Source organism: Mustela lutreola, chromosome 10 (genome assembly GCF_030435805.1).
Source record: "Mustela lutreola isolate mMusLut2 chromosome 10, mMusLut2.pri, whole genome shotgun sequence".
NCBI classification, from domain to species: Eukaryota; Metazoa; Chordata; class Mammalia; order Carnivora; family Mustelidae; genus Mustela; species Mustela lutreola.
Window position 1 is genome coordinate 19888695 of NC_081299.1, and position 136306 is coordinate 20025000.

Sequence of the window (136306 nt, forward strand, 5' to 3'; positions counted from 1 at the left end):
GTCTGTCAAAAAATAAATAAAATCTTTAAAAATGTATTAAAAAAAAAAAAGAAAAGAGAAGAGAAGTTTGTGGACACGTGTATCATGTATCCACAGATGAGTGACTCAAAGGTCTAGTTAGATCTTGGGCTTATATATCATCTTAGCACAGGAACAATACATTTTTAGGCAAGCGACAAGACAAAGGAAAAGAACCTGTCTCCAGGAACAGCAAATTGTGCGAAGGCAAAAAGAGGAAACTAATGACAGAGAATGGCTCGTTAGTGAAGTTAGTTGTATAGACTCTTGGGGTACTAGTTCCAGCTAAGGGTCTAAAGCTGTCTCGGGGATTAACTCTCGTCCTTCCTGGTGGAGAAGGAGCAGGGACACCTCTGTAAATCTTTGTCCTTCTTTCATCTGAAGAGGGGGAGGACAGAAAGCCTCCCTTCGATCAGTCGCCTTCAGCTCAAAACGGTTTTTACCCCAAAGCGGCATATTTGGGGTATCGTACTCTGCCCTCTACACTTCCGTGTTGCTCAATCAGCCATTCCTGAGTCCTTGTCTTCATTTACCTACCAGAGCCTTCCATACATTTGATCACTTGCTCCTCAAACCCCTTTCTTCCATCAGCTGATGGAACTGCTCCCTCCCGGTTCTCCCCCTCCCCCCAGTCTTCCTCTGCCCTTCCAGCTATTCCTTCTCAGTCTCCTGTTGCCGAATCCTCCCTTCCTGCACGATCTCTACATGCTGAGGGCCCAGGGCTTGGTTCTCACCTTTGCACCGCTCTGTATCTATACTCACGTCTCTGGTGATCTCACCCTTTCTTGTGGTTTCAGATAACATCTATCTGCAGACCATACACAGATTTTTTTTTTTTTTAATCTCTTCTGCTCTACAGTCCAGACTACTGTGTCCAGCTGAATACAGCACATGACTACCTGCTTGTCCAACAGAAACCTCAAACTCGGGACATCCAAAAGGGAGCTCTAGGCCATCCCCATACCCACTTCCCACACTGTTTCTCTATCCAAGAAACAGTCCTTCCATCTTCTGCCTTACTCAGGCCAAAAACCCGAGTCACCCTAGAAGCCTTCCTTTCTTTCATGTCCATCCTCAGCAAATACTACCAACTGGATCTGCAAAATATGTCCAGGACCCAACCACTTCTTCGCACCCCCAGTGCAACCATTCTGGTCCAAGCCACCACCATTTCTTGCCAGGTTACTTTTTTTTTTTTTTTTTTAAAGATTTTATTTATTTATTTGACAGAGAGAGATCACAAGCAGGCAGAGAGGCAGGCAGAGAGAGAGAGGAGGAAGCAGGCTCCCTGCTGAGCAGAGAGCCCGATGCGGACCTCGATCCCAGGACCCTGAGATCATGACCTGAGCCAAAGGCAACGGCTTAACCCACTGAGCCACCCAGGCGCCCCTCTTGCCAGGTTACTACAAAAGCCTCTGAGTGGTCCCATCTCAACAAAGCAGCCAGAGGAAGCCCTCTAAAGCCTCAGTCGGGTGCTGCTACCCCCTGCTCAGACCCCTCCAAGGTCTTCATTGTGACTTCTAAGCACCCCCCCACTGTAACCCCCACATCTCCTGGGCCTCACCTCTGACCTTTTCCCCTTCTTCTCTCTGCTTTAGCCACCCAGGCTTCCTTGCCACTTATTTTTCAAATACTCCAGGTTCAGAGCTTCCTCAGAGCCTTCGGCTTTGCTGTTCCCTCTGTCAGGAATGCAGTCACCCCCAGAAAGCTGCATGGTTTCTCCTTCCTTGGGAATCTTTGCTCAGTCGTTGTCTCTCAGGGAGGCTGTTCCTGAATGCCACATCCCCTCCTTAAATGTAATACCCCCACTCCTTTCTCCCTCTTTCTTCCCCTTCATTATTTTTCTCCACAGCTCTTCCACTGTCTACACACTACATACCCTACACATTTGTGTAGCCTGACTTGCCATCACAGATTCAAGGCAAAGAGCGTAATGATTGGTAGGACAGCCTCAGAGCCAGGCTGGCTGGATCTGAATGCCCTCACTATCGCGGTCTAGACATGTGACTCTAGGCATGTTCACTCCACAGTGCTGCACTATGAGATGGGAGTAATAAGAGAACCTATGTCATAAGGTTACTATGAGGATTCAATGAGCTAATGCATGTGAAGTTGTTAGAATTATACCTGCTCTGTAGTAAATGCTACATAAGTGTTTGCTGTTATTATTATTACTAATTATTATTATTACGGAGTGCTTGGCTCACAGCAAGTCCTATATAATTGTCAGCTATTATGGTTCACTGCTGTATCCTCAGAACTGAAAATTGCACTTGGCACGTACTAAGGCACTCATGAAAGTTCTATTAGATGAATGAATTAGGGTACATGTAAACATAAACAATATATGGTGGGGCGCCCGGGGGGCTTAGATGGTTAAAGTGTCTGCCTTCAGCTCAGGTCATGAACCTGGAGTCCTGGGATCAAGCCCCACATGGGAAATCCCTGCTCAGCGGGGATTCTGCTCCTCCCTCTGCCCCTTCCCCCTGCTCATGTGTGCCAGTGCACCTGCGTTCTCTCTCCCTCTCTCTCACAACTAAATAAATAAAATCTTTTAAAAAACCAATATGATATGTTTGTGTGTCTGTTAAATTTATATCCATGGCATCATATTTATCCTTCTTCCTCATTACTTTTTCATTCAATATTATATTTTTAACATCTAGCCATGTTAATATGTATAGATCTTGTTCTTTCCTTTGAACTGCTCTATAGTAAATATTTCATCCTATTAATATATCTCAATTTTTATTTTTTTAATTTTTTAAAGATTTTATTTATTCATTTAACAGAGAGAGAGATCACAAATAGGCAGAGAGCCAGGTAGAGAGAGGGGGGAAATAGGCTCCCCGCTGAGCAGAGAGCCCAACACAGGGCTCGATCCCAGGACCCTGAGATCATGACCCAAGCTGAAGACAGAGGCTTAAGCTACTGAGCCACCCATGTGCTCCAATATATTTCAATTTTTAAGTAAAGATTTATTTATTTATTTCATAGAGAGAAAGAGAGTGTGAGTGAGCATGAGTGGGAGGGGCAGAGGGAAAGAGAATCACAAGCAGACTCCACATTGAACGTCTATAGAGCCCAATGTGGGGCTCAATCTCATGACCCTGAGATCACAACCTGGGCCAAAACCAAGAGTCAGACACCTAACCAACTATATCACCCAGACACCCCAACATATCTCAATGTTTAAATCTGTTTCCCTACTGATGGACATTCAAGATGCTCTAATTTTGTTTTTGTGAACAATATCATATCAACTGCCTTTATACGTATCTCTTAATGCACATAAGCGCTTAAGAATTCTCCCTCTATACTTGAAAATTATTTCCAGATTGTAAGGTTTGTACATTCTCTGATTTCCTAAAGTGCTTTCCTAAAATATCTTTTTAAAAAAAATCTCTATGCCCTATGTGGGACTCGAACTCACAACCCCAAGATCAAGAGTCACGTGTTCTACCAGATGAGCCAGCAGGTGCCCCTTCCTAAGGTATCTTTTGCCCTCCCCTCTGTAAGTATGAAAGAGCTACTTTACCCATATCTTCTCAATACTTGCTTGAGTCAGACTTTTTTATTCTTTGTTAATTTGATGGGTAGTAAAATAGTGTCCCAGCATTTTTTTTTAAAGATTTATTTATCTGAGAGAGAGAGAGAGAGTGAGAGCATGAGCAGGATGAGCACGGGGTGAGAGAGAGAGAGAATCTCAAGCAGACTGCACTGAGTGCAGAGCCCAACACGGGGCTTCATCTGAGATCAGAACCTGAGCCAAAACCAAGAGCTGGAGGCTTAACCAACTGCACCACCCAGGTGTGCCTCCACATTTTTTTAAATAAACTTTTTTTATTTGGAGTATTTATTATTGGTGTATCTTTAGATCAACAGAAAAGTTGCAAACATAGTCAAGAGAGTTCCCAAATACTCCTCAGTTTCCCTTAATTTAACATCTTACATTACCATGACAGATTTGTCAAAACTAAGACACCAACATTGGCATATGACTATTTTTTTTTTATTTTTTTAAAGCAATCTTTATACCCAGTTGGGGTTCAAACTCACAACCCTGAGATCAAGAGTCGCAAGCTCTATCTACTGAGCCAGCCAGGGGCCCTGGTTTATTACTCTTAATTAAATTTGAGATTAATTCAGATTTCACTTGGAACTTTTCCTGGTCCAAGCTCCAATCTGGGTCACTACACAGCATTTAGTCTCCTCAGGTCTGGGACAGCTTCTCAGTCTTTCCCGTCCCTATGACTTGGAGAGTCTTCAGGAGCGCTGATCACATCTTTGGCAGAATGTCCTTAATATGAGCTTATCTGATGTTTTCCTCATGACTAGGTTATGGGTTTTCGAGAAGAATAGCACAGAGGTGAAGTGCTCTTCTTGGCACATCCAACCCCAGGGCATAAGCTGTCCATGTGACTTGTTGTGACTTGTTACTGGTGACGTTATGACCCTTGAGCGCCTGATTAATGTGGTGTTTCCAGGTTTCTCCACCGCGCAGTTATTTTTCCCCTTGTCACACACTCTGCTCTTCGGAAGCAGTCCCTAATTATGTTAATCTGCATTTCTCTTAGGACTTCCTCTCCCAGGATTGCCTGTTCCTGTGCTTTGCCGATCTTTCAACTTGCTTGCTTATCTTTAGTTCTTACTGATTCCTAGGTGTTCTTTATATATGAATTGCAATTATCTTCTTCCAGGGAGCCCTTTAATGTTTTCACTCTGTTTACAATGCCTTTTGCCACTTATAAGTTCCTTATTTTAACCTAATCATATTTACACATTATTTCCTTTATTCTTTGTGCTTGTCGAATCACCTTTGGAAACCCAGCCATGACTCGGCAATCCTCTGCTAACCTTTGGTTCTCTATTCATGTTGCCCCTTGCCTTGAACGCCCTTTCTCCCTTTCCCTCTCAGGCAAGCTACTTATCTTTGCTGCCATAAAACCAATGAAACCTCCACTGTGGTTATCCCCAATTCTCCCAAGTAAAATTAGATGGTTGCTCTCTCCACAGTGCTCCCACAACTTATTGCCCAAATCTTTAGTAAAGCACTTATCACAGACCATTCTGTTGCCCTTTGCTTAATTATTTGTGTATCTTCTGTTCCAATGAGTTATTATTACTTAATAATAAGGGGACCCCTTGTTGAGGAACCCCATGTAATTCACTTCTGTAGTGGAGCCCTGGGCACAATCCACTATTTATTGAATGAATGGATGAGGCTATAGTCTGGATCAGAGGTCTTCAGATTTTTTACTTTTGTGGCCCCTTCGGGGATTTTAAAAAATTCTGCCTCCCTTCCGTATTTGTGAGGACACCAACAGGAAACAAGTGGCACACTCAAAGTAAGGCAATTCAAGACGGTTATAGTATATACAAAGTGGTAATTTAGAAGGCGTGGTCAAGGTAGAAAAAATCACCAGGGATCATGCAGGAAGCTGGGACAGGCAGCCGCCAGGCTGTTACCACCAGAGACCTAGAGGGGCAGTCCCTCTGCTGAAAAACAGCATTAACGCCCTGTCCAAGGACAAGGTCAAACCAACTAGACTTGCAGAGGTAGGAACCAAGGCAATAGAGACCTTGACCTCACTTTCTTACCCGCCTGCTAAGACTCCCCATTTACCAAACCCAAGCCATGGCCAGAAGTCACAGAGCTGGGCAACTCTCTCCCGTCCCCCCCTCCTTGGGACTTTGTACTATCACTTTGCTAAAGCTCAATAAACCCTGCTTTGCTGCCCACCAAAAAAAAGAAAAAATAAAAGTCACAGAGCTGTTAATGTTCTCCACCCAAGTGTTGTAAGATTTTTAATGCCCGCAGTTCTTGGTCCCACCACTTTCAAGAATAAAGAGGTAAAGCAGACAAGCAGCAAAGTTTATTGAGCGATAGTTACCTTTACTGAATGATAGATAGAGTAGGAAGCTCCCAAAGAGAGAAGAGACCTGAGAGGGCCGCCACTGCAGCTTCTAAGTCTAGGGGGTTTTATGGGTTTGCTGCCAGGCTGTTTTAATCTGAGTAATCCTCCCTGTGCCTGTCATCCAACCAGGTTTTTGTCATCTATCTATCACGTGAGAAAGGGTGGAGGGCTCCTTCCAGGGTGGGGTAAAATCCTCCCCGCTTGCGGGGCGGAGCACGCTTCTCCCTGCCTGCCTTCCAACTATATCCTTGATCTCAAGTGAGCCAACTAGGGCAGAAGAAGAGGGAGGAGGGTGAAGAAGGGGTCTGCAGGTCCATAGGCAGGATATCTGGCATATTTTTAAGTTTTTTTGTTTTTTTGTTTTTTAAAGATTTCATTTTGACAGGGAGACAGTGAGAGGGGGAACACAAGCGAGGGGAGAGGGAAAAGCAGGACTCCCGCTGAGCGGGGAAGTGGGACCCGATCACAGGACCAGGAGATCAGGACCTGAGCAGAAGGCAGATGCTGGACCCACTGATCCACCCAGGTGCCCCTCTGACATATTTTTGATTGACAACTAAAATGTTCATCATAATTGTAAATTGTTGCAAAGGATATCCTTCCTAGCATATTGTAAATATCAATATTTTAAATAAAACTATTACACCATCAACATACTATCATTCATTCCAAGAAAATACTAGAACAAAAGCTCTACTTTAACAGACACAAATGGTGTACCATTTTTTTTTTCCTTCTTGAATGTATAGCTAGTTACATTTTGCTTCCTCTCACGCAATGTTATCTTAGGCTGATGTATTTTATGTTTGGAAGTCTGTTATTGATTACCTAAATCATACTTCAACAGAAATTTATACGTAAAGTTACAGTTTAAAAATTTTGAAGTTTAGGGGCACCTGGGTGGCTCAGTGGGTTAAAGCCTGTGCCTTTGGCTCAGGTCATGGTCCCAGGGTCCTGGGATCGAGTCCCATGTCTGGCTCCCCACTCAGTGAAGAGCCTGCTTCTCCCACTTCCTCTGCTGCTCCCCCTGCTTGTGCTCTCTCTTCCTGTGTCAAATAAATAAATAAAATCTTTTTTTTCTTTTTTTAAAGATTTTATTTATTTATTTGACAAACAGAGATCACAAGTACGCAGAGAGGTAGGCAGAGAGAGAAGAAGGGAAGCAGGCTCCCTGCCGAGCAGAGAGCCCTATCTGGGGCTCGATCCCAGGACTCTGGGATCATGACCTGAGCCGAAGGCAGAGGCTTTAAACCACTGAGCCACCACCCCGGCACCCCTAAATATATAAAATCTTAAAAAAAAAAAAAAAAAGAGAGAGAGATAGACTTTTTGCTATGAGTTTACATATTTCCGGATAAATATTACTTATTGTTGGAATAAGGCTGGGTTCTGCCACAATTTTATATCAATTTTTTATTTCTGTAAGTAGAATCACTGAGAAACCATGTTACCATAGGTAAGATAAGAATGGGCAGAGTTTTATTATAATAATGTCACTTAATTATTTGAATTCCTTCTGAGTTACAAGCCAAAAATCACATAGTGATCGATCATCAAAAGTTTTATAATTTTATTATTTTTTATTTTTCTTAAGAATTTTAAATTATTTGTCAGAGAGAGAGCAAGCACAAGCAGGCAGAGTGGCAGGCAGAGGCAGAGAGAGAAGCAGGCTCCCCACTGAGCAAGGAGCCCGATGTGGGACTCAATCCCAGGATCCTAGGATCACAACCTGAGCTGAAGGCAGCGGCTTAACCGACTGAGCCACCCAGGCGTCCCTCAAAAGTTATTTTTAACGACAACAAAATGAGAACTTCCTTAAACTATATTAAAAGCAAGGAACTAGCAACTGGCTGATTTGCAAAATGCCTTATTATTCAGTCATCAGAATCCTTCACCTTTGGTTGGTGCCCTGAAGGCATAACATCTCCACCTCCAATGCTGTGGGCAAAAATTTGGGTTGTTTGGGTTTTTAAAAACACTTTATTTATGTTTGTTTGTTTATGTGAGAGGAAAAGAGAGCGGGCACTCAAGCAAGAGCCTAAGAGCAGGGATTCAAGAGCAGGGAGATGGAGAAGCGGACTCCCCGCTGAGCAGGGAGCCTGACAGGGTACTCAATCCCAGGACCCTGAGATCCTGACCCCAGCCAAGGCAAATGCTTAACTAGCTGAGCCATGCAGGTCCCCCTAAAGACCTGGGTTGAGTGACTTCTGTAAAGCATAAGAAGGGGAGACAGGAAAGAAGAGGGCCCTGGACTCCATGTATTCTCCAGATGGATTTTCGGAAACAGCCCAAATTTGAGGATCTGACATCAGTCCTTGGAATTATCTGTGTCATTTATCTCTGCCCTCCAGGCGCTCCCAATCTAGTAGGAGACGGAAGTCAGCAAATTGCCAAAGTACAGAATATATGGAGGGGTTGGTGAGTAGTAGTTCTGGAGATGTTACAGAGTTCATTCTGGCTGTGAGCAGCCAGGAAAGGCTTCATGACTGAGGCAGCATGTGAGCTGCTTTTCAGGTTCGGTAGGGTTCTGACAGGAGAGATAGGAGAGAAGGCATTCTAGATGGCGCATACTGGATAAACAGAGGCTCAGAAACAAATAATCAAAGGGCATGTTAGGAGGATAAGAACAATGTAGTAGAAGCAGAATGTAGGCAAAGGCAAAGTGTGGGAGAAAGGCTGAAGACATAGAATCATAAAGTCTCCAGGATAAAATCTACGTTAAAGATCACCTAATCCTGGGGCGTCTGCCTGGCTCGGATAGAAAAGCATGCAACTCTCGATCTTGGGGTCATGAGTTTGAGCCCCATGTTGGGTGTGGAGATTACATAAAAATAAATATAAAACTTTTTAAAAAATCATATAATATGATAACATCAATTGAAGATAACACAAAGAGATGAAAAGTTATTCCACATTCGCAGATTGGAAGAACCAATATTGTTAAAATGTCCATACTGCCAAAAGCAATCTACAGATTTAGTGCAATCCTAATTAAAATACCAACAACATTTTTCACTAGAACTAGAATGAATAGTACTAAAAATTGTATGGAATCACAGAAGACACTGAATAAGCAAAGCAATCTTGATAAAGAAGAACAAGCTGGAGGTATCACAATCCCAACATGTACGACAAAGCTGCAATAAGCCAAACAGTATGGTACTCGCACAAAAAATAGACACAGATCAATAAGGACAGAGTAACGAGCCCAGAAATAAACCCACGCTTATATGGTCAATAAATCTATGACAGTAGAGGCAAGAATATACAATGGGGAAAAGAGAGTCTCTTCAACAAATGGTGCTGGGAAAATTGGACAGCTCCATGCACAAGAATGAAACCAGACTGCTTTCTTACACTAATCACAAAAATAAACTTAAAATAGGTTAAGGACTTAAATGTAAGACCTGAAACCATAAAACTCCTAGAAGAAAACATAGACAGTAATTTCTTTTACCATCAGCCATAGAAACATTTTTCTAGATACATATGTCTTCTGAGGCAAGGGAAACAAAAGCAAAATTAAACTATTGGGACTACACCAAAATAAAAAGCTTCTGCAGAGTGAAAAAAAACCATCAACAAAACAAAAGGCAACCTGCTGAATGGGAGAAGATATTTGCAAATGTATCTAACAAGGGGCTAATATCCAAAATATATAAAGAACTTATACAACCTAATACCAAAATAAATAAATAAATAATCCAATTAAAAATGGGCAAGGACTGAATATATATTTTTCCAAAGAAGAAATACAGATGGTCAACAGGCACTTGAGAAGATGCTCAACATCACTCATCAGAGAAATGTAAACCACAATCATGATGATTTAGCACCTTATACCTGTTGGGATGGCTAAAATAAAAAAGACAAGAAATAACAAGTGTTGATGAGGATGTGGAGAAAAAGGAACTCTTGTGTTCTGTTTTTGGGGATGCAAATTGGTGCAGCTACTGTGGAAAACACTGTAGAAAACAGGTTCCTCAAAAAAATATAAATGGAATCACTGTACGATCCAATAATTTCACTAGTGGGTATTTACCCGAAGAATATAAAAACATGAATTTGAAAGGAGATATCCATGTCTATATTCATTGCAGCAGTATTTGCAATAGCCAAGACATGGGAGCAGCCCAAGTGTCCACCCACTGATGAATGGATAAAGAAGATGTGAGATATATATAGATATATATATCTATATATATCTCATGAGGGTATACTGCAAAGTGAAATAAATCAGAGAGGGCACCTTGGTGGCTCAGTGGGTTAAGCCGCTGCCTTCGGCTCAGGTCATGATCTCAGGGTCCTGGGATTGAGTCCCACATCGGGTTCTCTGCTCAGCAGGGAGCCTGCTTCCTCCTCTCTCTCTCTCTCTCTGCCTGCCTCTATGCCTACTTGTGATCTCTGTCAAATAAATAAATAAAATCTTTAAAAAAAAAAAAAAAGAAAGAAATCAGAGAAAGACAATACCATATAATATCATTCAGATGTGGAGTTTAAGAAACAAACAAAGAGGGGGGCACCTGGGTGGCTCAGTGGGTTAAAGCCTCTGCTTTCAGCTCAGGTCATGATCCCAGGGTCTTGGGATGGAGCCCCACATCGGGCTCTCTGCTCAGCAGGGAGCCTGCTTCCTCCTCTCTCTGACTGCCTCTCTGCTTACCTGCAATCTCTGTCTGTCAAATAGATAGATAAAACCTTAAAAAAAAAAAAAAAGAAACAAAGGAAAAAGGAACAAACAACAACAAAAAATGCAGACTCTTAAATACAGAGGAACAAATTGATGGTTGCCAGAGGGGAGTTGGGTAGGGGGAAGGGAGAAATAGGTAAAGGGGATCAAGGGCACTGAGTAATTTACAGAATTGTTGAATTATTATATTGTATACCTGAAACTAATAGAACAATATATATTATTATACTTAAATAAATAAATACCACCTAATCCCATCTCCAATGAAGCCAATCACCACTCTAACAAAATCAGTGCTCAAATATATCTGGTCATGGAGACAACCTGTCTGATAGAAATATAATGGAGGCCATGTACATAATTTAAATTTTTCTGTTAAATACCAAAAAAAAAAAAGGGGTGTCTGTGTGGCGCAGTGGATTAAGCCTCTGCCTTTGGCTTAGGTCATGATCCCAGGGTCCTGGGATCAAGCCCCACATCATGCTCTCTGCTCAGCGGGGAGCCTGCTTCTCGCTCTCTCTCTGCATGCTGCTCTGCCTACTTGTGATTTCTCTCTCTGTCAAATAAATAAATAAAGTCTTTTAAAAAAATACCAAAAAAGTCAAATTAATTTTCACAATGTTTTAGTTAATTCCACATATCCAAAGTATCATCCTTTTAACATGTAATCAATATAAGAAGCTGTTAAATAGATATTTTACATTCTCTCTTCTTTTTTTTTAAAGATTTAATTTATTTATTTGACAGACAGAGATCACAAGTAGGCAGAGAGGCAGGCAGAGAGAGAGAGGAGGAAGCAGGCTCCCTGCAGAGCAGAGAGCCCGATTCAGGGCTCAATCCCAGGACTCCGGGATCATGACCTGAGGTGAAGGCAGAACCCACTGAGCCACCTAGGTGCCCATTCTCTTTTTTTTTTAAGATTTCATTTATTTATTTGACAGACAAATTACAAATACACAGAGAGGCAGACAGAGAGAGGTGGCGGCGGGGTGGGGTGAGGGAAGCAGGCTTCCTGCCAGGCAGAGAGCCTAATGTGGAATTCGATCCCAAGACCCCACGAGCACAACCCGAGCAGAAGGCAGAGGCCTCAATGCACTGAGCCACCCAGGTGCCCCTACATTCTTTTTTTGTATCAGATCATCCCAACTCAGATCCAGCCTTGGTTCTTGTACTCACTGGCCCCATGTGGCTAATGAATGAAGCACAGATCTAAAGCAAGCCCATTACATCCTCAGATGACTCTGGTGAGTTAGAAAGTTTTCCCCAGGACAGCAGAAATGCTGGCTTGATTTCTTCCTTAACATCTGAGTCTTTCAACTTGTTTACCATGAACATGCATTAATACAGAATCGGCATAGGTATAAGCATCAGGTGGTACAAATGCTCATATGAGGGGGTGCCTGGGTGGCTCAGTGGGTTAAGCCTCTGCCTTCAGCTCAGGTCATGATCTCAGGGTCCTGGGTTCGAGTCCCGCATCGCGCTCTCTGCTCGGTGGAGAGCCTGCTTCCACCTCTCTCTCTCTGCCTGCCTCTCTGCCTAATTGTAATCTCTCTCTGTCAAATAAATTGAAAAAAAAAATCTTAAAAAAAAAAAAAAAGGTCTACTCCCCAGTAGCAACAAGCAAGGATCCAACATCTAGATTTTGGGTTCTAAAAAATATTCTCCAATAAAAAGAACCAAGGGGGCACCTGGTTGGCTAAGTCGTTAAGCATCTGCCTTCGGCTCAGGTCATGATCCCAAGGTCCTGGGATTGAGCCCTGCATAGAGCCCCACATCGGGCTCCCTGCTCGGTGGGAAGCCTGCTTCTCCCTCTTCCACCACCCCTGCTTGCGTTCCCTCTCTCACTGTCTCTGTCAAATAAATGAAATCTTTGATAGATAGATAAATAGATAGATAGAACGAACCAAGGATCTTTGGAGAAACTGATTCTAGACTTTAGGATTTTATCCTGTGGCAGTGGGGGACCATTGAAGGGCTGGGGCAGAAAAAAGGCAAGATGAGCCCAGAGCATCTTGTAGTATCAGAAAGGAAGGAAGCACTCAAAAAACAAAAGGATGGGGGCATGGCAAAGGGACATAGTAGTCAACCTGAAAGAACGCCCAATGACCAAAGCTGGGACAACTGGAGAAACAAAATACATAACATAGTATTGGATTATAGCCCAAAACATGAAATAAATATATAGGAGTTGAGTCCACATCGATATGAATAAATAATTGAATAAATGAATAGAGAAGAAGAGTTTTTAAACTTTAAAGAAGAAGTCCAAATTATGCAGTCGTTCCCCCTTCCGGAAGGTAGAGCTTAATCCCACTCTCTACCTCTTGAGTGTGGGCTGGACTTGGTGACTTGCTTAAGAATAGAGTATGGAAATAGCAGAGGGGGCCAGGGAGTAGGGCGTGGGAGTGGATGGAAGTATCTTCACAGTAGAGAAACCTGGAAAATATCACGGAGTGATCCACTGTTTATGTTACCAGTAATAAGTGATGTGGGTCACACGTGCCCCAGATTGGATGTGAGAAGACATTTCACCTCTGTGCTATTCTTTCTGTAAACCCATAATTCTGTCTAGCCATGAGGAAAGCATCAGATAAACCCATGTTAAGGACATTCTGCCAAAGATCTGATCAGCGCTTCTGAAGACTATCCAAGTCATAGGGACAAGAAAGACAGAAGCTTTCCCAGACCTGATCAGACTATGGAGACCTGAGAAGTAAGTGCAATGGGGTGTCCTAGGTGGGAGCCTGAACCCCCCAAAAAAAGGCATTTGTGGGAAAACTAGTGAAATCTGAATACATCTGGAGTTTAGCTAATGAAATATATTAGTGCTGAGTTCTTTTGAGGAATGCACCTTGGCAATGTCAGACATTAATTGTAGGGGAAGCTGGGTGAGGCGCACAGGGAAACTTGCTTGACCATCTCTGTACCTTTTCTTTAAATCTAAAAGTACTCTCAAAGAAAAGGTTGTTTTTATATATCCTGTATATGATGTGTGAAATGAAATGAATGGGAATGGCATCAGAAATGAGGGAAAGGCATCAGAAAAAAAAAAGGTCTTGCTTATTCCAAGTAGAGAGCACTGTAGGAAGCATGGGAGGGGGTAGGCTGGGTTCTGGTTAAGACTTTAGGACTTTATCCTGTGGCCGTGGAGAAGCACAGAAGGCTATTATGCAAGGGTGTAGCTAATTACATAATGACTCAGCCAAGTTCACACAGTTCAGCTTCCGGAGGTCCCCCTACAGCTCTCCCCTCCTGATGCCCCTTCCTTCCACATGCTCTTCCTTCTTTGCCCACAGAGGCCAACCTCTGACAAGAATCTAAGTCATTAGCACAGAAGTGATCGCCTCCACAGCGCATGCTGCCACCCCCACTCTGAGCTGGTTCAGTGGTCCTTAGAGGCTGGGCAGTTAGAATCTCAATATGCCACACCTGATAAAGGCTGGAGCCTCCCACCCAGCATGGAGACCCCCTGGCAGGATGGAGCTTTATTGCACCAATCACCAAACTCTAGGTTGACTCATTTTTTCCACCACACCCCCTCTGCTCATTTCTGCCTCCCAGAGGCAGAATGAAACCAATTAATCGGTACTGGACAGGGGACTCGGCGACAGAGGAGGGACCTGAAGACTGAACCTAGGAGACTGTGCCATCAGAAGTGTCTGTTATCAGTCTCTCTTCAACAGGCTTGCTTGGAAACACAAGTAAGTCCAGGTCAGAAGCTGGAGGAGGAAAAGAGAGGAGAGGAAAATGTGGTGAAGGAACATATATATTAGTGTACACTTTTCCCTCCTTCCATCATAGCCATGAGAGTTCAATTCTAGAATTTATCAGATTCTCACCTTGCCTCAGTTAGACCAGTTTTCCCCATCCCATATCTTTTAGTACCTCCACGGAAAAAGAAAACAAAAGGTTAAATTATTGAAGAATCTGTTCTTTGCCAGGCACTATGCCTAACTTCATTTAGCCCTCTGTATTAGTGTACCCATTTTATAGATGAGAAAGCTGAGGCTCTGTGAAGGTTAAGTGACATGCCTCAGGTCATGTAGCTGGAGAGCGGCATCACTGGGAGGAAGCAAAACCAGTTTCTGACCTCAATCCCTGCTGTGGCTAGAGTGGCCCCCGCATACAGGGAACCTGTAAGCCTTGCCCTTCTTTCTACCCAGTAGAGTGACCCCTGCTCCCCATATCACTCCCTCTCTTCTTTCATGTCTGCCTAAAAGTCAGAGAAGCCTTCGAATCGGCAGCCTCCATCACCCACATCCCCTTACTCTGTGTCATTCATGGCGCCTTAATGTACTTATTTTTTTGCTTCTTGTCTGTCTCCACCCTCTAGAATGGAAACTCCATGAGGAGGTTCCCTCCTGTATTCCCAGTGTCTGACACACAGTAGGTCCCTAATATATTGAATGAATAAAAAGAGGAAATTCTGCTTCCTTCCACAAAGAGTACTTGACCCCGCTCCCTTACTCCCCATCAGTTGCTAAATCCCTTTGCCCTTTGAAGCCCCTCCCCTCTGGTCTCCCTTCAGGGACTACTTCTCCCTCTTCTTCTCCAGCCCAGGGACAGACACAGCCACCCACGCAGCTGCTCCAAGCCAGAAACCAGAAGTCATCCTCAACTCCTTCTTTGATTCTGCCTGACTCCCCCCTACACACCCTCAGTTTCCAATCAATCACCAACTCCAATCCATTCTTCCTCTTAAATTGTTTCCCAGATCTGCCATGTCTCCCAATCCCTGAAATGCTCCCTCCACCAGGCAGTCCTCCGTTCTTGCCTAAATGCTGCATCAGCCTCCTCACCAGCCTTTGCCACCAGTTGGCCCCTGCCATTCAGTTTCCACTTTGCAATTAAAGTGATTGGTCTAAAGCTCAAATTCCCAGGGTAAACACCCCATTGATTTCTCAGTGACCTGAAATAAAGTCTAAGATTTTAAAGTGGCTTACAAGGCCCTGCCCATCTGGCCACAGCCTCACTTCTAATGCACTCCGCTTCTGCCTGGTTGAACTACTTCCAGTTCCCTAAATGTGCTCATATTTCTTTTAGCCTGGGAGCTCTGGCCAACTCCTGATCATCCTACATGTCTCAGCCTAAATGCCGCTTTCTGCAGGAAGCCCTCCCCAACCTCTTTTGCCCCATCAGGCTGGTTCAGCAATCGTTGGTATATAGAATCAGGGCTTTCTCCCCACCCAGAGGGATCCCAGTGGTCATCTGGTCCAATTTCATACCCACTCCCCCTGCATCCTTTTTTTTTTTTTTTTTAAGATTTTATTTATTGATTTGACAAACAGAAATCACAAGTAGGCAGAGAGGCAGGCAGAGAGAGGGGGGAAGCACGCTCCCCGAGGAGCAGAGACCCTGATGCAGGGCTCGATCCCATGACCCTGGATCATGACCTGAGCTGAAGGCAGAGGCTTTAACCCACTGAGCCACCCAGGCGCCCCTACCCCTGCATTCTTAACGGGTGTCCCTGCTTGAAGAACCTCCACTGATTCTCCAATGCTTCTCCCCTTTCAAAACCCATCTCAAGTTCAGACTTACCCAAAAAACCTTCTGGGGAGTGAAAAGAAGCATGTCACTGAGTCAGGGTGCCCCTAACTCAAGTCCCACCTTTGCTACTTCCTAGTGCGACCTTAGGTAGTTATGTTGCCTCCAAGAGCCTCAGTTCCCTCTGTAAAAAGGGAGATGACAACATTAATTTCCACCTCACACTTGTTATAAGTAAAATTATAGATGTTAAAGGACAGTGTAAACACTGAAGTGTTATGTAGACATGTGGATGATTATTATCTTCCCTGGCTCTGTGCTCCCACAGCACTCTCGGGCCATGACCCACCATTTTGCACTTAATTATACCCTGTCTCCAATGATCTGTTCTTGCTTCTGTGTGGCAGCCTGCTGGGATCACATCTTCTACACCCCTTCTGCATCCCCTAGAGTTCGATATTGGTCCCAAGCAAATAGAAGGTGTATGTTATTACTGTAATTATAGCCAACTATTATTTATTGATCACCTGTTATGCACTAAGTACTTTATGTATTAATTCTAAGGCTCAAAACTACCCATGAGATAGGTATTTTTTAATCTCCACTGTGCAAAGTAAGGCTCGGAAAAATTAAATAACCTGTTCAAGTTCACAGAACTGTTATGATCTTATGGGTAAGAACCTTGAGAATCTTTCTTGCACTGTCCCCAGCTCGATGTTGAGGGGACATAGGTTTCCACCTGCTGACTCTTCGCTTGGTCATCAGTTGAGCTGTGTCTAGAGAAAGAAAAATAAAATCAAACTGGGGGACTCGCAGAGGAGGTGGTTGCCATGCCATGGACCAGACACAGGGAGAGACTTTTGACCTGTAAGTTGGGTATGGCTCCACCAAGAGCAGGGTCACAAAGTTTGTGCCTGTGGATGGAGGCTGTGGAATGTGATCTGGAAAAGCCCAGGGACATCTAGTAGTGTCAGCACTTAACTGCTTGCCCAAGTCTGTGAGGAAAGCAGACTGAAGTGGGATCTCATGGCCAAATTAGACAGAGGAAGAGAGTGGTCCCCTCACAGAAGTTTCCTCCTCTTTGGCCAAGAGATTCACTCAGAAGAAGGAGATGCAGGGTTCATAGTGCACCACTAGGTGGCACTGTGCAAGGAAGACCAAAAAATTACCCAATTAGAACCGCCCCTTTTTAAAATAATTTTTTATTCTTTTGTTAACATATAATGTATTATTAGCCCCAGGTGTACAGGTCTTTGAATCACCAGGTTTACACACTTCACAGCACTCAGCATAGCACAAACCTTCCCCAGTGTCTATAACCCCGCCACCCTCTCCCTACCCCTCTTCCCCTAGCAACCCTCAGTTTGTTTTGTGAGATTCAGAGTCTCTTATTCAGAGGTTTGTCTCCCTCCTGATACCATCTTGTTTCATTTATTCTTTTCCTACTCTCCAACCCCCCCTGCTGCTTCTCAACTTCCTCATATCAGGGAGATCATATGATAGTTGTCTTTCTCTGATTGACTTATTTCACTAAGCATAATACCCTCTAGTTCCATCCACATCATTGCAAACGGAAAGATTTCATTTCTTTTGATGACTGCATAGTATTCCATTGTGTGTGTGTGTGTGTGTGTGTGTGTGTGTGTATACCACATCTTCTTTATCCACTCATCTGTTGATGGACATCTATGTTCCTTCCATAGTTTGGCTATTGTGGACTTTGCTGCTATAAACATTCAGGTGCACATGCCCCTCCGGATCACTACGTTTGTATCTTTAGGATAAATACCCAGTAGTGCAATTGCTGGGTCATAGGGTAGCTATATTTTCAACTTTTTGAGGAACATCCACGCTGTTTTCCAGAATGGTTGTACCACCTTGCATTCCCACCAAGAACTCCCCCCCCTTATTTAAAGATTTTATTTATTTATTTGAGAGAGAGAGCACACATGAGTGGGGGGGAGGGGCAGAGGGAGAGAACCAGACTCCCCGCTGAGTGGGGACTCAATGTGGGGCTAGATCTTAGGACCCCAAGGTTATGAGCTGAGCCCAAGTCAGATGCTTAACCCACTGAGCCACCCAGATGCCCCTAGAACCTTTCAACATGAGTAATTAGAAGGCATTTTAGAGCAAGCAAACATAAAGTAAAAGCCTCCTTTTACAAAGAGATGGGAGGCCCCCAGAAATTATCCAAGTTGCCCAGTTTCTTGGGCCAGAAACCACTACCAGAGACCTACATCTGTCTCTTTCTCAGTTCTGTGCATTTCACCTTCAATGCTCATCAAATCACATCTAGGTGCCCATCTACTCACAATGTGATCTTACTCAAGTCACTGACATTTTTTCGAGCCTAGACTTCCTGTCCATTGAATAAAAAAAAAAAAAAAAATGTGTCTAGGCCTGTGATGTCAGTGTGGTAGCCACTAGCCCCATGTGGCTATTTAAATTTAAATGAATTAAAACTAACTACAATTTTGAGCGCCCGGTGGCTCAGTCTGTTGAGCATACAACTCTTGATTTTGGCTCAGGTCATGATCTCAGGGTCATGAGATTGAACCCTGTGTCCAGCTCCACACTCAGTAGGGAGTCTGCCTGGTATTTTCTCTGCCTCTCTCTCTCTACCCCTCCTCCACTATGCTCTCTCTCTCTCTAAAATAAATAAGTCTTTTAAAAAAAAGGCCTTAAGAAAAGCAAATTACAATTTAAAATTCCAATCTTAGTTATACTAGCCAACATTTCATGTTCTCAGTAGACAGTTATGGGTGGGGGCTATGGTATTTGACAGCACAGATAAGGAACATCTTCCTTGTTGTGGATAGTTCTAACAGACAGCATTGACTGGTAGCTGAGGTCCTCCCAGGTTCAGTATCCAATGGGTCCTCTGCAAGAGCACTGGAGAGTATAAGACTAAATGCATAAGGTTTCCCAGCTCTCATCCTGAGTTTTGAACCACACAAAAGCACTGGGAAAGAGAATAGATGGTACTGGGAAGAGAATAAGATGGGTAAAAATTCTGCCTTCGTGGAACTGACATTCTAACGTGCCTATGGTACTGAGTCCAAAAACCATAGCTCCTGCAATGAAGGTACCCTTCCTTAAACTTGAAGGCGTCTAATTTATCTAGTTAGAATACAGTTTCTGGTTCAGTAGGTCTGGGGTGGAACCTGTAAACTGGGCCTCTATCCTTCCTCACACTTCCATAGCCTGGCATTGTTCATGCTACCTTGTCTTTCCTTTAAAATCTTTGTCTCAGGGGCACCTGGGTGGCACAGTGGGTTAAGCGTCTGTCTCTTGGTTTCAGCTCAGATCATGGTCTCTGAGTTTTGAGATCGAGTCCCACATCAGGCTCTGCACTCAGCATGGAGTCTGCCTGAGATTCTCTCTCTCTCTCCCTCTCTCCCTCCTGCTCCTGCATTCCCTCTCTCTAAAATAAATAAATAAATCTAAAAAAAAAAAGAGAGAGAGAGAGAGAGAAATCTTTGTCTCAGCCTCCCTCATGAAGCTGCAACTTGTCATCAGTCTCATTCAGTTCTATACTTATTAATTCCCTCAGTAAGTACTAAGAGCCTCCTGTGTGCAGGCACCCATTAGGCTAGCTGCTGGAGATCCCGCCCGCAGCTGGTCCCCGCCTTCAGAGGGCTCACAGTAGAGCAAAAGCTGACAGTGAAAAAAAAAAAAAAATCATGGCAGCTAGGGTAAGTGTCACAAAAGGGGAAGCAGAAGATGCCATGGGAGATTATGACCAGGGAGCCACCCTGTTTCGCTCAAGGAAAGGCCTTCTAGAAGAGGCCTTTCATCTGAGAGCTGAAGAAGAAGTAGGAGTTAGCCAGGCAAACAGAGGAGGTATCCTAGTTACTATGGACACATATCAAATTCCTCCAAAATCTTATTAGCATAGAATAACCATGGGACAGAAAATATTGCCGTGGCCGGTGTTGAAAACACACTCTGCCCCAGTGGGAGGAGTGTAACAGTGCAGAGAATGCTTGAGCAAAAATCTTCTAAGGGGAGAAGGCAGAGCCCACTTGAGGACATAAACACAACCTTAGGAAGACTGGCACATAGCCAAGAGAAAGAGACTTGTGTAAAATGAGATTTAAGAGGTCAAAACCCCCACATCCTCACCCTTGCCCTTGAGGAGTTTGTCCTCTTAACAGCTGTTGTACCTGCCTTGTGTTTCATAATTTAAAATCAACAAAGTAGTGCCTGAGTTATTTCCTCATTTAATTAATTAATTAAAAAGATTTTATTTATTTATTTGACAGAGAGAGAGACATCACAAGTAGGCAGAGAGAGAGAGGGAAGCAGGCTCATTGCTGAGCAGAGAGCCCAATGTGGGGCTCGATCCCAGGACCCTGGGACCATGACCTGAGTCAGAGGCAGAGGCTTAACCCGCTGAGCCACCCAGGCGCCCCTATTTTATTTATTTTTTAAAGATTTTATTTATCTATTTGAGAGAGAGCATGAGGACAAGTGGGCGGAGGGACAGAAGGAGAAGCAGACTCCCTGCTAAGCGGGGAGCTCTATATGGGGTTCCTCACTGGGGCTCCTCATTTATTTTAAACAACAACCCCTATCATGAGCCCTATTTACAGATGAAGACACAGCGCATCAGTGAGGGAAGTGCGAGGCAGCGCAGAAGGGTCAGGGGGTGTGGGGGGACTCAATGATTTTAGCTGACACATGGATAAAAATTTTACATGTTAAGAGTTAACATGTTTTCTCCTAGAAAACATCCAGCTCATGATGTCACTGATATTATAGCTTGGGACAATTCAAAGAAGTGACTTGATTTAAAGTGGACTTAAGGGAAACTGTTAGATGAATAATAGTGCAGAAGGTCCGTGACTTTGGTAATAATGACAAAGATGGAAGGTAAGTGAGAAGAGTTGGAGAAATCCTGGCAAAGGAGTAAACATGTGGGATCCCTCTGGACTTAGATCGAATCTTGGCTAGGTTCTAAAGGCAAACATCCCAACAGAAAGCCGGACACGCTGTTCAGCTATCCTATGCCTTGGTTTTCTCATTTTTTTAAAAATGAAAATAGCTGTATCACCTCCTTTCATAGGGTTGTCATGAAGAATAAACTAGTTAATATTTGTTAACTGCTTAGAGTAGTTCCCGCAGCTACATAAGCGCATATTAAGCAACTAAATTAAATTAACTGACTTAAGGGGTGCCTGGAGGGATGCCTGGGTGGCTCAGTTGGTTAAGCGTCAGCCTTCAGCTCAGGTCATGATCCCAGAGTCCTGGAATTGAGTCCCACACCTGGCTCCTTGCTCGGTGGGGAGCCTGCTTCTCCCTCTGCCTGCTCTGCCTGCCTGCTGTTCCCTCTGCTTGTGCTCTCTCTGACAAATAAATAAATAAAATCTTTAAAAAGGGGGGAGGTGCTGGGTGTCCCAATCAGTTAAGTGTCTGCCTTTGGCTCAGGTCATGATTGGGCTCCCTGCTCAGCAAGGAATCTGGTTCTCCCTCTTCCTTTGCCCCTCCCCCTCCATTCATGCTGTCTCTCAATTTCCCTGTCAAATAAATAAATAAAATCTTTTTTTTAAAAGTTAACTGAGTTGGGACATCTGAGTGGCTAGGTCGATTAAGCTGCTGCCTTCAGCTCAGGTCATGATTCCAGGGTCCTGGAATTGAGGCCCGAATAGGGCTCCTTGCTCAGTAGGGAGACTGCTTCTCTCTCTCTGCCTCTGCCTGCCACTCTGCTTGCTTGTGCGCGCTCTCTCTCTCTCATAAATAAATAAATAAACTCTTTTTAAAAATTTAACTGACTTAAGAACAAAAGGAAATGTTTTAGCTCTTGCAACTGAAAAGTTCATGGGTATCTGTTTGTCTGCAGGCTGGATCCAGCAGCTCAAAGAGTATCATTAGTTCTTTCGCTCTCTTTTTCTTCCCTCTCGATCCCCACATCTCTGTTCTACTCTGCACTGTGTTGACCCATCTCCAGGTGACTGACCTCTTCACTCAGCCTTGGTCATGGCAGCTCCAGCATTAGAGGAACACTGCCCCCAGTCCCGGAGAAGGAGACACCTCCCTTCCAATGTTGAAGGAAAAGCCCCTGAACTCGCTCTGATTGGTCCCACCTGAGTCAAATGACCATCCCTCGACCAACTGCTGTGGCCCACTGGAGGACGATGTCACTTGGCTGGACTGACACCGTCACATGAGCAGAACTGAAGACAAGATAGAGCCAGTGTCCTTGAGCCACGTGGACTAGGTATGTAGGTGAGGGGGTTCCCTGGGGTAAAATCCAGGTATTTTTCAAAGAAGAAAAGAGACTGGATACTGGATAGGCAAAGAGGCAAACAGAGAAAAAAGTCTTCTAAAATAAGTACCTGTAATGATCTGAGCTCTCCAAACTGTGTTTTCCATGTATGTGAATGAGTACAATCCAAGACAATTCCCAAAGAATAAAGTCGTGGCAAGGATTAAAGAAGATAAACATTTACTAAAGCTTAGCACTGTGTCAGTTATACAGTAAGCACTCAATAAATGTTAGTTATTATTAGTAGTGATACCCAAGTAACAGAATTAGTCATGGTGGTGCTAAGATTTAAACCTAAGCTTTCCGATTCTAAGGCCAGTAATATTTACACATTTCCATCAGCTTTTTTTTTTAAAGATTTTATTTATTTATTTGACAGACAGAGATCACAAGTAGGCAGAGAAAGAGAGGGAAGCAGGCTCCCCAATGAGCAGAGAGCGTGATGCGGGGCTCAATCCCAGGACCCTGGGATCATGACCTGTGCCGAAGGCAGAGACCTTAACCCACTGAGCCACCAAGACACCCCTCCATCAGCTTTTTATAACAGCAAACCCTCCTGTCTCTGTAGTATTTTGCAGTATACGCAAATACTTCATCTACATTTTTCTTACTTGATCTTCACAATAACCTACTTATTTGCTTTATGCAAATGATGCATAGTTGGAGAACTGGAAGTTTGAGGAATAAGACATTTCCTCCATGGACTTCCTCAACAAATATTAAATATACACTATGTTCTACTGAGTGTGGCCTCTGCAAATGTTTCAGCTTCCTTCCATACTTCCAATCATCTAGGCTCTCGAGCAGTGTTTTTCAGGTTGCAGGTCCTTACCCATTAGTGAGTCATGAAATCAATTTAGTGAGATGTTATCAGCATTTTAATTTTTAAAATGAGATAGAGAACACCATGTATAGGCCTCTGGGTGGCTCAGTCAGTTAAGTGTCTGTCTTTGACTCAGGTCATGATCCCAGGGTCCTGAGTTCAAGACTCGTGTTGGTCTCCCTGCTCAGTGGGGAGCCTGCTTCTCCCTCTCCCTCTCTCCCTCCCCCCTGCTTGTGCTCTCTCTTGTTCTCTCTCTAATAAATAAAATCTTAAAAAAAGAAAAGAAAAGAAAACACCATGTATATCCCGAAAAGGGAGCCAGAATATTGGTTTGTGGAACTCCTCTGATTGTACTTCTGTGTATATGGGTGGATCCTGGGCCAGGATGTAAAATGGGTTCCCTCTGTGAGACCTTTTTGGTTTCAGGACTACTTTACAATTTTAAGAAATATTGAAAACCTCAAAAACTTTGCTTTGGCTGGTTATAGCTATTGCTATTTGCCATGAGAAATTAAACAGAAAATTTTAAATCACAGATGTACACAAGCATGCATACCATTAGCCATCAGATCGATCTCATTACCATGTTTGGTGACCTCCGTACACTGTGTATACTGTACACTATGACAGTGGAGAAAGAAAATAACTTTTTTTTAAAGATTTTACTTATTTTTTGACAGAGATAGAGAGAGAGATACCAAGAGAGCACAAGCAGGGGGAATGGCAGGCAGAGGGAGAGGAAGAAGCAGGCGCCCTGCTGAGCAAGTATTCCGATGTGGGACTGGATCCTAGAACTCTGGGATCATGACCTGAGCCGAAGGTTGATGCTTAAGTGACTCAGCCACCCAGGGCCCCAGCAAATAACTTTTTAGCACTATTATGGATATTGGTTTGAATATGCAGACTCCCTGAAATGGTCTTGGGGATCGTCTACAGGATATTTCTGTTTAAATGGTTCTGCCAATTTCAAATTCACCCTTTCCAAAACAAACTCTTCGTCTTCCTCCCCATATTAATAGGACTTCCCAGGGTGCCTGTTTTGGTCATTAGGACATCTCTCCTTCAGTGACCCAGCATTCAAAATAAGGATTCTGTTTGAGATCTGTTTCTTTTATCCCTCAGAGTCAATGCCACGAAATCTCCTCTACCTCTCTTCTCTCTTCCAAGTAGAAAAGGCTTGGAATTATTGGGAGGCAACCTAGTGTAATGACTAAGAGCATAGGTGTACAGAACTTCTTTAGAACTTTGGACAATTTACTAATGCATGTGCAAAATTCAAAAGCACTAAAAGATAGAATAAAAGGTAAACCTCCTTTCTTCCCCGGTCCCAGAGCCACATTGTTCCTCACCTATGGGGTAGCCACTTCTTGAATATGAGCTCTCTGAGTTTCTGATTTCTTGTCATCCCTTACCTTTTCTGTTTGTCAAACTCCAGCTCACCTTGAACCCCTTCCTGGCTCTCCCCAACAAAACAGAATGTGTTGCTCCTTCCTGTTGGCAAACTCCACATAAACTTCTACAAAACTTAGCAAATGTACTGCTTTGAACTGCTTCAATGCATTTAATTTTCCCACATTTTTCTGCACAGCAGGGGGAGAAGCAGGCAGAGGAAGAAGGAGAAACAGACTCCCCACCAAGCAGGAAGCCTGATACAGGGCTCAATCCCAGGTCCCTGGGATCATGACCTGAGCTGAAGGCAGACGCTTAACAGCTGAGCCACCCAGGTGCCCTCAAATAAATAAAATCTTTAAACAAACAAACAAACAAACAAACTCAACTTTCCTATGGGTACCTGGGTGGCTCAGTCGGTTAAGCTTCTGGCTCTTGATTTCAGCTTAGGTCCTGATACCAGTATCCTGAGATTGAGCCCTAAATCAGGCTCTGCCCTCAGCAGGAAGTCAGTTTGGGATTATCTCTCTCCCTCTCCCTCTGTGCCTCCCCACCCCACTGTCTCTCTGTCCCCTCTCAAATAAATAAATAAATAAATATCAAAAACAAAAACAAAAAGAAAACAACAACAACAACAACAAAAATCACCCTCAATTTCCCTATCCAAACTGGTCCTCTGGGAACTCTAAATGTAGCCAAGATAGTCACCTCATTAGGCCTGTCTGCCAAACTGCTCATCCTGCTGGGCCTTCACTTGTATTGTTGCCCATCAACTAAAATTCTGAAATCAAATATTACATCATGTACATCCCATATTTATTCAATACGTAAATGCTTTTTGTCTCATAAGAAACTGGTTTGGAAAGTTACATGAAATCAATCCCATTGCAACATTGTTTAAAATAGCCAAAGACACTGATCCCATGACTCTGGGATCATGACCTGAGCTGAAGGCAGATGCTTAAGCGACTGAGCCACCCAGGCACCCCAAGAGATCTCATGCAGTTTTCATTTGCAACCTCATGAGTAAGGTTGACCAATTTTTCGCATGTTTAATGGCCATATGAATATCCTCTTCCTGTATATGCCTATCCAAGCATCTTGTCTTATTTTTATCTTGCCCTTTATTTTATTGAGTTTATTTATTTACTTTTAAGTAATCTACATCCAATGTGGGGCTCAATCTCATGACCCCAGGATCAGGAGTCTTATGCTCTTCCGACAGAGCCAGCCACACACCCTATCTTGCCCTTTATTTTTAAGGACATCTGTACTCATTGATTTGTAGTAATTTTTTTGTGTGTGTATGACTTGTAGTAATTCTTTATATATTCTGAATATGAATTATTTTCATTTATATATGTTGCAACTTTTTCTTCTTGTTTTTTTAAATTATTATATTTTTAAAGATTTTATTTATTTATTTTCAGAGAGAGACTTAGTGAGAGAGGGAACAAGCAAGGGGAGTGGGAGAAGGAGAAAGCAGGCCACCTCCTGAGCAGGCAGCCTGATATGGGCTCAATCCTAGGACCCTGGGATCATGACCTGAGCCGAAGGCAGATGCTTCACAACCGAGCCACCCAGGTGTTCTCTTCCTGTTTTATTTAAGCAGCATGTAAGGTTGCCCATCCTTCTCCATCTTTGTCAGCATCAAAATGGAATTTTATTTATTTATTTATTTGTTTTTTAAAAATATTTTATTTATTTATTTGACAGAGAGAGATCACAAGTAGGCAGAGAGGCAGGCAGAGAAAGAGGAAGGGAAGCAGGCTCCATGCTCAGCAGAGAGCCTGATGCGGGACTCGATCCCAGAACCCTGAGATCATGACCTGAGCCGAAGGCAGCGGCTTAACCCACTGAGCCACCCAGGCGCCCCAGTTTAAGCTTTATATAAAACTGGGTAGATAGTACAGAGAGGCCCATATATCCCTTTTCTATCCTCCCCAACAGTTTCTCCTATTATTAATATTTTGCATTCATATGGTACATTTATTACAGTAGAGCCAATATTGCTATATTAACTAAAGTCCATAGATTACATTAGGATTCACTGTTTGGTTGTGTAGAGCAAATGGGTTTTGATAAATACATAATATAATATCTATCATTACAAGATTATATAGAATAGTTTCACTGCCCCTAAAATCTTTTCATCCCTCCCTTTCTTTTTTTTTTTTAAGATTTAAAAAAAAATTATTTTATTTATTCATTTGACAAAGAGAGATCACAAGTAGACAGAGAGGCAGGCAGAGAGAGAGATGGAAGCAGGCTCCCCACTGAGCAGAGAGCCCGATGCAGGACTTGATCCCAGGATGCTGCATCATGACCTGTGCCAAAGGCAGCGGCTTAACCCACTGAACCACCCAGGCGCCCCATCCTTCCCTTTCTAACTCCTCCCCAAACCCCTAAAAAACACTGATCTTTTTATTATCTCTATAATTTTGCCTTTTCCAGAATATCATATAGTTGGAATCATATAATATGTAGCCTTTTCAGATTGGTTTCTTTCACTAAGTGATATGCATTTAAGTTTCCCCCATGTCCTTTGTGGCTTGATAGCTCATCTCGTTTTGTCTTTTCTTTTTTTAATCACACATTTTTAATTTTTGTATTTATTTTAAATTCTGGTATAGTTAACATACAGTGGTATATTAGTTCCAGGTGTACAATATAGTGATTCAACCATTTTATACATTACTCAGTGCTCATGATGATGAGTGTACTCTTAACCCCCTTCACCTATTTCATGCATCCCCCCCCATGCACCCTTCCTCTGGTAACCACCAGGTTGTTTTCCATATTTAAGAGTCTAAAAAAAAGAGAGAGAGAGAGAGAGTCTTTTTGTTTGTGTCTTTTTATCTTTGGTTGCATAAGAGTGAAATCCTATGGTATTTGTCTTTGACTTTTTTCCATATATATAGATATACACGCACACACACACACACACCCCACATACATATATATGGATATATAGAGATATATGTATCTATATGCATATGTATCCATATATATGTATATATGTATCCATATATGTATATATGTGATATGGATATGTATGTGAATATGTGTGTATCTATATATCTATATATGTACAATGGAATATTACTCAGTCATAAAAAAGAATGAAATCCTGCCATTTGCAAATAGCATATATATATGTATATATATATATATGTATATGACATCTTACTCATCCATTCATTTATAGATGGACATTTGGGTTGCTTCCATATTTTATGATAACTCATTTCTTTTTATCATCGATTAATATTCCATTGTATGGGATGTACCATGGCTTATTTATCCACTTATTATTTGAAGGCTATTTTGGTTGTTTCTACTTTTTGGCAGTTATGAATAAAGCTGTTGTAAATATCTATATGCAGGTTTTTGTTTTGACATAAGTTTCAACTCATTTGGGTGAATACTTAGGAATACAATCACAGAATCATATGGTAAGACTATATTTAGCTTTCTAATAAACTGCCAGGCTGTCTTCCAAAGAGGCTATGCCACTTTACATTCCCACCAGTAATGAATGAAAGTTACTATTGCTCTAGCCAAGAATACTTTATCCAGCTAGGATGTCATCCAGCATAGGAGAGATAAAAAGTTTCCAGGACAAATAGAAACTAAAAACATTTGTGATCATCAAACCAGCCTTACAGGAAATAGTAAAAGGGATCCTTTAGGTAAGCAGAAAGCCCAAATGTAATATAGACCAGAAAGGAACAGAGATAATATATAGAAACAGTGACTTTACAGGTAATACAATGGCACTAAATTCATATCTTTCAATAGTTACTCTGAATGTAAATGAGCTAATCAAAAGACCCAATAAAACAAAACAAGGTATCAGATTGGATAAAAAAGTAAGATCCATCAATATGCTGTCTGTGAGAGACTCATTTTGGACCCAAATATACCTCCATACTTAAAGTTAGGGGGTGGGAAACCATTTATAATGCTAATGGACATCACAAGAAAACTGTGGTGGGTGCCTGGGTGGCTCAGTCATTGATCGTCTGCCTTCAGCTCAGGTCGTGGTCCCAGGGTCCTGGGATTGAGTCCTGCATCAGGCTCCCTGCAGGGAGCCTGCTTCTCCCTCTCCAGATCCCCTGTGCTTATGCTCCCTCTCTTGCTATCTCTCTCTGTCATAAATAAAATAAAATCTTAAAAAAAAAAAAAAAAAAGAAAGCTGGGGTGGAAATCCTTATATCTGACAAAGTATATATATATTTAATTTCATTTATTTATTTAACAGAGAGAGAGGTAGCAAGAGAGGGAATACAAGCAGGGGGAGTGGGAGAGGGAGAAGCAGGCTTCCCGCTGAGCAAGGAGTCTGATTCAGGGCTCGATCCTGGGACCCTGGGCTCATGACCTGAGCCAAAGGCAGATGCTTAATGATTGAGCCCCCCAGGCACCCCATCAACAATTTATATTTTAAACCAAATGCTGTAATAAGAGATGAGGAAGACACCATATCATAATTAAAGTGTCTACCCAACAAGAAGATCTAACAATTGTAAATATTTATGCCCCTAACAGGGGAGGGGCAATTGTCTAAATAAATTAATAACAAAACTATGGAGACATGTCAATAATAATGCAATAATAGTAGGGGATTTTAACACCCCACTCAATGGACAGATGGACAGATAATCTAAGCAATGGACAGATCATCTAAGCAGAAGATCAACAAGGAAACAAGAGCTTTGAATGACACACTGGACCAGATGGACTTCACAGATATATTCAGAGCATTCCATCTTAAAACAACAGAATACAAATTCTTCTCAAGTGCACATGGAACATTCTCCAGAATAGATCACATACTGGGTCACAAATGAGGTCTCAACAGGTATCAGAAGATTGGAATCATTCCCTCCTTATTTTTGGACCACAAAGCTTTGAAACTGCAACTTAACCACAAAAGGAAATTTGGAAAGAACTCAAAAACATGGAGGCTAAAGAGCATCCAACTGAAGAATGAATGGGTCAATGAGGAAATTAAAAAAGAATTTTAAAAACTCATGGAAACAAATGAAAATGAAAACACTACTGTTCAAAACCTTTGGGGTGCAAGAAAGGTAGTCCTAAGAGGAAAATATACACCAATACAAGCCTTTCTCAAGAAACAAGGAATGTCTCAAATAAACAACCTAACCTTACACCTAAAGGAGCTGGAGAAAGAAAAGCAAATAAAGCCTAAACTCAACAGGAGAAGAGAATTAATAAAGATTAGAACAGAAATCAACGAAATAAAAACCAAAATAATAGTAGGAGAGAGCAACAAAACTCAGAGCTAGTTCTTCCAAAAAAAAAAAAAATGGTAAGGTTGATAAACCCCTGGCCAGACTTATCAAAAATAAAAGAGAAAGGACCCACATAAATAAAATCATGAATAAAAGAGGTGAGATCACAACCAACACCAAAGGAATACAAATAATTATAAGAATATATTATGAGAGGGGCGCCTGGGTGGCTCAGTGGTTTAAGCCGCTGCCTTCGGCTCAGGTCATGATCTCAGGGTCCTGGGATCGGGTCCCGCATTGGGCTCTCTGCTCGGCAGAGAGCCTGCTTCCCTCTCTCTCTCTCTCTGCCTGTCTCTCCATCTACTTGTGATTTCTCTCTGTCAAATAAATAAATAAAATCTTAAAAAAAAAAGAATATATTATGAGATATGCCAACAAATTAGGCAATCTTGAAGAAATAGATGCATTCCTAGAGGCATATAAACTACCAAAAACTGAACCAGGAAGAAATAGAAAATCTGAACAGACCCACAACCAGCAAGGAAGTTGAAGCAGTAATAAAAATCTGCCAAAGAAAACAACAGTCCAGGGCCAGGGGAATTCTACCAAACATTTAAATAAGAATTAATACCTATACTTCTGAAGCTATTTCAAAAAATAGAGATTACAGGAAAACTTCCAAAATCATTCTACGAGGACAGCATTGCCTTGATCCCATAACCAGACAAAAACCCTACCAAAAGGGAGAATTATATGGATGCATACAATTCTCACCAAATACCAGCCAAGAGGATCCAACAGTACATTAAAAGGATTATTCACCATGACCAAGTGGGATTTACTCCTGGGCTATAAGGGTGGTTCAACATCTGCATATCAAACGATGTGATACACTACATAAATAAAAGAAAGGACAAGAACTATATGATCCTCTCAATAGATACAATAAAAGTATTTGACAAAAGATAGCATTCTTTCTTGATTAAAACTTTTCACAGTGTAGAGGTAGAGAGAAAATACCACAATATCATAAAAGCCATATATGCAAAGTCCACAGCAAATATACTTCTCAATGGGGAAAAACTGAGAGATTTTCCCCTAAGGCCAGGAACATGGCAGGAATGTCCACTGTCACTACTGCTCTTAGACATAGTACTAGAAGAAAATAAAAAGTATTAGAAGAAAAAAAGAAAAAAGAAACATAGTACTAGAAGTCCTAGCATTCAGACAACAAAAAGAAATAAAAGGCATCCCAATTGGCAAAGAAGAAGTCAAACTCTCACTCTTCATAGACATGATATTCTATGTGAAAAACCCAAAAGATTCCACCCCCAAATTGTTAGAACTAACACAGGAATTCAGCAAAGTGACAGGATATAAAATCAAGGCACAGAAATCAGTTGCATTTCTATACACTAATGATGAGACAGAAGAAAGAGAAATTAAGGAGTCAGTCTTATTTACAATTTCACCCAAAACCATGAGATACCTAGGAATAAACCTAATCAAAGAGGCAAAGGATGCATACTTGGAAAACTATAGAATGTTCATGAAAGAAATTGAGGAAGACACAAAGAAATGGAAAAACATTCCATGCTCATGGATTGGAAGAACAAATATTGTTAAAATGTCTATGCTACCTCAAGCAATCTATACATTCAGAGCAGTCCTTTTTAAAATACTATTAACTTTTTTCATAGAGCTAGAACAAATAATCCTAAAATTTGTATGGAACCAGGAAAGACTCCCCATAGCCAAAGGAATGTTGAAAAAGAAAACCAAAGCTGGTGGTATCACAATTCCGGACTTCAAGCTTTATTACAAAGCTATAATAATCAAGACAGTATGGTACTGACACAAAAACAGACACATAGATCAATGAAATGAACAGAGAACTCAGAAATCGACCCTCAACTCTATGGTCAACTGATCTTCAACAAAGCAGGAAAGAATATCGAATGAAATAGTCTCTTCAACAAATGGTGCTGGGAAAATTGGACAGCCACATGCAGAAGAATGAAACTAGACCATTTCCTTAAATCATACACAAAAATAGATTCAAAACGGATGAAAGACCTAAATGTGAGACAGGAATCCATCAAAATCCTAGAGGACAACACAACCAGCAACCTCTGACCTCAGCTGCAGCAACTTCTTGCTAGACACGTCTCCAAGGGCAAGGGAAACAAAAGCAAAAACAAACTATTGGGACTTCATCAAGATCAAAAGCTTTTGCACAGCAAAGGAAACAGTCAACAAAACCAAAAGACAACTGACAGAATGGGGGAAGATATTTGCAGATGACATAACAGAGAAAGGGCTAGTATCCAAAATATAAAGAACTTATCAAACTCAACACCCAAAGAACAAATAATACAATCACGACAGGGCAGAAGACAAAAACAGACATTTCTCCAAAGAAGACATCCAAATGAAAAAATGCTCAACATCACTCAGCATCAGGGAAATACAAAGCAAAACCACATGACATACCACCTCACACTGGTCAGAATGGCTAAAATTAACAAGTCAGAAAACAACAGATGTCGGCAAGGATGCAGAGAAAGAACACCGTGCACTGTTGGGAATACAAGTTGGTGTAGCCACTCTGGGAAACAGTATGGAGGTTCCTCAAAAAGTTGAAAATAGGAGTGCCTGGGTGGCTCAATGGGTTAAGCCTGCCTTTGGCTCAGGTCATGATCTCAAGGTCCTGGGATTGAGCCCCACATCGGGCTCTCTGCTCAGCAGGGAGCATGCTTCCCTCTTTCTCTCTCTCTCTCTCTCTGCCTACTTGTGATCTCTCTCTGTCAAATAAATAAATAAAATATTTTTTAAAAAGTTGAAAATAGAGCTACCCAGGAATTGCACTACTATTTACCCCAAAGATATAAATGTGATGTGAAGGGGTTCCTGTACCCCAATGTTTATAGCAGCAATGCCCACAATAGCAGATCTATGGATAGAGCCCAGATATCCATTGACAGATGAATAGATCAAGAAGATGTGGTGTATATATACAATGGAATACTACTCAGCCATCAAGGGGGAAAAAGAAATCTTGCCTTTTGCAGTGATGTGGATGGAACTAAAGGGTATTATGCTAAGCGAAATATGTCAGAGAAAGACAATTATATGATCCTATTCATATGTGGAATTTAAGAAACAAAGGATCAGGGGCACCTGGGTGGCTCAGTGGGTTAAAGCCTCTGCCTTAAGTTCAGGTCATGATCTCAGGGTCCTGGGATCGAGCCCCGCATCGGGCTCTCTGCTCAGCGGAGAGCCTGCTTCCCTCTCTCTCCGCCTGCCTCTCTGCCTACTTGTGATCTCTGTCTGTCAAATAAATAAATTAAATCTTAAAAAAAAAAAAAGGAACAAAGGATCATAGGGGAAGAGAGGAAAAAATTAAACAAGACAAAATCAGAGAGGGAGACAAACCATAAGAGACTCTTATTGAGGGCTGCTGGAGGGAGGGGGGAGTAGGGGATGTGATAACTGGATTATGGACATTAAAGAGGGCATGTGATGTAATGGGCACTGGGTATTATATATAAGACCGATGGGGGCACCTGAGTGGCTCAGTCAGTTAAGCGTCTGCCTTCAACTCAGGTCATGATCTCAGGGTCCTGGGAATGAGCCCTGCTTCAGACTCCCTGCACAGTGGGGATTCTGCTTATCCCTCTCCCACTGCCACTTCCCCTGGCTTCTTCTCTCTCAAATAAATAAATAAAATCTTAAAAAAAAAATAAAAGAGAAAGAAAAAAAAGACTTCAGGAAGTAGCTACAATCAATTGTTGCCCTTCTTCCCTAACAGTAGTTAGGGCTACCTCTTCAGAGAGGGGAATGATGAAGGACAATTGGAAGGCAGGCAGGCAAGAACTAGGATGCCTACGCTGTAAGAGGAAACCACCCTTAAAAGGATTTTTATGACACTCTGGAAGGAGCCATCCACCCTTTCCCATATGATAGGTTTACCAAACACCTGATTGGATGACGGGCACTGTGAGGGTTAATCAGATTAAAACCATCTGCCAACAAGCCCATAAAAACCCTTAGAGGTAGAAACTCTGGTGGCAACCCCCTTGGGTCCCCTCCCTTCTTGGGAGCTTTGTACCATCACTTTGCTATGGCTCAATAAATCCTGCTTTACTACCCACCAAAAAAAACAAAACAAAACAAACAAAAAAACACACACAACAACAAATGACAAAAAACAAATAAATAAATAAATAAATGAAATAAAATAACAGACTGATGAATCACTGAACTCTACATCTGAAAATGATAATACATTCTATGTTATCTAATTGAATTTAAATTTTTTTTAAGATTTTTATTTATTTATTTGATAGAGAGAAATCACAAGTAGTCGGAGAGGCAGGCAGAGAGAGAGAAGCAGGCTCCCTGCTGAGCAGAGAGCCCGATGCGGGACTCGATCCCAGGACCCCGAGATCATGACCTGAGCCGAAGGCAGCGGCCTAACCCACTGAGCCACCCAGGCGCCCCTGAATTTAAATTTTTTAAAAAAATCAGCCAACTAGTTAACAAGCAAACAAAAAGTTACTATTGTGTTACATCCTTGTCAGCATTTGGTTTGGTTAGTTTTTTTGGATTTTAGCCATTCTCATAGGTTTGTAGTGCTACCTTGTTGTTTTAAGTTGCAATTCTCTCTTTTAAAAATGGTTTTATTTATTTACTGGAGCGAGAGAAGCAGACTCCTCACTGAGCAGAGGGCCTGAGGTGGGACTTGATCCCACGATCCTGAGACCATGACCAAAGAAAGACACTTAACTGAGTGAGCCACCCAGGCACTCAGGTTGCAATTCTTTTTTTTTTTTTTTAAATTTTATTTATTTATTTGACAGAAGAGATCACAAGTAGGCAGAGAGAAAGGAGGAAGCAGGCTCCCCGCTGAGCAGAAAGCTCGATGTGGGGCACGATCCCAGGACCCTGGGATCATGACACCAGCCAAAGGCAGAGGCTTTAACCCACTGAGCCACCCAGGCGCCCCTCAGGTTGTAATTCTTTAATGACATCTGATGTTGAGAATCTTGAAATCATCTTTTTCATATATATGCTTATAGATCTTCTTTTGTGAGATGTCCAGATTTTTGTCCATTTTTTAACTGGGTTGTTTATTTTTTCGTTGAGTTTTTAGAGATCTTTATATAATTTGAATACACGTCCATTAGCTGATATCTGTTTTGCAAATTTTTTTTCTCCCAGCCTGGGCCTTGTCTTTTCATCCTCTTAACAATGTCTTTTGCAGAGCAGAAGTTTTTAATTTTAATGATGCCCAGGTTTTCATGTTTTTCTTTCATGGATCTAAAAACTCATCACCCCACTCAGGGTTACCTAAATTTTCTCCTTTGTTACCTTCAAGAAGTTTTATAGTTTTATGTTTTACATTAAATCTATGATCCATTATGAGTTAATTTTTGTGAAAGATATAAAGGCAGTATCTAGATTTCCCCTCCTTCTTTTTAGTATGTGAATGTCCAAGTTATTCCAGCACCATTTTTTGAGAGGAATACATTTTCTCCATTAAATAGTCTTTGCTTCTTTGTCAACAAACAGTTGACTACACTTGTGTGGGTCTTTTTCGGGGTTCTCTATTCTGTTTTGTTAATGTATTTGTTTATGCTTTTGCCAGTACCATGCTGTCTTGATTGTTATAGCTTTAAAATAAGTCTTGAAGTTGGGCAGTGTTAGTCCTCCAATTCACTGGTGTTTTAAAATTCGAGTGCCACAAATTCAATGTGTTCTACATACATACTGCTAATTTCTATTTATAACTCTTGTCAAGTAGATGGTGGCATATGGTGTACTCTATTTACAGAACATAAAGAAGCTAAATAACCTGCTTGTCCAACAGGTAGGAGAGTCTTGGCTTTCCAGTGCTTTGGTGCACTAACCTGTCCCGGGGAAAGGAAACTTGGTCCATCATCTGCAAGGTTAACTCTTCCCTATGTACATTAAAACACTGGAATTTTATTTGATCTGTTTTTTTCTGAGTTTGATGATCAGAAGTTATCCCCCTGACTTTGATTCATACTAGGAACCCTGGGACTGTCGGGGAGTCTAACCGTATAGAATTGGGTGTGATCCCCGCACTCTGAATTATGCCCCAAACTATCATCTTGAAAGTTTCTATAGCAGATATTCCTGGTGTGGCTAGCCTAATATCTATTTATTAATCTCATTTCCTTGGCCTCCTCTTGCAATAGAGAGGCTGGAAATGCTAAATAATTGTTTTCCAGACTTTTCCAAACCTATCTTTTAGGTAGTTATAAGACAGTCTGGCAACTAAGATACAACCCCCTGTTGGGGACTTCTAAAAAGTTTTTGCTTTCTTAATAAAAGGCAGCTGGTGATGCCTGCCCCCTCCCTCTGATTCTTCTTGCCTTTACCATAGATATGATGCTTGGTGCTGCAGTAGCCATTTTATTACTAGAGTGAGAAACCAAAACTAAAGATCCTGGAGCAGAAAAAATAGAAATGAATTACGTTAAACAGCTGAACTAATTACAGCAATTACCTGCCTAAAGCCCTCTTGTTAATGTGAGAACTCTCACCCCCACATCTTAAAGCCACTGCTGGCCAGGTTATACATTACCTGTAACTGAAAACAGTCTCCACTTGCTAACCCTTCTAGTGGGGCTATCCTGTCGTCGATATTTTTGGAATGCTTCTTTTAGAAATGTCATAGGGTTCCTTGACATATTCTTTTGAATGTCCTCACTAGTGTCAATCTTTGCCCCCCCTTTTTGGAGTGTATCAGAAGGAAATGGATGTATTTTGTTTAGGAAAGAAAAGACTCACTGGGGACGTGAGAGCTGTATTCATTAGCTGAAGCTTTTTTAGTAGGAAAAGAGATTATTATGACCGCCACTCTTGCTACCCCTCACCAAATTGGCCTAGGCCTTTAGAGTTTACACAAACACCACCATTTAATATACAAAATCTATGTTGTTACAGAGAACAGAGTTGAGACAAATAAGAACTTTATTATTAAGGGCTTTCCCATGATCAGTGTAGTTCAAACACAAAAATGTTGCCCCGTGAGACAGAGAACGTGCCTTCCTGGGAAGGGCTGATCAGAGAACTGAGGGTGCCTAGCAGGGGAACCCTTTAGAGCCCGCTCAACTTTAACATTCAGTTTGGGGAGTGAGATTGGCTAATTCTTTCTTAGCCTAGCGGAGTAGAGTTTTGGAGAAAGAACAGACCAGTTAGGTAAATGAGAGTAGGAGTATGGTTCCCCTCAAGTGAAGGGAAGAACTTGAACAATGCCTCAGTGTCTTTAAGATGAGTTTGGATACTCTGGATGGACCAGTTGGACCGGAGTGGACAGATGGGGACTTTGGCAATTTGTGTACTGTTTTAGGCCACCATTTTCTCCTCAGTAAATGAAGGGACCAACTGAAACCAGCAAGTCTCAACCTTTTCTTATAGTGACCCAGATTGTATGCCAAATGTTTGCAACTCTAAGTCCTAAAGAAAATACATGGAGGTAATACCTGTTTTTTTTTTTTTTTAAACAATGAGATTCTTGTATAATAATAATTACCAGTGTACAGATATAGACCTTTAACTTTTTTCTTTTTAATAGACCTTCAACTTTTAGACAAGGCTGGTGCCTGTGTTGAAATTGATTTCTTTGCCCCTTACTTAATCTTTAAAATTTTTTCTATTTTAAACCTTCAGAAAAGTACAGATAATAATATAATCCCAAGATAAAATTTTAATATTTGAATATTTTGCTATATTTACTTCTAATCTCTTAAGATATAAAATATTACAAATACAGCTAAAACCTCATCCCTCAGCTCTTCTTTCTTCCTTTTTCTCAGTGGCAACTATTCTCTCAAAATTGCTGTGTGTCTTTCCCATGTCAATTTTTGTACTTTTATTGCATGCATCTATAATATGTGGCATTTTTTGTGTTAAATTTTACACAAATATCATACTGAATGCATCATCTTTCAACTTCCTTTTTTCCATTCATCATTATGAGGCTGTCTGAGGACAAAGCAAAAGCTGGCACCTTGCACCCCCCCCCTTCATCCGCTCCCCTTCATATGTGTAGCATTCCTCAGGCACCCCTGACTGCCATAAAATGATAAATAGTTAACTTGCTGAGATCACAATCCTGCAAGACAGGAGTCTCCCTTGGTTTGCAAATGTCCTTGAGATTACAACAAAGAAGTTACCTTATCAATAGCCCAATTTCCAAAGACACAGAACTCAGTTCCTCAAGCCCTAATGTCACCCTCCCCTCCATAAAAAAACCGAAAAAAAAAAAAAAAAAAAAAAAAAACCGAAGGAGGTGGAAGTAGAAGGAAAAGTAAATAAAGTTAAATTTCTTCTAAACCTAAATCTCATTAACAAGGATGCTTGATAGCAGGAATGTAACATTCCACCAGACTTCCAATTGTCTTTACTTGATAGTAACCAGGCCTTCAATATCCTGATAGTATTCTTTGCCCCAATAGCCCTTCTGGACACCCCTTTGTCCTCACCTACCCAACTCCTGTGTATATAACCAGCCACTCCTCACAACCCGGGGCAGCAGCTCTTCCTGCCCACGGGTCCTGTCCCCGTGCTTTAATAAACCACCATTTTGCACCAACGACGTCTTAAGAATTCTTTCTTTAGGGACGCCTGGGTGGCTCAGTTGGTTAAGCAGCTGCCTTCGGCTCAGGTCATGATCCCAGCGTCCTGGGATCGAGTCCCACATCGGGCTCCTTGCTCCGCAGGGAGCCTGCTTCTCCCTCTGACTCTGCCTTCCACTCTATCTGCCTGTGCTTGCTCTCACTCTCTCTCTCTCTCTTACAAATAAATAAATAAAATCTTTAAAAAAAAAAAAAAAAAAAAAAAAAAGAATTCTTTCTTTAGTCGTCGGCTCCGAACCTCCTCACCCCACCGAACCTGACTTAGGTTCTGGGACTTCATCAATTATGTTTTAAACATGTATCTATCTTGATAGCACATAAATAATTTAATTGGCTGTGTAATACTTCACTGTATGAACAAATGATAATTCATCCATCCTTTCCCCTACAGAAGGACAGTTAGGTTGTTTTGACCTTTTTTTTTTTTTTTTTTTTTTGCTATTATAAAAAGGCTGGAAGTCGTGTTCCTTGCCCATGTCTTCCTGTACACACGTGCAACAGTTCCTTTAAAATATTAGAAGTAAAACTTCTGGGTTATAGAACAAGGGCATCTTCAATTTTAGGTTGCCGATGCCTCCTTTTGTCCAGGAGTCCAATCCAGGGATGAAAACGGTTGTTATCAGTGACTAGCTCTGCAGAGCTGATCAGCTGGGGGATTATCTAGTGCACTTAGGAGAGGAAAAGGAGCTACCTTAATTGTCACAAGTCTTATTATTCAAATAATAATTGGTCTTCTTCCAAAAGCCAAACAAGAGAATATTAAATATGGACCCAATAAAACGATTGCTTCCACAGTATTCTGGACAAGTGATTATACATCCTATTCTTGAATACTATCAAAAACAGAGTTTACAACTTCCCAAAGAAGCTCAGTTCTAGAAGTAGGAAATTTTTCTTTTCTTTTTTTTTTTTTAATTTTTTATTTTTTATAAACAGATATTTTTTATAAACATATATTTTTATCCCCAGGTCTGTGAATCACCAGGTTTACACACTTCACAGCACTCACCAAATCACATACCCTCCCCAATGTCCATAATCCCACCCCCTTCTCCCCAACCCCCTCCCCCCGGCAACCCTCAGTTTGTTTTGTGAGATTAAGAGTCACTTATGGTTTGTCTCCCTCCCAATCCCATCTTGTTTCATTTATTCTTCTACCCATTTAAGCCTCCATGTTGCATCACCACTTCCTCATATCAGGGAGATCATATGATAGTTGTCTTTCTCTGCTTGACTTATTTCGCTAAGCATGATACGCTCTAGTTCCATCCACGTTGTTGCAAATGGCAAGATTTCATTTCTTTTGATGGCTGCATAGTATTCCATTGTGTATATATACCACATCTTCTTGATCCATTCATCTGTTGATGGACATCTAGGTTCTTTCCATAGTTTGGCTATTGTGGACATTGCTGCTATAAACATTCGGGTGCATGTGTCCCTTTGGATCACTACATTTGTATCTTTAGGGTAAATACCCAATAGTGCAATTGCTGGGTCATAGGGCAGTTCTATTTTCAACATTTTGAGGAACCTCCATGCTGTTTTCCAGAGTGGCTGCACCAGCTTGCATTCCCACCAACAGTGTAGGAGGGTTCCCCTTTCTCCGCATCCTCGCCAGCATCTGTCATTGCCTGACTTGTTGATTTTAGCCATTCTGACTGGTGTGAGGTGATATCTCATTGTGGTTTTGATTTGTATTTCCCTGATGCCGAGTGATATGGAGCACTTTTTCATGTGTCTGTTCGCCATCTGGATGTCTTCTTTGCAGAAATGTCTGTTCATGTCTTCTGCCCTAGAAGTAGGAAATTTTTCTCTTAAATTATTTAAAATTATCTAAAAACATTTCTGGCTGGGAGGGGTGCCTGATTCTGAACTTAATTAAGTCTCCTGTGAGCCTGTTTTTTCTACGTAAAAATGCGAGTAAGAATAATACCTAATTCAATCAAATGGGTTATGGGAATCAAATGAATTAGTGTGTGTGAATGTGTGTATACATAGATAAATGTATGCACATATACATATGCAAATGTATATACATGTATACATATGAAATATACTCATGTAGCATATACGCGTATATGTAGAAAAGAAAGAGTGCATGGGAGGGCAAGTGAGCTCCTGGTAGAAAATAATTATTTTTATTTTATATTATTTTTAAAGAAACTGAGCCACCCAGGCGTCCCAAGAATTATTTCTTGATCATTGGCTCCAGACCTCACTCCACTGAACCTCGCCTATATTCCAAAACCATACACTATCACCCATTCCTTACCAACAAAAGTTCATTCTGCCAACCATTTTTTACTATCTACTGTGCTAGGAGCCACAGGTACATCACCCACACTTCTCTGTTGGTATTTCTTTCTTTCTTTTATTTTTTTTAAGATTTTATTTATTTATTTGACAGAGAGAGATCATGAGTAAGCAGAGAGGCAGGCAGAGAGAGAGGAGGAAGCAGGCTCCCCGCTGAGCAGAGAGCCCGACGAGGGACTCGATTCCAGGACCCTGAGATCATGACCTGAGCCGAAGGCAGAGGCTTAACCCACTGAGCCACCCAGGCGCCCTCTGTTGGTATTTCTAAGAGCCCCTGTGACATTGCCGGCATAGAGCAAAGGTTTAAAACGCGAATTCTGGATTCAAATAATCTGGGTTTGAATCCCAACTGTACCACACTTCCTAGCTATGCAATTTGTGAGGACTGTTTAATTCCCTGATAAGAATTTCTCTCTCATGGTAAATACTCCACATATATTAGTTATTTTTCATTTTAATTGAGCCAGTGACCCCTAACCAGGCTTTCAGCCTGAGCCTGGGGAGCTATGGATAATTTCAGTTTTCTTCTAGTCCCAAAATTTATGATATTTTATATTCAGTGGAACATCTGTGGGGGAGACATCAGGAAGAATGACCCACATTTATAGGAGAAAAGCATTTCACAAAGCTGAATTCACAAGTAGGTTCTAACTCCTCCAAATGGGAAGAAATCACCCTTTGGGAGCTCACAGACTAATTTATATACTTGATGTGAGCAGAAGTAGGAAAAAAGCAACTCATGGAGTGATAAACATGGAACAAACACTGTGGATGGTAAATATACATAGTCCTTCCTGAGAGTAGGTGCTGCCTGGTTCTCACTGGAGGGAGAGGTAGTGTTCCAAGGTTCAGACTCTGGAGTAAGGCTGATTTAGGTTCAAATCCCAGTTTGGTTCCAGGCTCTGTGACCCTGGGCAAGTTGCTTTTAATCTCTTTGTGCTTCAGCTTTCTTTTCTTTTCTGCAAAACACCGCAAGAGTAGGAGTATCTAAGAAATTGTACTCAATACAGTGGGGACATGGTAAATACTAAATAAGAGAGAATTACTGTTATCTGACAAATGGCACCCACCCAATGGGTGAGTGCGAAGTTTCCATTCTCAGAAAATGATGACAATTTTTCCTTTTTCTGACCTGAGGCGCCTCATGGGTGGGGCCTGGTCTCTGCTTTCAGAAGTTACACCTGATGCCTCCCTTGTCACCTTGAGCACTTCCTTAGGACAGTGCCTCTTCTAGCAGATGTGGCACTCCACTAGGCTGGAACTGCCTCTTCCTTAGAGGGGGGAACAGTAGTGCCTCCACCAGTTAGTCTCAGAAGGACCTCATCTCTGTCTCTTTTGGTCAGCCTGAGGGTTTCCGTAGTGTGTGGTTGGCTCCCCTCCAAGCCACTCGGTTGTAGGACTGATTACGTTTTATCCTCTTTCTTCAGGCCCAGGAGCAAGAGTGAGGAATGTGCCACTCAGCAGCCCCCCAGGGCAGGAAAGAGTAAGAGGAAGCTGGGCTCTGGGGGATTGGGGGCATTGGGGCCCCAGCCTGAAAAGTCTCCCAGTTCACGGGCTCTCAGGAAGTCTTGGTGAGGCTCTCAGGAGACTGTGTCGGGCTCTGAGGGGCAATGGGTGAGTGTTAGGGGTGTCCCAGAAGCAACGTGAGGGACCATTTTCCCTGGATGTGGGGTGGGAGGTGCGTCAGGGTAACTAATGGCAACTGGGCGGGGTGAGCCCACTGGGCAGGAGCTCTTCGACGGGGAAAAACTACGATTCCCAGGATGCCCTGGGGCTTAGCCCGGCTTTCCCGCCTGCCCACTGGCTGCGGGTCTGGCGAGCGCAGGAGTGGATTGGTCGCGGCGGTGCGGGGCTCCCCCACTAGCAGGTTAGTAGGCACCGCCGGCAGCAGACGTTGACCGGGCGCGCGGGGCGGGGGAGGGGCCCGGCTAGCCATTCTGGAAACCGCCAGACGCTCTCTCCGTAGCGTAGCCGCCGGCTGTGAGGCGCGGGGCGGAGGCGGAGACTGCGTGGCGCAGGCGCGGTGCTGGGCTTCTCCTGGGTCCCCAGACAGCTGGAGGAGATAAACAGAGGAGGAGGAGGGAGGGGAGTGCGTGTGTGAGAGCGCGCGAGGGAGTGTGAGTGTGTGTGAGCGCGGGTGTGAGGCGGTGCGCAGGGGCGGGCGGAGGCGCTGTCCGGCCCCGGCCAGGCGCCGGGCGGGGAGCATGGGAAGGGGCTAGAGCTGCCCGGGCCCCCCAGCCCCCTCCCCGGGATCCGCGCCCCCCCCTCCCGGGAGAGGGGCCGGGCCCCCCGGACGGACATGGGCTCCTGAAGTTGCGCCGCCGCTGGTCCTGGGAAGAGGCCTGACAGGTACTGGTAGCCACCGCCCCCTGCCCTTGCCGGGCGCCGAAGCGAGAATCGGCTCCCGCAGTCCCGGCACACGGGCCACCCGCTCTGGGCCGGCCGCAGCCTTGCCGGCCCGGGGGCCCTGAGGCCGCCAGCCTCGGGGCTCCGGGGTGTCCCGAGAGGGGGCAGGCCTCGCAGGGGCGAAGGGCAGAGTGGGCCGGGGGCGGGGTGGGGATGGAGGGCCGGCCGGGACGTGGGTGGTGGGGGAGGCTTTGGGAGTCCAGGGGGCTTTGCCAAGGGAGAGGTGGAAGTCATCCCATCACGGGACTTTTTTTGCGGAGTTTTTGTTTGACATCTGATCTGGCGCCGGTCTCAGGAAGAAGGGGGCAGGTGGAAATGCCGGGAGGGCTACGTTGACCTGACCTGCTCTCTTAGTTTCCTGCTCTCCTGCTCTCGCTCTGTCTCGCTTGCTCTCGCGCTCTGTCTCTGTCTCTCTCTCTCCCGCTCTCTTTCTCTGTGAGTGAGTGAGTGAGTGTGTGTGTGTGTGTCCGTCCGTCCGTGGCCAGGCTTCTTGCAGCCGCAGATGCCTTCAGTGTCCCATCCTGGCACTAAGCAGAACTCCTAAGGTGTTTCCACCAGGCGACTGTAACGCCCTTACAGAGGGCCTTTACTTGGGAAAGGGGTTTTCAGTAACCCACTTAAAAGGGAAATAGGAAGTGTAGAATAGGAGAGAAACTGTGAACCATCAGGTACCAAGTCTTGTCACTGAAAGCTGCAGTGGGACGCCCCCACTCCTTGCCAGCCAGATTGACTTTGCTTAGTGACCTCTGCCTTTCCTCTGTAGGTGTACCACCAGGGACTCTAGAAAAGAGGTATCAGGACTTATGACTAAAGTCTGACTGCCTAATTTGACTATTTTCCTCAAAGTTCTTTTCTTCTGTGATTTTTTTTTTTTTTTTTTTTTTTAGAACTTCCTGAGGTAGTGGTAGAGAAACTTTAAAGTTTTCTTCTTAAGTTTATGAGTTTAGAAACCTGACAGGGTGTCTGTAACTTCCCCATTCTTCCCAAGGATGAGGTAGATGATCAGGGTAAAGTGGCAGTTAAGTGTTCCCTTTTAACAAAGCCTGAAACAGTTTTCAGAAGAAACTATTCAGAGGACACCTCCAGACTCAAAGACGTTATGAAATCTCTGCCTAGGGCACAGGTATGTCCAGTGATCTGAACGAAGCCTTTCTGTACCTTACAGCCCCTCCTAAGTGGCTAGAGTCTTCTTGAAGTGAAGGAACTATTTATGGCTGTTTCTGGATTGAAGAATCTTGTCTGCTGAGTATAATAACTGGATCCTCTAGCGTAGACCAGGGAGTAACTAGAAAGGCTCAATTGGGCTGACAATGTTGAGACTTAACAGTGGATTTCCAGTGCAGGTTGTTGTATTTCATTGGCAGACGGAGAAACATTTTCTGCCATAGTTTGTGATCCTGCTGCTTTAATACTGGGGTATTTTGACCTATTTGGGGACACTTATGTTCAAGCCACCTGTCAATTTGTAGAAGCAGTCTACAATTTTGGGTCAATTCTGAAGAATAACAGAACAACAATCCGTATTTCTGCCTAAGACTCCTTCTCTTGGAGTTACTGAAAGGAAGAGAATATGTGTAGTGATTATGGTGATGGTATTAACATTGGCGATTTGCCACTTGGGGATTTTTAGAGTTGTCATGCAGCTGACAAATTTTCTAGCTGGAAGGAAGTCAGTAGTGACTCATGGGACATCAAATTAGGGTTTTTTCACACACCTAGACTTCGGGACCTGGAAGGATACAACTGAAGATTTTAAAGCCCTCTGCTAAACATCTTTGGACTTTGAGGGGCCAGCTGCTGCAAAGACCCAGAACTATGACTTCAACAATTTTTAAATTATTTTCTCATTATTTTCTTCACTCCTTTTTGAATTAGGGAGTGTGGCCCACATGTGCATTCCTGGTTCTTAAAGAGGGAATCATAAACAACATGTAATATGGTGATACTTAGCTTTTTTGGGGGTCTCTGATTGAATGGTCCTGATTCCTTTCTTCTTTTATCCTTACCTTTCTGGATTCCACTGCATCTTTGGGCCACCATTGCAGAGGTACTCACGTAACTCCTTGGCTACAAAAACACAGGCCCTGGTATTTTCCATCAGAAACCAATTCCTTGGTGTTACATTTAATTGTGTCTAGCTTTGAGAGATATTTACTAATTAGAATACATTCTAAGAAGTAACTGAAATATATTGAGCGCCTGGTATATGTTGGGATGTGTGCTAGTTAGTGTTTTACTTTATCTAATTTAGCCCTCATAACTGCCTGTGAGGCAAAGATCATTTTCCCTATTATACATATGAAGATACAGGTACAGAGAGGTTAAATAACTTTCTTAAGGTCACACAGCAAATATAGGAAATGTTTAGAATTCCAACCAGGGCCTGCCTCCTTTGAGGCTCTGATGCTTGAAGATCTGAAAGGACCAATGCTAACAGCTTGGGAGAACACAAAACCTGCCTTCAAGTATTTGAAGAACTGTTATGTAGAAAGAGAACTGGACTTTCTCTGTGTGATTCTGGAAAGCAGCACTAGGATCAAGGGATAGAAATTCCAAAAGAGGAGACGTTGGCTTGGTAGGAGAAAATTTGGCTTTCTAAAAGCAAAATCGACCACCCTGTGAGGGAATGAGTTACTTGTCATTGTAGGTATTCAAGCAGAGGCTTTTCCACTTCTTATAAAGGATTTGGTAGAGGAGTTCATACTTATGTAGGTAACTAGACTAATTAGTTATTCAGTATTTTAAACCCTGTTATTACATGGAAATGTCAAACTCCTGCCATATTGATCTGTAAAAGAACTAACTCGTATTTCATACTTACTGTGTGCCAGGCACTTGTTAGATACTTTTTCTACGATATTTCATTTAATCCTTAGATCCCTATGAAGGAACTATCATTATCCCCACTTTATTAGTTTATTTGTCAGGGAGAAAGCACAAGCAGGGAGGGCAGTAGGCAGGGGGAGCAGTAGCCTCCCCACGGAGCAAGGAACCCGATGCAGGACTCGATCCCAGGACTTTATAGACTCATGACCTGAGCTGAAGGCAGGTACTTAACCAACTGAACCACCCAGGCGTCCCTCATTACCCCCACTTTACAAATGAGGAAACTGAGGTTCCAGAAAGTTAAAAAAAAAAAAAAAACTAACCTGTTAGGTGACACAGCTAGAAGTAGGACTGATATTTGAACCTTTGTACTTTCTTAGCTGTGTAACGTAGGGTAAATCATGTGTCCTCTCTGAGCTTTAGTTTCCTCATATGTGAAATGAGATTTGTGACAGTACCTTCCTTGTAGTGGTTTTATGAGTACTAACTGTTGTTAATATACACTTTTTGCTAGACCTCACTGATTGCCCTTGAGACCCTGGGTTTGTGGTAAAAGGGTACCATTTTGTTTCTTTAGGGTGACACCCTGAGAATTCTGGGGTTTGCTCTGTGTACTATTTGTAATAGCTGCTGACTCCTTGAAGGGCTTTGTGGCATTAGTGACTAATACCTTAAAAACTTGAGGTTTGAGTAAGAGGAAGGTTCAGCCAGTAGGTTGGAGTATAGGAGGCAGTGTCAGAGGTCTTGTGGAAAAAAATTCCTCACCCTACTATAGAGTCAGATTCAGGGATCACTGTTTGCATTTTTATATTTAATGTCTTATTTTAAAATGAACAAGGTCACAATTGCCAGAGCTGTGATAGAGCTGGATGCCAAGAATAATAACCCTTAATCCTTCCTGTAGCCATCTGGGGAGGTATTAACCCCATTTTCTTGGGGAATGGGGCAGAGCAGGATCAGACGTTACCCAGGTAGCTATCCAGGGGCTCTCAGGACGTTGGCAGAATTTTATCCTTGTTCATAACCCCCCGATTCTATTTTCAGAAAGCACAAGACTGTGCTTTCCCATATACCTTTAGAGAGCCTTTCTTAGAATGGGAGTCAGGCATTTCTGGTCTTGGAGTTTCAACTTGAGCCCTCAGTTGAGCCCTGAATATTTGGGTACCGGTGGCCTGCCTGATTTCCTTCTTGAGTCAGACATCTGGATGTAACACAACTGCAGCTGAGTTGGAAAGGAAGCATTTCCACACTGATTGGCTTAGTTTTCCTTAACTTCTCTGCTAGAAAGAAAGTTACAGGGTGAAACTTCAAAGACTTCCCTATGAGAGGTACGTTGAATCATGCCAAAATTTGGAAAGATGCAAGTTAAAGGAAAAATCCAAGACTTCAGATGCTCATATATACAGTAAGAGAGGACAGCATTTTCAAAGTATGCTCCCTTTGTCTACCTGTTCCCTTTCACTACCTTAAGGTAATTGTGGCCCTAGGAAAAAGCAGATAAATTAGCTGTAATCACTGAAAAGCATTGTTCTAAAAACATCAAGAAAAAAATTTCACAAAGCACGAATGTAGAGAAGCCATAGAGGTGAGTTTTCATCCAGAGTTTCCCACAAAGTGAAACATTTCTTAAGATAGACTTCACAGAGAAAGCTTTAGCCAACCCCATAAGGAGTCGTTTGAGCCAGGAGCCTCGAAGATGGCAAAGAACTTTTCCAAAGGTGCTTTGTTGATGGGCCTATCCTGCCAACCAAACCTTTCCCAGATGCTCTCCTTGTGCCAGCTTAGTCCATGACCCTGAAATACACCAGGAACTTTTTATGTTTTGACACTGGCAGAGTCAAGGTGATTTTGATTCCTTAGCTTAACCCTAAGGAATGCTAAGAGCTTCTTTGAGGTAACTGCTTGCACATGATCTGATTAAAAGTAGTAACTATTTTTTAGTTGTCAGTGACCTGGGTCTTAGAATTAAACTATCTAGTTTGATTCTCCATTTAAAAACTATAACTTTAGGCAAACTAACTTCTCTCCACCTCAGAGCTTTCATCTGAAATGTGGGGATAATAATAGTACCTGCCTCATAGGTTTACGAGCAATCTGTCAGAACACTAAGAAATGCTTTGAGAGCTTGTTTGGAGGTTCTAGCAGGGGAGCGCAGCTAATCGTATACCCTTGACGGAAGAATGGTCCTCTCCTCTGTCGGGGAAAGTCATCCCCTTCCACCGAGCGGGCAGCTTCGGGAGGGACACACATGGAGTGGTGAGGGAGGAAGGGGACACCCGCCTAGCCAGCCAGATCAGCCAAATCAACCCTGGCGATCAACGGGGTGACAGATGTTGCAGCCAGATCGCCCTCACATCCTTAAGAAATGCTTTGAAGGGGGCACCTGGGTGGCTCAGTGGGTTAATTCTCTGCCTTCAGCTCAGGTCATGATCCCAGGGTCCTGGAATAGAGCCCAACATCAGGCTCTCTGCTCAGCAGGAAGCCTGCTTCCCTCTCACTCTCTGCCTGCCTCTCTGCCTACTTGTGACCTCTCTTTTTGTCAAATAAATAAATAAAATCTTTAAAAAAGAAAGAAAGAAATGCTTTGAAGGGGCACCTGGGTGGCTCAGTTGGTTAGGCAGCTTCCTTCAGCTCGGGTCATGATTCCGGGGTCCTGGGATTAAGCCCCACATCGGGCTTCCTGATGAGCAGAGATCCTGCTTCTCTCTTCACCTTCTGCCTGCCACTCTGCTTACTTGTGCTCTCTATCTCTCTGTCAAATAAATAAATAAAATCTAAAAAAAAAAAAAAAAAAGCGGTTCATTAAAAAAAGAAAGAAATGCTTTGAATGTTCCCTAAATATTTTTACCAGGCTTGGTATCAGGTATTTTACGTGTATAGCTCTTCACTCTCTGAAAGTAGGCATTATCGTCCTTGTTTTGCAGATTAGGAAGCTGAGGTTTAGAAATGCGACCACACAGAAAATAGGTGCCAGAACTAGGATTTGAACCATAGGTCTGTTGGACTCCAGTGCCCAACTCTTTATTTTATTATGCTACTTGCAATGACCTTTATCCTTTGGAAGTGTATTTCTCTTCTATAGGATTGCTCCAATAGGTAGACCACTGCAAATAGAGTGAAATGAAACTTGCATACATCTTTTGCGTAATTCAGAATGTTGAAAGGGGGCCAGTGGTCACTCTGGTTGGGGGCATCTCTCCACAGTGAGAGGCTGCATGTTCAGAGAAAAAAGAATACAGATGACTGGGGTTCCATCTCCACTCTACTGCTCCTAGGAGTGTGTTCTTAGAATCATGGGGTAGAGGCATTGGAAGAAGTTTTGTAGCTCATCTCAGAGTCTGCCTCTCATTTTACAGATGGGGAAACAGTCTGAGAAAGTGAGACGCCTCATACAGGGTTTTTCAGCCAGTTAGAGGCAGAGCCCCTGCCTGGAGCACAAGATCCTAAATCCTGGTCCAGTGCTTATTCCTCAGTACCACATAGCACTGTGCTTCAGTTCTCCCTTGTTAAAAGGGATGATAATAGCTTCCTAGCTTCCTCACAGGATTGTTGTGAAGTTCAAGGTAAAAGCATAAATGAAATGATCAGCACTCTGATAGGTATATAGCACTGTATGTACACAAGATCGTCATGCTATCATTCATTCAGCAAGTACTTACTGGTGTCTGCTAAGCCCGCATCAGTCCTTGGAGACCTAGGAGGGTCAGTAGATTAATCAGATGAAGAGCTAGCCCTCAGGATTCTTTTAGTCTTTTAAAGAAGAGAAACCCCACAAAAATAATTACAACTCAGGGCAGGAGATAGGCGAAGAAAAGGGTGAGAACTGAATTTTCCCAAGTTCTGATTTTGAGGCAGAGAAAAGAAAAGGGTTTGGGGACTTGATCTCTTATTGAGGTATAATTCATGTGCTATAACGTTTACCCTTTTAATGTATACAGTTCTGCCCTTTTTAATATACCACAAAGTTGTGCATCCTTCACCTCTATCTAATTCCAGAACATTTTCATCATGCCCCAAAGAAACCCATATTCTTTAGCTATCACAACCACTGCAGTCACTCCCATCTTCTTCCTCAATTCCAAGGAACCAGCAGTATACTTCCTGTCCCTGTAGCTTTTGCTATTCTTTTTTTTTTTTTTTAAGATTTTACTTATTTATTTGACAGAGACCCAGCTAGAGAGGGAACACAAGCAGTGAAGTGGGGGAGGGAGAAGCAGGCTTCCCAGTATGGAGCAGGGAGCCCAACATAGGGCTCGATCCCAGGACCCTGGGATCATGACCTGAGCCGAAGACAGATGCTTAACGACTAAGCCACCCAGGTGCCCCAGCTTTTGCTATTCTTGACGTTTAATATAAATGGATTCATAAAATATGTGGCCTTTTGTGACTGGCTTGTTTCAAATAATATTCTTTTTTTTTTTTTTAAAGATTTTTTTATTTATTTGACAGAGAGAGATCACAAGTAGGCAGAGAGGCAGGCAGAGAGAGAGAGAGAGGAGGAAGCAGGCTCCCCGCTGAGCAGAGAGCCTGATGCGGGACTCGATCCCAGGACCCTGAGATCATGACCCGAGCCAAAGGCAGCGGCTTAACCCACTGAGCCACCCAGGCGCCCTCAAATAATATTCTTAGGTTTCATCCCTGTTGCAGCATGAATCATTGTTTCATTCCTTTTTACAGCTGATTAATACTCGATTATATGGCTATATCACATTTTACTTACCCATTTATGGACATTTACCATTGGTAGACATTTGGGTTGTTTCTACTTTAGGGCTGTGAACATTGATTTATGAGTTTTTGTGTAGACTTATAGTTACTATATGACCTAGAAATTCCACTCCTAGGTATAACCTAAAAAAATGAAAACATATTTAACTTTTTAAGAGGAGGCTCTTTCCTTCCTTCTTTCTTCCTTCCTCTTTTCCTCCCTCCCTCCCTCCTTTTCTTTCTTTTGAGAGGGAAAGAGGGGAGGGGTCGGGGGGAAGAGGGAGAGGTAGAGAGAATCGTAAGCAGGCTCTGTGCTCAGTGGGGAACCCAGGATGGGATTTGATCTCGAGACCCTGAGATCATGACCTGACCCGAAAGCGAAAGTCGGACACTTACCTGACTGAGCCACCCAGGCACCCAGAGAGGAAGCTTTTCTTAAACACTTTTTCCTTATTGTCATACTTATTAAGTATTTACAGTGTGCCAGTTATCCTGTATAATCCTCACAGCATCTCTGAGGTAGGTGCTGTTGTTACCTTCATGTAACAGATGAAAAATAGCCAGTCTTTCTTGAGTGCTTACCACATGCCAGGTATTGTACTAAGTGTTTTGTAATGCATTATCTCATTAATGTTCCCAATAACCCTGTGAGGTAAAAATTACTATGTATACCTACATGACAGGTAAAACGATTAACAAACAAACAAAAAAACCCCAGGAGCTTAAACGTAAATAATTTTACCCAAGCTCATACAACCTAGTATATAGTAGAACCAGATTCAGACTCATTTCTTTCAGTTTGAAGCAGGTTCCTAAGGGCTGTTTCTGTATTATTATAAAAACAATTAATGTTCACAACAGAATACTTGGAAAGTACAGAGGAACAGAAAAAAATACATTTATATATGTGTATATCACCTGTTGTCTTACCAGAGAGAAGACCACTGGCCCATTTTTTATACATATCCTTGTTATAACATTGTAGATACGTACACTTCTAGGTTTTTTTTTTCCCCTCCAGGGCTAAGATAGCTGTAGGTATGTCTTAAATTTGATTTCCTTAAATCTGGTTTTGTGTTTCATTAATCAGTCTTCCATTAATCAGTCTTCCATGTTTTGAATGACTCTGCAATAAGAAAGATTTTTTAAAGGACTTTATTAGAAGGGCACTGACATGGCACAGTTGTTTAAGTGTCTGAGTCTTGGTTTGGGCTCAAGCCATGACCTCAGAGTCATGAGATCAAACCCTGCATCAGACTCCACACTCAGCATGGAGTTTGCTTGAGATTCTCTCTCCCTCTCTCCCTCTGTGCCTCCTGCTCACGCACTCTCTCAAAAATAAATATTTTTTAAAAGAACTTTATTAGAGAGAATTTCAAATATATACGAAGTAAACAGAATATTGAACTCCCATATATCTGTTATCCTATTTCAACAACAGTCAAAATTCTGCCATTCTTATCTGTACCTCCTCTGCTTCCCACTTCCATTCTATTTTTTTTTTTAAAGATTCTATTTATTTATTTGACAGACAGAGATCACAAGTAGGCGGAGAGGCAGGCAATGAGAGAGGGGAGGAAGAAGGTTCCCTGGCGAGCAGAGAGCCCGATGTGGGGCTCGATCCCAGGACCCTGAGACCATGACCTGAGCCGAAGGCAGAGGCTTTAACCCACTGAGGCACCCAGCTACCCCTCCATTCTATTTTTTTAAGTAAAATTTACAAATATTAAAATTTGCTAATCTTGATTGTGCAGTTTTGACAAAGGGATATACTCATGTAACCCATCTCCCCAATACTCATGTGACCATAACTCTCACCACTATGTAGAACCTTTCTGTCACTCTAGAAAATCTCAGGTGTCCTTTCCTTGTCGATCTCCATGCACCCAAGCAACACTTTTTTTTTAAACTATATTTTTGCCTATTCTAAAACTTTATATATAGTTGACTCTTGAACAGTGTGGGGGTTAGGAGTACCAACCCTGTGCCCCTCCATGTAGTCAGAAATTCACATATAACTTTTGACTTCATCAAAACTTAGCTACTAATAGCCTTCTATTGACTGGAAGCCTTACTGATAACAATTGACACATGTTTTGTATTAAGGATTATAAACTGTATTCTTATAATAAAGTAGAGAAAATAAAATTTTATTAAGAAAATCATACACTTACCGTACTATACTGTATTTATTGAAAATAATCCACATATAACTGGATGCACATAGTTCAAACTTGTGTTGTTCAAAGGTCAACAGTAAATGGAATCATATAATATGTACTTTTTAAAAATATTTTATTTATTTATTAGAGAGAGAGTGAGCTGGGGAGGAGCAGAGGGAGAGGGACAAGCAGGCTCCATGCTGAGCACAGAGCCCGAGAGGGGCTCAGTGTCACAACCCTGAGATCACAACCTGAGTCAAAATCAAGAGTCAGAACCAACTGAGCACCCAGACACCCAGGCACCCCTGGTATGTACTTTTTTATATCTTGCTTGCTCAGAATATGTGAGATTCACCTATATTGTTAGCTGTATCAGTAGTTCCTTTTTAAAAATATAATAACTTTGGGGCATCTGGGTGGCTTGGTCATTAAGTCTCTGCTTTGGGCTCAGGTCATGATCCCAGGGTCCTGGAATCAAGCCGGCATCAGGGTCCCTGCTCAGTGGGGAGCCTGCTTCTCCCTCTCCCTCTGCCTGCTGTTCCCCTTGCTTGTGCTATCTCTGTCAAATAAATAAAATCTTTTTTAAAAAGTGTGTTAAGGATGTGGATAAATTGGAATCTTGTACATTGCTGGTGAAATTGTAAAATGGTGCAGCCACTATGGAAATCAGTTTGGCCATTCCTCAAAAAAGTTAAATGTAGGGGCGCCTGGGTGGCTCAGTGGGTTAAAGTCTCTGCCTTCAGCTCAGGTCATGGTCCCAGGGTTCTGGGATCGAGCCCCACATCGGGCTCTCTGTTCGGCAGGGAGCCTGCTTTCTCCTCTCTCTCTCTCTCTTTCTCTGCCTGCCTCTCTGCTTACTTGTGATCTCTGTCTGTCAAATAAATAAATAAAATATTAAAAAAAAAAAAAGTTAAATGTAGCATTACCATATGACTCGGGAATTCCAGTCCAAGGTATATATACAAAAGAATTGAAAGCAGGTAGTCAAACAGATAATATATACAAATGTTCATAGCAGCACTATTAACAACAGCCAGCAGATGAATGGATAAACACTATGTGATAATAGCAGTGCAATGGAATAGTATTCAGCCATAGAAAGGAACAAAGTACTGATAACGTGCTAGAGTAATGGACCTCAAAATATTTCATAAGTGAAAGAAGCCAGTCACAAAAGGCCACATATTGTAGGATTTTATTTATATGAAATATAATTTTATATCTATCATATATAAATTTATATTAAAATTGTATTTAAAATCCTATATAAAATTATATAGGATAGGTAAATTCATAGATGTGGAAAGTTAATTGGTGGTTGCCAGATATGAGGGGGAGGATGGAAGAGGGACTGACTACTTAATAAGTATGATTTTCTTTTGGTGCGATGGAAATGTCTTGGAACTACCTAGAAGTGATGGTTGCATAACACTGTGAGTGTACTAAATGCCACTGAATTGTACACTTTATTTTTTTTTAAAGATTTTATTTATTCATTTGACAGAGAGAGATCACAAGTAGATGGAGAGGCAGGCAGAGAGAGAGAGAGAGGGAAGCAGGCTCCCCGCTGAGCAGAGAGCCCGATGTGGGACTCCATCCCAGGACCTTGAGATCATGACCTGAGCTGAAGGAAGTGGCTTAACCCACTGAGCCACCCAGGCGCCCTGAATTGTACACTTTAAAATGGTTAATTTTTATTATGTGAGTTTCACTCAAATTTAAAAAAAAAAAAAAAAAAGGAAATAAATATCCTTTAGCTATTACTACTCTAAACCCCATCCCCCCAACCCCAAGGAACCACAAATCTTCTATTTCTGTAGATTTGCCTATTCTGGGCCTTGCACGTAAATGGAATTATAGGCATCCCTTGATTCTTGAAAGTTCACATTATGCCACTTCACTTTTATGAAAGACCTACGTTTAGCACCTTTTTCTCGCTAACCGAAGGAAATATGAAGAGGATTTTTGCTTTTATGAAAAGGGTGAAAATCAGATACTTCGTCATTTGTTTTGCCGTGAGCCCATTACAGAGGCAGCGCACACCCTGAGAATCGAGGATGGCACCTCCCAGCTTCTCCCCTGGGAACTACACTCCACATCAAGCCACCATAGCTTTGAACTCTGAGCCTCTGTGCTTTATCTTCATTTAGTGTTTTGTTTTTTTTTATCCGTTAGCAAGATGATAGTGGAAAAGCCCAAGAGAGGTTTTTTTGGGGGGTCGGGGAAAGCTCAAAAACTTTCCATATAAACTAGTGGTAACTGCTTCTTCACTTTATGTCATTGCAGCTTAGGATAGATTTCATAGGAATGCTTTACTTTTGGATAGCTGGAGAAACCTGTATACGGCTCAGCTCATGGCCTTCTTTCACTTAGCATAATGTCTTCAAGGTTCACCCATATTGTAACACGTATCAGCACTTCACTGCTTCTTATGGCCAGATAACATTCCATTGTATAGCTACATCACATTTTGTTAGTCCATTCATCAGTTGATGAGCATTTGGGTTTCTGCTTTTTAGCTATTATGAATAATCCTGTATAACCCTTCTGGTATGGAGTTGTATGGAGTTCCTTCAGCAGAAGTGAGAAAGTCATCCCACTTTGTGTGCCCCACCACCCTACAACGGAATCCCCAATGTCAGCTTTGTCGCTCTGGTAGGGAAGGAAGTAAGGGAGAAATGTAACCATGGCACTGCGCATAGATCAGGAGCTAAGTCTTACTGGAGTTCAGATTTGGCTGATAATGTCTGTTGAGCACCTACTGTAATCCAGGCACTATTTTGTACCTTCATATATATTTGATCACTTTTATTCCTCACAACAACCAGTTGAAGTCGATGAGCATCCCCATATTACACATGAGGAACTTGAAACTCAGAAAGGTTGAGTAACTTGCCTAAGTGGGTACTAATTGGTACAACAAGGGGGCTGGACTTCAGGCCCAAGTGCCTAAGTATTTTAAATCTGCTTCCCTTTCTGCTACATTAACTAGAGCCCAACCAAGGACTGTGGCACACCTGAAATGGGTGGTTCCTCATGTTTATTTTGGAAATTACTATTCAATCATTGGTTCCAGGTGAGTAATCTTTGCCAGGTGTACTTTGTTCTAAGGCTTGTTAACCTTGGGCTATTATATTACTGATACCCTTTGCATTATGAAGGAGATTAATTCCTCCAAATTGAGCTGTTAAATGAATTTTCTTACTAGCCTCCTTTATAATATAGAGGTCTGCCTATGGAAGAAAAGTTCCAAATAGCCTGAGTTTTAGGGTTTTGTTTTTGTTTTTTTTTTTTAAGATTTTATTTATTTGACTGATAGAGATCATAAGTAGGCAGAGAGAGTGGAAGGGAAGCAGACTCCCTGCTGAGCAGAGAGCCCAATGTGGGGCTCGATCTCAGGACTCTGAGATCATGACCAGAGCTGTAGGCAGAGGCTTTAACCGACTGAGCCACCCAGGCACCCCCCCCCCCCCAATAGCCTGAGTTAAAAGTTTGTAGAACGGATAGCGTTAGGTGGTGACATGCTACGCATTTTAGGCTCAAAGAGTAGAATACCTTTAGGGAGGAGTATCTTGCGCATGGCTGCTCATATTTTCTTTGTAACATTATGTCATATGTTTTCCTCTGTGCCTTTTAGTCATTTTTATGTTTTTCATATTCCCAGAAACTAGCTTCCTTCTTCCTCCTTTTATTGAGTGTCAACTAGAGCCAGCCTCCAGTATCCTCAATGACAGCAGATGCCATTCCTAAACCTTTGTACTTTAGCTAGAGAGATTTTTTATTGAGCTTTCATGTTCTGCAAATTAGCCTTCAGTGTCATTAGAGCTTTAAGGGTGAACATAAAGGTATACTCAGTTCACTGTGCTAGTCTTAGAATGAAGAATACACATATAAAGTTGCTTGTGGTCTGTTACTGTCCTAGTTTTTTTTTGCTGGTGATTTACATGTCTCCTTTCTTGCTCTCCTGCCATGTTTATTTATTTATTTTTTAAGATTTTATTTATTTATTTGACACAGACAGTGAGAGCAGGGACACAAATAGGGGGAGTGGGAGAGGGAGAAGTAGGCTTCCTGCCTAGCAGGGAGCCCAATGCGGAGCTCGATCCCAGCACCCTGGGATCAAGACCTGAGCCGAAGGCAAATGCTTAATGACTAAGCCACCCAGGTGCCCCTCCTGCCTTATGTTTAGTTTGTTTCCCCTCCTGTCATTTTTTTTTTTTTTAAAGATTTTATTTATTTATTTGACAGACAGAGATCACAAGCAGGCAGAGAGGCAGGCAGAGAGAGAGAGAGGAGGAAGCAGGCTCGCTGCCGAGCAGAGAGCCCGATGCGGGACTCGATCCCAGGACCCTGGGATCATGACCTGAGCCGAAGGCAGAGGCTTAACCCTCTGAGCCACCCAGGCGCCCTCCCCTCCTGTCATTTTTGTGCTTTCTTCTAAGATGTATGAATAAATGAGTATAAATAAGATTTAATTTATTATTCCTATTGTTCCTTTTGAATTTACTGTCCTAGCTATTCATTTTGGTCCTTCGGTTAAATTAGCCTTTTTCAGTCTATCTACGGTATTAATGGTCACAGTAGCCTTGGTGCTATTGATATATTCAATTCATGACAACTATATGAAGTGCTCTTGAAGAGAAGGGTCTGTGTTTGGCTGCTGCTTTGCTGTTTTTTCAAAGTCAAGTGTGGTGCTGACATAATAGGCATTGAAATGTTATCTTATGGATTCTTGAAGTCACTTATTTCAGTCTTTTGCATCTCAGCAGAACTGAACATATAATTTGCATACTGCACCAGAGATAGAAATCCCCTCAATATAGTCTTTTCTAGTGTTTAATCATAAATATATGACTTCCTTTCTTCAATTCCAAATGTCTCCATCATGTCGTTCCATATCTGTGAATTCTCTTTGTTCTATAGAATTGACAATTCCAGAACACGCTTTAAAATAATGCTTTTAAAATTTGACTGTGATTAAATCTCCTCATATTCAAATAACTGTTCCTTTATTGATTTGAATATTTGTGTTTGAGAGATTTTTTAATCAAAGTATGAAACTGATTATGCCCCCTATAGATTTGGGGGTATTTCCCACCTAATGTAAACCTTTTAAGTAAGTCTTTACTTAGAAGGGTTTCCAGTTATGCTTGCCTGCCTAAAAAAGTTTGTGGAAGGCACTGAATCCATGTTGCCTGAAAGAGGGGAGATGGGCTGTGCGCTAGAATGAACTGTGCTGGTGTGCTACCATTTCTTCTCAGGATGGGAACAGAAATGTTCACCAAAATACTGAGCAGTAGTTGTATTAAATTTGATATTTTGATTTTTAAACCTCTGCCTACCAGTCTGATACTGTATTAAATCCTACTTTCCATTTTACCATTTACCTGACTTGTAGTGAGGGTTTTTTATATTTGTCTATTTTCTCTGCTTTTTCACTTTTTTTGTTCCTTTTAGTTTCTCTAAGTATGTACCTATCTTAGCTAAAGTCCATTGCCTTTGATTCTCTGATTTCTTAGGTGCTGTGTCTTTGATCCCAGTCAGTATTCCCCCATGTCTAGTCCAGTACCTGGTACTTGGTACAAACCAGGTTAATAATTTAGGCCAATTAATGAATGAGTAGGAACAACTTAGTTGATTCATAGTGATCATTACTCTAGGAAATTATGTACCCTAATAATTTATTCTCATATACAAAGTGGTTAAGAGTGTACATACAGCTCTGGTTTGAGTCCCTGCCCCAGCTTCACTTATTACCTATGTGACATTGTGAAAATTGTTTCATGTCATGACTCTGTTTCCTTTTCTGTAAGATGATGATAGTAATAACATCCACCATACAAGCTTTTTGAACCAATCTTCCCCTTAACAGTGGTGGTTCTCTCTCCTCAGAAGCAACCTCCCCAAGTCCTTTGTGACTTCCTGTCATTCGTGTTTCAGCTTGATTGTCATCTGAGGGCTCCTCTGTTATCAGGAGGGATTTGTAGGTGTAAGCAACAGAAACCAACTCTGGCTGATTTTTGAAAGGTTATAAGGGAAACTCACAAAATATCAAGGAAGGCCACAAAGCCAGGTTTGAAGAATGAGCTAGATAGAACAAGGGAAGTTGGGTAGCAACCAGGACTTTTAGCCAAAATCATTCACAGAACCAAACCATGAGGTCACTGCTGACATTTACACAGCTTACACCATTACCACCAGCTGACTGGGCTTTACTGGCTACTATAGCCACACCTTGCTGCCAGCATGAACTCCCTCCCTCTGGTCCTCTGATTCTCTGATACCAGATCCCAGTAAAGGTCTGGGGCTGATGTGTCGGGTTGGAACAGCCTGGGCCATATGCACGCACTCTAGCTGTAAGGGACCTCAGAGAATCTTAGTCTCTGCCGTTCCCACCTCATAGTGGGAGGCATTCTGTCCTCTGCCAGACTACTGGGTGGGAGACTCCCAACTTATGGAAAGGTTTCAAATGCTGAGCAGCTAGAAAACTCCACAAATATGTACTTCATCTTCTTTAACCTCACATCTAAAAGTAACCCATCAATCACTTTAATATCAACTTTTTCTGTTTTCATCACAGCACTTTTCCCTACTGGATATATTCTTACTGTATTTGTATTATTGTTTATTATCTGTCCCCTCCTCCTAGAATGTTAGTACCATGAAATTTAAGGAACTTTTGTTCACTGCTGAATCCCCTGGGCCTGGAATACTACCTGGCATACAGGAGAAGCTTCTTGTGCTCATTTATGAGCCGAAGAATGAATAAATATATAAAGCCATTAGCACAGTTCTGGTACATAGTAAATGTACATTTGGCAACTTACTATTTCTTAGGAGATAAAAGTACTTATATTCTTTTTCACTTAAATTCAATTAATTAGGGAAGGCCTGGGTGGCTCAGTTGGTTGGGCAGCTGCCTTCGGCTCGGGTCATGGTCCCGGAGTCCTGGGATCGAGTCCCGCATCGGGCCCCTTGCTCGGCGGGGAGCCTGCTTCTCCCTCTGCCTCTGCTGCCATTCTGTCTGCCTGTGCTCGCTCTCTCTCCCTCTCTCTCTCTGACAAATAAATAAATAAAATCTTTAAAAAAAAATTCAATTAATTAACATATAATATATTATTTGTTTCAGTGGTACAGGTCTGTGATTCATCAGTCTTATATAATACCCAGTGCTCATTACAACACGTGCCCTCCCCAGTGTCCATCACCCAGTGACCCCATCCCTCCACCCTTCTGTCCTCCAGCAATCTTCAGTTTGTTTCCTGAGATTAAGAGTCTCTCGTGGTTTGTCTCCCTCTCTGGTTTCATCTTGTTTCATTTTTTCATTTCTTTCCCTATGATCCTTTGCCTTGTTTCTTGAATTCCACATATCATTGAGAGCATACAATAATTGCTTTTCTCTAATTGACTTATTTTGCTTAGCATAATACCCTCTAGTTCCATCCATGTTGTTGAAATGGCAGGATTTCCTTTTTATGGCTGCATAATATTCCATTATGTGTATATACACCACATCTTCTTGATCCTTTCATTTGTCAATGGGCATCTGGACTCTTTCCATAGATGGGGTGTTATGGACATTGCTGCTATAAACATTGGGGTGCAGGTGCCCCTTTGCGTCACTACATTTGTGCCTTTGGGATAGATACCCAGTAGTGCAATTCCTGGGTCATATTGTAGCTCTACCTTCAACTTTTTGAGGTACCTCTACTATTTTCCAGAGTGGCTGCACAAGCTTGCATTCCCAACAGTGTAGCAGGGCTCCCTTTTCTCTGCATCCTCACCAACATCTGTTGTTTCCTAACTTGTTAGTTTTAGCCATTCTGACTGGTGTGAGGTTGTATCTGATTGTGACTTTGGTTTGTATTTCCCTGATGCCAAGTGATGTTGAGTATTTTTTCATGTGTCTGTTGGCCATTTGGATGTCTTCTTTGGAGTAATGTATGTTCATGTCTTCTGCCCTGTTGTGACTGGATTATTTGTTCTTTGGGTGTTGAGTTTGGTAAATTCTTTATAGATTTTGGATACTAGCCTTTTCTCTGATATGTCATCTGCAAATATCTTCTCCCATTCTGCTGGTTGTCTTTTGGTTTTGTTGACTGTTTCCTTGGCTGTGCAAAAGTTGATCTTGATGAAGTCCCAATAGTTCGTTTTTGCCTTTGTTTCCCTTGCCCTATGGAGATGTGTCTAGCAAGAATTTGCTGTGGCTGAGGTTACAGAGGTTGCTGGTTGTGTTGTCCTCTAGGATTTTGATGGATTCCTGTCTCACATTTAGGTCTTTCATCCGTTTTGAGTCTGTTTTTGTGTATGATTTAAGGAAATGGTCTAGTTTCATTCTTATGCATGTGGTTGTCTAGTTTTCTCAACAACATTTGTTGAAGAGACTGTCTTTTTTTATGGATATTCTTTTCTGCTTTGTTGAAGATTAGTTGACCATAGTATTTATATTCTTTTAAAAATAACATTAAATAAAAAACAACATTACCTGCATTATATCATTTGACCTTTTTAGTCTTCCAAGAAAAAAGGTGTTGGGGGTGAAGCATATGGGCCTTTTTCTGGTGAGGCATATGTGGCCCCTTCAGTGTGTGCCTGTGAGACACAGCAGTGAGCGCCTATGTGGAGAGCCTGAGATTTGACCAAGGCCACCTACTTAGTATTACCAGATATTCTCACTGACTTTAGTGTTCTTTCTCTTACAATAAATCTCACCCTGTGTTCTTGGTGATTGTGACGGAAATTACTGTTGCGTATTTTTGGGGTGGGGAGGAGGTTGACCATTATATCACAAAGCAGAGCCATAAACATAATTGCAGGCCAGCATTAGTGTATGCCAGTTTGTCCAAATTCACATTTTTAATTTGGTGGCCTGAGACCCCTAGGAAAGTTTTCATGAAACTATAGCTGTTCCCAGTTGGCATCCTTAGGTGTTTTTCATGGTTACATGTTTTGTGATCCTAAACAGTGCCAGTGACTTACATATCTCCCTGGTGATGCTCACTAAGATGCAATGCTAGATGTCTCCCACATTATGGGAAAGGCTTTTGCCCTTTTAAGAGCTTATGATCCCAAAAGATATCATTTTGATGTATTTGCATAAACCCCAAAGAACTTGGGCTGAATGGGAACATCTAATCAGGTAGCAGGATTTTTATTGTCCTACTGTGTGCCTAATGCTAGAAAAAAATCTGCAATAGCAAAGTGTTTATATAGAGTTCTTTTGTGATTAAATATCAAAGGAAAAGAAGGAGTCTGCTTACAGATCAGGTGGAGAGATGATTTCAGGAGGGTGTGCTAGGAATCTATAGGGGTGCCACTGATGGAAAACCCGGGCCAGGAGATCGAGAAGTGGTCTTGGGAATCCTACTGGCTTAGGGGGTTGGCAGAGAGGCTTGGCCCTGAAAGCCATCATCCCAGCCATACTGGGGAAGAAAGACTAAACTTCCTGTGTAGCTTCAGTGGTGGAACCAGGACCAAAAGTTGGAAATGACAGGAAGCAGAACTTTCTTTCAAAGCCTAGTGGGGTTTTTTGGCTCTAGCATTCCTTTTTTTTTTCTTCTTCTTCTTTTTTTTTTTTCTGATTTCAATATTAATGTGATTTTATAGAAGAGAATTGAAAATATCACAAAGCAGAAGGAAAAAAATCAGTCACACTACTATTCAAAGATGGCTGTTGTTGGGACGCCTGGGTGGCTCAGTTGGTTAAGCCACTACCTTCAGCTCAGGTCACGATCCCATTGTCCTGGGATCGAGTCCCACATCGGGCTCCTTGCTTGGCAGGGAGCCTGCTTCTTCCTCTGCCTCTGCCTGCCACTCTGCCTGTGCTCACTCTCGCTCCTCTCTTCTGACAAATAAATAAATAAAATCTTTAAAAAAAAAAAAAAAAAGATGGCTGTTGTTATATTTCCTTTTTTATTTTTTAAAGATTTTATTTTTATTTATTTATATTATTTGTGAGAGAGAGAATGCAAGAGAACACAAGCAGTGGAGAGGGAGAAACAGGCTCCCTGCTGGAGGGAGCCCTTTGCAAGGCTCAATCCTGAATTCATGACCTGAGCTGAAGGCAGACACTTAACCAACTGAGGCACCCAGGTGCCCCATTTATATATTTCCTTTTTAATTTTTTATTTTATTTTTTAAAAAATATTTTATTTATTTATTTGACAGAGATCACAAGTAGGCAGAGAGGCAGGCATAGAGAGAGGGGAAGCAGGCTCCCTGCCAAGCAGAGAGCCCGATGTGGGCTCGATCCCAGGACCCTGAGATCATGACCTGAGCCAAAGGCAGAGACCTAACCCACTGAGCCACCCAGACACCCCTGTATTTCCTTTTTAAAACACAGTTTTGGTAGTAGTATTTATTAAAAAAGCATCATGTTATCATATAAACATTTGGTGTGATGTAAGAATTTTTCCTTCATAAGTAGCGTAGCATTTTTTTAATAAGTAGCATTTCTAATTCTGCTTAATATCAAATGACTATGCATTGTTTAGCCATTACTCTATCATTGGAAATTTGGGTCCTTTTAATTTTTTTATTTTTAGAAAATCTGTGATGGGTAGAACATGTAATTCTTGATCTCAGGGTCCTGAGTTTGAGCCCCACATTGGGCATGGAGCCAACTTAAAAAAATAAAATAAAACAAAATCTTTGATGAATATGCTTGGGTATAGAAGTTTTGTGTTTCTTGTATTTTGCATTTTCTACTGATAAGTTCTAATAAATAAAATTAGTAGGTTTTTCTAACCATCAGAGTTTATAACAAAGGAGTACTTTGCTTCAAGAGGTGAGACTGAAAGCCTACCTACCAGGATATTGAAGAGGGATTTCTTTATCACATTGAATCTTAGACATGATCACCTTTACCTTTCCTGTCCACCTTAGAGGGTTTTGTGAATCTATTAGAGGGTTTAGTGTTGTCTGTGATACTGATTTAGTTTTGGGGAGAGCCAAGATGAGGGTCGAGGGTTCAAAGTATAATTAAAAGACTGGTTGCCACAGATGCATACTGAGCAAGTGAAACTTGACATCTTTCTTGCTACATGTCTTAGTCTTATTTTCAGGATATGCTCCCATCTTCCTTCGTACTTCTATCCAGCCCTCCATTTTCTGGTGAAGCATACGTGACCTCTTCAGTGTTTGTTGCTTCCTGTGGCTCAGATTCATTGTTTCCCCTTTCCCACCCTTTTCATCTTCCAAAGGCTCTTCAGCACTCTGTAGCAGGGCCAACTCACTGTGTTATAAATCATAGGCAATAGCCAGTTCACTAAGTAGGCTGTTGGAACTGTTTCAGGGGATAGAACTAGGGCCCTGAAGCCACCCTATTCCATCCCTTAAGGTTTGATGGTTTTTTTTCCCCCCAGGTAATTAAATGTGTATCTTGTGGACCTGGGCTTGGCTGGAATGCTCAAGGGTCCTGAAGATCCTTCTATAGCTTCCTGCTGTTGAATTCCATTAAGAGAAGATGGCAAAAGTCAACATAACTAGAGACCTCATCCGTAGGCAGATCAAGGTAAGCACCTTAGACCTTTGTACAAGAGCATGAGGTTCTTTCTTCCTAACAGACTGGGGAAGAAGCTGAGGTCTGAAGACCTTGACTTGCCTGAAGTCACACAGCTACTTAGTGGCAGACCCAGGACTAGAATCAGGGTCTCTTGACTCCCATCTTCTTTTGCCCACGAACATGGAACTCATGGAGACTCCTTTGTCCTAGTGCTTTGTACCTGGGCTGCTGAAATTAATGAAAGTTGGTGAGGGAAGGGAGCCATCTGTGTGTTGTGCATGTGCATACACAACTGTGTGTGCATATGTAGGTTTTTGTGGGGGGCGCTACAGCAGGAGAAAATACGGCATCTTCATGTTGTTCTAGCTGCCGAGTTGTGCACAAAACAGAACCTGGAAGAGTCTTAGTCCTAGTTCAGCTTAAACTCTTCTTTTCTTTAAGGGTCTCCTGCACCTGAGCTATGCAGTTGGTACATTCTGTGAGATGAATGAATGACCAGGCAGTCAAGTTCATTTAGCAGGATAGCCCAGGCTTTGTTAGGAGCACAGGGATTGATTGATTGATGGATTGATTGATTTTTTTTTTTTTTAAAGACCACAGAGATTTAATGGAAGAGTTTCCATCAAGGCTTGATGTGCTTCTGTAGTAAGAACCCCAAGCTGGGATCAGGAGCTTAAGACCCTAATTACTTATAAGACTTGAGTCATTTTACTTCCTTTTGTTTTCTGTTGTTAAATGATAATAATGTCTGCCTTTGGGCAGATCATAGAGAATGAAATCTGAAAGTTCTTCGTAAAGGTTAAGTGCTAAAAAAATTTTTTAATTAAAAATCTTTAAAAAGTCAGTGGCATGCAGCATATGCTGTGATCATCATCTAAAAGGATTGAGTATATGCCTCTACATGAGCTGTGTACTTGGTGCACATCAATCTGTTTCATGTATTTTTTCCCCTGCATCCCTGAATCCTTTGGAGGCTTTGTCCATTTGTGGGTTTTTTTGTAATTTCATTGGACTGGATGGCCCTCAAGGGCAAGGACCATTTCCTAGAGGCACAGAATCAGAATTGAAGAGACGATGAAGTTATTTTTTTTCCTATGAATATACCCCACAATATGTGTCCTAAAGATGGTACCCACCCACTCCATCCTAACAATGCAAACTCCCTATTTGTTGTTTTCAGTTTTTTTTTTCATTTTTTCTTTTCCTCCTCCTCCTCCTCCTCCTTCTTTTTTTGTAACCCAACAGCACAACTTTGTGCTTAATTTTATACTCTTTTATTATTATTCTCTAACCCTTACCCAAGTATAGTGCAGACTCCTGCAGACCAATTTCTTGTTACTTTTGTAGATCCTATGGTGCCCAGCACAGTGCTGGGTACATAATAGGTACATGGGAAATCATGTTGGATTAAATTAATGAAACTGTGAGTTTGTATCTGTCCCCCAGGAGCGGGGTGCCCTGAGCTTTGAGCGGCACTACCATGTCACTGACCCCTTTATCAGGCGGCTGGGCCTGGAAGCAGAGCTACAGGTAAGAAATCCAGTTTGCATACTAGATGCAGATGGCTGGGTCTCCCATTTTCTGTCTGTAGAGAACACTCTGCATTATTCAAGGCATAAAAAAATTTTTCTCTGCAGGTCACACCTGATGGTTACCTCTCCTTTCCAACAGTTTTATTAGGCAGGTAAAAATAGGCAGGTGAATCAAGGTTAGTGATTGGTATGATCATGCAGAAGTTGTTTCTTGATCATATATTATTTGCTGTGTGCTTGGAAAAAGATTGTTGAAATGTGTGCCACTGTTTTTACTATTGGCTTGGACAATAATTATTCTACCTTTGCAAAAGAAGTTAGAGTCTACACAGTGTTTTAACTTACACACACACACACGCTTTCTCATTTTAGCTTCAAAGTAATGTTGTGGGGTTCTAGGGAATGGGTATTAAAAAAAAAGGTTTAGGGGCGCCTGGGTGGCTCAGGGGGTTGAGCCTCTGCCTTCGGCTCAGGTCATGATCTCAGGGTCCTGAGATCGAGCCCCACGTCAGGCTCTCTGCTCAGCGGGGAGCCTGCTTCCCCCTCTCTCTCTGCCTGCCTCTCTGCCTACTTGTGGTCTCTCTCTCTCTGTGTCCAATAAATAAATAAAAACTTAAAAAAAAAGAAAAAGTTTAGAAAGGTCAAGCACCTTGTCCAGTGTTGTCCTGACCAGTCCATGGAAAGCCAGGCCTTCAGTCCAGAAGTTCAGCTTTTTCATTATGTCCAACACAGAGATACTCTATAATGTTATGATGTTAGTTCCAGTCCCTTTCCTTCTTCCAGACCATGTTTTGAATCTGACTTTTAGATGTCCTATCCAACTTAGTGTTATCAGTGGGTTGAGTTGGAATTCTCTTTGCTGGGATGCCTGGGTGGCTTACTCAGTTAAGTGTCTGCCTTCAGCTCTGGTCATGATCCCAGGGTCCTGGGATCAAACCCCACATCGGGCCACCCAGGTACCTCTAAATTTAGTTTTAAAACCTTTTTCCTGGATACCTGGGTGGCTTAGTCGTTAAGTGTCTGCCTTGGGCTCAGGACATGATCCCCGGGTCCTGGGATCGAGCCCTGAGTCAAGCTCCATGCTCAGCAGGAAGCCTGCTTCTCCCTCTCTCACTCTCTATGCTTGTGTTCCTTCTCTCCCTATCTCTGTCTCTGTCAAATAGATAAATAAGTAAAATCTAAAAAAAGAAAAAAAAGTATAACTTGTTTCCTCACTAGCTATATGGTCTTGTGCAGGTTACCCTAGTTTCCTGATCTGTGAAGTAGAGCAGTAACAGAATTGTTGTGATGATTAAATGATTAAATTTGTGTGAAGCACTAACAACACAGTGCCTGGATCATAGAAAGCTAGTTCATGATTCTTAAGTCTTCAAGGTTTGTTTCTTAATTTATTCATTTGACAGATAGAGATTACAAGTAGGCAGAGAGAGAGAGGAGGAAGCAGGTTCCCTGCTGAGCAGAGAGCCCAATGTGGGGCTCGATCCCAGGACCCTGGGAACATGACCTGAGCTGAAGGCAGAGGCTTTAATCCGCTGAGTCACCCAGGTGCCCCCTTCCAGTTTTTTAATACAAATTTTTTTTTTGCCTACAAAATGAGGCTCATACCATTTAAATAGTTTGGTAAACTCTTTTATACTTTTATATCATGATTGCTTACATATTTCTAAAAATTCTTTGAAAACATAATTTTTAAGACATCTATTTATCCTTTATTGATTTGGAGTTTCTTTCCATATTTCCTTCAGAACATAACTCAATGCTATGAAGTGTGTAAACCTGATGATTCACAGACCTGTACCACTGGGGATAAAAATACATGTTTATAAAAAATAAAAAATTATATTAAAAAAAAAAAAAAAAAAGAACATAACTCAAAGTACTTCCTTCTGGTGCATCTGGGGACAGGGCATGAAAGATTTTTACCTCCAAGGGGATATTTAGCAATATGTAGAAACAGTTTTGGTTGGCCAGATGAGAAGGGTACTGCTAGCATATAGTGGACAGGGGATAGGGATGCTGCTAGACCTCCTACAACACCCAGTACAGCAACAAAGAATGTGCAGTAAAGAATTATGCAGCCCAAATGCCAACAATGATGTGGTTGAGAAACCCTGCTCTGCTGGATGCTGAGTGGACAGTGGTCACTGGCTGGCTGGGCTCACTCTTTCAGCCATGCCTCCAGCCAACCCATATTCTCTCCTATCTCTTCCTAGTTAAGTAATTGGTCTGAAATAGACTTAGAATCTTTTATAAACACAAAACAAGATCCCATCTATTGTTTCCCAAAGTTTGGAGCTCAAGTACAAAATTACATTAAGGTGAAATGTTTCAATTTGCACTTCCCTAACCTACATAGTATGTACAGATTTCGATGCTTAAAAAAGAAAAAGAAAGAAAGAAAAGAAAAGAAACAAAAACTCTAGTTTAAATCCCAGCTTTGCCACTTGTGAGACTTAGAGAAGTGAGAGCAGATGGAAAGAATGGGTTTGGGAGAGTTTCAGGGGTTGGACATATTAAATTTGGAACCCTGTTGGATAACTTTATGGAGATGTCAAGTAAGTAGGCGTTGATGGTACTAATTGGGAGAGAGCTATGGACAGGAGGGAGAAATCCGAAGACTCAACTCTAGGAGGGATAGAGATTAGGGCCCAAGACTTAGCTTTGGAGACATTCCAGCTTTTAGAAGTTGATTACAAGCTAAGAAGATAAAAAGTTACCCAAGGAAGTCATCAGTGAAGTAGAAAGGAAACATAACCAGGAGAGTGTAAAGGCCACGTAATGAGAATATTTTAAGAAAGAAGGAGTGGTCACTTCTACTCAGTGCTTTTGAAAGGTTGGGTAAGATGAGGACAGAACAATGCATGTGGTCTTTACTGGAGCAGTTTTTCTGGAGTGGTGGGAATAGACGCTAGATCGGAGGGGTTGAGAGAGGGAATTGGAGGTAAAGAAGTGACAGCCATATCCTAGATAGCTTTCTTGTTTTTTCTTTCTTTAAAGAGAGATGGAAGTTTATCTATTAATTAATCAATTAATTAATTAATTTAAAGATTTTATTTATTTATTTGACAGAGAGAAATCACAAGTATACTGAGAGGCAGGCAGAGAGAGAGAGAAGGAAGCAGGCTCCCTGCTGAGCAGAGCACCCGATGCGGGACTCGATCCCAGGACCCTGAGATCATGACCTGAGCCGAAGGCAACGGCTAACCCATTGAGCCACCCAGGCGCCCTATCTATTAATTTATTTAATACAAACTTTCCCCCCAGATGAGAGGAGGTATGATATAATCAGTAAAAAGGGTAAACTATAAAAGATACCTTCTCTTGGTCATCTATGTCTACTATTTAACTTTCTTCCACTCTCTTGTCCTCCTGTCTTTGAGTTGGCTTTAACCAATTGTTGGTGGGGGGCTCATTTCAGAAGATGCAGGAAGAATGGCATCTTTTTTTCTTTCCTTTTCTTTTTTCTTTTTTACAGAGATCACAAATAGGCAGATAGAGAGGAGGAAGCAGACTCCCTGCTAAGCAGAGAGCCTGATGCGGGGCTCGATCCCAGGATCCTGGGATCATGACGTGAGCCAAAAGGCAGAGGCTTTAACCCACTGAGCCACCCAGGCTCCCCGAATGATGTCTTCTTTATTCTCTCATTTCTTTCCTTCAAAGTCATTTTATTTTGTTTTTGTTTTCCACTTTACAGAGTTGTCTACACAACTCTTGAAAAAACTTTGTTTACAAAAGGAAGCAGAGAACTGGATGAGTGGCTGGGTCTATGGGATCAAGGGAGATTAATAAGAATGGAAGAAATACAAGCATGTGATTATGTTGATGGCAGGGGAAGGTTTGCTGATGTAGTCGGACAGAATAATTGAAGGAGCAAAGTGTTGGGGAAGGCTGGAGGCGATGGGATTCAAGAGTTCAAGCAGTTCAAGCCTTTGATAAAAGCCAAGACATCTCTATCATTGTTAAAGGGTCCAGTGGGTCTAGGATAGGAGAGAAGCATAGACTGGAATAAAAACTGAAGTGTCATTCATTGACAGAGAGAGAGTCTGTAGTAGCAGTTTTCAAAGTGTTGTCTGCAGACCCCTGGGAATCCCCATGACTTTTTCAAGGAAGTCTGTGGTCAAAACTACTTTCATAGTAGTATCAAGATGCTGTTTACAAAACAAAAATTAATTCATTTAAAATTTGCAAAAAATGGGGTGCCAGAGTGGCTCTGACGGTAAGCATCTGCCTTTGGCTTAGGTCATGATTTCAGGGTCCTGGGATCAAAGCCCTGCCTTGTGCTCCCGGCTCATTGGGGAGTCTTCTCTCTCTGCCCCTTCCCTGCTTCTGTTCTCTCTCTTTCTCTATCAAATAAGTAAATATGTTCTTAAAAAATAAATAAATAAAATTTGCAAAAAAAAAAAAAAAAAAAAGTGAGTAAAACTACTCTCACCTTAGCATGGATTAAGGCAAATAGCATCAATTGACTTGCTAACGCCATGCATTTGCAGTAACCCAAAAAAGCAGGTTTTACTTAAAATGTGCTTGATGTGAAGCAACAGAAATTACTAGTTTTATTAAATCTCAACTGCTAAGTATCTCTTTAGTATCCTGTATTACGGGATGGGAAGTACTCCTGCAAACCCACTATGATGGTTGCCTGGAGGAAAAAGCACTTGTGCAGTTGTTCAAGTTGCAAGCCCCACTACTTTTCATGAAGCACTACCTGAAAGAACCAGACAAAAACTGTAGTTATTCAAATAAGAGTACTTAGCAGACATTTTCTTTAAAAAATGAATGAACTGAGCTGTCACTTCAAGAAAGACAACTGATAGTATTTGTTGCCAAGAATAAAACTTGAACTTCTAAGCCAAGAAAAGAGAGAATATAGGAAAACTTTCATCTGTTGTGGTGAGCTTGATAACTTCTCAATACTTATAAAGCTTTTTTGACGAGGTCTGTGGTGATAAAACAGATGTCAACAGTGTTGTATAATGAATGTTAACATTGAAGATCTTTAAATTCAGTGAGTCAGTGTTTTCAAAATGACCAGTGTTTGATGTAACACTGTGTAAAACATACATGTGTAGGGCGCCTGGGTGGCTCAGTGGTTTAAAGCCTCTGCCTTCAGCTTGGGTCATGATCTCAGGGTCCTGGGATCGAGGCCCGCATCGGGCTTTCTGCTCAGTAGGGAGCCTGCTTCCCTCTCTCTCGATCTGCCTCTCTGCCTACTTGTGATTTCTGTCTGTCAAATAAATAAATAAAATCTTAAAAAAAAAAAAACATACATGTGTAATACACCTATACGTAATACAAACGTGTAAAACACCTATATATAATACATGTGTAAAACACCTATGCATAATACAAACTATGCTCTTTAACAATAGGAGGGTACCAATAGTTCCTTTCTGTGGTTTCAGATTCTGGATTGTAACTTAAGAAACCATTACTTGTGGAGTTTTGGTGCAGTATTAAAGAAGGATATCTATAATTATAAGGCTGTTAAAATACTCCTCCCTATTGCAACTACTTGTCTTTGTGAGGCTGTATTTTCGTTATATACTTTAGCCAAAATAACATTGCAACAGACAATACAAGAATAGGTGTGAGACCAGTTACCTTCCATTAAGCTAGATATTATGCAAAGCTCTTTTTTTAAATTCTTTTATCTTAGAAAATATATTTACTACGGGCGCCTGGGTGGCTCAGTGGGTTAAGTCTCTGCCTTCAGCTCAGGACATAGTCTCAGGGTCCTGGGATCGAAGCCCGCATTGGGCTTTTTGCTCAGCAGGGAGCCTGCTTTCTCCCTTTCTCTGCCTACCTCTCTGCCTGCCTGTGATTTCTCTCTCTCTCTCTGTCAAATAAACAAATGAAATCTTAAAAAGAAAATATATTTACTTTTCATTTAAAATGTGTTAATTTGGGGCACCTGGTTGGCTCAGTGGGCTGCCTTCGGCTCAGGTCATGATCTCAGGGTCCTGGGATCGAGTACCGCATCGGGCTCTCTACTCGGCGGGGAGCCTGCTTCCCTCTCTCTCTCTCTGCCTGCCTCTCCATCTACTTGTGATTTCTCTCTGCCAAATAAATAAATAAAATCTTTAAAAAAAAGTGTTAATTTACCGTTTTTATTATTTTCAAATGAAAATAGTACAAAATATTTCCATTTTAATTTATTTTTTTATTTTTTTTTTATTTTTTTTGATCCCAGGACTCTGAGATCATGACCTGAGCCGAAGGCAGCGGCTTAACCCACTGAGCCACCCAGGCGCCCTCCATTTTAATTTCTTTTTTTTTTTTTTTTTAAAGATTTTATTTATTTATTTGACAGAGATCACAAGCAGGCAGAGCGGCAGGCAGAGAGAGAGAGAGAGGAGGAAGCAGGCTCCCTGCCGAGGAGAGAGCCCGATGTGGGACTCGATCCCAGGACCCTGAGATCATGACCTGAGCCGAAGGCAGAGGCCCAACCCTCTGAGCCACCCAGGCACCCACCATTTTAATTTCTAATATGGTGTAAATATCAGTAAATATAACACCTATTAAAAAAGCTCTTTGGGATCCTCAGTAATTTTTGATAGTGTGGTCTTGAGACTAAGAGGTCTGAGAACCACTGCTCTATATAAGAGCCGGGAAACAGGATGACTGGGTAATGTCACTTGGGGACAAAGTAGAAAGTGAGAGAAGCAAGCTCAGGACCAGGAACCAAGGTGGTTGGAACATTTAGAGATTGCCTGTTACTGTTCTTCCTCTATCCACGGGAACCAGAAAGAATAGACATAGAAGTAGGAGCACATGGTTATAGGGGAAGCCAAGGAGGAGGTAAAGTTCAACAGTACTGAGTTTTAGACTCTTTACTCCCAAAAGGCCGTCTTATTTCCCTCTTTGCTAGTTTGAGGTTGGAGAGGATATCTTTTTGTGACTGTCCCACCTGACAAATAGTAATTAAGATACCATTATGAGTCATATGACCTTGGTTAGATAAGTCTAACTTCAGCACCCATTTCTTCATCAGTAAAATAATATCCATATCTGGTTTGTGAGGAGGGATAAACAAGTTAATTTGTGTAAAGTACTTAGCACGGTGCCTAGCATATCGTAGAACTCATATTATATAGCACTCAAATATTAGCTGGTATTTTTTAAACACTTTACTGTCATTTCCTTTCCTTGTTTTATTTCCTACCCATTGTCACATATGGATTCTGTGTTAGTTAACAGCAGTTCATTTCTAGCATTAGGCAGAGGAGCTTACTTGGGGTTTGAGGTGGGATAAAAGAGGTAAAATCAACAGTAAAAGCTCCTGCCTTTTTGTGGTTATTGATAATAATATTCTTTATTATCTGGGGAAGATTTTTTTTTTCCTGGATCTCCTAATTTACTACTTTGTATGCTTTTGAAAAACTCTAAAGGATAACTTAAAGAGAACTCCTAGGACAGAGCACTGAACATTTAGTAGATGTTCACAAAAAACCTGTTGGTTTGATTGGTGTTTGTTTTTTTTTTTTTTTTAATTTTCTTATTAGAGTTCTCTTTTTCTTTTTCTTTTATTTTTAAAATATTTTATCTATTTATTTGACAGACAGAGATCACAAGTAGGCAGAGAGGCAGGCAGAGAGGAAGGGAAGCAGGTTCCCTGCTGAGCAGAGAGCTCGATGCTATGCAGGACTTGAGATACCAGGACCCTGGGATCATGACCTGAACTGAAGGCACCCCCGGCTTTAACCCACTGAGCCACCCAGGTGCCCCTAGAGTTTGCTTTTTTAATCTTATTCACATACCACTTCTCTACTTTCCAGGTTAATAATCCTTCCCTGTTTTTACTTTCTGACTTTCTAGTTTGCCTTTTGAGTTTAACCGGTCTGGTATTTTGTTACTTTTCCTGTATATGTAGAATTTATACCAGAAGAGATGCCTATTTAAAAAGCATCCAAGTTAACATTGATAACTTTATTTCTTGGATATTCTTTCCATTGCATTCATCCTGCGGGTTCTGTAAGCTTCTGAAAATACTTTGCAAAGCTGATTTTCTTTATTTTTCATACTTCTCTCCTGAATGTTGTTTTCTGAGACTGGTTTCCATCCATTTTACCTGAATTAATTTTGTTCCTAGTTGTTTCTTCCTAAGGAAGATCTGAATTAAGAAGTACATCAATCTGTTGTATTCACTCTCTTTTATATTAGGAAATTGTCCTTAATACTCTCAGATCTTGGGGCGCCTGGGTGGCTCAGTGAGTTAAACCTCTGCCTTCGGCTCAGGTCATGATCTCAGGGTCCTGGGATCGAGCCCCGCATCAGGCTCTCTGCTCAGCGGGGAGCCTGCTTCCCCTCTCTCTCTGCCTGCCTGTCTGCCTACTGTGATCTCTGTCTGCCAAATAAATAAATAAAATGTTTAAAAAAAAAAATACTCTCAGATCTTGGCACTTAAAAATGTTTAAACTAAATCATGATCAAAACTGCTCATTGTACTGTAATAAAAAAATCAGAGTACTTAACACAGTACTTAGCATTAGCATCTCTTCTTTGACCTGGAGGTTTGGGTGAATGACATGAATGATGCTTTTTTCCTTCAACCTAGCATCTGACTATTAGGTCCTTTCCTTTTTTATTTACTTATTTTTGATTAGGTAAACATTCATATAGTTGTAATCTTAAAAGTTTAAAAGATCATCTCCTTCCCATTCTTTCCCAGCCACCTAATTTACTTCCCTGGAATCAACTAGTCAGTTTTAGTATCATTCCAGAGGAATTTTATGCGTTCTCACCCTTTCTCACAAATGTTAGCATAACATATTTACTGCTTTGTACCTTAAGATTTTTATTTTAAAAATGTTTTATGATTTTAGTATATCAGTACATAAAGATATTTCTAATTTCTAATTCTTTCATGGCTTCAGAGTAATTCATTTAAACTGTTCCTGTCTGCAGACATGTAGATTACCTACAGTCTTTTGTACCTACATTATTGCTTGCAGTATCACTGGCACATATTGGTGTCTATAGGATAAAAACCTATGAGTGGAATTAGTAGGTCAGAGGGTACACATATCTGTGATTTTTGGATAATTATTATCAAAATTACCTTTCATGGGCACCTGGGTGGTTCACGTAGTTAAGCATCTGCCTTGGGCTTAGGTCATGATCCCAGCGTCCTGGGATTGAGTCCCTCAGCGAGCCTGCTTCTCCTTCTCCCTGTGCCCTCCCCCTGCTTGTGTTCCCTCTCTTTGTTAAATAAAATCTTAAAAAACAAAATTATCTTTCATGGAGTTTGTACTAAATTGTACATCTTTTACATTCCTTCATTCTTAGAGCACTGCTCAACAAATGTTCTCTCCCCAACCCCAGTCTCTATTCCTCTATGTGTCCCCCATTATTCTGAGAAATTTCACAAATGGGTGAAACTTGATGGGCTGGAGAAATCACAGCTTAGTTTCCTAAAAGAAATGTAGTCCACATTGATGCCTGAGAGCTGGATGGGAGGAGCTAGATTTGGGGATTGGTAGGGAGAGAAAAAGTGCTAGGTTGGGGTTATGAGTGATGCGAGAGAGAGTAGAGGGTACTCAGTTCAGGAGAACAGGCAGTCACAAAATACAAGTGGAAGAAGGATGACAGATGAGGTTGGTGAGATGAGTGTGGGCGAAATGCTCCTAATAAGACATTGTAAACTATGTTGAAGACCATGGACTTTATCCTAAGGTCAGTGGAGAACCATTGAATGGTTTTTACAGTAGGAGCAAATGATCAGAATTAAGCTTTAAAATTATCTTGGCAAAAAAAAAAAAAAAAAATTATCTTGGCTTCAAAATGAAGATTGCACAGGTTTAAATATAGCCAGACTAGGGGCGCCTGGGTGGCTCAGTTGGCTAAGCATCTTACTCTTGTTTTCTGCTCAGGTCTTGTTCTCATGGGCTGTGGGATTGATCTCATGGGGTCCATCACAGTGCTTTCTCCTCTCCCTCTATCCTTCCCTCTGCTCATGCACTCTCTCTCTCTCAAATAAATAAATCAACCTTTAAAATTAATAACAATTAATAAGTAAATATAGCCAGACCAGTTTAAGGGACTGTGGCTGTGATTCAGGAAGAGGTGTTAGATAACCTGACCCTAGATAATGGTAATTTGGATGGAAAGAAGTCAGTGAGTTTGCAAAACATTTAAGAGATAGAATAAACAGAATTCTTGGTGACTTGATGTGAAAAGTTAGGAAAGAGGAGTCCAGGGTGAAGGTCAAGTTTCTGACTTGACTGGCAGAGTAAATGATAGTATCATTCACTAGGCTAAGGAAGCACTGGAAAAAGAATAGGTTTGGGGGGAAGATAGCAAGCTCAGTATGGATGTTCTGGAGCTGTATGTTGTACATTATCTAGTGCTTTCTGGATAGGTAGTTGGAATACTTGACTCTGAGCCTAAGATCTAGGTATACTTCGGAGATGTTGATGTGAGAGCAGGGAACATCATAGAGATTGGAACAATGGAAAAGTTGTAATCACCTCTGGGGAATATGCAGAGTGGAGGGAAAGCCTTGGATAGAGACATAAAGAAGACCAACATAAGGGCCATGTGAACAAAGAATATGCAAAGGGTACCAAGAAAGAGTAACTAGAGGAGTAGGAAGGAACACAGAGAGAGATGGTGATGTCACAGAACCCAGAAGAAAGTTGTATTGAGGTGGAAGTATCAAATACTGCCAGGGTCCCAAGTAAGATAAGGATTAAGAAATGTCCATTGATTTAGGGCAAGGAAGCTACAATAGTAACCTTGGCAAGAGCCATTTTTGTGGTGTGTGGTATAGATGACAGAAGTGGATTGAGGAATTACTGGGAAGTAAGGAAGTGAAAATACTGAGTATAGGCTACTCTTTTGGTCTGGCTACAAAGGGGAATAGAAATGGAAGGCCATAGCTAGATGCAGATTTGGCATCAAAGAAGTACTTTTCTAGATTAGAGGAACTTGTGCTTGTTTAATTCCAAGGGGAAGGAATTAGTGTAGAAAGGGAAAGTTAAAGATGCAGGAGAACTAGAGTATCATTTAGGGTTGGGGGTTTGTCAAATGAATGTTGCAAGAGAATGATTTTAGTAATGAATCATGGATTCTTAGGGGAATAGGAAAGGAAATAAAGACATGATGCAGCATGTAAAGAGAATAAAGGGGTTGGCTGGACTTGGAGGTTTTTTTTTTTTTTCAGCGTCATGATCAGACTATTACATTTAGCAATCAACAGCATGGGTGCAAAAAAAAAATCTACATTAAAACCCTTTGTTGGAATGCTTTACACTTTCCACAGAACAGAAACTAAAATAACCTGTTATACAATTACTCACAAATGCAGTCCTCGAGTTTTTTGCCCATACACATGAGTATTGTCTAAAACATGTCTTCTTTGTAGCAGCTAGGCCCTACCACCACTGTGCTTGGCTGAGTTCACAAATCTGTTGTAACCTGTAGCTTCCCTGTCACTTCTCTGGCTCTCCTCTCCTGCTAAGCTTTGTTTCCTGGCAGTAATTAAAACCTTCTGCCACTGCCATAGCTGCTGCTGCTGCTGGAACCACCATAGCCACCTTGGTTTCGTGGTTTGGCGAAGTATTGGCCTCCACCACCATAAGGGCCAGAGCTTCTGCCTCCAAAATTGCCTCCTTTCATGGGTCCAAAATTTGAGGATTGATTGTTGTAATTGCCAAAATCATTATAGCTTCCACCACCTCCAAAGTTGCTTCCATCATTACCAAATCCGTTATAGCCATCCCCCCTGCCACCATATCCACCACCACCTCGAGTGCCACCAAAGCCACCTCGACCACTGAAGTTTCCTCCATGACCAAAGTTGTCATTCCCACCAAAACCACCTCCACTCCACCACCAAAGTTTCCAGAACCACTTCGACCTCTTTGGCTGGATGAAGCACTAGCCATCTCTTGCTTAGAGAGCGCTTTCCTTACTTCACAGTTGTGGCCATTCACAGTATGGTATTTTTGAATGACAATCTTGTCTATAGAATCATGGTCATCAAATGTTACAAAAGCAAAACCCCTCTTTTTGCCACTGCCTCGGTCAGTCATGATCTCAATCACTTCGATTTTCCCATACTGTTCAAAATAATCTCTTAGATGATGTTCTTCAGTGTCTTCTTTAATGCCACCAACAAAAATCTTTTTCACAGTTAAGTGGGCACCAGGTCTTTGAGAATCTTCTCTTGAGACAGCCCTCTTTGGTTCCACAACTCTTCCATCCACCTTGTGTGGCCTTGCATTCATGGCTGCATCCACCTCCTCCACAGTGGCATATGTGACAAACCCAAAGCCTCTGGAGCGCTTGGTGTTCGGATCTCTCATTACCACACAGTCCATAAGTGTTCCCCATTGCTCAAAATGGCTCCTCAGACTCTCATCGGTTGTTTCAAAGCTCAGACCTCCGATGAAGAGCTTCCGCAGCTGTTCAGGCTCTTTGGGAGACTCTGACTTAGACATGATGGCGGTGGGAGGGGAGACTTTAACGATGCTTACTCAGCGGCATCCACGGGCAGAAAGCGGAGGATTTTTTTTTTTAAAGATTTTATTTATTTATTTGACAGAGAGGGATCACAGTAGACAGAGAAGCAGGCAGAGAGGAAGAAGGAAGCAGGCTCCCCGCTGAGCAGAGAGCCTGATGCGGGACTTAATCCCAGGACCCAGAGATCATGAACTGAGCCGAAGGCAACAGCTTAACCTACTGAGCCACCTAGGTGCCCCTGGACTTGGAAGATTTTTTTGAGTATGAAAAATCAGTGAGGCATGACTTAAGATTGTATATATGTATATATATACACACACTCTTTTCACTTTCCAAGGTATCTTGGAAATCACCTGTATCAGTGCATAGAGTTCTTCATAGCTGCATAATACTGTATTATGTAGATGAGCCCAGATTTATTCAGTGAATATCCCCTGTATGGACTCTTAGGGTTGTTTCTAACAACTACAACAATACCATGATCACTAACCTTACGTGTAAGTATTTTAGTATTGCTAGAGGTGTATCTTTAGGGTAAAAACCTGAAAGTAGAAGTGCTGACCAAAGGGTAAATGCATATATGATTTTGTTAGACATTGCCAAATTTTCCTCCATGGGAGTTGTACCATTTTGTTTTCCCAGTTGTAATGCAGGAGAGTGCCTGCTTCTCCACAATTCAATAACAGACTGTGTGGTTAAGCTTTAGAAATTTTTTTTTACCATTCTAACAGGTGAATAATAGTATCTCAATGTAGTTTTAAGTTATATTTCTCTTATGAGTGAAATTGAATATCTATTCCATATGTTTAAAAGCTATTTTAATATAATTTTTGCTGATTTTGGTCTAAGAATTTATATAGGTACCTGCATATTTTTGCAAACACAAGCACAGAATGGTTAAGCAGAAACTAATGAAATGGGTTACCCTTTAGTGGATGGAAGATATAGGGGTGGAGAGGTAGAAAAAAGGGAGTAACCTTTTTCTGGACCTTTCTGTAGAGTTTTTACTTTTAGAACCACGTTGTGGTTCGCACATTCAAAAAGTAAATAAAAACAACGATGGGGAGAGCGATGCCAACTAACCCAAGTAATTTTTTAACACAGTACTTTGACTATATATATTCTTCGAGTATATGTATTCTAAAAATATATATATGAAATATAAATATATATATATATATTTGAATATATATATATTCTTCGAGTATATGTATTCTAAAGATAAACTTTAGGGGTGCCCTCGGGGCTCAGTCAGTCTGCCTGTGGTTCAGGTGATGATCTTAGGGTCCTGGGATCAAGTCTGGCTCCCTGCTTAGTGGGGGGCCTTCTTCTCCCTCTCCCTCTGCTGTTCCCCTCTTCTTGTGCTTTCTCTCTCTCTCTCTCTTTCAAATAAATAGATAAAATCTTATATGTGTATATAAAGAACTGGTATATTGGCAGCAACTGAGTAAGAGAGGCAGAAAGGAAGTTGATATTACAGGATTTAAATTTAATACTAATTAGGAGTAAATCTATGATGTTTTGGTATATATTTTCCATGGACATCTTTGCTCAGCATTTCACATCCCGCTTTAGTTACATGTGCTAGCTCATCTTGTCTTAGTGAGTTTTAATGTCAGAACCAGGCAGGAGCCAAATATCCTTGGATTCCAGTTTGTAGCCTGCAGTCCTCACTTTTGGGGGAGGCATTTTCATTTTTGGTTGCATCACCAGGATCTTCCAAGGACACTTTTTTTTTTTTAAGATTTTATTTATTTATTTGACAGAGAAAGAACAATCACAAGTAGGCAGAGAGTCAGGCAGAGAGAGAGAGAGGAAGAAGGCTCCCTGCTGAGCAGAGAGCCCGATGCGGGACTTGATCTTAGGACCCTGAGATCATGACCTGAAGCTGAAGGCAGCAGCTTAATTCACTGAACCACCCAGGCGCCCCTTCCAAGGACACTTTAAAGTTTTGTCCACATTTTGATCCATTCTATTTCTTTCACTTGTGGGATTTCTTAGCACAATGTTCCACACATGGTAGAGAGAGGGAGAGGAAAGGAATCTTACTTCACAAATAAGGAGAATAAAATTGAGCATTTCCAAGGTCACATAAGTGATAAAAATAAGATTAATAAGGGACGCCTGGGTGGCTCAGTTGGTTAAGCAGCTGCCTTCGGCTCGGGTCATCATCCCGGCGTCCTGGGATTGATTCCCACATCGGGCTCCTTGCTCAGCAGGGAGCCTGCTTCTCCCTCTGCCTCTGCCTGCCATTCTGTCTGCCTATGCTCGCGCTCTCTCTCCCTCTCTCTCTCTCTGATAAATAAATAAAATCTTTTTAAAAAATAAGATTAATAATATATACATAATTAATAAATTAATAATAACATTAATAAGATTCTGTCAGGCCTGTCTGGCCCCATAGTTTATAATTCTTTCTACCTCAACCATGTGTCTTCTTTTTTAGAAAGGGTTTACCAGCACCTGGCTGGTTCAGCATGCAGTTCTCGATCTCTGCATTGTGAGGTCAAGCCCCTCCTGTTTTGTTCTACACTGGGTGTAGAGCTTACTTTAATCAATGAATTGTTAGTTAGTTCATTGATTAACAAATAGTTCTTGGTTTGGTGGATTCATTCTCTTGCCATACTAGTTTTCTTAATATTTTCCATATAAGTTGCAAAATTACGTATCTCACCTTCACAATCTGGCTTGATTGCTTTTTTGTTCGTGTTTTGTTTCATACATAATTTGAGCATAAATTCACTAGAAACAAGTAATATCAAACTAGATTGGTTTTCTTTTTGAATACAGTTAGTAGACCATGGAAGTTTTATCAGAGTATAACCTTACACTAATAAAGACTTGTCAGAGTGGTTTTTTTAATAATACCTTATAGAGAAGTAAATTATATACAAAGTTTATTAAATAGTCAACCACAAAGAAAAAGATGGACCTGACTCTTTTTTTTTTTTAAGATTTTATTTATTTATTTATTTGACAGAGATCACAAGTAGGCAGAGAGGCAGGCAGAGAGAGAGGAAGGGAAGCTGACTCCCCGCTGAGCAGAGAGCCCGATGCGGGGCTCGATCCCAGAGTCCTGGGATCATGACCCGAGCTGAAGGCAGAGGCTTTAACCCATTGAGCCAGCCAGGTGCCCTGAGACCTGACTTTGGAAGAGATTTCAAGGAATATCCTTTAGATCAGGGTTCAGTAAAGTATGGTCTGTGGGCCAAATCCTGCCTGCCACCAGTTTGTTAGCTTGTTTTTAGTTTATTTTTTATTTTATTCAAGTGTACAATTCAGTGTCGTTTTTAGTATAGTCACAAAATTGTGCAGCTCTCACCACTATCTAATTCTAGACATTTTTGTTGTCCCCAAAGGAAACCCTTTATCCATATTAGTAGTTACTACCTATCTCTGGCAGCCACTAGTCTACTTTTTGTCTCTGTGGATTTTCCTATTCTAGACATCTCATAAAAATGGAATTATACAATACCTGGCTTTTTTGTATCTGGCTTCTTTTACTTAGCATGATGTCTTCAGGATTCATCCATGTTATAGCATGAATCAGTCCTTCATTCCTTTCTATAGCCAATAGCATTCTGTTATATGGATATACCACATTTTGTTTATCCATTCATTGTTGGTGGACATTTGGTTATTTCCATCTTTTAGCTATGAATAATGCTGCTGTGAACATTGTGTACAAGCTTTTGTGTGGTCATACATGTTCAGTTCCCTTAGGTATATACCTAAGGGTGGAATTGCTGAGTCATATGTTTTTTGTTTGTTTTTATGTTCAATTTTTTGAGGAACTGCCAAACTATTTTTCAAAGTGGCAGCACCATTTTACTTTCCCAGGAAAAATGTATGACAGTTTTAGTGTCTCCATATCCTCACATGCATGATTTTAAATGGTTTTCTCCCATTTTGTGGATTGTCTTTTCACTTACTTGATAGCACCTTTGACACAGAAGTTTTTATTTTTAATGAAGCCCAAGTTATTTGTTTCCATTTATCACTTGTGCTTTTGGTGTCATGTTTAAGAAACCATTAATCACCTACCACCTCATACCAGTCAGAATAGCTAAAATTAACAAGTCAGGAAATGACAGATGCTGGTGAGGATGCGGAGAAAGGGGAACCCTCCTACACTGTTGGTGGGAATGCAAGCTGGTGCAGCCACTCCGGAAAACAGTATAGAGGATCCTCAAAAAGTTTAAAGTAGAGCTACCCTTCAACCCAGCAATCACACTACTGGGTATTTACCCTAAAGATACAAATATAGTGATCCGAAGGGACAAGTACACCCAAATATTTATAGCAGCAATGTCCACAGTAGCCAAACTATGGAAAGAACCTAAATGTCCATCAACAGATGAATGGATAAAGAAAATGTGGAGATACATACATATATATATACATACATACATACAGTGGAATACCATGCAGCCATCAAAAGAAATTATATCTGGGGCGCCTGGGTGGCTCAGTGGGTTAAGCCGCTGCCTTCAGCTCAGGTCATGATCTCGGGGTCCTGGGATTGAGCCCCGCATTGGGCTCTCTGCTCAGGAGGGAGCCTGCTTCCTCCTCTCTCTCTGCCTGCCTCTCTGCCTACTTGTGATCTCTCTCTGTCAAATAAATAAATAAAATCTTTAAAAAAAAAAAAAAGAAAAAGAAATTATATCTTGCTATTTACAACTATGTGGATGAAACTAGAGGGTATTATGCTGAGCAAAATAAGTCAATCAGAGAAAGACAATTATCCTATGATCTCCCTGATATGAGGAATTTGAGAGGCAGGGCGGGGGCTTGGGAGGTAGGGAATGAAAAAATGGAACAAGATGGGATCAGGAGGGAGACAAACCATAAGAGACTCTTAATCTCAGGAAACAAACTGAGGGTCACTGGGTGGGGAGGGAGGGAGAGGGTGATTGGTTGTGGACATTGGAGAGGGTATGTGCTATGGTGAGTGCTGTGAAATGTGTAAGCCTGATGATTCACAGACCTGTACCCCGGGGGCAAATAATACATTATATGTTAATAAAAATAATTAAAAAAAGAAACCATTAACCATCAATTGTAGCCGCACTATCAAAAAAAGGGCGGGTGACAAAAAAACTTTTGCCTAATCCAAGGTCACAAAGATTTATACCCATGTTTCCTTCTAAGAGTTTTATACTTTTTAGATCTTATATGTAGGTCCTTGATGCACTGTGGGGCTCAGTCCCAGGACCCTGGGATCATGACCTGAGCCAAAGGCAGATGCTTAACCTGCTGAACCACCAGGTGCCCCTTGAGCATCTTTTCATGTTCTTATTGGCCATTGTATATTTCATGTGGAGAAATATCTATTTAGATCCTTTATCCTTTCTTTCTTTCTTTTTTTTTTTTTTAAAGTAAGCTCCATGTTGGGCGCCTGGGTGGCTCAGTGGGTTAAGCCACTGCCTTTCGGCTCAGGTCATGATCCCAGGGTCCTGGGATCGAGCCCCACATCGGACTCTCTGCTCAGCAGGGAGCCTGCTTCCTCATCTCTCTCTCTTCCGGCCTGTCTCTCTCTCTGCCTGCCTCTCTGCCTACTTGTGATCTCTGTCAAGTAAATAAATAAAATATTAAAAAAAAAAAAAAAGTAGGCTCCATGTGCATTGTGGAGCCCAATGCAGAGCCTGAACTCCACCCTGACATCGAGACCTGAGCTGTGACCAAGAATCAGATGCTTAACCAACTGCGCCACTCTGGCACCCCTTCTTTAACCATTTTTTTTTTAAAGATTTTATTTATTTATTTGACAGAGACACTGTGAGAGAGGGAACAGAAGCAGGGGGAGTGGGAGAGAGAGAAGCAGGCTTCCCGCTGAGCAGAGAGCCTGATGTAGGGCTCGATCCCAGGACCCTGAGATCATGACCTGAGCTGAAGGCAGAGGCTTAACCCACCGAGCCACCCATGTGCTCCTCTTTTTAACCATTTTTTAATTGAGTTTTTTGTCTTTTTATTGTTGAGCTGTAAAAATTCTTTATACGTCCTGGATACTAGACCCTTATCATATATATGATTTATATGTTTAAGAAACCATTAATCATCAGTTATAGCCCCAATCTCCCTGCTTCCCAGGACTCTGGGATCATGGCCTGAGTGAAAGGCAGATGCTTAACCCAGTGAGCCACCCAGGCATCCTGGTTTGGGGACTCTTACATGACTACTCATAGACCTTGGAAGAGGCCAAGCCAGAGTTGAACCCTGACATCTCTTTTTACTGTACAATTCTGATTGTCACTAATCAGCCTAGGCTTGCTGCTTGTAAAAAATAAATTAAGACAAAAGGCTTTCTAGACCCTTTTGTTATACCAGGATACACACTGATTTGTAGACTTCCTAGCTCTTTGCTTCTCTTCTTTTTTTCTTATTCCCTTATAAAATGGTTCCTATTTTTTTTTCCTCTAGAAATGAATGACTTTTATTATTTTTCCCCTGTGGATCCCATATTTTAATAGATTGCTGTCTACTAACTTGTACTTGTTTATTTTCAAAGATTATTTATTTATTTTTAAAATTTATTTTTTTATTTTTTTATTTGATAGAGATCACTAGTAGGCAGAGAGGCAGGCAGAGAGAGAGGAGGAAGCAGGCTCTTCGTGGAGCAGAGAGCCCGATTCGGGGCTCAATCCCAGGACTTTATACTTTTTAGATCTTGTATGTAGGTCCTTGATCCACTGTGGGGCTCAGTCCCAGGACCCTGGGATCATGACCTGAGCTGAAGGCAGAGGCTTTAACCCACTGAGCCACCCAGGCGCCCCAAAAATTTTATTTATTGATTGATTTGAGAGAGAGGAGAGAGAATGCACACACAAATGGGGGAAGAGGGAGAGGGACAAGCAGACTCCATGCTGAGTGTGGAGCTTGACATGGGACTCAGTATCATGACCCTGAAATCATGACCTGGGTCAAAATGAAGAGTCAGATGCTTAACTGACTGAGCCACCCAGGCGCCCCTACTAACTTGCATTTGTTAATAATGTTTCCCATTCTAATAGTTTTCCACACCATTACTGCTTATCAGGCTCTTGAGTAGCACAGGTGATACTTCGCATTACAACACAGATTTTATAGGGGTCCCTGGGGGCTCAGTCAGTTGAGTGTCTGACTCTTGATTTCAGCTCAGGTCATGATCTTACAGGCATGACATTGAGCCCCACATCCCACTGCATTGCTCAGCAGGGAGTCCACTGGGACTTTCTTCCAAGAGATTCTCTCTCTCCCTATACACCCCTCCTCCCTCTCTCTGTCTCTCTGTCTCTCTCAGTTAATAAATAAATATTTAAAAAAGACACAGATTTTATATATTTCCAGTCAAACGCCAAAACACACGCACAAAAAACCAAAACCATGACATTAGTCCTAGTCTGGGCTGACCAGTCACCTATAAATGTCCTTTTCCCACTACAACTTTAAAATACATCAACTCGGGATACCTGGGTGACCCAGTCAGTTAGGCATCTCCCTTCAGCTCAGGTCATGAGTCCCAGGATCCTGGGATCCAGTTGGGCTCCTTGCTCAGTGGGGAGCCTTCTTCTCCCTCTGCCTACTGCTCCCCCTGCTTATGCTGTTCCCCCCATTTCTGTCAAATAAATAAATAAAATATTTTTAAAAAGTACATCAACTCACCAAATTTGCAACTAACTTATATGTACAACACTAAGGTAGAGGTAGATATGGTTTAACCTTTGGAGGAATATTCCTTAGCCATTTGAAGTAATGTGTATGTGATTATAATAACATACACAAAGGCTAATGTTGCATGTTTAGAGAAAAGGAGAAAACAAAACCTCATCAGTTCTGTGAGGACAGATGTGTCTGTCTGACTTAGTCATGTCTCTCTGAGCCCACACAATACTTGCAGGCACATAGCATTTAAGTTTTAGGAGAGACAGCTCAGAATTTAAAAAGGCAATCTGACATCATGGTTAACAGCCAAGTTCGGAATTTGTCAGACATGGGTTCATAATCTGGCTATACTATTTACACAGTATGCGGCTGCACTATTTACACAATTTCCTCATCAGAAAAAAATAAAATAATGATGCTTCCATCATAAGACAGTTGTAAAGATTAACTAAAAACATATATATATGGTCGCCTTGTGGCTCAGTCAGTTAAGCATCTGCCTTCAGCTTGGGTCATGATCCCAGGGTCCTGACACTGAGCCCCATATTGGACTCTCTGCTCAGCGGGGAGCCTGCTTTTCCCTCTCCCTCTCTCTCTGCCCCCATGCCCCCCACCACTTGTGCTCTCTCTCTCAAAGAAGTACATAAAAATCTTTAAAAAATAAATAAAAATAAAAGTATATGTGACAGGCACAGTAGTGTCCCTGGTACATGGTGAGATAGTGCCCAGTATATATCAACTGTTACTATTGCTATTATTATTATTACCACTTTTTTTCTCTCTTTATTGAGGTATGATTTACACAAAAATACAGTGCAGAGGTCTCAGGTATTGAGTTAGGTGAGTTTTGACACTTGTATAACTATTGTCTGCAACAAATTGGAAAGTACTTCCATCACCATAGAAAGTTCTCGTGGTGCCCTTTCCAGTCAACCCTCCTGCCTCAGAGCAACCACTTTTTGCCTTTTGTCTCCAAAGATTAGTTTTGCCTGTTCTTTACTTAATGTAAATTGAATTAGATAGTATATTTTTGCATGTGTTTGGCTTCTCTTGCTTAGCATAATGTTTTTTAAGTTTCATCCATGTTGTTACATGTATTTATAGTCCATTCCTTTTCGTTCCTGCATAGTATTCCACTATGTAGATAGACTTATTTTATTGATCCCTTTTCCATGGATGACCCTTTAGCTTAATTCCAGTTTAGAGCTTTTATCTCCCAGATTTTATCTCCCTAAGATTTTATTTATTTATTTATTTTAAAGATTTTATTTATTTGTTAGAGAGAGAGAGTGAGCAAGTGAGCACAGGCAAAGTGGTAGGCCCCTGCCAAGCAAGAGGCCCGATGTGGGACTCAATCCGATGTGGGATACTGACCTGAGCTGAAGGCAGCCGCTTAACCAACTGAGCCACCCAGGTGTCCCTCTAAGATTTTATTTTTAAGTACTTCCTATACCCAGTGTGGGTCTCCACCTTATAACCAAAGATCAAGAATCATACACTTCGGGACGCCTGGGTGGCTCAGTTGGTTAAGCAGCTGCCTTTGGCTCAGGTCATGATCCCAGCGTCCTGGGATCGAGTTCCACATCGGGCTCTTTGCTCGGCAGGGAGCCTGCTTCTCCCTCTGCCTCTGTCTGCCAGTGCTCACTCTCTCTCTCTGACAAATAAATAAATGAATGAATCAATCAATCAATCAATCATACACTTCTACCAACTGAGCCAGCTGGGTGCTCCTCGAGCTTTTAAAAAATAAAGCATCGGGGCGCCTGGGTGGCTCAGTGGATTAAGCAGCTGCCTTCGGCTCAGGTCATGATCTCAGGGTCCTGGGATCGAGTCCCGTATCGGGCTCTCTGCTCAGTGGGGAGCCTGCTTCCTCCTCTCTCTCGGCCTGCCTCTCTGCCTACTTGTGACCTCTCTCTGTCAAATAAATAAATAAAATCTTTAAAATAGATAAATAAATAAATAAAGCATCTGTGGATATTCTTATGTCAGTTCTTTTTTTTTTTTAAAGATTTTTTTTTATTTATTTGACAGACAGAGATCACAAGTAGGCAGAGAGTCAGGTGGGGAGTGGGGGAAGCAGGCTCCCTGCTGAGCAGAGAGTCCAATGTGGGGCTCGATCCTAGGACCCTGAGACCATGACCTGAACCGAAGGCAGAGGCTTTAACCCACTGAGCCATCCAGGTGCCCTTATGTCAGTCTTGTGTGGACAAATGTCTTAATTTCTTTTAAGTAATTACCTAGGAATGGAATTTCTGGGTCATGGGGTAGATGTAAGCTTAACTTTACATGAAACTGCCAAACAGTCTTTAAGTGATCGTAGCAGTGAGATTTCTTTTTAAATGGGCAGTAATAATCATGACATCTGAGGTATCCAGCATAGCCTGAGAAATAACTTTGGAGTTCTATTGACCTGGGTTCCCAGCTGGACTTTGATGTTTATCATTTGTGCAACCCCAGGTAAATTATTTTGTATCGCTGAGACTTAGTCTTACCTGTGGAAAGGGAGTTATAATGAGATCGTGTGTAGTAATAGCTAGTGTTCTACATACTAGAGGCATATGAAGGTGGGGGCTATAGTGCAGGATATAAGCCCGTGGGTTACGTAGTCTGTAAAGAATGTAAAAGCAGTAATAAAACCCACTGTAATTCCGTTTGCTTTTTATCATCATTGTGCACCTACAATTCTGAGAAGTGTTAGGATAAAATACTTCTCCTGCCTCCTCCTCCTCCCATATATCACACCACTCAGCAAATTATAGGGACTTAACAAAAATTGTAGTTATAATCAATATTTTAAAAAATTAAACAGGAACTAAGAGGTTGTAACTTGGAGTGTAAATGAGATTTAATCTTTTCTTGCAGGTTCTCTCTCTGTGCACTTTCGGTTTCCTCTAGGTCCCTGATGTGCAAAGCTCACCCCAAACAGCAGTATTTCCAAGGGTCCGGGGAGGCACACAGAGGTCTGTTCCTCTCTAGGGAGCCTTCTCTGTTCAGTCCCTCTTCTCACTTTCTTAAAAGTTTGAGGCTTTATCCCTTTATTTTTTACTCACATTTTAATTCTGATATGTCATAGGCATATTTTCTTCCGTTGTATTCTACGATGTAATTACAGATGTGACCCTATATCTAAGCCAGCTTTAGTTATCAGGGCCAAAATAACTCCTCTTAAACACTCTATTCCTTATAAAGTAGCTTCCCAAACAGGTGTTGTAACTTATAAAGTCCTTTATTAATACTTTTTCTCAATAGTTACTTTGTATTTTTGTAGAATCTGGTTTGAGCTTTCTGTCTATACTCTCTTCAACTTACCCACCTCTAAGCTAGGTTATACCATGTGAAAATTAATCCTAAGTATCATGTTTATCAACTTGGCCTCTGTCTTCTGTACTTGAGAGGCATTACCGATTTGAGGACAAATAAACAGTAATTCTAGAGACATTCATCCATTTCTCAGACAGTAGTTAAGAGCTCAGGCTCTCAAGTGAAAAATCCTGCTTCCTATCCTGTTAGTGGTGCCAGGTCCAGTGTGTGTTGGGGGGTTCTTTTTACACACCATCAAGCAACTCTCCAGCACCAAATGGGTGCCCTACAATATAACTCAATTCTGACACTGTCAGTCTGGGGATAGATAGCATCACATTGCACGGGTGAAGGGCTTAGTCCTCTAAGATGGCCCCGCCCCTTGCACCATGACCTTCAGATGCCAATCACAAGTCCAGGTTGTCACCTGTGCTTCTGACTCACCATCTATAGATTGGAGGTTCCAGCAACTTCCTCCTTGGATTTGATTAATTTGCTAGAGTCGCTCACAGAACTCAGAAAATTTTACTTACCAGATTACCCTTTATTCTGAAAGGATATAATTCAGGAACAGCCAGATAGAAGAGATGCCTAGGACAAGGTATGTAGGAAGGAGTGCAAAGCTTCCACACCCTCTTGGAATGTGCCACTCTCCACCAAATCTCCACATGTTTACTAATGCATAAGCTCTCTGAACCCAGTTCTTTTGGGTTTCTGTGAAGGCTTCATGTACATAGGCATAACTGACTAAAATATTGGCCATTGGTGACATAGTCAACCTCCAGTTCCTCTCTGACCTCTGGGGAGTAGGATTGAAAGTTTTGGGTTTTTTTTTTAAGATTTTATTTATTCATTTGAGAGAGACAGAGATAGTGACAGAGCATGAGCAGGGAGCCTGACAAGGGGCTCAGTCCCAGGACCCTGGGATCATGACCTGAGCCAAAGGCAGATACCCAACCACCTGAGCCACCCAGGCACCCCTGGGACTGAAGGTTCTAACCCTCCAATCATATGGTTGGTTCCTCTGGAAACCAGCCCCCATCCTTAGGTGCTTTCCCAAAATCACTTAATACGTAAACTCAGGTGTTAAAGTTAAAAGGGATTTGTTATGAACATCAAGACATGTTTTTCTTTGTTATCACTGGAAATCCCAAGGGCTTCTAGGGGCTCAGAAATGGCAAAGAAGACCAAATATGTATTATGTATTTCTTTTTTTTTTTAAGATTTTATTCATTTATTTGACAGATAGATTGCAAGTAGGCAGAAAGGCAGGCAGAGAGAGAGGAGGAAGCAGGCTTCCTGCTGAGCAGAGAGCCAGATGTGGGGCTCGATCCCAGGACCCTGGGATCATGACCTGAGCCGAAGGCAGAGGCTTTAACCCACTGAGCCACCCAGGCGCCCCCAAATATGTGTTTCTTTTATAAATTACAATATCACAGCAGGTTACCTAACCTCTCTGAGTATTGCTTTTCTTATCTGTGAAATGAGTAGTGATACCTGTTTCTTAAATAGGTTAATGGATATAGAGTGCTGTATTAGTGTCCTGTCATATAAAGTTACCACAAACTTAGTGGCTCAAAGCAACACAAATTTCTTATCTCATTTCTGTAGATCAGAAGTCTGACCCAGGTTTTACTAGCTAAAAGCAAGATCTGGACAGGGCTATGTTCCTCCTGGAGGCTGCAGGGTAGAATCTGTTCCTTTCCAATTCCCAACTCCTAGAGGCTGCTGCATTTCTTGACCCATAAGCCCCTTCTTCCATCTTCAAAGCCAGAATAACAAGGTAGATCCCTTTCACAACTACATCTCTCAAGTTCTCTGTAGCCAGGAGAGATTCTCTGATTTTAAGGACTCATGTGATCATATTGTGACCACTTGGATAACCTAGAATACTCTCCCATTTCAAAGACCTTAACTTTAATCTCATCTGCAAAGTCCCCTTTGCCACCAGACATTACATATTCTTAAGTTCCAGAGGATCAGGACACAGACATCAGGGGCCATTTTTCTGCCTACCACAAGTAGTTAGCTAGCACTGTGCTTGCTCTTTGTAAGCCCTCACTAAGTGGTGATTACTGAAGGCCTGTGATGTGAAGCGACCCTAGGCACAGGAATTTACATCCTGGTGGGAAAATGAAACTGCTGAGGCCAGAAGTTATTCTGACCCAAAAAGAGTGACCAGAGCCACGTGTGAGAGTTTGAGCTGAGTGCCATGGGAATGTGAGAGAGGTTCAGGTCAGCAAGTGGTCTGACAAGTCTGAACAGAGTGAATGCACGTAAATGCAGAACCCGGAAAGAAATGTGGTTCAACCAAGATGAGAATCTTTATAGGGCAAAGTGTAAGAGGGAAGGAGAAGGCAGAAGAAAAGCTTTTCTAACCAGATAGTTGCGGGCACACCTGGGTAGCTCAGTCAGTTAAGTCTCTGCCTTTGACTCAGGTCATGATCTCAGGGTCCTGGGATAGAGCCCCATATTGGTCTCCCTGCTCAGCAGGGAGTCTGGTCCTCTCTCAGCCTCTGCTCCTCCCCCTACTTGTGGGTGCACACTCTCTCTCTCCTTTAAATAAATAAAATCTTTAAAAATATCATAAGCCTAACCAGATACTTGGGAATTAGATTTGTTCATATTTCTCAATCCTTCCTGCTTGTCCCACTGGACTCATTTGTTCATTCAGGCAACAGATAATGTTCCAGGCTCTGTATCTGGCCTTGGGGATACGATGAATACAAGACACAAAGCCTGCTTTCTCAGGCTCAGTCTAGTGGACATTCATGTCAACAGAGAGGGTGCCTGGATGGTTCAGTTGTTTGGGCGACTGCCTTCAGCTCCGGTCATGATCATGGAGTGTCAACATCAAGTCCTGCATCGGGCTCCTTGCTCAGTGGGGAGCCTCCTTCTCCCTCTGACCCTCCCCACTCTCATGCTCCCTTTCAAAGAAATAAAATCTTTTTTTTAAAGATTTTAAAGATTTTATTTGACAGACATCACAAGTAGGCAGAGAGGCAGACAGAGAGAGGGGGAAGCAAGCTCCCTGCTGAGCAGGGAGCCCGATGTGGGGCTCCATCCCAGGACCCTGGGATCATGACTTGAGCCAAAGGCAGAGGCTTTAACCCACTGAGCCACCCAGGTGCCCAAGAAATGAAATCTTTAAAAAACAAAATCATGTCAACACAGAGCCATAGTCCAGTGTGACAGGAGGAGCCCACAAGGAAGGGTGTATCTCCTTCCCAAATTTACAGGACAGGAAAGGCATCTTGAAGGAAGTATCCATAAACTGGGAGCTGAGCTGGAACTACCAATTGGCATGCGTTGGGCTACAAGTAACAACCCAAGTCAGAAGACCTTAATAATGAACTGAGTGTCTCATTTAACTGAAAGTCCAGAAGTAGAGTAGGCGTCAGTATTGGTTACTCTGGTCAGTCACCCTTGCTCTATTTTTGTGTGATTCCCTTTGACTGGGTTGTCTTCTGTGTGTTGACGTCACTCTCAGGCTGGTTTCCCTTGTGTGGCAATTCCAAGTGTCCAGCTATACACCCAGCATCCGAGGAAGAAAGGCATCTCTCATAGATTCTTCTGAGAATGAGGAAATGCCTTTTTCAGAATCCTCCCAGCAGCTGTGTCCCTGGCATCTGATTGGGGTCACAGGCTTACTTCTGAGCCAATCCCTGTGCCCAGGTGAATGCCATGTCCAATTTGGCTAAGGCCTAAGTTGCTAAACCTATCAGTATGGCAAGGACAGTGGGTTTATACTCGCTGAAACACATGGTCTTATTTGGAATAGGGAATTAAGTAAATGAAAATCTAGGTACTGTTAGGAATGAAGGAGGGTGGGAAAACAGACAATAGTATATAGGAGTGCCTGGTGACTTGTTCCTTCCTTCTCCCATGTAAGACTCACTTCTGCCACTTGATACCTTCTGTTTTTCATGGGTTTTCTTTCCTCATTGCTCTGGCTTTACCATGAATTCTCTCTGTGGATGCTTTCGCCTTCAGTGTCTGCTACTAACTGCCTCTCTCTCTCCATGTTTCAGTTCAGACCCCCAAAGCTCAAGACTCTGTCCCAAATAACCTTACTATACCAGGCTCCACCTACTTGAAGTAAGCTCCAGGAGATCAGGGACTTTGTTTTGTATACTGCTGTATCCCCAGTGCCAAACAGTACCTGATATGCAGTGGGTGCCTGACAAATTAAATTATATGCCGAATGGACAAAAGATCAACCTTCTAGTTAATTGACTGCCTTTGGGTCAGGTATTCCTCTGGGCAAATTTTCTGTGGCTGACGGGGATGTCCCTGGAAGGGGACATGCCCATTTTAGTGGTAGGAGCAGAAGTTTGTTTGATCTCACTTCCATGGCTTACTTTGGTCTGAACTTTAGTTTACTTTTCTGCAAAATAGGATCAATGAAACGTGGCCTTATTTAAAAGGCTCAGGTGGGGGCTCCTGGGTGGCTCCAGCAGCTAAACATCTGCTTTTGGCTCAGGTTTCGATCCTCACAGTCCTGGGATCGAGCCCTGCATCAGGCTCCCTGCTCAACAAGGAGCCTGCTTCTCTCTCTCCCTTTGCTGCCCCCCCTGCTTGTGCTCTCTCTTTCTCTCTCTCTCAAATAAATAAAGTCTTTAAAAGAAAAAAAAAAAAAAAAACAGGCTGAGGTGTTCAGTATTAAGTGAGATCATGATTATGAAAATACTTTATATATTGTAAGATACTAGGCAGTTTAATTCAATTCTGGTCATTCACATGCACCAGCAAAACACTAATGATGGAAAGGCCAGTTTACCTATTTAGTTCTACTTCTTGGTGTTTTGTTTCCCAAGAGAATCTCTTAACTGGCTCTCTTCTTGTCCCTTTCCATTTGCTCCCCCAGGGTCACTCAGGATGTGTCAACTGTCTGGAGTGGAACGAGAAAGGAGAGTGCGTATGAGCCGGAGCATCTGAGAAGCTGCTGGGGACGGGAGTGGGGAGGCTGGGAGAAGGGACTTTCCTCCTCCTTAGTAGATCTCAGGAAAAGAGACTTTTCTGTGTACTTAAGTTTAGTCCATCACTATCAACACACAGTTGAACAATGAATTGGATGACCACCCAAACCCTGGTTTGTTTGTTCTTTTATATAATCTAATGCCTTTAACGAATAATGATAAATCCTTAGGACAAAATAGAAGAGACTCAACTAATGCTTACAAGATAACCTTGTATTCCGAGATATCTCTGTCACACTCTCTGTGGCTTCATTCCCCATGAACAGGGGAGGTGGGGTGATAACCTTGTATTACAAGGTTGAATACAAGATAACCTTGTATTCCGAGATATCTCCGGCACACTCTCCTTGGCTTCATTCCCTATGAACAGGGGAGGTGGGGTAGGGGAGTAGGGCTTAGGAACTTGAAGAGACGTCAGAAACCTTCATTCTGCTTGCAGTTTGCTGGCCTCTGGTTCCGATGACCAGCACACGATTGTGTGGGACCCGCTGCACCACAAGAAGCTGCTCTCCATGCACACGGGACACACAGCAAATATCTTCTCTGTCAAGGTGAGCAGGATAAGGCATAGAGCAAGTAAGAGGCATGACTGGGTTGTGTACCTGGTTGTATTTGCCCATTTGGGTTCCACATACCCCTGGGGTCACAGACACCTTTGTGATCTGAGCTATCTGACTGTGATTCCTGAAACCCCATCTCCTTTCCATGTTCTCCTTCCTCACTTAGAGCCACAAGGCCAGCTCCAGGTGAATTTATATTTATTTGAGTGGTGATGGTGGGGTATGGTTCCAAGCATGAACTTAGATAGCAGGAAGACCTATGTTTGACCCTCTTAATCTGCCTTTTAGAAGCTGTGTGACCTAGGCAAGTCACCTGACCTCTCTGAGCCCTGTTACTCATCTGTAAATACAAAGTAGCTTAGAAAAATCCCCTGGATTCATGAGTAAATGAATAAATAGGCCTTTAATTTTAAAAGGGAAGCAGCACTCCATAGGCTTAGTATTATAGTTCAATGAGATGATTGTAAAAAGGCAGCTGGCATATGTACTTCTAGCGATTCTACATTTGAGCTACAGATTTGTTGGTGAAAGTGAGCTAAGGAGAGGTGGGAACGGGATTTAAAAATGTCTTCATACCTCTGAAGCCCTGTAGGTGGAAATGACAAGAAGTTTCTGCCTTTTGATCTCAGAAAACAGATGTGGGATTAATGGTCCACAGAAGCAAATGTGGGCCTAATGGAGAGACAGGTCTAGCGCTTAGAGCAATTTGGAAAAGGTAGAATGGGCCCTTTGAGAAGGTTGTAAATGTCCAAGCACTGAGGTACTCTCCACAACGAGAACTTATCTGACAGGTTTAAGGTTGGAGGAAATGACCTTTAAGGACCTGTCCAGCCCTGAATTTCTGTAATGAATGTATGTGAGAGAGGCTGTTCTTTGGAAAGCCTCACTAATCTGAGAAATATTTTCCTAATTAGTATCAAGAAGAATTACAAGATACATGAAGAAGAAGGTAGATTTGAGAGCTGAGAACCTACTTATTTCCCTAAACCCTGCCCTCTTCCCAAGCTCTCATTTTCACCTCCTGTTCCAGAGACCAGTCCTAGATAATTTTCTGCAGTTTTTAGAGACAGAACAATGCTGATTCACCTCTTGCATGGCAAACAGACTGTTTTCTGCCCCCTGAAAATTGTTATTAGGTTTAATTTGAATCTGTGGGGTGGGATCTGGGAATGGGATCTATGCCATCAGCTTTGGCATCGTAGAGTACAAAACATTGAGTTCAAGAACAAGAATTTGACAGTGGTCTTGATACTAATAGTGAGATTTGGGGCAGGGCCCAAAATTAAATTCACAGACCCTCAGCCTCCTGTGAAAGTGTAGAAAAGGATTCTTCTCTCTTCCGGTAGTAACAATGCAGGTATTTTTATTTAACCCACAAGCCCCCCCTGGTGGCAACTACAGTGTGTGAGGCCTCAAGAGCTCCCTCTTCTGTTGTGCCTGAAGTACATGCTGTTTCCAGACGGAATTAAAGACTACTGGTTGCCTCTAAAAATGATGGAATTCCGTCTGTTTCATCCAGCCCTTGTTCTGGTGAGCCCTTAGACAGTGGTGTGTGGGAAGAGTGAATTGTTGCTCTTTCCTGAACAATTAAGTCAAGTAGGACTGGAGCTCTTTAAATGCAGATTAATGCCCCAACCCCAGCACCGGTTCAGCCTTGTTGTGGTTTGGGAGGAACTTTTCATTTAAGAAAGAAGATAATTAAATTTTTTTAACTCAAGAAAGAAGAGAAAAAGTCAACTAACACCATACCCAAACATTTTTTTTCCTCAAAGCTAGGTGATAGAACCGCACACCTTTTAAAGATTACTGTTCAGAGCTGTATTTATGGCTGTTTTGTTCTTATGACATGTCATCTGGAATATTTTATTCTCAACTTCATCTGAATGGCGGGGTTCTCATTCTTTGTAACAGCTGCAGGGAGATGTTTCCTCCTGATGCTCAACCCTTCCCCAGGGCCCAACATTTGAGCCATTTCCAGTATTTGTCATTACGAGGAGTGCTGCTCTGAGCATTTCTGCACAGGTCCCTTTTTCCTAATAGAAATTTCTCAAGAGTGGAAGTGTGGGATTAAAAGATAGAAACATCTTTTACTTTGTTACCTATTGCCAGATTGTTCTCCAGAAATATTTGAACCCAACTTAAAATACTACTTTCTTCTTAAAACACTGGAAGTCTTTTTCATTTTAAGCCTACTTTGTTATGTAATTCTCAGGTTATCAAATGGTCCTCATGAGGCAGTATTCACATGAGAATCAGACAGACTTGAGTTAACTCAGTGTTAGTGCTGAACCTCAATTTTAAGTGGGTTATTTAAAATATTGGTAAGATAAGGAACCTGCCCAGGTGTCTGGCACATGGTAAATACTTAGTAAATGGTAACAACTGTGACTGTCACCTGCTCAGCTCTTACCTGGGGAAGGGTCAGAGGAAAAGGCTTTCTTAGGTAGTTCAGTTTGGCATAAGTCAGGACTACTCCGCCGAAATAAAGGCGTATGTCCCAGTTTTTACCTTTGGGCCTGTGGGCTGATGCTTGATGCAGTTTCCTTAGTGGAGTGTCTTGGATGGGCTCATTTTCTTACCCAAAATGAAGGAAAGAGGGTGCTAACATCCAGGCTAGTCTTCTTTCCTGGCCAGCCCGACCCACACTGCCTGCCAATCTCTTCTTCGATCTCTCTGGAGCAGTTCCTGCCTCACGCTGGGGACCGCATCTTGATCACGGGGGCAGCCGACTCCAAAGTGCATGTCCACGACCTGACAGTAAAGGAAACGATCCACATGTTTGGAGACCATACAAACCGGGTGAAACGCATCGCCACAGCGCCCATGTGGCCCAACACATTCTGGAGTGCTGCTGAGGACGGGCTTATCCGGTAAGGGCCTGAGGCATGGAGTGGGGCCTGTGCCTCCCCTGCTCCCCCTGCATGTTGGCTCCCCATCCCATCCGCCCCACCGCTTCCTTCCATAGGCCTGGTTCCTTCCTGTCAGCAGAGTTCAGCCTCCTGTGTCTGCCCAGGGCAGTTTTCTGTGAATATAAAACTGGGAACATTGCTTGTCCTATATCCACTATATCCAGGCCTGCAGGCCTGCTGTCACCCAGCAGTCAGCCTCCTCTGGACTTTCACACTTGGTGTTCCCTCCACCTATTTTTCTCTGTCCCCAGTTCTTTCCTTATTTGACTCTTCCTCGCCCTGAGATCACGTTAAGGATCACCTCCTCAGAAGCACCTTTTCTATCCTGTCTGAAGTAGGACACCCCCTCCAATCATTCTGTCTCAGCACACTAATTGTATCCTCTTTAACTCCAATCACTATCTGTAGTTCTTTAATTTTATTTACTCATTAGTTTATCTTTTTGTCTGTATCACTCACTGAACAGTGAGCTGCCAAAGCATCTCCATCTCTCTCTCATCCCTGGTTTTGTTCCTGGAGCCCAGCACTGTGCCTAGTATGTAGAGGTGCTTGATACATTCTCTCAAAGAGTTGATCAGTGGGCATATATGTGAGAAAGGGATAGCCAGCCAGAAATGGTCACGTGGGCTTTCCCCCTTCCCAGTGGCCTAGGTTATGACAACTTTGCTTCTACTTTCCTTCATCCTAAAATGGTCTCATTGCCCTTTAACTCCTTTCTTCAGAGGTGACTTTAGAACTTTTTCCTTGTCTCTCCAACCTGATTTAATGTCTCCCTTGAGATCTTGTAGGACTTTATACCCTCTTCCCCATTACAAAAGAAGAGAGATCTAGATCGCATGAACTATAAAACAGCAGTTAGAAACAGGGCACTGATGTCAGACAGACCTGGGATCAAGTCCTACCTCTGTCACTCAGTATTTGGGGCAAGTCACTTTACCCCTGAATCTCAGTTTCATCATCTATAATGGAAATTATCATAATATCTCCCTTGGCCTGAGCATTAAAATCAAGATAGTGCCTATAAAACCTTAGGAGAGTACTTGGAAGACAAAAAGCACTTTGGTCAGTGGCAGGTACAATTCCGTGTTACCCTTGTTGACCCTCACTAACCGGACTGTGCCAGGGCAGCAGGGATAGGCAAAGCACCTAGAGTCAGAGCCTGAGTGGCACTTAGGCAAAGGTACAGTCAGGGAAAGTGTCCTAGCAGAAGGTGAGCATACACTGGACCTTGCAGAATAGGCAGGATTTGGATGGGCAAGGAAAAGCTGAGTGGACTCCCCAACTTAAGCAGAGTTCATGGAGGCAGGGGTAAGATAGCCACATGGGGGATATTTGTCATCGGCGCAGTTAGAAAGCTGAGAGACGATGTTAGCTTGAAATTGGGTCTTAGAAACCAGACTGATGAGTTTGGTCAATGTTTACTAACAGTAAGCTAGAAGTATTGAGGAATCCCCTCAGGTTTTTGAGCAGGAGAGTGATGTAACAAAAACCGTATTTTAGGAAGAGCGATCTGATGAGGTGGGCATAGAAAGGTGAGGCGGACAGGGTGGAGATTATTGCCAGTGTCTAGGCAGGAGGTGGGTGAGCACACAGGGCACATCCTCCCAATTCTCTGTGCCTGTGTAGTGGCAGCACAGCAGTCCTCCAAACTGCCGTGAGGGGGGTTGCTGCTGCAGGGGATGTCTGACATGACCTGAGTGGGACTCAGGCTTGTCTTGATGCTAAGTGTTTCTAGATCGCTCTTAGGTGACCTCTAGATTCTCCTTTCAGTCACCTCCATACTTCTTTGTTTCCTGTAAGAAATTAGATTAAAAGTAGAGTTAAGGGACGCCTGGGTGGCTCAGTTGGTTAAGCGGCTGCCTTCGGCTCAGGTCATGATCCCAGCATCCTGGGATCGAGTCCCACATCGGGCTCCTTGCTCCGCAGGGAGCCTGCTTCTCCCTCTGACTCTGCCTTCCACTCTGTCTGCCTGTGCTCGCTCTCATTCACTCTCTCTCTGACAAATAAATAAATAAAATCTTTAAAAATAAATAAATAAATAAATAAATAAAAGTAGAGTTAAGGAGCGAAGCCAGGTGGTTAAAGGCTGTCTCCCCAGCTCTGTACTATCCCAGCTTCACATTTATGGCGGTGTCATCCCAGACAGGCTGTTCAGCTGCCTTCGGCCTCAGTGTTGTAATGGTACCTGGGAATGGCATGAGGATTTAATGAGATAATCCATGTGCAACATTTACAGATAGCACTGGACACAAAGCAGTTTCTCATTTTTAGTAATCACTAGTAATAGTACTTAATATCACTGATACCTGTAGAAGACAAACAAAAAACATTACAGTAGTATTTACCATAAATAGTTACATAAAGAATAAAACAGATTGTATGAGAAGCCTATTTTAGGTGCCTGGCCCATCGTGACCACTAGGGAAATGGGAATGGTTTTTCAGGGCGCCTGGCTGGCTAAGTCAGAGGAGCATTCTGCTCTTGATCTCAGGGTCCTGAGTTCAAGCCCCACACTGGGTATGGAGAGTACTTAAAAAATAAAATGTTTCAAAAAAAAAAAATAGTGGTTTTTGACATTCTTATTATTTAGGAACAGGTCAGAGCTGCTCTCAGTCCCTTTGTATAACAAGGCCTTAGCTTCTCCCCTGCCTCACAGGAGGACCCAACCCCCATCCCCTAACGCTGTCCTCTCTCACAGCCAGTATGACCTTCGGGAGAACAGCAAACACTCGGAGGTGCTGATTGACCTGACAGAGTACTGTGGCCAGCTGGTGGAGGCCAAGTGCCTCACCGTCAACCCCCAGGACAACAACTGCCTGGCAGTAGGGGCCAGTGGGCCCTTTGTGAGGCTCTATGACATTCGCATGATTCATAACCACAGGTATGAATAGCTCGGCCTCCCATGGCCAGGTCCCTGGGAACCTGCTGCCCCTTTCCCCCATTGCCATGCCCTCTTCTTTCTGAGATGGGTCTTTAAATTCTTGTGATTTTTTAAAAAATGTAATCCATGTTTATTTTGTAAAATATGGAAAATATAATGAGAAAACTACCCATAATCCACCACCTGAAACAAATCACTGTGTATAATATTTTCACTTGTTCTCTTACTATGAGTATTCGTGCAGAGTTATAATCTTATACATGTAATTCTTTTTTGTACATTTAATTTTATTATTTTTTAAACAAATGTATAATATACTCAGAACCTCCACCTAAGTTGCAGACCTGAGCAGCTCTGCCAGCCTGGGTTTTCAGTCAACTCCTGGGACAGGCACAGGGGTGTCTGGCCTGCTAGACTTTCATTTGTGGGTTTGGGCGACCACTGCTGCTCCTCATACACTGCGTGACGTGGAGTGGACCTTGAACCTTAACTCCATCATCTGTAAAATGAGAATAATAGGGTGGTCATGAGGACCAAGACAATGGATAGGACTTACTTGTAAAGCACTGTAATGTGTACGGCCATGGCTGTCTAATTGGTGAAACTTTGGGGTTGTTCAGGTAAGGAAGAAAGGTATCTCCTTTCAGAGGTAAAAATTTAGGTTTTCCTCTAGGGAGTGTGATCTAGACTAGCCAAGGGTAGTGCTAGGGGTTATAACCTATATGGTTTGCCTTCCCACCAGGAAGAGCATGAAGCAGAGCCCTTCGGCAGGTGTCCACACCTTCTGTGACCGGCAGAAGCCCCTTCCGGATGGTGCCGCCCAGTATTACGTAGCAGGTAGGGCTCAGTCCAGCCCTGGCCCCACATTCTTGGCTGGGTGCTGACTCTGGGGTGGTGCAGGGAGACAGCATGGCATGGTGGTCAAGAGAAAGGGTTTTAGAGTAAGGCAGATGTGGGCTTTAATCCTGATTGCCACTGACCAGCCATCCTGTGACCTTTGGCAAAGTATTTACCCTTGATGAGTCTTAATTCCTTTTCCATAAAAAGGCATCATAATGATGAAATGAAATAAAGTATATAAAGCAGTTAGCCTAGTGCATATAGTGAGTGCTCAACACTTGCAGCTGCTTTTATGATGAAGGTAATTGCTACCATTATTGATATGATTGACTTCACACAACTCCCTGCCCCTCTGGGGGAAGATGGGGAGCTTCACATTAGGGTAACTGAGCTTCTCCCCACAGGTCACCTGCCTGTGAAGCTGCCTGATTACAACAACCGTCTGAGAGTGTTGGTCGCCACCTATGTGACCTTCAGCCCCAATGGCACAGAGCTGCTGGTCAACATGGGAGGGGAGCAGGTATGTCCGGCTGCCCGAGGTAGCTCTGCCCTCCTTCACCCTACAGTCGGCAGCCAGGGCTTAACACCTCACTTCCACTGCCATGAGGCAGACAAGCAACAGCCTTATTGTAAATTACTTCATAGTAGGAGCAACCTGGCATTATTGGAATTCCCAGAGAGGTGCCCTGGCCTTGGCTTTTTCTGAAGCATTAGAACTGACGGACCGGTCTTCAAATGCTGGCCTTCTGTGTGCTGGGAGTTTGAACTGTGAGGGTCTTCATTCTTCTGAGCCTCGATTTCCTCATCCTCCATTTTCCTAGGAGGAAACCCTGGGGCTGAGTCAGCCTGTAGGAGTGTTCCTTGGTAATGGTAGGCTACTAACCCTTCTTTTTGCGTGTTCTCGGTCAGGATATTTAGTAAGTCTTGCTTAAATCCATTTATTCTACAAACACTCACTGAGCACTTACTCTGGGACTAGCATCATTATAAACATGAAGGAGACAGAGGTGAAATATGATGCAGCCCAGGTTGACAGGAGACATGGCAGGTGAAGCAGCTGATGAACAAGGCAAGGTGGACTATGTACCAGAGGACTGGAATGGAGAACTGGTCCTGGCTTCAGATTGCTGGGCCATCACCTGGCCTGAAGGTAGCATTAGGATGAATAGTGATGCAGTATAGCAGAGTGGCTTAGAGCCAGACAGACTTGGTTTTGGGTCTTGGCTGTGCCACATACTACTTTTATGGCCGTGGGTAAATAAAGGTTCAGCCCATATTTCTTTTGTCTGTAAAGGGGTTGATAATAATAGTACTTCTTGGGCTGACTTGGCTGACTCTGTCAGAAGAGCATGCAACTCTTGATCCCTGGGGCCGTGAGTTCAGAGTCCTATGTTGGGTATAGAGATAACTAAAAACAATAAACTAAAAAAATAATAGTACTTCTTTATGAGGTAAGTCCTATAAAACATTTAGCCAAGTTCCTAAAGCAAAGTAAGAATTGAAAAAACGTTAAATAATAATAATTTTATGTTCACTGAGAGAAGTAAATAGCAATGATGCTTTGGGCAAATTGCTTCCCTTCTCTGAGGTTTCAGTTTTCCCATCTATAAAATGAGAAATTTGGCTTTGTGACCTCTGAGGACCTTTCAAACTTAAACACGTGATTCTAATTAATGGCGGTGTTTTAAGCAGTCCACCCTCGGGACTGGGAACTGGGAAGGTGTTCCTGTCTGAGGTTTGTTCCGTAGAACACCTCCTGGCCTTGCTGGATGGCTCCCTACTCAATACACACTGTGTTCCTGAGAGCCATCAAGCCACCAAGGCCTTGCTTTTGGCCGGCCACTTTCTTACCTCACAGCCTCCATCTCTTTTCTTGACCCTTCCACCCTAGGTCTATTTGTTTGACCTGACTTACAAGCAGCGGCCGTACACCTTTCTCTTGCCTAGAAAATGCCACTCCTCAGGGGGTAAGTTCTCTCTTGGGGTAGGGTTATCTCTGCTGGGGAGCTTGAGCGTTTGCCACTTCTGCTGAGAAAGCTGCCCCTTCCCTGTGCTGTGGCTGTGCCCCAAAAGGACTCGATTCTCTGAAAGAACGCTCTGTGTACAGTAAGAAGGAAGAGAACAGTAGGTCAGAGATACCTTCCCTCTGAAAAAGCACTTTGCGTGGCTTGTCTCTTAAGGACATCAAGTAGTTGCCCTTCCTTTCTCATCCTGGGTCAGTCTCCTCACTGACTCTTTCCTGGGGCCTGCAGTTGATTTAGGCACCTCTAAAAGTCCGGTTCTCCCCACACACACACACCCCCGCCCACCCCACATCCCCCCAAATCCCACCTAAGGGTAATGCCAAGTTAAAGCTGTGTCCCTCTCCAACCAGCAGAGGGCGCACAGGCTTTTCTTTATGCACTTGCCTACCTGCATCAAAACTTGCTTTCTGGGAAGGGGTCTCACCCCAGGAGGATGGCCCACAGTGGAACCATCATATCCTCTGATGGAAGCTGGAGGGCTGCTGAGGAGCAATGGGGAACTCCTCCTGAGTTGTTGCTGTTCTTTCTCTCCATCCCTGCCAGAAGTTCAGAACGGCAAGATGTCCACCAATGGTGTATCCAACGGCGTGTCCAATGGCCTGCACCTTCATAGCAATGGCTTCCGGCTGCCGGAGAGTAGGGGACATGTCAGGTGAGGCCAGTCTGACTTGTCCAGCCCTTGCAGTCCCAATTACACCTTATGGTACCTTACAGTATAATTGAAGGGATATAAGAGCATGTTTTGTAAACCGTCCATCCAGGTACATACTTCCAAGTCTGGGGACTGGGGCAAGGGATATAATGGAGTAATGGAGTATTTCTGGATGTGGCTAGTGGTTCCAGTACTGCTCCTACCTGGTAGGATTCCAGTCATGCTCAGACTGAAGCTCCAGTCCCTTGGTATCCGTAGCTGGGTCAGGACCAGGGGATCAGCTGTCTCTTAGTACTGAGCTCTCTCTTAAAGGTGTTCTACATAGATATTCTTCCCCCATTTTATTTTTCTTTGTCCCATATTATCTTTTGGCCTCTATTCACTACCAAGCCCAATGCTGGGTATAGAGGTGTTCAAAGCCTCTAAACTTTGAGAGAAACGGAAGTCTCTATAAAGAGATACATGGGAGGAACTTGGGTGGTCACAAGGTTCAGCTCAGTGTGGGGGTGGGTGGTTAGCTATTATCATGCTCAGGAGTTTGATTAAGAATTGCCTTTGGGGAGCACCTGGGTAGCTCAACCAGTTAGGCACCCAGCTCTTGATTTCAGCTCAGGTCATGCTCTCAGGCTCATGAAATTGAGCCCCCTGTTAAACTTCGCACTCAGCACAAGTTGGCTTGAGATTCTCTCCTCCTCCCTCTGCCCACTCCCCGCTCGCACGTGCAAGCTCACACACACTCGCACTCTCTCTAATAAATAGAATCAAATTGAATCGCCTTTGGGGTGCCTGCCTGGCTCAGTCAGTGGAGGATGCAGCTCTTGATCTTGGGGTCATGAGTTTGAGCCCCATGTTGGGGGCATAGAGTTTACTTAGAGTTTAATTTTTAAAAAAGAGAGAGAGAGTTGCCTTTTACCTGTCCATGACAGTTCCTCTTGTTTTTTCACTGGTTCAGAGTATGGGGACTTCCGCCCATTACCTATTGCAGTAACCCAGACCAAGAATGGAAGTGCGCCCCTCTTCTAAATGACAGTGCAGATCCCAGGGACCAAGAAAATAACAGGTGGCCCTCAGGCAAGGCTATAGACTTCCTGAGAGACTGCTCTGACCTTCTTTGGCTGGCCCAACTTGGCTCTCCTTCCCCGTAGTCCCCAGGTAGAGCTGCCCCCATACTTGGAGCGCGTGAAACAGCAAGCCAACGAGGCCTTTGCCTGCCAGCAGTGGACCCAGGCCATTCAGCTTTACAGCAAGGCCGTGCAGAGGGCCCCTCACAATGCCATGCTCTACGGGAACCGAGCTGCTGCCTACATGAAGCGCAAGTGGTGAGTGGACCTTAGGACGGGGGATGAAGACAAGGGGCCTGATGGAGCCAAGTTGCTGAGGCCTCCAGGGAAAGTGACAGTGGCATCCCACTGCCTCCTAGGGCTCCTTAGCCCCAGGCTGCTTCTCCCCATCTCTAGACTGGAAGTTAGGAATTCTCAAGCACCAAGGAAGGTCACAGTGAAATAGTTTTGTTAAGTAGTGGTGTTTGTTGTAAAGTGATATGGCCACTGGATAAGTAGGACTTGAGAGATTGATTAATCCCAACTGTTAGATAATTGTGCCTTGAATTGGGACTATGAAGGAACAGTGGAATTCTTGCTACATAGGAAAGAGGCATTTGGTGAATTCACTTGGTATCTGTCTGAAATGATTCTGCAGCTCCTTGACCTTGGAGCTTGCTTTTCTATGCTCTTAGACCTTTGGACTAAGCACAAACAAGATACCAGAGATCTGAAGCTGGCTGTGGGTCATGTTGGGTCATAGTGGCTGGTGGTAAAGGGGTGGGGTCCATATCCTGAAGAACCTGCTATCTTTGGAGACCATCAGGGCTCCTAGCCCTTCTGCCTGAAGCACCAGCAGGCAAGCAGGCCCCATCCCCCAGTCGGGGCCAGGACTGGAGATGGATAGAGCTGGGCCCACAGCCATTTCTGCTCCGTCTGGCATCCGTCGGCTCTGCCCAGACAGACAGGCCAGCTGGTGTGCCATCGTCTGGCTGCAACAAGGCAGGCCAGAGAGGGAAGCTTAAGAAACCCACCCAAGTTAACAGGATGGTAGATGGGGGTTTGGGAAGATGCTACCCCATTGGCCTTAGCTCACGCGTCAAGAGTTTGCCAAAGACTCAGATGGTAACCTGACTGAGGAGGTGATGGTTTGGGAGCCATCCTGAGGTGTTTGGCCTCTCTGTCCCAAGAGCTGGGTAGAATATGCAGTGTCCTCATCCAGGCTTTAGACTGAGAGCTGTTTCACTCTTGCATTCTTGCTAAGAGAGGCTGATAAAGCCCTTGACATGTTCTCTGAACTCCTACTATGCACTAGATACCGGGAACACAAAGTTCTTCACTTTGAGTTCCTGTGCTCCAGAGTCCCCAGCTTCTGGGCAGAGGACAAAGACATGATCATGGTTTTCTTTGTCAAAGAGTCAGGAAGCAGTGAGTCTTTGCGTGGTCAAGTAAAAGGCTGTGGGCACTAAGAAAAGTTAAGTCACTTCAGCTGGGGTCAGGGAAGTGTCAGGAAGATGAGGTATCTGATGGGCTTTGAGTGTGGGCAGACTTGGGCAAGGAAGGGAAAAGGAGGAAGGGATTATGGGGGAAGGACATTCCCAGAGAGATGGTGCGAACAAAGGCGTGGGGGTGGGGGACTGACTGAAGAGCTTGTTTGCAGAACAACAAATCCATTTGGCTGGAGCAGAGAGTTCTGGAAGGGACTGGCAGGAGATGAGTCTGTGAGGTAGCCTGGGGCCGGCCTGGGAAGGACTTGGAATGCAGAGCGGTGGCTGTTTTGGCCTGGATTCAGTGGGGTGATGGGCAGCTACTGAAGGGTTCTGAGCAGGAGAGGGATGTGCTGAGGGCTGTCCTTTCAGGGAGATTGATCTGGCAGTGAGTCTGGTGGATGGGTGAACCCTAGAGCCAGCCCACTCTCCCCATCCCCACACACCTGCCAGTGACCCCAGAATGTCGCATTCTGTCCCAGGCCAGTCTCTCCAGGGCTGCCATCTGCTCCTGGGTGCAGTGGGAGCTGTCACCCTCTGGCTCCTGGTTGGTCTCTGTCTGGCTCTCTCCAGGAGCTCTGAGGGGCACTTTGCAGGTGGTAATTGGGTTTCCAAACAGTGCCTGCTCCTTCATCATAGCCCGTCGTTCTAACGCAGGCCAGGCCTTCAAAGCACTCTGTCCCCTGCCTGCTCCCACGCTGATGAGCTGCTTGTTCCCGATCTGAGTATGGCTGTTGCAAGGGCTGAATGCTCGCTCTTTAGTGCTGTAGGAGAGGAGGGTCAGGAGGACATTTCCCCTGTCGGGCCTGCTTTGACCCTGTGCAGGAGGGTTGTGAGCTGTGCCTTGGTGGAAAGAGCATCAGTTTTGGGGAACGCTGCTTGTCACAGTTGGGTCCTAGGCCCATTTCAGCCCAGCAGGGAAAAGGGGGGGTGGCGGGAAGGCTACTAAAGGAGAAGTCCTGTGACCTGTCTGATCTATAAACGACAGGTGGGAACAGATGAGAGGTACTGGAGGAGTGTATCCTATATTCTGGCACACGGTGGGAGAGCAGGGGACTTCCTTAAGACCCCTCCCTTCTTGCTGTCCCCCCCAAAACTGAAAACCATCCCCATCTCCCTTCATCCATGCTTTGGGAGGTTGAAGGTAGCGAGTGGGGATGATTTGGAGTTCCTGGCGTGCACACCCCCCTTTGCCATCAGCTTCCAGAGAGCTGACTCTGCCAGTCTGTCAGGCCCCATCCTTCAGCCCCAGGAGGTAGAGGCCACAGCTGCTGTGGATCAGTCAGCCAGGACAGAGGGGGGTCTGGCTGAGGGCTTGCTGCCTGCTGGTCAGACCCTGAGTCCCCAGCCTGGCACTTCTGGCTTCCCCAGAGCGCCGAACTGTCCTTGAGGGCCCCCTGCCTTGGCCAGGGCTTTGAAGACCAGCCGGGGGGATTTGAGGAAGTAGTTGGAGGAAGAGAGAAGGAGGGCTTGGGGAGCCTGAAGTGGGCAAGATGCCAGGCCTTCTGCTGCAGAGCTGCAGGGGCCTGGGGTGAGCCAGTGTGCAGTTGCACTCTGTGCCCAGCAGAGGGCAGCCTAACACTGTTTTTTCTTTCACACATGCGCGTACCCTGGTGCGCGCACACCATCCCTCCATCCCCCACCAAGACTTCAGGGCTCCTGACTCATCTCCTTAACATACTCTGTCTCCTGGGGAGCAGGGTCTGGGCTGAGCCAGGGTTCTTTTCGTTTACAAGCACCCTCGCCCTGAAATCTGTCAGAGGTGGGCTGAGGTGGCCCACCTCAGAGGAGACTGGGTGGACTCCTTGCTTGCCACACGGTCCTACCTCTAAGCCACACTCCCCTGCCTTCCCAGGGATGGTGACCACTACGATGCCCTGAGAGACTGCCTCAAGGCCATCTCCCTAAACCCGTGCCACCTGAAGGCACACTTCCGCCTGGCCCGCTGCCTCTTTGAGCTCAAGTACGTGGCTGAGGCCCTGGAGTGCCTGGACGACTTCAAAGGGAAGTTCCCGGAGCAGGCCCACAGTAGTGCTTGTGACGCATTGGGCCGCGACATCACGGCAGCCCTCTTCTCCAAAAATGACGGTGGTGAGTGGGCACTGAGGAGGGGTTGCTGTTACTTTGAGGTCCTGTGTGACATGCTGGAGAAGACATGGTTCTGAGATTAGAGAGGCCTGGATTCTTAGGCTGATTCAGAAATTATGTGAGGTTGGGTCACTCACTTGGTCTCTTTGAGACTCAGTTTCCCCAACTGTAAAGGGGGAATGATAGCACCTCCCATTTAAGGTTTCTCTTGAGGATTAACAATAGTATGTTTAAAGCACCTGGCTTAATGCCTAGGACTCAGGACAGGAAGAAACTGAGCCCAGTCTGCATAGCTCCAGCTGGGCCTTCTCACCGGCTCACAGAGACAGGGTCTTAGTTGTTCCATTGGACATCTGAGTAAGAGGCAGCAGTGGGGGGTTGTACTCCTTCCAGTCTGGCTGATTGCAGCAGAGGCAGCAGTGGAGGGCAGTGGAAATGCCTCACGCATGCAGCTCTGCCGTGTGGTAACCATGTGACCTAAGGTAACACACAGCCAGCCTCCCTGACCCCACGGCCTTGCCTCCACAGAGCTCATTTGAAGCCCTGTCCAGCTCTGCTCAGTAGCATTGGAGGGTGAGCTGGGTGTTTGTGATGAAGACATGGACCCTCACCTCTCTCCTATGCAATTTACTAACCATGCGACTGATGCATTGTTTGAGTAGTTATCCAGCATCTACCACATGCTAGACACTGTGCTGGGTTGTGGGTGTACAGCTGTGGACAAGTCAGATGGGATTCGTGGAGTTTACAGCCCTAGCAAAGGAACCAAGCAATGAAGGAGAAACAATGTGATGAGTGCCATGGGGGGCTGATACGGTGCAGGTGCCTGGGGCAGAGCTTAATGTCAGGCTAGGGTTCTAGAGGAGGAGACATTTAATCTGAGATCTCAGGGATGGGGAAGAAGAGGTAACTAGATAAAAAGTATACCTGTGGGAGGTAAAGATTTCTGGCCTAGGAACCAGCACATGCAAAGGCCCTGAGGCAGGCAGTATCAAGGCACTTTTAAGGCACTGAGAAAACTGTTGTGATTTTACCCAAGGCACTGAACTGATCAGTGCCTCATTTGGGATCTATAACTCATCTTCCAGTGAGGAAGGGCTTAGACTTTACTCCTTTCAGAGCTGTAGGTCTACTTAGAAAAATTACCTTTCAAGTCTCTCAGTAGTGCTTCACCTTCTCCTCCCTGCCTCTTACCTCCACAGAAACAGACTGTGGGCCTGTGCATCCTTGGGACTTCCAGACATTGTTCTGGGACCTGAGCAAAGGCCCTTCTAGCATCCAAAGTCCCCTCTTGAACATCCTCAAGGGTTACGTCCAAAAATGCTTCTTCCTCACAGTCATTCTCAGCTTTCGAGGGTAGGAGTAGAGGCAGATAGCCCTACATTGTCAGCACATGAGCTGAAAACAGGGCCGGGGTAGAGACAAGGTAGGGGAGGGAAAATAAGGACAGGTCTCACCTTTCCTTGCTCTCTGACCCTAGAGGAGAAGAAGGGAGCCGGCGGTGGTGGCGGCGGCCCTGTCCGCCTCCGCAGTACGAGCCGCAAGGACTCCATCTCAGAAGATGAAATGGTGCTGCGGGAGCGAAGCTACGACTACCAGTTCCGCTACTGCGGCCACTGCAACACCACAACGGATATCAAGGAGGCCAATTTCTTTGGCAGGTCTGAGGCCCTGAAGAGGAGGAGGGCACAGCCTGGTTGGCAGCAGGAGACTGGGGGGTTGTGGGGGCATAATGCTTTCAGAAAAGTCTCAAATCCCAGTTCTGCCTCTGTATCCTTAACGAAATGGCTTCACCTCTGTGGGCCTGTCTCTTCATCTATAAAATGAAACAAGCCATCCCCACTCATGGGGCCATAATGAGGATTTGTGAGGTAATCCACAGAGCATCCAGCATGGGGTCTGGACTCTGCCTTTATCCCCTGCCCCCTCTCCCTCTGTCTCCATGTGCCAGAGCTTGGTCTTGATGTGGATGCTTGGAGCTTCCTTCTGCTGGGGTATAAGGCCAGAGCCCTCAAAAGCTGGCAGTCTTAGCATACTTGTGTTCTCAGAGCTGTGCCTCTGGTACTGTGGTACATAGCCCATGTCTCAGATCCCGTCACCCCCAACCCTCCTTTGTATATGGTATACCTTCTTGGGGTAAGTGAAACCCTTGAGTGTTGAGAGTCTCTCCGTCAAGATCCCGTCTAAGTGTCAGTGGTGTGTAAGGGGGTTGTGAACCCAGGAAGCAAGGACTGCTGGGAAGGCTTAGACAAGAGTGTTCCCAGAAATTGAAGAGATGCAGGATTGATCCCGCACCCAGGGAGCTTATAACTTGTGTTGAGGGAGAGTATCTTGGAGGCACCCAAGCAGTCCCTGATCTTAAGCTTAATAGCTGGACAGCAACTAAGGCTGTGCAGTATGGAGAGGATTGCCGTGTGTGGGAGTTCTGAGTCAAGTGAAGACCCCAGAGTTCCCTGCTCCCCTTGCCGTAAGCCGTACAGCCTCTACTTGAGGCTGTAGGGCAGTACCCCACCTGACCTCCCTGCCCTTTGCCCCTCTGCCAGCAACGCTCAGTACATCGTCAGTGGCTCTGACGATGGCTCCTTCTTCATCTGGGAAAAGGAGACCACCAACCTGGTCCGCGTGCTCCAAGGGGACGAGTCCATCGTCAACTGCCTGCAGCCACACCCCAGCTACTGCTTCCTGGCCACCAGCGGCATTGACCCTGTTGTGCGGCTCTGGAACCCCCGGCCAGAGGTGAGGGTGTGGAGAAAATGGCCCAAACTGGACAGGGACAAAGGTTGGGCTTGACCCTGGCAAGGCCTCCGGCTGGGCCTGGGAGGATTCGGGAGAGAAATGAGTCATTCAGACATGGAAGCCGCTGGGATGAGTGAACTCCTACCTGAGGGCCCAGCACTGTGTCAAGGTGGGAGCCATCAATTCCAAATGCAGTAGGCAGCCCCAGGGGGAAGAGTAGGCACCTGCTTTCTCAAGGCACATCCCTGAGCAAGCTGAGGGGATGAGACTCCCATACAGGAAACAGTAACCAAGGACCGGCTGCAGGAGGCCGGGAGGGAACTGGAGCAGCCCCAGTGCCACCTCATGAGAACAGCCCCTCAGGGGCTCCCTAGGGACCTCATATACCACTGTGTTGTGTCCCCCAGAAGCTGGACAAAAGCCAGTCCCTTGGTTACATGGGAAGTATGCAGGCTTCGGAATCTTTGCGAGCCTAAGTTTGAATCCTGGCCCCTTCACTCACTGCCTAAGGGACTTAACCATCTCTGGCCCAGGTTTTTATCTGTACATTGGAATGGGTATGACAGCACCACCTCAAAACGTTGCTTTAAGGATAAAGAAGTGATGCCTGTGAAGTGTCCAGTCCACAGGGACACTTAGGAGGATGTGGTCCCCTCTACTCCCAGGGTGGGTAGCCAGGCAGGCTGGCCTGAGGCCTCCCCTGCCCTCTGCCCCACTTCCCTCCCCTTTCTAGCCAGCAAAACAGAAGTGAAGTGGTGTATCTAATTACAGAGGCAATTTACTGTGAATTTTAAAGAGAACCCTACAGGCCTCTCCCATGAGAGGAGGGAAAAAGAAGGATACAGGAAGGGTTGTTGGGAGTGATGACGGAAGAGTAGGATGGGGGGTGTTGCCTGTTCCTCCTGCCTTGGGTATCTAGTAGGTGTGCCCAGCAGACCCTGGTGCAAGTCCTCCCACATATATCCATGTATGGCCCCCCCATGTGTGTAACCCCATGTGGTAAGCCCCACCATTTCCTGTATGGGGCCCCACCAATATGTACCCCCATAGGGGTATGCCCCCCCCAGTGTGTATCCCAGCACCTCCATTTATATCTCAGTGTATTGTGTCCCCTTCCAGTGTGTACTACCAGATGGGCCCCATATGTATAACCCCACATGGCGTGTCTCCCTCATATCTGTATCCTGGTAAGCACGTGTCCTGTACGTATCCCCATATGTGGGTTCCCTGCATCCGCATCTACATAGGATATACGTACAGCCTCACGTACATCTCTTGATGTGTCCAGCCACCTCTATGTATACCGCCCCATCTGTGTGTGTGTGTGTGTGTGTGTGTGTGTGTGTGTGTGTGTGTTTGCCAACCTCCCTCACACACTTCTCTCCCGGTGCTGTGTGCCTTCCCCACAGAGCGAAGACCTCACAGGCCGAGTTGTGGAGGACATGGAGGGTGCTTCCCAGGCCAACCAGCGGCGCATGAACGCCGACCCACTGGAGGTGATGCTGCTCAACATGGGCTACCGGATCACAGGCCTGAGCAGTGGGGGTGCGGGAGCCTCTGATGATGAGGACAGCTCTGAGGGCCAGGTTCAGTGCCGGCCCAGCTAGACCCTCCTTGCTCTGGTCCCTGGCCCCTGCTACTGGCTGGACCCTCCACCATGGGCAGGAGGTCAGGGGGTTCTGTTTTGGTTTGTCTTCCCCCTCCCCCCATTTTTTTCATTTCCCTGTTTTGTTAGTTTGGCATTGGGGGTGGGGGGTTGCTACAACTCGCTGGCTTTCAGACTTTGGGGCAGATTGCCCCTTGACTGGCCTCAGCTCTGAGCAGAAGAGCAGGAGGGGAAGCCCCTCCAGACACCACCCACCTCCCATGTCCCTGGAGGGCTCTGGCCCGCCTCAGGTTGGGAGGCAAGGGCCAAAGCTGTCTTCAAGGACTGCCCTACACTTCAGTTGGCGGCAGGAAGAGGGTGGAATTCCAGTCCGTAAGGGCTAGCCTTGACCTGTTGCCACGCTTGCTCCTAGGGCAAGGCTAGCTCCTCTGTGGCTTCAGGGAAGGTTCTGAAAAAGGATGGGGTCCCACCCTCCCTCCAGAGCCACCGTGTCAGGGTGGAAGCCGAAGGAAGGTGGGAGTCCTGCAGTAGGCAAGGCCAGGCCCCTGTGTCCTCGCCCTTCTCCCAGTGCTGGCTCCGGACCCTGCGCCTGCGCTCACTGGCCACCTCCAGGGGCTTAGCCTTTCCCAAGGGCCCTGGCAGAGGGTGGGGCAACACGCCATAGCCTTCTGCACTGCACTATGACCACTCCCACTCCCCTTTCTGGGGGCTCCTTGGCCTCACTGTGACCTTTCTGCCAGAGCTCCCAGCCAGGCCCACTCTGCTGAGGTGGCGCTCCCTGCTAAGGGCCCTTTCTGCCCTTCCTCCCACCCCACATGCTGAGCCGCCACAAAGACCAAAGAAGTGATGGCTTTTCTCTGTCCCCCTGCTGCTCTGGGGGGAGGGGGTGGGTCTCCTGAGCCACTCAGATGGGAAAATCCCTAACTTGGCCCCCTCCCTCCTCAGCAGCCCCAAGCTTAACACTGGACAGCAGTCACCCCACCACTCACCAAGCCGCTCTCTGCCCCCTCGGCTCTCAGCTGGGAGCCTCTCCTGACAGTTGCTCAGCCTCCTCCCCTTCTCCCTCCTTCTCCCCTCAGTGCTTACTTGGCTCCAGCCCTCCAGCTGCAGCCTCTGGGGAGCAGCAGCCTCCCTTCTTCCCTCCCTCCGCCCTTCCCTCCCTCCGCCTGGTCTCTGCCAGGTGCCTCCTCTCAGCCAGGCTTCCGAGCAGCCCTGGAGACAGGAGGGCCACGTTAAAAGCTTTTTCACAGTTTTAAGAAGACAGGGGGGGTGAGGATAGTGGTGGGGGGTCTGGCACCATCTCGTCATTGCTTTAATCCCAGCAACACAGGTGGCAGCTTCTCCCCCCTCCTCCCCACCCAGTCCCTCTCCCACCCCCTCTTCTAGCTTGGTAATGAAGTATATTTATTGGTGAAGGAAACAGCTGCTGCTGCTTTTCCTGCTGCTGGGACTTGCTCCCCTGTCTCTTCTCCATGACCTTTCTCGAGCCAGGGAGGGGAAAGCAGGAGTACTGGGGCTGGGCCCTGGGGCCCAGGGACCAGCAGGGGCCCCTTTTGCTTTCCTGTGTTCGAGCCACCTGCCATTTCCTCTCTGCCTCCTGCCCGCCCGTCCTGTGTCCCCCATCTGTCCCCACCCCCCCCCCCCACCTGCCCAGCCTGGGCCCTGCAGTGTGGAGAGACACATAAGCCTTACTGTCCTCTGGGGGCAGGAGCCGAGCCTTTTTGTTGCTCCGCTCCCAGGAGAGTGAGGGTGACGCAATTGATTAAAACCATTTTGTTCTAGGTGTGGCTGCTGGCATTTGTGGGGTGCAAATGGGTCTTGGAACCAAAGTGAGGGTACCTGATCCTCACCGCTGTAGCTATGTGACTTTGAGTAACCACACCTCTGCTGGATAGAATGAGGCCTGCCTTGGAGGATCCCTGTGAGCAGTGGCCTCCTAGCACAGCGAGGCTGAGTGCAGCAGCGCCTGGCCCCGGTGGCTGTGAATTGCAATAATCAGCTTTCACTCTCCAAGCTGTTTTCTCATCTCAAAAATAAGGAGGTTGAAGTCTTAGTGGCTTTTCAAACTTCTAAAATCAACCCAAACAAGAAATACACATTCTACATTGTGATCCAAGATACCCATGCTTATTTGTGTGTATATAATGAACATAAGCTTACACAATAATATTTACCGTTGCTATATGCAGTGTGTTCTAGTGACCATTCTGTTTTACTAAGGCAAAAGAAGGCTGGCCATAACCCACTAAATGGATTTCACAATGTGATGTGCCCTGGATTAAAGGGTATCTTAGACCAGAGGTTCCCAGACTTTCCCAGCTCATAGCACTCACCCAGCATTCGTGGCTCAGTAATTTTCTCATGGAGCCTCTAAACCAAAAGAAATGCCCAAGAGTTCTACTTATCAAGTAATTATACTCAAATTACATAATAAGAACTATGTGGTACCAAGTCACTTTTTTTTAAAGTACTTATAAACTAGAAGAAACGATATTTTTATTTCATTCTTAAATACAATAACTAATGGGATCTGTGTGCTTGTTGGGCACTATAAAGCTTCTCAAACTTTCTAATCCCATTGGACGGTACTACCTATTCCACACTGACTTTGAGTTGCTTTTCACAATAGCGACCACCAAAAACCCAGCTTCTAAGATGATCTAACCAAAGGAATGTATCTAAACCTAATGATGAAACTGTGATCTACCTTGAACTAGTAGATCTCTCCGTAGCCAACAGATGTTGAGTGTCTCCCAAATTTAAAATCCCCTACCATGTGCTCTATGAACTTGTTGGGGCCTTTCAAGGTTGTTGATGCAGTTTCAGGGCTGTGATTCAGTATTGTGGGAACAATAGCTTCACTACTGAAATTTTGTCATTCTTCTGTTTGTACATTTGGAAAGAACAGCGTGATGGGAAGGCAGCAGGGTATGCTAGGGTATTCTCGGTTTAATTCAGGAGACAGGAAGGAGATCCTGACAGAAACAGAAGCACAGTAGGTGGTGTTATGAAGCAGGTGTTTTGGACCAGTGTCACTTCTTTGTGTCCAAGATGAAGTCTTTATTCTTTTGACAGAGAGATCACAAGTAGGCAGAAAGAGAGGGAGAAGCAGGCTCCCCACCGAGCAGAGAGCCCAATGCGGGGCTCAGTCCCTGGACCCTGAGATCATGACCTGAGCTGAAGGCAGAGGCTTAACACACTGAGCCACCCAGGCACCCCCAGCATGAAGTCTTTAGAACTCAAGACATTTGCAGACCAGGCAAGGGAGGGGGCAGTGTCCCAGGTCAAGAGACTAGTGCAAAGTCGCTGGTTCCCTCCTGGAGCCCAAGTGATTCAGTTCAGCTGCACTGTTCAGGGAGGAGTGGCTCATGGGCTGAAGGGGCAGTCCAGCTGCAGAGGGCTCCCCATGCTTGATGAGGGGCTGTAGGCTGGACCCTGGAAGCAAGAAGGAGCCACTGGAAGACTTCATTCACAAGGGGCTCCCTTTCACTTAGAATTGGTACTCCCCCCCACACCTTTTTTGTAAGTAAACTTTGTCTTTCAGAGCACTTTTTTTTTTTAATTTTTTTTAAAGATTTTATTTATTTGACACAGAGAGAGAGATCACAAGTAGGCAGAGAGGCAGGCAGAGAGAGAGGGGGAAGCAGGCTCCCCGCTGAGCAGCAAGCCTGATGCAGGGCTCAATCCCAGGACTCTGAGATCATGACCTGAGCTGAAGGCAGAGGTTTAATCCACTGAGCCACCCAGGCGCCCCTGTCTTTCAGAGCACTTTAAGGCTTACATTCGGTAAGACTCCCATATATCCCCCTCTCTCCCTGACTCAGTTTCCCCTATTATTAACGTCTTGCATTACTGTAGTGCATTTACTACAATTAGTGAACCAATACTAATACATCATTATTAACTAAAGCCCGTAAGGTCACTTTCTTTATAGTTCTGTGGGTTTTGACAAATGCATAATGTCATGTATCCATCATTACACTGTCATACAGAATAGTTTCTGCCCTAAAAATCCCCTGTGCGAGGGCACCTGGGTGGCTCAGTGGATTAAAGCCTCTGCCCTCAGCTCAGGTCATGATCCCGGGGTCCTGGGATCAAGCCCTGCATCAGGCTCTCTGCTCAGCGGGAAGCCTGCTTCCTCCTCTCTCTCTGTCTCTCTGCCTGCCTCTCTGCCTACTTGTGATCTCTTTCTGCCAAATAAATAAATAAAATCTCAAAAAAAAAAAAAAAACCAAAAAAATCCCCTGTGCCCCAGCTGTTCACACACACACACCCCTTAGGAATGAATCTGACAAAATATGTACAAGATCTATATGAGGAAAACTATAAAATGCTGATGAAAGAAACCAAGGAAAATCAAAATAAATGAAGAAATAACCCATGCTTATGTATGGAAAGGCTCAATATTATTAAGATGTCATTTCTTCCCAACTTCATCTATAGTTTCAGTGAAATCCCAATCAAAATCCCAGCAACTAGTTTTGAGAACATTGGCAAATGGATTCTAAAGTTTATAGAGAGGCAAAAGACCCAGAATAGCCAATGACAATAATGAAGTCAAAGAAAAACAGAGGAGGATTGGCATTACCCAACTTTACTATTTATCCTAAAGCTATAATAGTAAAGACAGTGTGGTACTGGCAAAGGACTAGACAAACATCAATGGAATGAGTGGAGAACCCAAAAGTAGATCCACATAAATACAGTCAGCTGATCCTTGCCAAAGGAGCAAAGTCAGTTCAATGAAAAAAAGGACAGTCTTTTCAATAAGTGGTGCTGGATTTAAACACTGTACACCAAGGGCGCCTGGGTGGCTCAGTGGGTTAAGGCCTCTGCCTTCAGCTCGGGTTGTGATCCCAGGACTCTGGGATAGAGCTCCATGTCAGGCTCTCTACTCAGCGGGGAGCCTGCTTCCCCCTCTCTGTCTACTTGTGATCTCTGTCTGTCCAATAAATTTTTAAAATCTGGGGCGCCTGGGTGGCTCAGTGGGTTAAAGCCTCTGCCTTCGGCTCAGGTCAGAATCCCAGTGTCCTGGGATCGAGCCCCACATCGGGCGGTCTGCTCCGCAGAAAGCCTGCTTCCTCCTCTCTCTCTCTTTCTGCCTGCCTCTCTGCCTACTTGTGATCTGTCTGTCAAATAAATAAATAAAATCTTTTAAAAATAAATAGATAGATAGATAGATTTTTTAAATCTTTTAAAAAATAAAAATAAAAAAATAAACACCGTACACCATTCACAAATGTTAACTCAAAAGGGATCATAGACCCAAATGTAAAAGAGACTTCTAGTCTAGAAGATAAATAGGAGAAAATATGGGTCACCTTGGGTTTGGTGATGAGTTTTTAGAAACATCTAAAGCACGGTCCATGAGCGAATTGATAAATCGGGTTTCATTAAAAACTTCTCCATGAAGTCATTACAAGAATGAAAAAGACAGACCAAGGACTGAGAAAATAATTTGCGAAACATGTCAGATAAATATAAATATAAAATAAATATAAATGTAAAATAAAAGATACCCCAACATACACAAAGATCTACAAAGAACTCTAAATATTCAACAATATGAATACAGACAATCCAATTTTAAAATGGGCAAAAGATCTGAATAGATACTTCACCCAAAAAGGATATACAGGGGACTAATGAGCATACAAAAAGATGCTCAGCATTATGTTATTAGGGGATTGCAAATTAAATCAACAGTGAAATCTCATTACATACCTATTAGGATGGCTGGATTTCAAAAACTGACATTACCAAACGCTGACAGAGATGTGGAGCACCAGGAATTCTCATTGCTGGTGAGAATGCAGAAATGGTACAGCCACTTGAAAAGACAGTTTGGCAGTTTCTTACAAAGCTGAATATAGTCTTACTGTAAGACCCAGCAATCGTTCTTCTTAGTATTTAACCAAATGAGTTGAAAACTTACATCTGTGCAAAAACCTGCATACAGATGTTTGTTGCAGCTTCATAATTCCCCAAACTTGAAGCAACCAGGAAGTCCTGCAAAGGGTGAACTGATAAGTTGTGATACAGACACACTGTTATTCAGTGATAAGAAGAAATGAGCTATCAAGCCACAAAAATATGGGGGACACCTAAATGCATATTGCTTTATGAAAAAATCCAGCCTGAAAGTCACGCTGTATGATTCCAACTATATGACATTGTGGAAAAGGCAAAACTGGAGTAAGAAAGGTTGCATGGTACTCCATTTTTAATTATGTTTCTGCTTGTGTGACTCACCCAAAACTCTCACCAGCCTTACTGATAAGAGAGGCGGGTTCAGGGATGCGTGGGTGTCTCAGTTGGTTAAGCATCTGCCTTCAGCTCAGGTCATGATCCTAGGGTCCTGGAATCAAGTTCCATATTGGGCTTCTTGCTCAGCCAGGAGTCTGCTTCTCCCTCTGCCTGCTGTACCCCCTGCTTGTGCTCACTCTCTCTCTTTCTCTGACAAATATTTTTTAAAAAAACAAACTTTGATAAAAACGAGAGAGGTGGGATCAGATAAGCCCACCCAGTGAATGCATAGCAAAACAGTTTTTTAAAATATATATTTTTTAAAGATTTTATTTATTTGACAGAGCGAGAGAGCACAAGCAGGCAGAACAGCAGAGGGAGAGGGAGAAGCAGGCTCCCCACTGAACAGGGAGCCTGATGGGAGACTCACTCCCAGGACCCTGGGATCATGACCTGAGCTAAAGGCAGACACTTAACTGACTGAGCCACCCAGGCGCCCTAGATTTTTTTATTTTTAAGAAATCTCTACACCCAGCCAATGCGGGGCTAGAACTCACAACCTCAAGATCAAGAGTTGCAGGCTCTACCGACTGAGCCAACCCTGGCAAGCAAAACGGACATTAGAATTGGCCTCCCTGTGGGGAACCTGGGTGGCTCAGTTGGCAAGCATCTGAGTCTTAACCGTAGGGCCATGAGTTTAAGCCCCTGTCACCATGCTGGGCTCCACACTGGGCAGGGAGCCTACTAAAAAGAATTGGGCCACCTGTGTTTGTGGTGGGTAGGTGTGGCCCTAGAGGCCTGCTCCGCTGTCTCTGTGCTTCAGCACATGCTGAAATATGCTGCAGAATGTAAAGGGCAATGAGAAACCATCTAGCTCAGAGGTTCTCCACTCTGGCTGTGCTATCCGAATCATCCAGGATTCATTCATTCATTCATTCATTCATTCTTTTCTTCTTTCTTTCAAGAGGGTGGGAGTGCCACAGAAAGGGAGGTAGGAAGAGAGTCTGAGGCAGCCTCCCATCCGTGCTCAGTATGGGGCCCACCATGGAGCTTGATCTCATGACCCTGAGATCATGACCTGAGCCAAAATCAAGGGTCGAACTGAGCCACCCAGGCACCCCTCACCCAGTATACTTTAAAAACTAAAACTGTCCCACCCCAGAGATTGTTTTAATTGATCTGAGGTAAGACCCAGGCATCCAACCATTATTTTTAAGCATCCCAGATTCATTCTAAGTATGGCCAGAGCTGAGGATCACTGATCTATCCCTAAACTCCACGTTTTTGAAAGAGAGAGAAGGAGTTCCAAAGAGGGGCAGGAAAAAGGGAAGGCTGTGCAAGGACCTCAGAAACAAAACCAGGACTGGATCCCTAATCTCTGATTCCTAGTCCAAGTGTTTAAAAATCATTTTATTATTTAAATGTTGTGACACTTTTTGAGCTCTTCCTCTGTACCAAGCCCTGGCTTAATAAAAGTGCAAACAACAGACTAATCCCTGACCTCCTGGAACCTCCACATTATCTGGAAGATGTGGGCTAGAAATGCAGATTGTGCATGGTCCCTGTAAATTGAATTTCCCTGGGAATCATGAGTCCTCCCCTGTACCTTCTGCCATGGAGTTCCCCACCATTTGCTAGGCTCTGTGTCAGGCAAGGGTGGTGTGGGAGGAAAGCATTCTGATGGACATGATGGCAGGCATGCGCTACTCTATTCTATCTTGTTCTGCTTTCCTGCTCTCATTTCTTTCTTACATATATAAACTAGCCTGGTCCTAATGAGGCTATAGTTTGCACCTATTTTGTGATTTACAGAATCTCAGGCTGGTCTCAGCCTTATCACTCTTCAGTAGACCTAAGCCGGCTTACCAGCAGAGAGAGCCAGGGTCAAGAAGGCTCCAAACCCCAACTCTGTCTAATAGGTACTTAGATCTCAGAAAAGCTCCTGAACCTTTCTGGGCTCATATTCCCGATCAATAAAATGGGTATTTTGATACCTGCTCTGGTTATTTCACTACATTGTAAAAGGCCCCAAATCACAGTGAGATTATGTGCATCAAAGTGCTTTTTAAGTAAGAGTTCTATAGTTGTGTGGTTTTCACTGCTACAGTAGCTAACATTGAGTGTGTATTTGGGGCCAGGAACTGTTCAGGTCTAGCTGGTCAAATAAACCTTACAAGAACTAAGATGTGAATTATGGTTTCCCGTTTTAGATATGCAGAAACTGAGTGCAACAGGCTCAGTTACTTTCCAAAGGACAACCACTGACAGGGCTTAGGTGGAAACACTGGGTTTGTTGGCTGACTCCAGAATTCACATATGTAACTGTCTTGCTTTACTGCCCACCGGGAGTAGGAGACTTAGTTCTGGTCCTAGCTGTGCTTTTGATAATCTTGGGCAAGTTTGCCCATCTATAAAACCGAACAGAGAAGGAAGTCATTTTGTAAACTCTAATGTCCAAAGGGTCAGAGTGTCTGTTCTCAGATGGTCCTCTCCCTACCATGGAAAGGTTTGGAGCCATCCTGGAAGATAGTTCAGGGCTTAATGGGGAGAATCCCAATCTCCCGGACCCAGAGAAGGTAATGAGTGGAGTAGAAACAGAAAGGCTGAAGTAGAAACAAAAGGCTGAAGAGAGGACTCTGCCCTTCCACACTCCAGACACTGCATGATGCCCAGCAGCAACTCCAGCCTGCTGCGGTGACCCGTGACCGCCCCCTGGCTCAGCCCTGCTGCCCGGGGTTATTGATTGAGGTGATTCTTCCCCAGAGTCGTTAAGGAGACCATCTATGATCAACAAATAGCAACGGTGACATTCCCTGAGCACTTCCTATCTTCCGGGTGCTGTGCTTGGCTACAGGGACCAATAGATCCATTCAGACCCCTTCTCAAGGAGTTCACAGTCCCTCAGGGGAGACAGACGTGTAAACAGCTAATGCTAATGCAAGTACACATGAATATTCAATAGGTAGAAACACAGCCTTCGTGCTCTGGGAGCAAAGAGGGAACATTTGCCAGAAACCTTGAAAGTAGTATAGGAGACTAGGGGAAGGGCATTCCACTAAAGGAACAGTGTGAGCAAAGACATGAGGTATGAAGTGCAGGAATCATTTTCTGAAGGGCAAACAGCCCAGCGAGGTTAACCCCGAGCAAATCCCGAGGGGCACAGTGAGAGATGAGGCTTGTAAAGTAGGCTGGGGTTTAGAGCCAGACCATGGGGGCCTTGAATGCCAGGATGAGGAGTGAGACAGTCTGAGGAAGGTGGTGTGTGAGCCTGGGGGACTCAGAGATGGGGCCAATGGGGGGGGGCTGACTCCCACCAAGAGAATGTGCCCTGAGTTCACCCTTCAAACAAGCAGCATCTTGCCCTCGAAGATTTCCCAGTTTGACAGTTCCGGCTCTCCTATCCTTCCCTCCCCCAGCCAGCCCTGTAAGTGGATCCAGATGGTCATTCCTATTTTAGGTCGGTGTGTGTGTTGAGGGGAGGGGTAGCAATGAGTCCTATCAATCCTTTCCTGAGCTGTCAGAGGAGCTTCTTCCAGGACCCTGCTGTGATCCTCTGAGCCTGGAAGGAAGTGTTAGTCTTTGATGGAGATTTCCCATCTGTCTGTGGGTGATAGAGGTGGCAGCAGCAGAGTAGGCAAGGCACAGGCTAGGGAGGCTTTTACATTGGGTGAGAAAACCCAGGTGATATGTGCATATGAGAGGGGGCTGTGTGGACAGGCTAACGGGTGGCAGGGGGAGAAGGTTGGGGGAGAGGCCCCAGAGAAGTCAGAGGAGCTGGCTGCTTTCTCCAGGAACCTGGCCATCTTCATGCCTCTGCTTCTGTAGCTGCCTAGGCCGAGGAGCTAAGGATCTCTGATCAGACACTACTCCTGAGCACTGTGCCCAGCAACACCCAAGGGCCCCTTTAAAAAGCTTGGGACACCAAGGGGTAGCAGGTGATGAGCTAGGTTCCTGCCCTCGGACTGTGTGTACCCAACATATGATACCCAGCTTTTAAGTGTATGCCATTCATTCGTTTTTGCAAATACTAAGCAGATGATATATACTCAACACTACTAGGCACTACGTTTGCAGAAGTAAACAGGACAAGGATAGTCTCTGCTCTCAAGGAGTTTCCAGCCTAGTGGGGGAATCCAAGAATGCAGAGCTACAAATGTGCTATGAAGGAAAGGAAGAGGATGTCTCAAGGGAGATTAACGGGCTTTCTGATTTTGATTGGGAAGGACTCTTGGAGAAAGCCACATTTAATCTGAGACTTGAAGGATAAATAGAAGTTAGCCACTTTAAGGGGGTGGGGAACAGTCAGCAGAGGAATGTAAGCCAAGTCCCTGGGGGCATGAAAGAGTGTGGCACGTGAGAGGAACTGATAAAAAGGCCTGTGGCCCTTAGTGTAGTGAACAAGCAAGAAAAAAGGTAAGATGCAGGGTCTTGTAAGCTATGATTAGATATTTATGTTTTATCCTAAGTATAGGGAGAAGCCACTGAAGGCTGGCAGAATAAAGGTGGTCCTTGTGTTACTACTACCAAATTATGGCAGACCCTAAGAAAGACTTAACTTTGGTTGTTTATTCATCAATATATGTAAAATAAATGACTAAAGGGCACCCACCAACCCTGTGCTAGAATTATGGATTGACAGTGATGATGGAGGAATATGTAAGGCAAAGACCTTTCTTAGAGCCTGTGACATGGAAGAGATTAGGTATCGTGATGAATCAAGAAGTAATGTAATTTATTCATTCAACAAACATACACTGCACACCTAATCTATGCCAAACTCTGTGCTAGATGCTGGTGTTGCTCTGCAAAGATCATGCACGACACATGGGTCACAGGAGAGGCACAAACCTACTCAGAATCGTTTTCAGTTGTGATATCTGTAAGGCCTTTATAAAACATCCGTTCAATCATTAAATCAAGAAACATCTAGTGGGCATCTGCTCTGTACTAGGAGCTATACGATAGCTACTGAAGTCAAGGAACTTAGATTTCATAACAGACATACCCCCCAAAATGCATTAAAATATTAAGTGCTACAAACAGGAGAGCAGGGTTTCTATGGGAGGAAGGGTAATTCAATGGAAGAAAAAGACGTTCCTAAAAAGGCATTGCGCCCATTTTTCTGATTTTGTCCCTACCTCCTCCCAGGCCAATTTTTAGCTGCTACCTTCCTTCTTGTCCCCGTATTTTCCCTTCCCATCCCAACAGATTCCATTTTCTTTGGCTATCTTGGCATCCTTTAAAAAACCCAAAGAATCCAAGATTTAAGCCTGCCTGCTTTATACTGGTTGTGTGTCATCTCGGACAATTAATGAACTTCCCCGAGCCTCAGTTTCTCCATTTGCTCCATGAAGGGATCGGAGCACATCTAAGGTTTGAGATTTATTCCAACCAAGGTGATATTCACACTCCTGCACACTGCGCTCTGCAAAGCCTCTTTGCACGGCTGCACGCATCCCTGCACCCCCACCCCCGTGCCACCTGGCAAACATCGAGAGAGCTCAAATACCTCCCGGCAAGCCTCCCCTGCGTACACGCACACCACACAGCATTTTAGCCTGACCTTCCTCTCTCCGCTGCCACTGCCTCATGAGAGCTCACAGAATGGAAAGGACAAGGGACGCAGACTTGGGTTTGAGTCTTGGCCACTCACCTCACCTCTTGGGCCTCAGTTTCTCACATGTAACCTAGGGGAAATACCTAAATTCGCATGTCGAACCAGTCTATGGGGATTAAAAACAGTGTATGTCAAGTGCTTGGCACCTAGGAAGCGCTCAATAAACAGCGGCTGTACCACACCTCTTGGGAGGCCTCAGCGTACTGAATTACGAAGTTGTCGGTCGGTCTCTCGCGCTAGACTGCGCGCCGCCTGAAGGCATCCCCTCCTCAGCGCTGCAGCGCGGGCGCAAACTCGCGGGGCCAAGGGGAGCCGAGGCAGGGGGCCAGGCGGGCCGGGCCCAGAGGGATGCGGCCCCAATTCCCGGGGGGAAGGCGAAGCCGGCGGACCCCACCTCCGGGAAGTGACGCCACCCGGAGAGCGGCGCTAGAGCAGGGGCCGGCCGGAGCGGGGCGCGCGCAGCATGGCGGAAGCGGAAGGGAGTTCGCCGCTCCTGTTGCCGCCGCCGCCACCCCCGCCCGGGATGGCGGAAGTGGAGGTGCCGACGGCGGCCGAGACGGACAAGAAGCCTTTCAGCGGCTCGGGCGGCAGCACCATGGACGTGGACCGGAGCCGTTTTCCCTACTGCGTGGTGTGGACGCCCATCCCGGTGCTCACGTGAGTCTCCCCCGGCTTCCGCCCAGGGACGGGGAGAGTCGGGCGGCCCCGGGCCAGCCTCCGGTTTCGACGTGCTGCAAGCCCTTCCCTCGAGTCCGGCCCGCACCCCTCGCCCAGTCACCAGAACCCCGCCATCTACGCGGTGCCAATTTCTGCTAACGGATAGGACACCCTCCTCGCCCTCGTTACACCTGGCCTAGTGAGGGAGCAGGGCAGTCGTAGACCGGCGGGAAAGGTTCTGTGGCTGGGAAGCGCAGAACCTGTGGGCGTGCAGAAGAGGGGCCCCTCACCGGGTCTGAGGAGACATCTTCATTGAGTGCTTCATTCATTGAGCGAAAGCTTGCTGATCACTTCCTATAGGCTAGACTGAGTCCAGAGGCGGGAGTGGGAGTGTCGCTGAGACCACACTGACTCCTGAGATGTCAACATTGAAAAAGCCCCCAGACATCTGGGAGTCCAGCCGTTTGTCTCGTAGGTGATGAGGTTGGAGATCACACACTATTTCAGTTGCAAAGTGAATTTAGGTCCCAGGGTATCTACCTCCCAAAGCAGTGTTCCTTCCATGGCCTCGTCCTTTGTCAGGAGAGAGAGCAGGTGCTCCTGTAGTGTGGCCACCTTTTAAGGAGGAGGAGCTCCTGGGTCAGGGGAGCTGGTTTGCTCTCCTACTTCAGCCTTGACAACTGATAAAAACAGCCTTCACAGTGCTGGACAATTGGCCAGGCTCTTTCACAGTCATTTTCTAAGGTAGGGATTTCTGAGATGATGAAACTGAGCTTCCTCTGTACCATTAAAGGTCTTGGTCAGCTTCACAAGCCATTGAGCAAAGGCATCCCAAACTCAGTCTTCAGACTCCGTAACATGCTCTCTTTGGACTCTCTCCCCTCACCTGATGAGACAGATTTATTCCCTGTATCATAAGCAGCCAAGTGTTGTGGAGAAGGGACCATTTTTTGGCCTTATATGTTGATGATACAAAAATGACCTTAATTTTTGTATTATGTTAAAATACTTCACTTGTTTGTGGTTTTAAATGCTTATGCATTCATTTAAAAGCATCCAAGTCTGATTCCTTTAAAAAATAAAAAATTTTAAGAAAGTGTGTTCATTCATTCATTCATTCAGTGTTCCTGTAACACATTTGCTGAATGACTCCTTTGTGCCCAGAGTAGCTTTAAGTGATAACAATATAAAGTCACAGATGAAACAGATAGGATCCTCACTGTCATGGAGTTTATTTATTTATTTATTTATTTTAAGATGTTATTTATTTGACAGAGATCACAGGTAGGCAGAGAGCAGGCGGGGGCAAGGGAGGAAACAGGCTCCCCGCTGAGCAGAGAGCCCAATGTGGGGCTCGATCCCGGGACCCTGGGATCATGACCTGAGCTGAAGGCAGAGGCCTTAACCCCCTAAGCCACCTAGGCACCCCTGTCACGGAATTTAAATCCTGGTGAAAAGAGATAGACGGTAAACAAGCTAGGAAGAGAACTTCTGATAGTGATTAGTGCTGCGAAGAAAATAAAATGTTTACATGAGAATAACTGGAAGGGATAGTCAGGGAATATACTGGTTTTACTAGAAACATGTCTTCTTTCTTTAAACATGTCAGAAAAACATTCATAGAGTCCTCTGCTCTTCAGAGAGCTGATAGCAACATGAAATGGGGGCACCATAATCCCTAGTCACCTGGGCCAGGAGCAGCTTGCACCCCATTTCTGTTTGCATCTATGTGCATGTGTTCAATAGATAAATAAGCCATAGCCCCTCTGTGGAACCTGCAGCAGGAAGGGAAGACAGATGAACGAACCATCGTAGTGCATCGTGATGATTGCTGACCTAGGGTGCAGAGCTGGGAATAGATGTGGCACAAGGAACTGTCCTCTTGTCTTTGGAAAGGGGAGCAGAGAGGAGGCAACTGAAACCAAAACTCTGTCCACCCCCTCAGAGGTGTAGATAATTCTGCATGAAAAGCCAGATAATAGCTCCTGCTGCTAGCAAAAGCAGCTAGGATTGGATACATACTCTAAACATCTTATATTCATCATCTCATTTGGTCCTTGCTCCTTACGTCAACCTAATGAAAATAGATACTGTCATCCCCATTTTGTAGATGAGTAAATAAAGGCTTAGAAGCCTACGTGGGGCTCTTTCCACTGAGATAGTCTGCCTTACCAGGTAGCGCTCTCCAGGGTCAGTAACTCCTTCCCTCCTGCCGTTCCTTCGTTCCATGAACAGTTATTGAGGGTCTGTTATGTACTTGGTCTGAATAGACAGCAGTCCACAAAGCAGCTTTGGAGCTTGCCTTCATGGGATTTCCAGACTGACTGATACTTAGAGAGTTTCTTCTCTGTGGCCTCCATAGGCTCAGGGCTCTGCTGTTGTCTCTGGACTTAACAGATTTCTGGCATAGCTGTGGTATGTGGGTTACTGGTCAAACCCAGACCTTCTCCCCAACCAGATGAAAGGAACTGGGGCAGAGGCAAAGGGTGGGGGGGTTGTTCTGAGATCAGGGTCTGAGAAGCCAGAAGAGCTACTTTCCCATAATTCTGGTGCCCATTCTGTGGCCACTGTAGCTCTTTATCAATTTATTCTGTGCCGGTCCAGCCAATGAGATAGCAAGGGTTTATGGAACAGCTCATGGTAACAATACTGAGCAACTACCAAATGCAAGGAAGTGTGTTGGGCACTTTGCAAGCAGAGCCTGTTTAATCTTCACAGTAGCCCCCGCACTGAGGTCATTATTACTATCCACCTCCTCTCACTGACAAAGTTGGGAATGAGTAACTTGCCCCAAAACAAAGTCAAGACTCAGCCCAGCTCCAACTTCAGAGCCTGACTCCACTCTTAAATTCAGGACATTCATTCATTCATCATTTATCAGTCGGTGAATTCATACCTCCAACTGCATGCTAGGCACTGCTCTGGGGACTATAATAAATAAGAAAATCCATGCTGTCTTGGAGCGTACGTCCTAGTGGGGAAAGACCACAACCATAGAAGTTAACAAGATTAGTTCCAGATAGTAGTTGATACTATGAAGATATTAAAGCAGAGTAATGAGATCTGGGGTTCCTGGGGTGATGTGTGGCTACTCTTCTTTTTTTTAAGATTTTACTTATTTACATATTTGACAGAGAGAGAGAGAGATCACAAGTAGGCAGAAAGGCAGGCAGAAAGAGTGGAGGAAGCAGGCTCCCTGCTGAGCAGAGAGCCTGATGTGGGGCTTGATCCCAGGACCCTGAGATCATGACCTGAGCCTAAAGCAGAGGCTTAACCCACTGAGCCACCCAGGTGCCCCATTGTGTGGCTACTCTTGAAGGCATGGTCAGGGAAGACCTCCCAAGTGGACAGTTAAAGCTGAGGCCTAAATGACAAAGAGCAGCCAGCTGTGTGAAGCTCTAGAGGAAGAGTGTTCCAGATGAAGGCAAATGAAAAAGATCACTGAGGTGGGAAGATGTGTGTTTGGGGAACCAGAAGCAGGCAATGTCGCTAGAAAGAGGGTTGAGGTGATTTCAAGGGATAAGCAGGGCCAAACTGTTGGAAGGAGTTTTAAGTGTAACAGGAAGCCATTAATGAGTGTGGAGCAAGGGATTGATGGAACCTGAATTACATTCTCAAGAGACCGCTCTGACCCCACTATCCTTTCAGATTCCCCCGGGCAGCAGACCTAGGAAGGCCTCTGTCCCATCAGTCATAAAAGTGCCCAATGTTCCTTTTAAGGATCTTTTGAATCCATCTGCTTCTTACTACCTTACCACCAGTGCTCTAGTCGGGATCACCATCATCTCTTGCCAGTATTCCAGAATAGCCTCCGAACTGGCCACCCGCTTCCCTCCACTCTTGTCCCCTCACCTTCTCCAAACACAAGCAGAGTTCTGGTTTTTACTGACTGCTCCAGCCCTTAATAATCGCTTCCTTGCGCTACACCTCCAGGTTTTGCCTCCCCTTCCCAAGCAGGGTGCAGCTTTGAAACCAGTGTTGGCCACTGGCCCTGGAATGAGTCATATTTTCCCCCTGGGAGTCCTTAAACTGGACCAGTCTGTTCAGCACCGAGGCCCTGTAGCGCCCTGGTTCCCATGCTACAGACAGATCAGGGGCTTCTATATATTTTGCATATTGGGGCCCAACTGAGATTTTGGGGGCTTTTTTGGTTTTTTTTTTTTTTTTTTTAAGATTTTATTTATTTATTTGACAGAGAGAAATCACAAGTAGACGGAGAGGCAGGCAGAGAGAGAGAGAGGGAAGCAGGCTCCCTGCTGAGCAGAGAGCCCGATGCGGGACTCGATCCCAGGACCCTGAGATCATGACCTGAGCCGAAGGCAGAGGCTTAACCCACTGAGCCACCCAGGCGCCCCAAGATTTGGGTTTTTTAAAAAATCTGGACTTGAAGTTCGTGGGCTGCACCGTGCTCCGTCCTCATCGCTGTCCTTCCACCTACTGTTAACCTCCTCGTTTCCTCCAAGCAGCCGTCCCTGAAACCTTCCCCACCCACACCCAGATTGGTGTTTTGGTGTAGTTGTCTTTCCTTAAGATTTTATTTATTTATTTATTTGACACAGAGAGAGAGAGAGAGAGAGTGACAGCACAAGCAGGGGGAGCAGCAGGCAGAGGGAGAAGGAGAAGCAGACTCCCCACTGAGCAAGGAGCCCGGCGCAGGACTCCATCCCAGGACTGAGCCACCCAGGCACCCCCACAGATTGGTTTAAATGCCTCCCCCCCACTTTTTAATTTTTTTTTTTTAAAGATTTTATTTACTTATCAGAGAGAGAGGGGAGAGAGCGAGCACAGGCAGACAGAATGGCAGGCAGAGGGAGAAGCAGGCTCCCCACTGAGCAAGGAGCCTGATGTGGGACTCGATCCCAGGACGCTGGGATCATGACCTGAGCCGAAGGCAGCTGCTTAACCAACTTAGCCACCCAGGCGTCCCATCACTTTTTAATTTTTTAACTCCCCTTTTTTTTTTTTAAGAGGCAGGTGGGGGTAGGGGGAGAAGAGGCTCTCCACTGAGCAGAGAGCGCGACGCCAGGCTCCATCCCAAGACCCTGAGATCATGACCTGAGCAGAAGGCAGAGGCTTTAAACCACTGAGCCATCCAGGCACCCCTATTTTTTAACTTTTTTGCTGAGATACACTGCAAAGTGGACAAATCTTAAGTATATGGCTCAGTGAATTTTTGCATATATATATATATACATATATATATATATATATGTATATATATATATTTATTCATGTCACCCAGGTGAAGATAACATTTCCACTACCCTAAAGACTCCCTTGTACCAGTTAATTCTGCCAAAAAAATCACCCCTCTTTTGCCCTTGAGCACCATAGGTTAGTTTTACCTCTTCTTGTAGTTCATATAAGCGGAGTTTTATGCATGAACTTTTGTGGAAGGTTCTTTCACTGCCTAATGTCTGAGAGAACGTGTGTTGTATGTAGCGGAAGTGTGTTCTTTGTTCATTGTTACATATTATTTCATTTCATGACTCTACCTAATTTACTTACTCATTTTACTCTTGTTGGACATATGGATTATTTCTAGTTATTTTTAAAATCAACTTTATTGGGGGGTGGGTTGAACAGGTGCCAGGTACTAAGCGGGGCAGTTGTGATGATACCAGCTGGTGCACGCGAGTGATGAATCTCTGAATCCTGCACCCAAAACTCGTATTGCTCGGTGTGTTACCTAGCTGGAATTGAGATAAACAGTTGGGGGAAAATTCATCTTTATTGGGATGTATTGTATATACAGTGAAGTGCATACATTTTAAGTGTGCGGTTCAGTGACAAATGTTTCCAGCGATGTTGAACAGAGGTGCTATGGATTTTCTTGGCATTGGTGGACATAAGCATTTGTTTCTGCTGGGCGTACACTCTGAAGTGGGTTTGCTGAGGCATAGAGTAATTGCTGGTTTTGAAGGCAGTAGAAACAACTGCCATTGCCCCCCATCCTCTCCACACCCCACCCTCACCACACACCATCCTTTGGGGGTCGCCATTCTGTGGGGTGCAGTGGTGTTCCATTGTGCTATTCATTTGCCCTCGCCCCTTGTCTGTGCCTCCGCAGCCCTCCCCGGCCACCCTAGTTGGCACTCACTGCACAACGGTATATTCACATAGTCTCACACTGGGTGGAGTGTCCCCAGCGTCTGCCTAACCAGTCGAAGACCCCCTAAGTTTTGCCCCTTCTCTGTCCTTTTTTTCACAGGTGGTTTTTCCCCATCATCGGCCACATGGGCATCTGCACATCCACGGGAGTCATTCGGGACTTTGCTGGCCCCTACTTTGTCTCGGTGAGTTCCCATTCTGCCCCGCTCTGGTGGGTTCTGAGGCTTCAGTGGGAGGCTGGCCTGGCTGGCCTGAGGCAGCTTTCCAGTCTCCCCAGGAGAATGCAAATACCAGACAGTCCTGGCCCTGGCCCTCTGCTCTTCACCAGTGTCTGACCCCTTTCCCCCTTCTCTTACCTCCAGGACAGGCCAGGAGGGCAGTGTGGCCAGAAGGATTCTTAAGTAACTGACCCAGTCCTTAGCCCACCCCTGGGGTACCAAGACATGGGTAGGGATTAGAGGCAAGAGTGGAGAGTCAGACCATCCAGGAACCACATCTGGACCTTCAGAAGGTGGGAGTCACAAGGTGGGGACACAGGGGAGGCTGATGTGGTTCCCTGGGTGTGGCCATGGAGAAGATGGGGTGGGGCTTCTAGAACGAACCAGTTATATTCTTAGGTCTGTTTCCTGGGGATGTGCCTGAGGTGGGGGCAGGGGGCCAGCTCCAGACGAGCAGGCAGTGCGCTGCCCATTGCCGGGGTGTGGCTTCGTCTCCGTGAGAGGCTGGAATGAGGAGCCATGATGGTACCAGCTTGTTTATATTAATAGATGTCATGACAGAGGTCTTTTGTATATTTTATGGTAGTTTCTCTTTGACCTGCTCTGTCAGCTGGGTCTTCCTGATTCTGAACCCAGAATCTGCCCTGACTCCTTATGTAGGAGGTCCAGGGCTTAGGTGAAACATGTCTGTCATTGGAAGCCTCTCAAGCCCCCTCCTCAACCACCAGGCCTCCTCTGAATGATGCGGTCAGGCTGCCAGACACAGGAGCCCCATGTGGGCCCTGTTGTCAGGTCAGGAGGTCAGAGGGTGTTGTCATTTGTACCACAAAGGAAACTGCCTCCCTGTGATCACTCAGAGATTGGCCAGAGAACTTGGAGCAAATGAGGACCAGAGAGGGTGAGAGAAGTACCCGGGAGCCACACAGAGGGGCTGTTATGGCTGGCACTTCAGTCTTTGGTTTCTGGATGCAGCGCTCTGGGCACTCCTGCTGTGATGTGGCCTTCTCCCAGAAAAGCTGCTGCTGGCCCTTTAGATGCTGTGCCAGCCCGAGTAGGGCCCAGACTCCGCTTCTGCCCCCCTGACCTACCACCTTCTTAGTCACTGCACTTGCACCACAGACACATCTGTCTACCAGGTTCTCCACTCACTTCTGCTCTTGTCCTTCTGCAGGAAGACAACATGGCCTTCGGGAAGCCTGCCAAGTAAGTGATGAGCACCCGTGTAACAAGCCCTAGGGCCGGGCCTTCTGGGATGCGGCGGGAATCAGCACCCTGAGGATGGGGTGAAGGCCGGGAGAGCCAGGGTGCACCAGAGCATAGCACCCATGCTGAGCATCTGCCCCAGTCCTGGCTGCCTTTTTACCCACAGACCATCTAGACTTTGCCTCAGCTCTGCGAGGTTGTTTGCAGCTCCTTTGGAAGGATAAGGAAGGAGAAAGGGCTGGTCATGATCACACAGGAAGTGGCAGAGCTGAGACTCACACCTAGATGTCTCATTCCAAAATCTAGATTTTTCTGCCCCTTGGGAGTGAACAAGCCATTTAAGATGTAAAGGAGGCACTGCTTGGAACTCAGCTGGAAAGTTCTGGTTAGAATAAAAGTAGTCAGACCTCTGGGAGCTATTGCTGTGTTTGGGTATTTGGAATCTTTGGTCTGTCTCCCTCCCTCTCTCTCTCCCTTCCTTCTGTTTTAATTCTTTCTTTTTTTTTTTTTTTAAGTAATCTCTATACCCAGTATGGGGCTTGAACTCACAACCCCCAAGATCAAAAGTCTCACGCTCCGTTAACTGAGCCAGCCAGGCACCCTTTTATTTCTTCTGTCTTGGGGGCCCACTCAGCTGTGGGCCTGGTGACAAGGTCTTAGTCATTGGTATGCTGAGAACAGCCCCTGTGGTCTGAGGCTGCCCCAGCCAAGTCAGGCCCCAGGGAGGAGGTGGTACCCGCACAGCGAAACAGCCTGCACTGGTTCCCCACCCCCTGCTGACTTCCACAGGCAGGCGGAGATGTTGGCCGTTGACCTCTGGGCTGGATGTCTGTGCCAGGCTGCTTTTCCGGGTCCGTTTTCTGGGCACCCATTTCCAGGCAGGAACCCCTGTGCAGCCCCATATCCAAGCCGTTCCCCACGGAGCAGCCAGAGGGCGCCCTGCCCTCCCCGCATTCCCTTCTGGAGCCCCGCTGGGCACTCCGTTGTTAGCACAGCTGCTCCCATCTAGCTTGAGATCAGTGAGCTTTTAGCTGAATGGGCTCTTCTCCTGCTCCCCAGTCTCCCATGTGGGAGCGGGGGCAGAGAACTTGTGCTATGGATAAACTCTGGGTGACATTCAAGTCCCCCAGCACGTGGCCTGGCCTGCATCTTCCTCCCTCTGACTCCTCCAGCAGTGCCCACTCTTAACCACCCCACCACCCCCCACTCCCGTATGAACCGCATAAGTCTGTGACTCCCTCTGTGTGTGCTCCGCCCTCTGCTGGGCACAGGTAACCACTGTTCCTTCACACGAGATGGAGATGTCACCCCAGAAGCCTCTCACAACCCCCCAAATGAGTTAGTCCCCGCCTTCCCCAGCATCCACATGGCACTGTGTGACAGGTGCCCACTGTGTGCCTCTTGCCCTGGGCTTTTCTCACCCCTGCAGCCTCCGCCCCTTCTCTGGACCCTGCACAGAGCAGGTGTCCGGAACATTTGAGAGGCTGAGTGATGGTAAGAGAGGAGAGCCAGTGCTCAGGACCCCCTCTCTCCTCCCAGGTACTGGAAGCTGGATCCTGCTCAGGTGTACGCTAGCGGGCCCAATGCGTGGGACACAGCTGTGCACGACGCCTCCGAGGAGTACAAGCACCGCATGGTAGGTGGGCCACTCGCCATAGCAGGACCCGGGGTGGAAGGTCCCCCACCGTCCAGCCTGACCCAGCCCTTCCCACGTCTCTAGCACAGTCTCTGCTGTGACAACTGCCACTCACATGTGGCGTTGGCCTTGAACCTGATGCGCTATAACAACAGCACCAACTGGAACATGGTGACGCTCTGCTTCTTCTGCCTGCTGTACGGGAAGTACGTCAGGTAAGCCGTCCAGCCACTGCTCATCCCTGGGGCCGTGGTCTCCCGAGGACCCCGTCAGGGCCCTTTGTGGAATTCTGCAGCCAACAGGACCAAAGCAGATGCTGGTTGGAGCCATGAAGGTTCTAGAGTAATTAGCTGAGTTCCTGGTGGAAAGGAAGGTGACTGTGCTGAAATCCAGCTCCACCTGGGTCCAACCCCAGACCCATGTGATCTCAGCCACCTGCCTTGGCCTCTCTAAGCTTCAGCTGCCCTTGGCAAAATGGAGCTGATGGTTGTGGCCCCTCAGAGAGGCTGTGAGCCCTCAGAGCCCGGTGCACAGGTCAGGCAAACATGGAGACCCTCGCAGGAAGGGCTGGTAACTGTCTGTGCTCCGCCCACGGGATTCCCTTCCTACTCTTCCTCATCAGAGGCAGGGTTCTGGACAGGTGGCCTCCGTGGTGGCCAGGGAGGACCTTTGAAACCACAGCCTCAACCTGTAAGGTCAAAGGCATTATTCCAGTTTTCAGGTAAGGGGACTCAGAGAGCTTGACTGATGCACCCACCTTGGCGCCAGCATGGGCCTGGTCCCCCCCTCCCCGGCCACCTCTCCAGCCCTCCCGCTAGCCACATGCATCATTAAGAGCTTCTGAAAAAGAGACTCTTAGGGGTCTTTTTTTTTTTTTTTTTAAATTCCGAAAGTTCTTTAGCAGTCCCCAGAGAAGACTGTAACCGCAGTCACCCAGACATTGAGGCAGAGCCCTGACTCCCAGCCCCTCCGCTCCAGCCACAGCACTGTGCTGACTCCTCCCACCCCTTGCTTCCCAGAGGGCCTCATTAGAGGGCTTCCACACCGAGACTCAAGACCTCCCCAGAAAGAGCTCATTGTGGAGGGAGCGGTGAGGCCCAGAGAGGGGTGGGTGCGTCTCTCGTGCTGGCCCAGTGTGGTGTCAGATGTCTGCCAGAAACCTGGAACAGCCCCTGCCCGGGACAGTAACTGGTGACTCTGCATCGTCGGTGTCGAGCCAGGCTGGGCCTGTTCCCTTGACTGACCAAGTCTGGGGGGTGAGGGAGTGGTTCCAGGAGCTTCCTTAGGAGCAGCAGCCCCATCTGGGCCGGTGGGCGGACAGGGCTCCATGAAACACATCCCATTCCTCGGCCCCTTCCCATTCGGACTCCCGTCTCTCCTCTCTGTCAGCGTGGGGGCCTTCGTGAAGACCTGGCTGCCGTTCGTCCTCCTCCTGGGCATCATCCTAACT

The 136306-nt window shown here is 44.3% G+C and overlaps 2 protein-coding genes and 1 pseudogene across 6 annotated transcripts in view; 2 read left to right on the top strand and 1 right to left on the bottom strand.

Moving 5' to 3' along the window:
• The first annotated feature begins 42814 nt into the window (after positions 1 to 42814).
• On the top strand, positions 42815 to 114949 carry WDTC1 (WD and tetratricopeptide repeats 1). Of its 4 annotated transcripts, none has more exons than XM_059135347.1 (16): positions 42815 to 43176; positions 64292 to 64440; positions 65878 to 65961; positions 94234 to 94280; positions 94785 to 94896; positions 97588 to 97775; positions 100513 to 100695; positions 101438 to 101532; positions 101940 to 102055; positions 103427 to 103502; positions 104103 to 104211; positions 105357 to 105530; positions 108594 to 108829; positions 110307 to 110487; positions 111428 to 111562; positions 112972 to 114949. In XM_059135347.1, the coding sequence occupies exons 2-16, from the start codon at positions 64393 to 64395 to the stop codon at positions 113039 to 113041; spliced, it is 1854 nt and encodes a 617-aa protein (XP_058991330.1). In that variant the 5' UTR covers positions 42815 to 43176; positions 64292 to 64392; the 3' UTR covers positions 113042 to 114949. The 4 variants fall into 4 exon arrangements, with proteins under 4 accessions (XP_058991330.1, XP_058991329.1, XP_058991328.1 ...); XM_059135346.1 differs by having other exon boundaries at positions 42816 to 43176; positions 104106 to 104211; positions 111370 to 111562; XM_059135345.1 differs by having other exon boundaries at positions 42819 to 43176; positions 111370 to 111562.
• On the bottom strand, positions 77283 to 78431 carry LOC131808968 (heterogeneous nuclear ribonucleoprotein A1-like; annotated as a pseudogene).
• Positions 114950 to 125441: 10492 nt separating the features above from the next.
• The window catches only part of TMEM222 (transmembrane protein 222), an 11914-nt gene continuing 1049 nt past the window's right edge, over positions 125442 to 136306 (top strand). The window contains exons 1-6 of one of the 2 annotated variants that reach the window (XM_059136428.1): positions 125442 to 125688; positions 131900 to 131984; positions 133189 to 133220; positions 134760 to 134856; positions 134941 to 135071; positions 135479 to 136306. The exon at positions 135479 to 136306 is cut by the window's right edge and continues 1049 nt beyond it. In XM_059136428.1, the coding sequence (XP_058992411.1) occupies positions 125495 to 125688; positions 131900 to 131984; positions 133189 to 133220; positions 134760 to 134856; positions 134941 to 135071; positions 135479 to 135581 (642 nt within the window). In that variant the 5' untranslated portion in view covers positions 125442 to 125494 and the 3' untranslated portion in view covers positions 135582 to 136306. The remainder of the gene's footprint in view (positions 125689 to 131899; positions 131985 to 133188; positions 133221 to 134759; positions 134857 to 134940; positions 135072 to 135478) is intronic. The other variant, XM_059136429.1, reaches the window with a different exon arrangement.

Bases quoted from the DNA above. Each gene is read 5' to 3' on its own strand.
- WDTC1 (XM_059135345.1), top strand. From the start codon at position 64,393: ATGGCAAAAGTCAACATAACTAGAGACCTCATCCGTAGGCAGATCAAG. The intron at 94,897-97,587 runs GTGAGCAGGATA...TCTCTGGAGCAG, and splicing joins CAAATATCTTCTCTGTCAAG to TTCCTGCCTCACGCTGGGGA. The intron at 104,212-105,356 runs GTGAGGCCAGTC...CCTTCCCCGTAG, and splicing joins GAGAGTAGGGGACATGTCAG to TCCCCAGGTAGAGCTGCCCC.